The sequence below is a fragment of the Mya arenaria genome, chromosome 8 (assembly GCF_026914265.1).
Source record: "Mya arenaria isolate MELC-2E11 chromosome 8, ASM2691426v1".
NCBI lineage: Eukaryota > Metazoa > Mollusca > Bivalvia > Myida > Myidae > Mya > Mya arenaria.
The window spans coordinates 23502401-23646579 of NC_069129.1; the positions used below are offsets into that span (position 1 = coordinate 23502401).

The 144179-nt window shown below is 33.6% G+C and overlaps 3 protein-coding genes and 1 pseudogene across 5 annotated transcripts; 3 read left to right on the top strand and 1 right to left on the bottom strand.

Annotated features, from left to right (window-relative positions):
• Positions 1 to 19771: 19771 nt before the first annotated feature.
• On the top strand, positions 19772 to 60779 carry LOC128244074 (paramyosin-like). The gene is made up of 23 exons (XM_052962091.1): positions 19772 to 19816; positions 20696 to 20793; positions 21204 to 21252; positions 22733 to 22807; positions 23095 to 23169; positions 24439 to 24537; positions 25389 to 25478; positions 25768 to 25830; positions 26082 to 26177; positions 26476 to 26517; positions 26730 to 26771; positions 30099 to 30143; positions 30402 to 30443; positions 31483 to 31524; positions 31786 to 31833; positions 32872 to 32910; positions 34465 to 34512; positions 35540 to 35581; positions 35878 to 35919; positions 36214 to 36261; positions 37617 to 37658; positions 37997 to 38089; positions 60626 to 60779. Exons 1-23 carry the CDS (start codon positions 19773 to 19775, stop codon positions 60777 to 60779), a joined length of 1458 nt encoding a protein of 485 aa, XP_052818051.1. The 5' UTR covers position 19772.
• An 8861-nt stretch (positions 60780 to 69640) lies between these two features.
• Positions 69641 to 86387, top strand: LOC128244577 (uncharacterized). Of its 3 annotated transcripts, none has more exons than XM_052962569.1 (6): positions 69641 to 69728; positions 81834 to 81909; positions 82297 to 82640; positions 82877 to 82919; positions 83111 to 83230; positions 83323 to 86387. In XM_052962569.1, exons 3-6 carry the CDS (start codon positions 82353 to 82355, stop codon positions 83439 to 83441), a joined length of 570 nt encoding a protein of 189 aa, XP_052818529.1. In that variant the 5' UTR covers positions 69641 to 69728; positions 81834 to 81909; positions 82297 to 82352; the 3' UTR covers positions 83442 to 86387. The 3 variants fall into 3 exon arrangements, with proteins under 3 accessions (XP_052818529.1, XP_052818528.1, XP_052818527.1); XM_052962568.1 differs by lacking the exon at positions 69641 to 69728 and adding an exon at positions 70140 to 70242; XM_052962567.1 differs by lacking the exon at positions 69641 to 69728 and adding an exon at positions 77609 to 77671.
• A 13313-nt stretch (positions 86388 to 99700) lies between these two features.
• Positions 99701 to 107660, top strand: LOC128242133 (uncharacterized). The gene is made up of 7 exons (XM_052959185.1): positions 99701 to 99801; positions 100921 to 100999; positions 104897 to 105021; positions 105557 to 105881; positions 106100 to 106142; positions 106374 to 106493; positions 106587 to 107660. Exons 4-7 carry the CDS (start codon positions 105600 to 105602, stop codon positions 107000 to 107002), a joined length of 861 nt encoding a protein of 286 aa, XP_052815145.1. The 5' UTR covers positions 99701 to 99801; positions 100921 to 100999; positions 104897 to 105021; positions 105557 to 105599; the 3' UTR covers positions 107003 to 107660.
• A 10859-nt stretch (positions 107661 to 118519) lies between these two features.
• LOC128244075 (uncharacterized) lies at positions 118520 to 120529 on the bottom strand (annotated as a pseudogene).
• Between the last annotated feature and the right edge of the window lie 23650 nt (positions 120530 to 144179).

Sequence of the window (144179 nt, forward strand, 5' to 3'; positions counted from 1 at the left end):
ACAATCTTTCATGGGAACTCGACGAATAAACCTTGCCCTAGTGCGAAAATAAATATACTTCCAAACCGCATGACATATGTACTTTGAAAGTCTCCTGATATGCAAAGTTCGTCTTCACGTTGTACGCGCGTAATTTAGAATGTATTATAGGGTTCTCTCGCCTGTTTGTGATTGAGATAAATGCATTTATTTGCCATACTGAATGTTAAAAATTAATGTTAAACAGGCTAAAAGAAGTAATGCGGGTAAAATACACTTCGATCAGTTAACATTACTAAATCATACTGGGACTTTAAAAAATAATAATGTTTAACAGTCTTCGCGGGTTTAAACGCTTTAAACTGACATTACGAAAATTACTCAGGATAGCGTAAAACCTAATTTTGTTTCACAGCTCCTATTATTTAAACTTTGTTTTTAAAAAAAAAAGTTTCAAATTAAAGCACTGTATATGAATAAATCAAATTAACACCTTGAATTAGATTTTAAAAAGAGATATATGTTAAAGAGTCAGTTACATCCCTTTTGCACAAAAGAAGATATCTGAAAATACAACTTAGCGCAAAAGGGTTGTACATGATCATTGTTTATTTTAATTTCTTTAATAACAGTATGATAAGATCATTGACTTTTAAATGCACTTGATTATATGCAGTGTAAATAATACTTAATTTTATCCACTGTGATGTTAAAATCTATGTTTTATTCACCTGTTTTTAAATAAGTGTTGTAAAGAACTCTATACATTCTATGAATATTTTGTCAATAACTTTTTCACAAACAGTTGGAAATATTTACCTTTATATTACATTTAACTGTATTTGATCAAAATCAAAAACATAAGTATGGCATTAAGTGCATTTACGTAAAAATAAACGTATTCCAGGATTTAATGGAAATTGGGTAGGGTGGAACTCAGATTACAAAGCTCCCCCTCAAGGAACAGATTTTTCACATAAGATATTTGAATTTCGGCTATCGTCCTCAAGAGAATTGATCAGTTTTAATTATTAGCTGATATATGGGACAAAAGTACTGTGTGTGTCATACGTATGCACGTGGAGTGTGGAGTTGTTTGGAACGATTTACATGGTCACAAGGTGGAGAATATGTATAAAGTCTGTTGCCGGATATCTTATGCACTCGCGAATGTCGAAAACACCGAAAAGCATGTTCCATTATGAGCTAGAACCTTGCATGAAACGATTAACTTATCGGTGCTCGGTAATTTCCGTGACAGAAATAGGTCAGTAACATCAGTAGCATCAAGAAAACGTGAAATACCTATTTCAGACTAGTTGGGTGATAGCCGTATTGAAGACAGGTATAGGGATTCTAGTAATATAGGTAGAAATAATAATAATATCTCTCATTTCTCTTCTTTTCAGATAGGGAAAAACCGGAACCGGAGTCACATTTTTATATTTTTCTTCATAATCTATTCGCAAGGTATATATTTTTTTCGAGCAAAAAGTATACACAATTAGAAGTGGCGCGATGCTGCGCCAGATTCATCTGGCATTGAGTGTAGCCAGGCGGCATTTTCCAGTAAAGTAATACTCGCCGGAAATGCTTGTGTGGTGTACGAGAAATCCAATTGGATAATCGTTGTTCCCGGAATGCCTTTTTCAAAGGTAAATGTTTGTTTTAGTAGCTGTGAATATTGAACACAGAATTCACTCCTAGTTCTTTAACAATGATGTTTTGGCAATTAATAGAAACGTCGGTTGAAGAATCAATTAAGACGATGAACTTACGAAGCGTAAATTGCGAAGCTTATGCGAATTTTTTACGTTTTGTGGGGAAACCTTTAATGGGAGAAACAAGTCTACAGAAGCATGTGTTTACAATGTGAGCAAGAAACTGTGATCTTTAGATTGTAAACGTAATTCTAAATCAGCAAAATCTCCCAATCGGGACAGGAGATGTCAAGCTACATCATAAACGTATTTGCAGGAAGGTGCATCAATAATAAAACAAACATTATATTTTTCTTTTAAAGTGGACAAATGAAACAAAGACATGATTTTTATGACGTTATGTTTAAATAGAATGAGGGTCTGCCTGTTTTTACATGCAGATAACAAATATATTTCAGGCAGTTGCAAATTATCGTGTGTCCTGATTAAAGGGCGTCGTAAAACATTGTTTCAGTAATTGTTTTAGTAGACAATAGTATACAATATTGAGATGAGTGCAGAAAACTGGAAGACATTTACACTGTCTTTTAGCCTGAATAGTTTCAATGTGTCATTAGTCAAAAACAATGAAACCTCTCTGGACAAGCAGAAAGCTACAGAATGCCGTAAGGGCCATCGCCTGTGAATGTGGTGATCTGAAATAAGATACTCGAAAGATGAAAACGCGAAGTCACGAAACTAAAATGGTGAAAACGCGACAGTTCGATGCTGAAAATGAGACATTACGATAACAAAAACGAGATTATACAATATTACGATAATGATAATACGATAAACTATCGTGTTGTCACCATCGTACTGTCGAACTTTCACCATCGAAGTTTCATGATTTCGCGTTTTCAACATTGTAGTATCGTACTGTCGTGTTTTCGTTATCGTACTGTCGCGTTTTCACCATCGTACTATCGCGTTTTCATAATCGTAAAGTCGTGTTTTCATCATCGTTCTGTCGCATTTTCATCATCGTACTATCGCGTTTTCATAATAGTACTATCGTGTTTTCATCATCGTACTATCGCATAGATATACAACATACGCTTAAATGTCAATGGAGTGTTTCAATATCTTTCGGTAAAACCCTTTCCCACAATCAGTCATAGACCAGCTCGTGTGATTCATGGTGTTCCGCTGTAGCCAGAGCCATTTTCTAAACGCGTTATCATTGACAAGAGTTTAACACAAATTAGGATATTTAGTATTTGGCTTATGACCAGAATTGAAAACAGTGCTTTGGTGAATGGCTTAGAAATCTCCTGCGACCTTTTACACATGAACAAAGCAGATTTCATAAAAAGTCATTCTTGTAAACTGAACAAATGTGTGCAGTCATGTAAAGAGTGCTGAAAACCCTTCTATGACACTGACTTCAAAAACAAGATAAGCAACGCACAACAAAGCGCTATTCAAACTATTTCAGTTCATCAATAAAAGCAGTTTAATGACGTTTCAAAAATAGCGAAAATGAAATTAAAAATCATTTGAAAAGGAAACAAACTGATTAAATCTCTGAGCAAATGTGTAGTTTTCGGAACGTCCAATGTGATTCCGCCGCGGCATAAATAAGCAAAGACGCACTTGCGTTTTGGTAAAATGGCGTGTGCAGCTGGTGAAGTAGGTACTACTTTACTTAATGGACATTGAAATTATAAAAATAATGTTTTATAGATTTAAAATTCAAAATTTATTTACATAATATCCGATTAGTCATTGCCCATGTGGAGAAATAAAGATATGATACAGTGTTAACATAATCATGAATGAATGCCTATATTAAACAATTTAAACGATTGACAAGAATTAATCTTAATATTAAATACGCACAAAGAACATACACATTAAGTTACATAATTTAAAATCTTAATATTTCATATTGGAATCAATTGGTTAAATTTGATAAAAAAAGATGTGCGTATTTAGACGTAGGTAGTGATACGGACTTGAGCACGTGCCTGGTATCAATTGCAAAAGTGAAAGTTATCAATGTAACGGATTCAAGATCCTATCCTTACGTATAATCTAATATTAGGGCTGAGCTACACTATTGAAAAATCGTCGCCGAATCAGTCTGCCCGGAATAATCATTTCCCACAGCAAGAAGTTTGGAAAATATGCATTGGATATTTAAAATGTGTCACTTCTCAACTTGTTTGTAGAATGAAGAGGAATCAATTGCCGCATTCGCCAATCTAAAGATCCGCTACTGGTTTATTGTTTAAACCTGATGTAAGGATGCAAGATAGAGGTAATATAATAACGTCATATACCTTTCAGTCATTTATTTCTTTTTATGACGCCAGTGTGTCACGTCTAACGGCTACATCCTGCTTTCTTCTAGTCAATCGGGGCACTTTACTTATGTGTGAAAATACATGATCATCTACACGAATTCCTTGAAGCCAGGTATCGCTGTTACAAAGAAAATGCTGAGCGTGTTACCCTCAACACGCAGGCGAAATACAACTCGAGTAAGCCTTTCCTTAGTAAAAGTAAGATAGTATTACATTGGCAATTTTTCAAACGAGACACTTATATGTCTTATTTATGACAATCGTTTATTGATTTATTACATTGAGCACTTAAACTAAGTTAAAAAGTAACCTCTTCTCCTCATAGTTTGTATGCCCCGTATCCCCTGATAGGATTGGAAAACAGTGACATGTTTATAAGGTAAATACTCAAACGCCTTTGTGTAATAGGTTTTCACTGTCGGTTCCAAACCAGTTATCCCGACATTCATTGATAAGGTTATTGTATTGCTTGTGTTATCTGTTATTGGTGTTTGTAAATTTGTGTTTCTCGTTTAGTTCTGTTTGTGGTCTACATTGTAGTTGATTCATTTACGTTTTGGATTGTCCCTGCAGGTTGCATTTTATTTATGTAATAAAATTTATGTGAGGGTTTATTGCCACCATATCTGTTTATTTTACTTTTATGTAAAAAAAGAGCTTTGACAAAAAATTGGATACGTGAGGAATAGGACAACCATAAAAGTTTTAATTTTCAAAAGTTAAGCATCATTTTACGAGTGTTCCTAAATATATCTCCTCTTGCAAAGAGAACTGAAATATACTTGCTTTTCCTTCCGCAATGACCGCACTTGGGCAGTAGTCAATATTAGCATGAAGCTCACGAGATAAATAGATAAATGTTTAAGGAAGTCGATTTACAAAATTAATTTCGTATCATGTTATATGAGTGATACCATTAAATTAACAATTTTAATACCTGTATCAATGTTTTGAGTTTCAGTAGTGAATCCTCTTCCGCTGACATTTTAGATGCTGTGACCCCAATATATATATATTAATATATATGTATATACATTGAAGTAGGCATACGGCATGTCCATTTAACAGATTATTCGTTTACGTACTGGCCTTGAACCTATTGCTTCTTTAGTAGTATTAGATTTATCGTAAGAAAAAGACTAAACCAAAATTCATACCATATGCTTTGACAGTACGTATTCTCCGCATTGACGCTGTTACTAACTAGAAGACTTCAATCTTATGTTTTATCTTGTGGTGTTATATGTTGTTGTTTTTATTTGACTATACAAAAACATCATATTTCCGGGTCCATGACAAAAATTAATCTTAAAATGTTACTTCGGTCGTCTAAGGATATGTAAATATATTGAATATGAGCCTTGTCTGTTCTACTTCAGCACACCATGACCATCTCTGGGTTGGAATGTTGTATACCAAATACTAGAACACATTCATTTGGTTGAACGGCATCCATGTGAGCTTTAACGATAACAGATGGGGAACCCATCAACCGTCTCATCATTCGCAGAGGGTTGTGTTGTTATTGACAAACATGACAACAATGATTTCCATGATGTAGTGTGCGATTATCATTATGCCTACATCTGTGAGAGGTAAATGTAAAATAAATTGGCTTTATAACACTGCATACTTTGCATTATAGTTTGGCCTAAAATGCTGTAAATGATCTCTGGAATCGTGTATACATCAATACAATAAATGATAAACCGTGGTACAACTCAGAAGTACGGAACTTTTCACGACATATAGATCGACAAAAGTGTAAAGCTGTAAACACAAAGTTAATAAATATAAAAGACTTAGAAATAAGATTTATAACCTGATTAAACATGGAAAGTAATCGTTGTTTAGATATCTAGGGAAATCTAGAAATGATATGTCAAAAAATACTGGAACACACTAAAATGCTTTTAAAATAAAATGAGGGCTCGGAACAAATAGCCCCTTCATTATTGAAGAGAGTTATTTTGTATTCACTGATAAAGATAAGGCAGTCCCAGTTAATGAATATTTTGTATTCATTTCTACAATTGACAATACTGGCGTGTGCGTTAAGGTCTGTTGAAACTATTAATGATTTCGAAATATCAGAACAAGATATGATCGATACACTTGATTATTTTGATGTGAAAAGGCCAATGTACCTGATCATTTTATACTAAGAAATGTTTTAGTTTGCAAACAATTATGTAAACGTGTGAATACATCATTGTCAAATTGTCAGTTCCACAATAAATGGAAATTAGCAAATAGAATCCGACTATATAAAAAGGAGACAAATCAAATTTACAGACCAGTATCAGTAAAAGTTTTGGGGAAAATAGTGTTTAAGTATATTAATAACCATTTAATATGAAAGGAACTTGTATTTAAAAATCAATCGGGATTTCTTCCATTGTATGCTATTGTGTATCAACTTATAGACATTAATTATCATTGTTTATGCAGCTGATAATAGGGACATAGCATGTTAACCATTATATGTCTTATTTTTCTAAAAAAATGATAGAGTTTGGCACACTGGTCTATCATTCTAAATACAACAATGTGGAATAACAGTAAACACTTTTAATGTTGTTAGAACAGTATCTAAGAAATCAAAAACAAGAAGAGTCAGAGCTAGAAATACCACTTTGTCAATACTGCAAAAAGTACTTGCATACTTCAAGGGTCGGTACTGGGTCCCTTTTTATTTATAGTATGTGAAAATGATATTGCTAAAATATTAGAAGCATTATCACGTCTATTTGCGGACGACAATTCACATTCAGTTTCTACTCAAATAAGTGAAATTGAACGTGTCTTAACAATGACATTGAAGTGATAAAGAATTGGTGTAAACAATGGCCTTTAAATTTCAATGCAAGTCAAACTGAAGGAATATCTAATTGTCGCGTAACAGAATTTTTTTAATCATTTCATTAGCGGTATATTTATATAATCATTTAGAACATAACATTACAACATCTCCTTCAGTTTCATCATTTAAAGCATATCTAAGGGGAAAATCAAAGGTCCTATTATTCCCACGTACTTTCTATTAGGAGAACGTGTACATACCGCAATGATCGAATGCTCGCGTAAGGAATAGATGTGAATAGATGTAGACATTATATTATAATATAATATAATTATAATAAAAAAACCAATTAATGAACCGGGTTTTGGGGGTCAGATGTTGAAGCATAACATATTTGAATTTGAAAAGAGATAAGACACACTTAACCATAATAAGTTAACCGAACTACTCATCTTTAAAATACTAGGTTATATTGCCAGGTGTGTTTCGCAACACAAAAGTTATGAATTTGCTTGTGAGTATTAGCTTTTCACAATCATTCTCACACATTATCCTTTGAGGTATTATATTGACATCATTTCTATGAATAGCTGGTAAATATTGTCTTCTTTCATTTGCAAAGTTTGTGCATTTCAGAATGTAATGAAATTCATCGCCAATGTCATTTAAGTTACATAAAGTACATTTTCGGTCAGCGACCCGTCTCAACGGGTAAATAATTATTGCAAAGTTTGAAAATTATGAGCGGCTTGATAAACATTTCTTGAATTAAAATTCTTCAAACTTATGATCCGTTTATTAAATCCTGTAATTGAAACACTTTGGAGACTCATTTACAGTACTATTTCACGATTGCTTGTATTGATCATATAGCGATATTCAACAAAATTTAACAAATATTACTTTGTACCGTCAACGTACTGGTTTTGCCATATAAAACTATGTCCACAAAAAATAACTACTCCAATATATATAATAATCACTCTCCAACGATGAAAACATTGTATCATTCAATCTTGTACAATTATTTATGAAACACTTTAAACGGTTAACATATTAGCCTTATTTGTTATTGTAACTAAGCCAGGTTCTTTTATTGATTAGTTTACCGCATATCACATGTGTAGCAGCGAGTCAGAGTTATTCTTTTTGTCATTTTACTCAGTAGTATTTTAGTAATATTTCCTTCACCTTTCCATTTCCTTCAGTATATCTTGCCCTTTCTTATCTATATTAATCGCTAAATACAATGTACTTATCAAGTTATTGTACTAATGTTGTAAGAACTTGCATTTAACCCATTTGCTTTTTGTATAATATTCTCTATCATGTTGAACGAAAAAGGCAATATATATATATATATTAATCAGGTTAAGCGGTAGATATACACAGTTGATGGCCAAGTAAGTAGGTAGTCTACAAACTAATAATTAGACCACTTATAGTAGAAGTAGACGTAGATGAACGTATGTACAAGCAGTAGTGATCAATAAGCTGAAGAGGTAAATGGCGTCGATTTATCCGAGCAGGGTTGTATGATGCCCTGTGAATATTTATGCATGTATTTAAAGTGATGCTATTTTTTTGTCTGTTTCATTTTTATAACTTTGTGTTGATAGCCATCCTTTTCTACTGAAATTTTATTGTGATTAGAATAGAATCTTCATGGATTGCAGCGTTTTGGCGCATTATTGAGTTATATTGTTTTAAAAAAATCATGGAAGAATCATAATGTTTATATGGAGATATCAGCTCCTTTTCATGTGTTCCACTGGTTTTTATAATTATTTTAACTAGTAACCACATAAACCATGTTAACAGACACAATGGCTGAATGTTGAGGGTACCAGCGAGAATTTTAGTTCCATAAACTTGTAAGTGTTGATGTTGCTGTTATTGTCATGGATGTTGTGTTTCTGTTGCCATTACTGTAGCATCTCTGTATGGAATGATATTTGACTTATTAGTCGTATGAAAATACGGGCAATTACATATATTGTTTTAGGTAAACATATTCTTTAACATTTATGAGACAAACTAAATTTGATGTTGCATTTCAGTTAATATTATTTATATTATATTCAGCTGTATAGAATCTAAACAGTAAACCTTTGGACATTTAGGCACACTAGGACAAAGTACAAACCACGAACGGTTTGGATTTAATCAAAAATATATCAGGGGTAAGATCAGACAACATGTATTTTACATATACCTGACTTTAGGAATTACTTCAGCTTTTTTATCCATATGTGCACACCTTGGAAGCTTTAAAGGCGCTATACACCGTATGATAAAAAAACTGACATAAACTTGGTATCGATGTGTACAGTGCATTGAAACTAACTAACTGAAATACCACAAAGTTTACAATTAATTTATTTTTCCATTTACAATTTTTACTAGGTATGAATTCTTATGCGTGATTGGCTAGTTTATGGTATCACAATATATTACCAAGCAAGGTATATATTTTAAATATTTCATACTTAATGATAAGCCTTCGTAGCACAGTGGAAACAACATTTAATTGCAGTTTTGGCGAACCAAAACAGTTCGAACCCGGTCTCCGACTCGTTATTTTTACATTTTTTGTTTTTACATTTATGATATCAAAGAGTAAAACATTTTATTAAAATAATTGTCCTGAGATTCGTTAATGAAATAACTTATTTTTTGGTGCCAATCTGGTGTATAGTCTCTTTAAATATAACAATAAGGAATACGTGGGTTGCCAGGCCTTACTAACATCATGCTTTCAATAAGAATGTGCGCAGATTTTTCAAGATTCAATATCTGTGTTACTGTAAGAGTTATATTCATACACTTATAGCAGAAACTATTTTTGGAACTACGACATATAATCTGACATACTATGAACCACAATATTATATGGAAGTCCTGCTAGTCAGTGTTTCGTCACAGTCGTCACATAAACGTACTTTTGCATAGACCTACATGTATATAGTCAGTGTTTAGTCACAGTCGCCACATACACAATACTGTAGCATAGGCTAAGGTAGCCACAAAAAACGTACTGCAGCTTAGGCCATACAGTAGGTGATCCGTCACAGTCGCCACATACTTTTGTAGCATGGACCAAGCTAGTCAGTGTTCCGTCATAGTTGTTCTTTAATCTTATTGAAGTATGGGCCCTGCTAGTCAGTGTTCCGTCACAGTCGCCCTTTAAACCCATTGAGGCAAAGGCTCTGCTAGTCAGTGTTTCGGCACAGTCGCCACAAACATGTTCTGTGGCAAAAGTTCATAATGTCAGTGTTTCGGCACAGTCGCCACATAAACGTGCTGTAGCATAGACTTAGATAGTCAGTGTCCCGTCACAATCGCCACGTAAACGTACTGTAGCATAAGCCCAGCTAGTCAGTGTTACGTCACAGTTGTCACGTAAACGTACTGTAGCATAAGCCCAGCTAGTCAGTGTTACGTCACAGTTGTCACGTAAACGTACTGTAGCATAAGCCCAGCTAGTCAGTGTTTCGTCACAATCGCCAGGTAAACGTACTGTAGCATAAGCCCAGCTAGTCAGTGTTACGTCACAGTCGCCATCTACATGTACTATAGCATAAGTCCAGCTAGTCAGTGTTTCGCCACAGTCGCCACATACATGTACTGTAGCATAAGCCCATCTAGGCAGTGGTTCGTCACAGTCGCCACATACATGAACTGTAGCATAAGCTCAGTCTGCAGTGTTGCGTCACAGTCGCCACACACATGAATTGTAGCATAAGCCCAGCTAGTCAGTGTTTCGCCACACTCGCCACATACATGAACTGTAGCATACGCCAGCTAGTCAGTGTTTCGTCAGAGTCGCCACATACATGTTCTGTAGCATAAGCCCAGCTAGTCAGTGTTCCATCACAGTCGCCACATACATGTTCTGTAGCATATGCCCAGGTAGTCAGTGTTTCGTCACAGTCGCCACATGCATGTTCTGTAGCATAAGACCAGCTAGTCAGTGTTTTGTCACAGTCGCCACATATATGAACTATAACATAAGCCCAGCTGGTCTGTGTTTCGTCACAGTCGCCACATTTATGAACTATAACATAAGCCCAGCTAGTCAGTGTTTCCCCACAGTCGCCACATAAACGTACTGTAACATAAGCCCAGCTAGTCAGTGTTTCGTCACAGTCGCCACATAAACGTACTGTAACATAAGCCCAGCTAGTCAGTGTTTCGTCAGAGTCGCCACCTACATGTACTATAGTATAAGCCCAGCTAGTCAGTGTTTCGCCACAGTCGCCACATAAAGGTACTGTAGCATAAGCCCAGCTAGTCAGTGTTTCGTCACAGTCGCCACATAAAGGTACTGTAGCATAAGCCCAGCTAGTCAGTGTTTCGCCACAGTCGCCACATAAACGTACTGTAGCATAAGCCCAGCTAGTCAGTGTTTCGTCACAGTCGCCACATAAAGGTACTGTTGCATAAGCCCAGCTAGTCAGTGTTTTGTCACAGTCGACAAATAAACGTACTGTTGCATAAGCCCAGCTAGTCAGTGTTCCCTCACAGTCACCACATAAAGGTACTATAGCATAAGCCCAGCTAGTCAGTGTTTCGTCACAGTCGACAAATAAACGTACTGTTGCATAAGCCCAGCTAGTCAGTGTTCCCTCACAGTCGCCACATGCATGTTCTGTAGCATAAGACCAGCTAGTCAGTGTTTTGTCACAGTCGCCACATATATGAACTATAACATAAGCCCAGCTAGTCTGCGTTTCGCCACAGTCGCCACATAAACATACTGTAGGAAAGTCCCAGGTAGTCAGTGTTTATTCACAGACACCACATACAAAAACTTAAACATAGGTCCAGCTAGTCTGTGCTAGTGTTTGTCCTGTCACATTAACCACATAAACTTACTGAAGCACAGACGCAGCTAGTCAAAGTTTCGTCACAGTCACCACAGGCACAGGCAAGTTATTTTGCATAGTTCCAGCTATTCAGTGTTCGCTACAGGAAAGTACTAAACTACAGTCCAAGCTTGTATGTGTTTCGCAACAGTTGCAACATGAAAATACTAAAGGGCAGGACCAACTATTTACGGTTTCGACACAGTTGCCACAGGGAAGTATTGATGACCAGATTTCCTGTGTCCAAGCTAAAGCATTTATTTAGTATTTTATCACTCACAAAGAATTATGGTCAAACCCAACTCTCTTTGTCAGATTTTTACTCATCAGCATAATCTGTGCCAAAAAATAAAAATAGGGATATAACCCTGTATAAGAATTCGGAAAAGGTGCATTTGGAAGATACTGCGGTTTAATTTATGGAAGTTTGAAACCCATTGATGGAGAATTAATATAAATTGCATTCCACTGTTGTTTTATCTTCAGAACTGCTTTAAATGGGTTTTTTAAGGTAAAGACTACGAATACAACACTGCCAACGATGAGAGGAGGTTAAGAACAGCCAGGTATCCCAGAATACATAAAGCTCCTGAGGTTTTGTTACAACACAAAGAAAGGAAACCTGAAGACTGGGCCCTTTGTTGCTAGTTGGTGGAAATACTTTGTGTGAAACGTCTAATTGGAATAATCCCCTTCATCAGACCTTGACTAAAATATAATTGACAGATGCGTGTGATAGAGGCTGCACATTTGAGCACTTTATATGGTATATATAGGAAGAATCTTTGTGGTGCTATTATACATTTGAAATCATCAAATTGTGGTTTGATAGATTATTGTCAATATTCGCATATATAGTGGAACAGCGGGCAAGTTAAAAAGGAAGGGTTAGCATACTCGGTCGCTGTTGTCTTTTTAATTCACCTTTCATTGCTGTGTGGGATTTTTTTCTCATTCATTCTATGATATGTGATTTGTATGACAAACAAAGGCTATGGTTTGTGAAATAAAATTGTTTTTCTGTGCACTATGTTACCTTCACCGAAACTAGAATTTGCTAGCAACACTTTTGTTTCGTATATATATTTAATATGCAATATGAGCAAACAAAGCTAAGTAGTTATATTCTGTAATGATTAACAGTCACTTAAGACAAACATGACATAGAATAATCATCATAGAAGTATCATTTGTTTATCATCTGAAAATAGGATCATCATGAACTGTTCATTCAGTTGCATAACCATGTATTCAACGTAATACTGACGCTGCATTGAATTTAAATGCGATTAGATTATATGGTTTGATAAATCAATGTACTGAAGTACAATCCATGTTTACTCTTATGAGACAGACGGTTTTTTTTCTGTGGTGACAGAAGGATTATTTCTTATCTTAAGTGTTTATAATACTTTACTTTCAATGCTAAATGTATTTTTGGTCATGTCTCCATTGTGATTGTAAACGTGCTTGTCGTGAATGAGTAACGAAACAATTTCATCGGAACACGAATAACAGGTATGTTAATAACTTTTTACGCTTAAATCTATTTGCTTAGAATTTAACTTGAAAGCAAAATCATTTGGTTTAAGCCAGCAGCCAGACTGATATTATAATCCTGTTTAATCAAATATACAAAATTATATGATTGTTTTTAAAGAAGAAACATGTCGAACTTTATAAAATATATATAAAAACATTGAAGACGAGGGTTAAATATCAAACATTATATTTATTATTGTAATTTAGAGGGGTTGTCTATAGGCAGTGCTCGTGATTATGATCAATTTACATTGATTCAAGATCGGTGTATAATTTAGCAATGATGAGATCTACGATAGATTTACGGAAATCATATCCGAGTTAAAACGCAATTAAATGCAACTCTTTGATTTGGCAAGTGTGTGAGTTTATATTTTGCTTATGAGAATGCAACCAGTAAAGTTACATTTTACTGACCGTTCCAATGCGGTACCTAACAATCCTTGATAAACATACCTAGTTTTTATATATAGTATGTATGCACTTTGCTGCTTGTGGAGTTTTGTGCTGTTCTTCCATGTTTCTTTTTTGTGATTTTATGTTCTGTGTCTTTGGCGTTTACCCAGTGACATTAAACCGGGTTTATGTTTAAACTGTTTGCTACTGAGCTTGTTTCTGTAGCTTTTTGCATAAATATTGTATACAACTTTTTAAAGTGTCATAGAAGTAAATATTTCAAAGTATTGGACAAACAGCTTTATACATTCCAAAATGTACATATGTTTTTAACGTAATCCTCATATTTAAAATCAATGCATACACATGTACAACAAACATAAATTTTGAGTGAAGAATCTTTAATTAATTACTAAATAATGCATTTTTGGAAAATATTAATTAGGTGATAACAATATTGTAACAGTGTATTGAATAGCTGAAAACGCACATATATTAATTAACTGGTGGGTCGTACAAGATTTACAGTGTTTTACTATCGTTCTTGCAATTTCCTTTTAAATTAATTACGGTATCCTTAAAAGCCATTTTTGTGTGGGTTTTTTTTACTTCAGCTTTTTCGGTAAATAAAACATTTGTATTGTGGTACTACTTTTTTTGGAGCAAAATAGCATCTTTTAACATTGCAAATGAATCCAAAATTGTGGAATTCGATAGAATTAAGATCATGTTGCTAGGAACAATACCCCAACGCACCAAGGGTATGTATTAAATTATGTCCAAGAAAGTGATCAGGGGACAATAAAGTGATGAGAAATATGTAGAAGAAAGTAAAGTTTCCTTATTTATTGACTGAGAGTAAGAAACCATAACAGAGGTACATGTAAGTTTTCTTTTGTATCCGATATCTGTCAATATGGCTGGCTTTGATAATTTCTGACGAATTTTTCACAATGTTCATAACCTTTTGGGTGCACAGGCGTATTATTACGACGGCTAAAAACCTTCCTTTTTAAAACTTATACAGGTATATTGTCCGTGTGATTTTTTTAAATAAGGATATAACAGTGACTTGTTTTAGTCATTTTGGGAAACAAATTCGTAATCATATGTAACTGTAACAGTCTAACAGGTAAAAATAGGTAAATCGCATGTGTTTTGTGCCGTATAAGAGGAACTATTTCATTTGCGTTCTTTTATTCCCGTTGATGAATTGCGCTGATTTGGAAAGGTATTATTGAAACGCGAAAATGGTCACTAACGCAAATATTCATTTATTTCAGTTTTGCCCAAACATCTGATATTGGGTAAAACTATGCTTCCATTACTTTCAATATTTTTGTTTCCCTTTCTTTCAACATCATGATCTTTCCATTGAGAGTCAAAATCATTAGCGACTTCATTATTCTGAACAGTATAAATAAATAAATATATATATATATATATACATATTAGGTATGCAAACGAATGGCAAGATTGATATTCTTTCTTGATATTTGCATATTCAATAATTCTTTCGATCGAATATTCGAATATTCAATAACCAAAATGCCGGGGCATCTTAACGATACCTTGTCGTAGCTAGTACGCGCGGCGGACCCTGATTTTCCCCCAAAATTTTCAATTTTTAAAAAGAAAAATACTTAATGTATACTGAAACGCTGTACTATACAGCTACATTTCAAAGCACGGGCATTGTATCGAAACATTTAAACAGTTCAAAGCATGTATACATGTAACTACATTATTGTAACACATGTCATTCATTTTAGAATACCAATTCGAGCAATGTTGCACAGCTAAATATGAAGCCAAGACATCAAATCGGTGTGAAGGCCGATTCCTAAATCCTTGATTGACAACGGCATTTAAATTAACCGAAAATAAATTGATTGTTTTTTTGTCACTTGTCTTATAGCAAGTTATTGTAAAATTACAGGGACTTTTTATGGTACACGACGTTTTTTTCCCTAAATGTCCGATAGCACGTGTATAGTGTATTGTCAACACATTCACACCTCTGCCATTATGGGCCAATCGCTGTAAAAGCAAGACAAACGAACTATATGCACAACAACAAATCTTCAATACTTTCACAATAAATGTATTTTAAATACGTTCAATGAAGCATTATTTTTAATTTGTGTAATGAAGTCAATGATTTCCAAAATGATGACATTTTTCTTATTCGTATAACAAATTTAATTTTTCCGTAGCCGATACCTTAAACAATGTTGCATTACATTTAAAAACGTTAGCGTATAATATTAAATTCCGGACTTGGAATATGACGATATATATGCAATGATCAGTGCCTGCGTTACTGGCTACTGTCTTAATATCAAATATTTCCCACTCTTCGTTCACGAATAAAGCTTCAGGTTAGTTCGGAAAGGATTTAATTTTATACTAAATGATTTAAAACTGAAAAATGTTTTAATTACTTTATAATGATTTACATGAAATAACATCAATATTACTATTACTATTCGTCGAGTTTCTTGAGCAAATTATAAGTAATCATGCAGATTAGCAATATTTAGACGTTTGAAATATGATACCACAATTCTAATGATGAGCACTTTTCTTAATGTTTTATTGGTTTGTATTTTACATCAGGCTAGTAGTAAAAAGCAAATAATTCGACCACTTTAATATGACGTGGATGTTGTCAATATAACGATTTAACATGACATTGTGTGAGATATGATTGTAGTAAACAACGCCGTATTCTCAAGATACATCATAAACCAGGCGCGTAGGAGCTGGGGCCGCAGGGGCCGCGACCGCGGCCCCAATATTCTGGCTAGTAACGGCAATGGGGCCGCGAATATTTGATACCGATTTTCTTAATAATAAGATTAAATAAAGCTATATATATACATATAGATCAACACCAGTCTGACACGATATAGAATAAACAGATAACCATGTCATAATTAAACCTGTGACCATTTAGCTAATTGGCGTGTGAATGGCGTGAAAACAGTCGGCAATTTATTAAAGACGGGTAAGTGGAAGAAGACAATAATAATTTGTATCGTTTTTGATGTTTCAAAAACTGTAGTTGATTGTGATAATTGCAATTACTCTTTAAAATAGAAATGTCATTAAACAGTCAGCAGTATGTATTATTTCAAACTTGTCACATTAAAGTTTGACTTTAAAATGGACGTTCCAAATCAGCCTAAAAGTTTAAAATTTCCAAAGAGATCTTTTGGCACTAAAAAAACTGAACACAGGGCATTCAACTCGCAATGGTTCCAAAGTCACGCGTGGCTTCACTATGAAGAGGTAAACTGCGCATTTTTTTTTATTTAACATACATTGTGAGACTGCGCAAATATAAATATTTATAAGTAAAAAAATACTGTTGTTTATAATAATTAATAATTTATGATTGCACAATAATTAACATGTCGCTGTTGCTCATAATGTTATTTTAACCGAAAAAAGGTTTAGGTATAAACATAAAAATAAAACCTGAACTCACTGGCAATCGAGTCTTTCAATGCTTAAATTTGAAAAAAAAAATCTCTACGGGAGGGGACACCCCTCCCCAGCCCACCCCTTCCGCGGCCCCAATGTCATTTTCCTTCCAACGCGCCTGTAAACAATACACAATAATGTTAGAAACTTGGTTTTAAGTGGTCTCTCTGAGTAAACGTGACTTAATTTAATGTGCACTGTGCTGTTTGTGGAGTTTTGTGCTGTTCTTCCATCTTTCTTGTTTGTGATATTTTGTTTTAATTTATGTTCTATGTCTTTGGCGTTTGCTCTGTGCCATTGAACCGGGTTTATGTTTAACCTTTTGTTAACTTTTTGTTACTGATCTTGTTTCTGTAGTTTTTCGCAAAAATATTGCAAATAATTTCTCATAATTGAAAATCAGGAAAATTCTAAGCTTTTTATGTTGCAACTGTAGTTGTTTATAATTGTGTTTGATACAATGATAAAACTTACTAGTTGAAAAATATAGTTCATCATGTGTTATATTAAATATAAATTTTAAGAAGCATATTTAGCGCTTTAACAGTAAACAAATCTTAGCAGTTTATATTTATATCACACTTATACATCATTTGAAAATAATTCCTCAGGGATGAGAACTTAATATAAATTATTTTATATCTGAATGTCAAAGGCAAATACTTGAATGTATATTTATTTAAGTTTGCTTAAATCAATAAAGTAAGCACATTGTTTAACTAGTCTATCAAATACTTGGCAATAAAACTCCATACTGTCATTTGAATGTTTAAAATGTGGTTAATTATATTAGGCACTCAAGTCTGTGTGTTTAATCAAATTGCTTGTTCAGGATTTGCTCTTTTAAGATTATCTTTAAAACACTAAATTTAAATAACACTCTCAGTGGCGGCCGGGCAAGACATATCTTGACCAAACTTGGTATATAGGAAGAATTTATGGATACCTTTCATGGGATTGCTTTTGGGGTCCCTAGGTTCAAGGTCAAGGTAACTGTTACTAAAAATAGAAAAGACGATTGAAACTGAATAACTTTAGTTAGGGTTGACATATCTTGAGAAAACTTGTTCTTTAGGAAGAGTTTATGAATACCTTTCATGGGATTGCGATTGGGTTCCCTAGGGTCAAGGTCACTGTTACTAAAAATAGAGAAACGGTTAAAACTGTATAACTTAAGTTAGTGTTGACATATCTTTACCAATCTTGTTCTATAGGAAGAGTTTATAAATACCTTCCATGGGATTGCGTTTGGGGTCCCTAGGGTCAAGGTCAATGCTACTAAAAATAGAAAAACGGTTGAAAACGTATCCCTATAGTTAGTGTTGACATATCTTAACCAACTTTGTATAAAGGAATAGTTTATGGAGGTCTTTCAGTGAATTCCGTTTGGGGTCCTAAAGGTCAAGGTCACTTTTACTTAAAATAGAAAAATGGTTGCAACTGAATAACTTAAGTCAGGATTCACATATCTTGACCAAACTTGTTCTATATGAAGAGTTTATGGATACCTTTCATGGGATTGCGTTTGGGGTCCCTAGGTTCAAGGTCAACGTCACTGTTACTAAAAATAGAAAAAAAATGTTGAAACTGAATGAGGTTACACATATCTTGACCAAACTTTGTATAAAGGAAAAGTTTATGGATACCTTTCATTGGATTGCGTTTGGGTTTCCTTGGGGTCAAGGTCAAGGTCAATGATACTAAAACAGTAAAAACAGTTGAAAGTGTATAACTTTAGTCAGGGTCCACATATTTTTACCAAACTTATAAAGGAAGATTTTATGGAGACATTTCATCGCTTTTTTAGATAGGAAAATAGACACAGACTGAAGTTCTTCTATCAATCATTGAAAACCTGGTTTCGTCGCATTTCGGCGTTTCTTTTTTGCTTATGTTATGCACGTACATTTATTTAATAATGAGGTACAAGAACATATATCGACTAATGAGGTATATGCACAGGTATCGATGGATGAGTCTCATGAGCTGCAAATGACTGAAGAGGAATATGTTTAGGTATTGACTGATGAGGTTTTTATACAGAAATGGAATGCTGATTTAATTTTGAGAGGCATGTGAAGTTATCACTGATAGGGTGCATGTTGTTGATGACTGAAGAGGTTCAAGTACAGTTATTATCGAATTATACAAACACACGTACAGTTATTGGCTAAAACATATGTATTGATTGATGAGGTATATTTGCAGTTAAATAATTATTGACTGGTGGTGCATGTAAAGTGTTTGACAGGTACAGGAACAGTAAGTGATGGAGTATATCAAAAGTTATTGACTGATAAGGTACGTGTGCATTTGTTGACTGACGAAGAACATGTACATTTATTGACTGATGTGGAACATGAAACATTCTTAACAGTTGAGGTACATGTATAGTTAGGGACTGATTAGGTATGTTCATAGTTATCGACTGATATATTTACAGTTATTGGTTGATGAGTCACATGCAAAGTTTCTGCATGATAAGGTTCAGGTACATTTATTTACGGAGATGTTCATGTACAGTGATGGGCTGATTAATAACATGAACAACTTTTGCCTGATGAGATACATGGACAGTTATGGGATGATGATGATGATGATGATGATGATGATGATGATGATGATGATCTTGTTGTTGTTGTTGTTTTGTTTGGTTAAATGTTGTTCTTTTTCAATTTAAGATGCTATGGAAACGCCAGATCGACGGATGTCAGCGGGAAGAGGAAATGAGTATGAATAAATAAACTCTACTTAACATAATCTATTTTTGAACTATATTTAAAGTCTATTTCGAGACCATTTGTAATGGAATACAATTTCACCAAAACGCATAAAAACCAATGGTATAAATCATCAATTTGATAATATTCAATTGCATGTATATACTTATATCACTTAATGCGCATCATTATGTGTACTGGCACTGTAAATATCGTAATGAACGGGGCTTTTTTTCAACGAGCTCCTCTTTTATTTTCTCTTTGTGGTGCGTGCTGGATGCTACACAAATCAATTTCACACAAGAAAATCAACAGCTGATCTAACATTTCGATTCGTGTTTAACAAATTAAAGCCAGTAACAATTAAAATGGCAATCAAACCCTTTTGAAAAAAATAACATCAGTTAAATAGCAATTGTATACCTATTTTGTCACTCATTCTATAATGAATGAATTTTAAGCTAGCGTTGAAAGATGTTGAAAGTAATGTAATGATGTATTTTAGTGTGAATGTATGAGTAAATACAATGATAAGATTGTGAAACATGTTACCGGCAATGTATATTGTATTTTTGTTTGCAAATTTTACGAAAGATCATGGTCATATATTGCGGGTGGAACCGAAATGCATTCGCCCTAACTCAACAGTGTGAACATGTACATCTAGAAGTTGCACACCAATTTATTTCCTGAATTGTTTTACACTGACATGATTTATTATGATGATTTATCTTATTCACATGTAGTCTAAACGTATTGTTAAATGTAGAAGTAATTAACGGCACCGTTTTACCCTCTGTCCATTCGGGCACACATTGTATCGGGATGCTATTATGAACATAGTGCACATCGGCCCAGTTTTACCACCTTTTTATTACACATGTTTAAGGAAGACCAAATTGAAACTGCAAATTCGACCAATGCCTTCTTCGAACAGAAAACTGGACTCACTGCATATATCACCTGAACATTGCGACAAAGACACAGGTATGTTAAGGGATATATCTGCAACATCCTTTCAATTTACTCATCGAAACCCTCAAATATGGCTTCATGCATTTTTTTCGGCTTAAATATAGGCGAATACTTTGACTATAGTTACAGGTTATTGACTGTACATCGTTTTCTGCTATGATCGCCAAACAGAGTGATTTTAATTGTAGATAATTTCACCTGAAATTGACCATGTATTTTAGTCATAACACTCGATGTTTTTATTTCGCTTCTAAAAAATAGAAACACTTGTCGGAATTGATGTATAATGAACATAAAAAACTATCATACGTACCGTATTTTGTTGATGTATGTGACACCGTAAGTAGTTAGATAAATGACTGTGAATAGCTTAGATAAAATCTATATTATTTATTTAAATTGTGTGTTTGTTTCCACTTAAGCTGATATGGAAACGCCAGAGCGACGGATGTTATCTGGCAGAGGAAATAGGTATGATTTAACGTTTGGTTTCCATAACTGTGCTAACAATCGGTCTAGCGTTGAACTCTTTCTATCAGCTATTACAATTGTAATTCATTTTGCCCAAGAACTTTGGAATTGGAAAGCAAATTCATAAAAAACACACACCACATGTACTTTCAGACACATCTGCCGTATTTGTTATTATGCAAAGGATTCATAATGGAAGTTGAATTACATTGTCTGGTTAAAAAAAACTATTTTGCATTATATTTAATTTATAAAATTGATACTCTTAACGAAGGTTATGTTATTAATTAATGCGAAACCAACTACTGGTTTATAAGCATGAAATAATACTTACATTTATATATGCTTATGTTATGACGTTACTTTCTACCATATTTGGACCGGAATGAAATGTGTTCTATTGCCTAATCACAGTACCGGTGGAAATAATATTGAACATGTATGTAAAGTTCAATGATTACCTGATGTTTCAGCTTGATGACATTTTAATCCAAAAGTCGACGCGTTTTTTAATATTTCAATTATGGCATAGAAAGGTCATTTATTTAATCAAATAACAATAAATTTTAACTTCTATGCTATGTATAATAACGTAAAATCCATGATTTAAAAATTGCGAACGGTTACATACTACTAGTATTCATATATGGCATATATCGCCGGTCTTGGGAAGAATGTCAATTGTAATCTAACAAAATGTCAAGAAATTTGTGATTGGATTAAATGTAGACTAGATTGCATGTAACAGAACGTATAATTACAACAGACACACAAAATACAGTAATATTTTTAGGGACTCTTTCACGTTTAAAAGGCGAATAAAATTATCTTTAAAAATAGCTAAATAGGAAAATTATGCCAATTGCTTTATTTTGCCAAAAAAAATTAAAAACGCCGTAGATATTATTACAAACCATCATTTATACAATGAAAACTACAAGGACAGTAGTAATATAAAATAAAAATAAAATATACCATGTTCAGTGGCACAAGGAAAGTCCCAAACGGCAATGAACTGGAGAAACAAAACACCACATGCATGTATGCAGACAGCACAACAAGAACACTCATCTGCATCAAAACAGTTTTACCAAAACACTTGTAGAAATTTTGAAAGTTGGATATACATATTAAGTATATTTTCTAATAGTGGTGGTTTAAAATTTGTTGTTGTTGAAAACATGCATACATAAAGTTTGCCAATGTTTCGCATAAATATATTTATTTTGTTTGGTAACACCTGAGCTTTTTATTTGTATTATTAACTGATTAAAACCGTTTAATAATTGAATACATCGCTGACACACAAAGGCTATAAGTGTCGATAATTTTCTTTTATTTTTATAAAGTGTCTTATCATGAACTGTTCTACGATGATAACGTGATCAAATGTTAATTATTAACATATACCAGTAATTTAGACTCCGATTAATAAATACGTAAAGATATAACAACACTTATATTTTATAAAACATTTTAGGGAAAATTCAGCATTTTGCCAAACAGACGAAGAACTTAGATTTTGTGATACAGCTCTAATACAAGAAGCTCAGAGGTGAGGTGAACACAAAATAATAACAATGCAATGCATGAAATCTACCATGGTAGCTAATAAATGTAGTTAAACGTTCATCTAGATCTGAATCCAGCCGCATTATTTTTCATTTGCAAATGCTTAATAACAAAAAAATGTGTTGTCGGTAAGTTTAAAGCATTGTTGTACATATTTTGAACTTTTGCTCATATTTGTCAAATATAAAAATCCATACAACTTAGAACTGCAAACGCTCATTTCGATGGCATGATATGTTTGAAGTGTTTTTTCAAGTATCTCTTTTTCAGAGTTCTGCCATCCATATCTGTGGAAGAACAAATTATGAAGGCTCTAAATAGAGCAGCACTTAACGGGGAACAAAGGTGTGTTTTTATTGTATGCAATCACTACATTATAACAAATTGACGTGCTTATATGATTTATTTGATATCTCAGGAGCAAAGTGATATGGATTAAATTTATATTTTATCGAAATTCATATTAACAGTTCAAATATAATTCTCAATGGTATCAATGAATGTAAATGATAACCGTGGCACACTTAGTATGTCTTTGTCATCATAGGATGTACTGATTTGCAATTTGAGTTGCATGTCCATATACAACGAACGAAGCAATTGAATAAGAAAACAAATATTATTCTCAAAGCCAATCCTTGGAGCATTGTATACCCTTATACCTGAAATAAGGTGAATATACAAGAACCCAGTTATACGAAGCTACACTTCAGCAAATGGCAAAAAGGTTAATTGACTTTCAGCACTTTCATATAAATACTATCATTTTGATTACAAATTTGTATCAGAAAATAAAACATGAAGGGTAGCTTTATATAAAAGCGTAGAAAGTGGAATCAATTTAGGTTCAATGTAAGTTATAGAAAAGTTTTTCTCTGGTTTTTGTTCAAAACAAACTGTAACCAACAGTTTTCTTTGCGGTTTAGGATTTAAAAGGGTTGTCAAAGGCGTGTAACGTGTGATTTCGTTATTTATGTTTACCTTTGTCCGTAAACGAACACAACATCACACATGTTTGGATACGATACATGTGTTGCCGGTCTCATAACTATCCTTCCCCCAAAATGCAACAACGCGCTATTATATAAACTGTTGACATCAACTGTCATATGAAATTAGGCACATGCGTGTTGGCTAAATGCTCAAGTCTATGTTCAAAACGTCATTAGATAAAAAAAAAATACTCTGAAGAACTATTTTACAATATAGAAATATATATCATGTGTGTTCCATTGCGTTTTTGAAAACCTGATCAAATGGCATCGAGATAATAACCAGTGTCCATTCTTTTATTAGTGTTAACAATACTCGATAAACAAAAAACTGTATTGGGATATCCCACAGTCATTGGTTGACCTGGTTTCAACGAAAAAACACAATTATTTATTGATGAGCAGATTAAGTAGCAACGAAATAGATATTTTCATAACAAAAGGGTTGTGTGTCCTACAAATTGGCTGCGAAAAATGGAAATATTCATTTGCGTTACATGCTTAAGAACGTGTTCTGAGTTCGATTGTTCGATCAGCACGGGTAAAACTTTAAATATACTTAACTCATAAACAATCGTAGAGTTATGATACGTTAAAATGATACCCTTTCAACTATCTTTAGGTCACTGTCATCAACCGCCATGGCAGTAAGCGAACAACAGGTGTTTCTAGACGATGAGTTTGTTGATCGAAATAAAGCAATGCTTGGTGATGTACAGAGGTAGATATGCATTATTCTTTACTTTAATATACACACATATCTCAACATTTTAAACATAACGAAATCCTTATGATCTACTTTAACATGTGCCAATAAAGTGTGGGATTAACTAATTCAGTCCGAGTGTCGTTTTAGTGTTTCCTTCAATGCCCCCGTTGTGCTTTGAAACCTTATTCACACTGTAGTAGGAATGCCTTTTGGTCAGCTCTAAATCCAGTGGGAGAACTGTATGACCAAATTATATTCAGGTCGAGTAAGTGGAATTTAGTACCGTTACTGAGGCCGTAACTTCTAGAAATAATCTAAACTTTTGTCTTAAAATATTCATTTCTTGATTGTTTCTTTCAAAGAATCCGTTGAATTCGTATCCCTAAGGTAATTCTAACTGATCAGCCATCTGCGTTCACATGCTTGGTAAATTTGATGCTTTCCTATCGTATATTCGAGCATTCCATGACGATGGTAATGTTATAAACAATCAACATCAATACAAACCTGACATAATTCACAGATGATATTTTTATTCGACGATTTTTATTGACTAGACGCTAAAATTAAATGGTAACAGTTATTTTCTATTCTTGGTATGTCAATATGTTTCGTTTCAAAGTATTTTACAAGTATTTACCAAAAGGAATCCTGCTTCATCAGCACCATTGTTAACTTAAATATGAAATAATTATAAAGTTATTACTTTGCATGTGCATTATACCATTTTCATTCCCAAAAGTTTCAATTTCAAACACATTTCTGAACCAGCAAGTCTACTAAATATTCGATTCGAAAAACATTTTCATGTTTATATAAAAAACAATAAAGCATTCAATGTCTATCTTTAACGACTTTTGCAGGCGACATAACGAGATCGACATCTTTGAGAGAAAAACCGCCTCACTTGAAAAGACGATAGAAGATCAAAGGGCAGAGTTAAAGAAAGCCTGGTAACGTGTCAAACTTAATATGATTCATCATTGTTGTCAAATAATTTAGAGAATCTTCAAAACAGCGTAACGGTATTAACATTACAGTAAACCGTACAAATGTATGTTTTTGTTTTTCAGTAAAAGGACTATGATAAACTAAATTAGGTAAAGACTGTAATGTTACCATTGGCCCTGCCCTCACTGAGTAATAGTAAACTGGAAGCTCACGTATTTTATTTCTCTAAAGAAGATTAAGATTTAAGAATGTTAACAAACCCTTATATATTTGTAACTCTGTCTATTTCAGGGAGAAGGAAAAATCGCTGAAAAAAACAATAGAACAGCTAGAGAAAGAATGTTCCGGTTTGAGGTTATAATTTGTATCATAGATTAAATTAAACATGTTAAATACTAATGTCTTATAGCTCAAAACGTTCGTTTGACAAGTCAATTTTTTATGTTTATTGTTGTTTTTTTAAACAGAACAAATAAAATAACTAGAAACTGACACATAAGGTAACAGCGTGTAATAATAGTTGGTGTTCGCGGAAAACAGGTTTGTTACTTTGAGGTATGAAAATAAAATAAAATTCATAAATTATGGAAGTGACTTTTTTACAGAAAATGCAATCAAGAGCGGAGCTCTGCTTTGAACCAGAAACAAAGTGAATTAGACAAAAAAAGACAGGAGCTACAATCACTGCAGAACACAATCAAGTACGATTTACGTCAATACATGTTAGACAGTAATAGTAGGGAATATACTTAATAGACAATATTTATTTTCCTACACAAGGACTCTGTTCAGGTCCAAAATAGTTATCAAAACAAAGACATCATTTAATGAACAGAATTAGTTTGAATTGATGCAGTTTATGATAAGTATTGAGACTGGATAATTTTATATCGGAGTCATTTATTTTTTTCAAATAAAGACGCAGTCTGAGTGTTCTTGTAAGTAATGTAGTTACGGTTGAATCGAATGCCCGCTACATGTTTTTTTTTATTATTTTAGATGTAAAAATGAATGCCTAAGAAAGTATAATGAAACATTAAGGTAAGAACATTCAAATTTATATATTAGACAAACTTGATTAAAAAGTCATAATAATGTTATGCTTTCTATGAAACTTAGATATAGAATACTTATGACTGCCCAGTACTTTATATTATATTCAAAGTAATTTGTGTAGTAAAAAGAAAACAAAATCTAAAAGAATGGCTTACAACCTGAATGCTTTTATGAATTTCTAACCATTTCTGATGCAGGAAAAATAAGAAACACATATCAGATTTGGAAGATGAAAAATCGTAAGTATTTATATTTTTATACTGTGGAATCTTCAAAGAAAAAAATGAACGATTCATGTTTCGCATTTTTTCTTTCAAATTAGAGATGTTTAGAAAACAATTTGCAAACAAGAAATGTTTGTCAAACATTATATCCCCATTATTAGGCCTATCCGTCTTCAAGGTTATCTCAACACCCTGCCAGACCTTATTAACTTGTCATGGGCAACCTGCCTCTTGTGTCATGGTCCTAGTTCAGACGTGTCCATTAAAGCTGTCTTGAAGAACCCATTGCTGTCGCCCTTAACTGAGGCCTTTTCGTCTTGGAATTATTTCTGTTATATCTTGATATTTAATCCTCAACTTCGATTCCTTAAAATAACTGCATTTCTGAAATGAATTGCCTGTCGGCATTTGCGATTATTATCCGATTACGCAACATCTTTGGATATGTTTGGATCGCGAATCATCGCATAACAATATGCATGAAAATTGAAAATTGTGTATCTTATAACCATATGTGTCAACAGGCCCCGAAAAACTCAAATCAACGTTTGAAAAAGTGTAAATTAATGATATGTTAAATGTATTGTTGTCATAAGTGTTTCAATTTTACGTCTGAAAGTCATTTTAAGTGGTTGATCTTTTCCCGCATTATTCTGACATATTTGTTAAACTGTTTCCAGTTACGGTATTCACAAAATGGGTGAAAAGATAACTTAAGTTTTTCTTAAATAACTAAAAAATATTTTTTTGAACAAATTTTGAATGAAAAATTGAACTATTGGTGTAAGTATAAGAAATGATTTGCGGGATATATGTCATTATCGGGGATATGAAGACAGCTTGGCAGGTTATAGTACGTGTGGAGACCACATACTTGAAAAGTTAAAAATTTTGCTGGCAGAGCTGCAATATTACCACCTTCATGGCACTAAATCATTCAAATAAAACAAAGGCAAGGAAGCAAATTGATGTGGAGCCGTGTCCGGGTTACACACTCTAGTCTCATCACACCTTTAACAAAAACATAAGCAAACACACACTGCTTATGAGACTCATTTATAGAAATAACAAAGCTTAGAAGAAAAATAAAACATTCAAATTCACTTGTCGTGTACATTCTAATTACCGACAAACTATTTATAAGTCTAAGCTTTTAGTAATCATAAATTTCAAAGAATCATATAATTATATATATCCACCTTTTGCTTGATCAGTCTTCCAACGACCATGCCTTTTAATACACCTATCTGAAAGCCCAGCAACATTTGCTGCCGACGTTGCTCCACTTTCGCGCAAAGTATGTGTCCCTAATTTTAAACCTGGAGCAACTTAGGATAATTTGTTAACAATACATTTACATTCTCTAGCCCTAGTATACCTTATCTTTTTGTGTTTGTGAATCAACGAATGAACCTGTTTTGATTGAAACATAGGCCTAAATAAAAATCATCTAAAGTTCTTGACAAACCAGCCATTTCCATATAACGTCTCAACATATTGTAAGGACATGTGATGGTACTGCCCTTCGCTATCAATACTTCTAGACCCTCTCTGTAAACATCAGTCTTACTTGGTCTTATTTTAACAATAAAAAATCATTTTCAAATGTTATATCTGAACAATGTAAATTACTCATTTCATTAAAACGCAAAACTCCAGCATAGCTAAACATAATCATAGCTAAATCTCTAACGTAAGTAAGACGCATGTCTTTTGAAAACATTTCACATAAAGATATAAGAACATTAGCGTCAATGACGTCCATTCTTATATGGGCTTGGATGTAAGTCTTTTCGCAGCATCAGACAAGTGCTTCACAACGTTAACTAAATCGTTTGTTGGATCCTCTAAACAGTGTATTGAATCCACTTTATGGCATATACTGCAGACGAAATAACCCTATAAGACTTTCCCCCATCTAACAATTGTGTGGTATATAAAGATACTACGATAGAATTTGCCGGTTTAGCACTTATCTTTTTCGAAACACAAAAAAAGAGGAAAACTTTTCAAAACACCCTGTGTACTTTTCTGTCGTAGAATCCGCACGCATTTGCGGTGAACGACGGCGTTGCACGTGGCGTCTGGCGTGCCGGCCCCTTTAGATAGGGGGAAAAGCGGGTACGGGTCCGCTACCCTCGCTCGGCCTTCAGGTTCCTGGCTGCTAGAACCTCTGCCTTATACATCTTCTTCTCAGCATCCGAATCATCGGTTTGCTCTCATACTCGGATACCACCCTCCATCCAAGCTCACTGGTGTCAGCAAGACAAACCAGTTTATGCCTGTGCTCCAGTATTTCGACAGCTGCAAAAACAATTAAGTTTAGCATGTTCAATTATCATATATTTTTTCTTTTTTATTAAAATATGTCCAATTTTTCATGTGTTATTTACGTTTATATTATACACTTACAAACACTTCGCACTCTACACTATTAATCAGTGTAAACTATACACATTAATCGTCCAATGGTCAACACTCTGGCAACTCGCTCGTGCGGAACATAAACTCGATATTAAACAAACAGGACGGATTTATCAATGTGAACAATAATTGACCTTGTTTTATCATTGCTTTAAACTCATGCAGACACTCAACAACCCGGTTTGCTTCTTCTAATTCCAGCATAACCTTGTCGTTAGCTTTATATTGCTCTTCAACCAAGCATTTACAGAATGTAACGTTTCCAGCTACAGTGCAGATATTCTTTCTCAATTGTCTAACTTTAATGAAATTATGTTTACGTTGACATTAATAGAAGCACGAATTGATACTTAAATATGCTTTAAATATGGCGCAAATAATAAATCACAAGTATATATCAGTATTTTGATTGTAAACAGCAGGAAGATAACTTCTTTTGCTCTTTTATCTTACTTAAAATATGTTTGGTCACTTTTGGCACGGGATAACTCGATAAACACTAACACCAATCGGCTACAAATCAAATTACTAATTCTTTACTGCCTAAAACGCATACATCTCCCCTAAAATGTTGTTTCGTTTATTTTACGACATTTGTGTGTTTTCAACATCGCATGACAAAAAATAGTCTGCCTCGTCATGGATGCCAGGCATTGTCATTTGATTTCTTGCTATTTGAATACTGAAATGGCATAAACGTCCGCAACAATTCAAAGTGAACCAGAAATGATTTAATATCGCTTAAACACTTTAACACTATTTGTTAAGATAGTATCGCAAAACTAACACACTCTATATCAATCGTTTACACACAATAGCAAATCATATCGATCTCATTCGAACATTTGAAGGATGTATTACCTAATTATACTTGTTTAACACATTGTATTGTAGCAACTGTTTTTTTCCCATTTTCAGGCATTTGATGGAAGAGCTCATACAGCAATTAAAAAGACATCATGAGTAAAACAACTTTTTTGTTTGTTTGCGCAAGTAATAAGATACATTATTAAAATGTGTTCGGATGTCGTACTCTTTTATATACGAACATCCAATATAAATGTATACGTTATGTCGAAAATACTGTAAGATATAAAATATTTGGGCTCGATCAAATGTGGAATAGAAATTATTTGTGCACTTCTTTTGTTTAGTTTGTATAACGAATAATAGTATATTAATAATAGTTGAATAATAAATTTAATAAACGATTTGTTACAGAGAAAAACGCAAGATAGAAAGGTTGGAGAATGAGAAGGAAAAGCAAGTGAAATTTTATTATACTTTTTGCCGAGCATGTGGTAGCAGTTTGGCTAGTAATAAACTAATATGAGGCTGGATAAATTACTCTTCTATATAGGAACATTCACAAATTGAATCCAATGTAAATATAATTGTGATAAAGAGTGAGAAAATGCTTTTTTATTTGAGAGGTAATACCTTTAAAAAATATTTTAAAATAGCAAAATGGAGAATGAAAAGGAAAATGTTTATTGCTCGTAGTCTGTTTAGTCTTAATATTTTACTTAGCCATTTTGTTGGCCAGTACCCGACTAATCCATCTGTCAGTCACGGTCTCTGATTCAACTTTAGTGTTAGGTAGTCACAATAAGTACTTTATCTAATAAACTTAAAATAATAGCTTTTACAAATTCATAACACCTGTAAGGTGCCAAGCCTAACTGTCTGTTGACAAATTTCAAAATGTATTCCTGTAATTTTCCAATGTTTTACCATGTGCAAAAATATAATTAATAAAAAAATGGATACAAATGGTATATATCCTTAATATAAAAGTATGATTTATTTTTGTCTGCGTTAGTGTACAAATATTAATCATATCCTTTCCTTTTAATTATACTTTTAATTATTTTGAATGTCACTATTTGGATTGTATTTTTAATTTTCATGTTCATATATTTTTACGGATACTTTTCACGGATACTCCTGATTTGGCTATGACAAACATTGCCAAACGCAGCTTTAGTGGAATATTGGTGTCCGGCATTCACGCGATCAATAAGATTTGTGATGCGAAAATAACTGTTTTTATCATATTTATGTATTTTCAAGCTCCAAGCCGTTGCACTTTTAAAAAAAAATAGTCCTTTTATAATAGAAACATATATATATATATATATATATATATATATATATATATATATATTGTGCACGTGGTTTCAGTTTGTCCGCGATTGAAATTGGTAGTCGGTAATTTGATCAAAATTTGTTGTTGACAATGACATTTATGGTAGTTTATTTTTGATAAACGTCATATTAATAGCATTTTTTTCGGTTACAGGATTGAAAAAGAAGTTAAAAGCCACAAGGAAAAACAGTCAAAGTATGAAATTCCGTCGTAATATATATACCACAGTAGAATGGTCTCTTTTTTTCTATTGTCTGTTCAAATTATACAGTGTTCGTGTAAATTACTTACCATTTAATAGACAAATAACTTGTAAAAAGACATGTCTGAGTGCCAGAAATTTGGCCATTACAATTGAAACACTTAATTAAGTAGAACATCATTTTTCAATATATTATAAGATGTGCATAATTTAAGTACTAACAGTTTAATAACTTCTATTTTATGATGTTTCAGACAGGACGAAGAAATTCAACAGTTTGAAAAGGAGAAGCAAAGCCAATGGTAAAATGAATTAATACATGCTCGTCATCGTAAGTAAATGATTTATTTTCATTTTGATGATGGAAGTATCACTTAAACCGAAACGTACGCAATGATTATGGTCATGGGAGATAGCATTGCGCCATTCCCTTTTGTTCAAGATGCAAATTTCAAACCAAGACGCAAACATACCGGTCAGTGGGTTCTTGTTCATCCAATCATTTACAATTTCAAATCTGAACTGTGATGTTTGCCAAATCAAACAGTTGCAAATGAGAAGATCAGGGAATCATCATATGGTTTATATGCACAGTACAATAAATAATTACAACTTGAAGTCATGTTACAGTTAAGTGTATCAATGACGTTTCAAATTATTTACTATAATATTTATGTATGTATATGTAGCGAAAACAACATGTCATGTTTTGTGTTTTGTTTATATGTTAACCAAAATGAAGGTTAACAAAAAATGACTTTCCTGCACCAAGTGTTGTGTTATCTAGCTCTCTGATATTTACAGAAATGCAATCGAACTTGTACAGTAAGCCCAATTAACGTTTAGAACAGTGGTATTGTGTGTACAAAAATATCTCAATATTATAATTTCAAACGTTACCAACTTTAAGAAAAAAAAGAATAGCTCGGCCCACTATCTCAAAGCGATCGACATAGTATATCGAGAACTCTTCTTTTAACCTCGACTTTCCGACTGATCGACTAACTATTTATTTAAGGCATATTAGCACTCCCTTAATTAGCACATTTTTGGATAGGAACGCTATCCCTGGATGAAACCAAAATCCTATCGAAATGACATGTTATCTTTTGCTTAACACAGACGTAATCAATAATCATATTTACTTAAATCCTCGTTTAAAACTTCCAGATTTTTTTAAAACCTACAATAGCTACTTACCTACATGTTATTTTCTTGAAAACCTTACAGATATTTAAAATATCTTCTAATATTTGTTTATCAGTTTTTAAACTAGTTTATATTGACTTTCACAAATTGACACAGTTTGTAATCTTAAATTGTTTTGATGCTTATTGCAGTGAAGAGAAAATAAGAGCGCTTGAAGATGAAACACACAAGTAAGTAGATTTGATTTTACAGTCCGTTTACTCTTAATGACAAAACAGTATAAGGGCATCAGTATTGATAAATTAATATATAATGTATAAACGTGAACAAGGCAAGTATTGATAATGCAGCGTACAATTTCATAAATGATGATTTAAATATGTTAAGCCTGCTTTGATAATTTGATAGAATCTGACATAAAGTTGAGTCTGCGAATGTCATTTTAATCTGAAATAAATAATCTTAACTTAATAAAACAGCTTAAATGAATTTCCTTCATGTTTGTATTATATATTTCTTTCTTGAATACTTTGACATTAAAAGTGAATTATTTTAACTTTTGACTCAGGCCCACGAAAGTGGAAAAGACCTGGCGACATTTTTCTGTGTCTGGTTCGTTCAAATTATTCTATCCTGATAGATCTAGATATACATTGCAAAAGTTTAAGTATTCAATTCTTTATAACACTAAGTAATATAAACGTTAATATAAATATACATCTGGAAACTACAAGGGACAGCCCAATAGTCAACGCGGTTAAAGCCAAATAGACACTGAATTAGAAACGCATAACATACAAAACAGCACAGACATATAACTTGTACCACATACAAATTATACATGCATAACACCTAATCTTATCAGATAATTTTACTGACCGTTCCAAGGCGTTACCTAAAATCCTTAATAAACATACCAAGTTGATTTTTTTATAAAGTATATATGCACTGTGCTGTTTGTGGAGTTTTGTGCTGTTGTATATGTTACTTGTTTGTGATTTTTTGTTCTATGTGTTTGGCGTTTACCCCGTGCCATTAAATGGGGTTTATGTTAAAACCTTTGGCTACTGAGCTTGTTTCTGTCGTTTTTCACATAAGTATTTATAACATAAAAACATAACCCCAAAATCTTCTGTTAGATTACAAATACTTTAAAGAAAGATGTCATATAACATTGGTCTGCTCGATCTCCTACTGCTCGCGAAAAAGATTAAACCAGTCCACAGTTTAACCACGAAGGAGATTTTAAGTCTAGTGTCAACCATTCAATGCTACAGATGCATCACACATCTCTCAACAAACACTTGTTTTTCTAAAGAATTTTGCAGACAATGTTACAAGTTGAAACTAAACAAATATTACCAATGTATTTATTTGAAGTATAATGTTAACAACAAGTGTCTGTCATTATATATGACGAATTCCTGCGCTACTGTTCAGTACCGGCTGTTTACTTTCTGGACTGTTCTGAAACCTTGACTCTGAAGTTTAGTGTGTGTTAGATTGAGTCACATTAATTGTTTGCATCCTCAATTTAGATCATGGGTCTTCAAATTAAATATTGTTTTCTGTGTGCAACGCTTAACGAATGCTGAAAATATGGAATAAATTGATATAGGGTTTAATGTATTATCCAAAGACATGAGCTCATATATAATTTTAATGGAAAGTATACTAAGTCTACATTGAACAAAAATTGTATTTATTGCTTGTTGTTTTTTTATAATCCTTTTGTCTCTTTATTTGTGAGCATATATATCAAAACCATATTGTCTTTATTTTAGACTGAAGGATGAAATAGCTCGGCTTAAAGAAAATTCAGACGTTTTGAAGTAAGTAAATGCATAAGTGTGCTATAGATAGTTGTCAAAGTATAAAACATCGCAGAATATTTCATTTGTTTTGCTCACAGTACGGACGATGATTTGGAACACTAATACCAGTATCAGTTTAATGTTCAGCAGTATAATCTCGTAACATTATATGTGACAAAGCAAAGGGTATCTAATTTATTGTAATTGTAAACAATCTGTATAACATAAATAACAAAAGACAAATAAACTATAACTAATAAATGCATAAGGATGTCATTCAACGGTCGTAGCTTAGCATTTCAAATATTTCGTTCCGTACCGTTCGGGATAGGATGTGTTTTACAGCTGTAATCATTAAATTATTAACCCTAGACCATTTGTGTAGTTGAACTAATAAATACATTCATCGATAAGTTCATTTTTGTTTTCTGTAAGAGATATATTCTTTGGTCGTTAATAAAATGTTTTCATTCTATAAGCGATTCACATTGTTTCAAGGAGTAGCGTGGCTGCTTTTACAAATATTTTGTATATAATTTGAAACTAAAAAAATAATCTTATGGTCACTCAAAGAATGCTTAGTTTTGTATTTTTCACATCTTCCACCTTTTGATCATTCGGTAAACGAGATAACGGCCAATTTGATAGACCTTGTGATTAATTGGAATTATTTCCCTTGAAAAAATCATTTATAAAACATATATTATTATATATACTTAAAACCTGTCTTGTTTAGTAAATAACACCCTGTATTGAGGAGGCGTAGTTATCAAGCCGTTGATAGTCCAAATCAGTGAATTTGTTCGTCCAAATGCAACAATGTTTAATTGATTTAGATAAACTAGGCACACATATGCACATTGGCTACGGACGTTTGCATATGGTTTGAAACGAGTGTTGAAATATGAAAAAAACGTTTGGCCAACACTATTCTTTTTTATATTGCAGAAAAAAGCTTATATTATCAAACCGAAGGAAGAAAAATATACTCTAGTTAAAAGTATCGGAATTGTGTTATAATATGTATTAAATGCGTTTATTCTAGGAGGGAGGAAATCATTCAAAGGTTAACGGATGATAAGTTAAGGTAAACTATTTTATCTAGTGATTTAGAATTTCAACAACCATCACAGTTGAGCGTAGGAGGTAATCGCCTATCTATTTGGAACTTACTGTGTTTATCGTAAAGAAAGAGGGGCATTCAAACTGTATAATTATGTTATGTATTTGAAATAAATGAAGAATAAAAGCATTTTATTGCTGAAATAAGACAAATTATCAGTATTGCTCACTGTCTTTTTTATTCAACATTCTAAATCAATCTTCAAATATATTTTATCAATCCGTTATACATATTTTAGTGTTCTGATATAATTTCTTCAGGACTGAAAAAGAAATGAAAAGGCTGGAATATGAGAACAAGAGGCAAGTCATTTTGACTTTGTTAATGTTATTATTGTGAGATATTCTTAGACATTGCAGGCATATAATAGGTAATTCACATTTCCTTAGCTTCGGATGTGTTTTATTGTCATATTACAATCAATCACCATCAGCAAGAAAAACAACAACAACAACAACCGTTTGAAGCTAACATGCTTAATGGTCCGAATTAAGTTTCATAAACCTGATTTTAATTATAATCATCAGTAATCTTAATTATCAAAGAAGTTTTCACAAGTTTCAAAATGAGGAAATATTATTGTGATTTTATTTCAGGTTGAATATGATATTTTTAGATGAGGATAAAGAAGAGGAAACACAAAGGTTTGGTGCTTAATACTTATCTCCCTAAGATTCGTATCGGCTTTAATTTATTACTATTGTTTACTTTCATTTTATGTTATTGATCATTTATTGATGTCACGGTTAATACCCTGCATAGTTTGGTTTTGAGAGAAAAAATAATCTAAAAAATATAACATAAGTTTATATATATTCTTCCGGTGGGGGAAACAAACGTGACTCGTTGTTTTCTGCTTCTTCTACTACCACTACTACTACTACTACTACTACTACTACTACTACTACTACTACTACTACTACTACTACTACTACTACTACTACTACTTCTACTACTACTACTACTACTACTACTACTACTACTACTACTACTACTACTACTACACTACTACTACTACTACTACTTACTACTACTACAACTACTACTATACTACTACTACTACTACTACTACTACTACTACTACTACTACTACTACTACTACTACTACTACTACTACTACTACTACTACTACTACTACTACTACTACTACTACTACTACTTCTTCTTCTATTACTACTACTATACTACTACTACTACTACTACTACTACTACTACTACTGCTGCTGCTGCTACTACTACTACTACTACTACTACTACTACTACTACTACTACTACTACTACTTCTACTACTACTACTACTACTACTACTACTACTACTACTACTACTACTACTACTACTACTACTACTACTACTACTACTACTACTACTTCTACTATTACTACTCCAACTACTACAACGACTACGACTACGACTGCGACGACGACTACTACTACTACTACTACTATAACTACTACTATTCCTACTAATTAATCTTTCTTTTTACTGCTACTGCTACTGCTACTACTACTACTACTATTCCTACTAATTACTTCTTCTTCTACTGCTACTTCTTCTGCTACTGCTACTGCTACTTCTACTACTACTTCTACTACTACTCCTTCTACTACTTCTACTACCTAAACTACTAATAATAACAATAATAACAATAATATACGTATAACTTTTATAACGATATTGTCAGCAACTGTTAGTTTTCCTTAAAATATTAGTTATATAAAACAGCTTGCCACATGTGAAACTCGGTATTGTCTGCAAATTAGTAAAAAACAGTCTGAACAGAGTACAATAATTATACAGAATAATTGTGGCAGCTTATAACAAAGATTACCAAAATACGTATTTTAAAACTACTTCTGAAATTAGAAAAACTATAATACGTTTAACATTTATATGCATAATTATTTATACATCTACCCATAAAATTATAAATAAACATTATACTCTATAGTGTGTGCCGATATAAAATCAATTAAAATGATAACTTTTTTTTCTACTCAGGTCTGAAGAAGATTTTGAACGGTTGGACGATGCAAACAAGAGGCAAGTGATTCTGGACAGTGTGCATGTTGTTGATGTTAGTTACTCTTATAAAACGCGCACAAATATCATAAAATGCCCGTTTCCACAAATTCTGGCTGTGTTTGTATCAAAAACTTATAATTAACAACAGCACCAATTTCAATAAAAGTAAAGAAGTGAAAGTGAAGAAGTAAATATTCTGAGTTATTCACATATCATTTGATGAATATTGATTGGATAATTGGTGTCAATAATATAATTCGCTAAAGAGGTGATTTGAAGTAATAAGATAGAAGTAATGAGATATTAATGTTAAGGCAAAGTCATCAAAAGCAAACATTATTATATATTTTTTTCAGGTTGAGTTTGAAACTTGCGGAACAGGAAGAGGAGAAACGCAGGTTTGGTTCTCCATACATTCTCTGTCTTAGATTCTTTATGACCTTCCTTAGGTATTCTTTTTAAGTTTGAATTCAGGTTTTATCATCAATTGTCGTCCACTACTACTTTTGTCTTTTTAAGGATGAAAGAAGAATTACAAAAATTGGATGAAGAAAACAAGAGGCAAGTAATAGTTGGCTTTTTTATGTTGTTGATGTTAGATACTAGACGAAAATGAAGAAAAATAACATGAAACGCAAGTTTCCTCAAATTTTGACTGTGTTTGCATCATCAATCTATAATTTAAAGCAATAACAAAACAAAAAAACAAGAGCATCAGCAACTAATTAACATTCTTAGGGATTCGAATGTGATTTTATGAATATATTTTTATTTTTAGTTCTCAAAAAGAGTATTCGCTACAGCAGTGACCTGTCAAAAGAATATTGTAAATGCCTTAACTAATACGGCGGGAACGTAAAAAGCGTACAAAACACTATCATTATTTGTTTCAGGTTAAATAAGAAATTTTGGGAAAAAGAAGGGGAAACACAAAGGTTTGTTGAGTTATTAACTTTTTCCGCTATGATTCGTCATGATCTTTAACAGTTCATCTTGTTTAAGTCCTATTATGTTTGAGTGATGTAAACTTATTTGTATGTTTATTTTAGTGACTTCTCTTAACCTTTTTGACATTTTCAACCCCCAAAATGATAAAGAAAAATGCATCTGTCACAATTACAGAATAATGAAAAACCGAAAGTAAAATCTTAACTTAGCGCGAATTTCTAAATACAGAAAAAGCGTTGTTGCTCTATATGCTACTGATTTTTATTTTTAAATTAAGAAGTTTTTTATTGAGAAACTTTCACCGGTAATGCATCTGAAATTACTTAATTCATAATTATAAGTCTCAATCTTATCGAAATAGCAGCACAAAATAAGTTATTGCATTATTTATGCAAAAAGCTACAGAAATATGCTCAGTAGCAAAAAGTTTAAACATAAACCCGGTTTAGTGGCAATGGGCAAACGCCAAAGACATAGAACACAAAATCACAAACAAGAAACAAATAACAGCACAAAACTCTACAAACAGCACAGTGCATTAATACTATATATATATATATATATATATATATATATATATATATATATATATATATATATATATATATATATATATACATATATATATATATATATAATTGGTATGTTTATCAAGAATTGTTAGGTACCGCATTGGAACGGTCAGTAAAATGTAAATTTACTGGGGGTTTAAACCAGTTTATGTGCACAAACCTCACTCTTACCCAACAATTCTTAATAAAGATAAAACGCAAAAGGTAAATCTTATCAAAGTATAAATATGATGGCTTTAGTAGGATGCGAACTCACGCCGGTTAAGTCAAGAAAAAATAGATGCTTAACTACCACTTGACTTCGAGGGCTTTCATAATTCTATTCAATATGTGGAAATTTTTAAAATCTATTGATGACACCACATGATAATGTTAATGAACCAATCATGCAACAACAAAGCTGTTGACGCTGATATGAAAAAAGTGGTTTTAAAAACGATATTTAAGCAAATATTAACATTAATTTTGCTGATCGGTTCAAGCATTCAGTATCTTAGTTTTAACGCTCCAAATCGTTTGCCACAGTTTATTTCGTTATACACACAAATTGCGCATTTTACAAAAATATGAGCGGGTATATATCTTCTACTTTTTACTTAACAACATCGATGATCATTCGAAAATAATTGCATCTCATTTATTTAAGAAACAGGAGCTAAGTGTTTTTTTAATGAAATTGCAATTGAAAATGTTCAGTGTTTCTCTTGTTATTTCTCAAATATAGTCCAGTTACTGTTCATACTGTTTGCAAAGCGCTATGCTCAACCCACTTATCTATCTCATTAGCATATAGTAAGTCAGTGAACCAGTTAGCTTGGTATTTTCCATATATTTCTTTTTTTATAAAGCATCAGGAGCTCGGGAATTTATCTGACATTATATGAGCCTCTATCATAGTTAAATACTCAATTTTAGTTTTCTCTCTACTTATTCAAAGTGGCACAGCGACTTTCAGTTTTAAGTCATATTTATCGCCATTTTTCGTCTAACTACTCCTACTAAAACTAATGCTACTACTACTACTACTACTGACATAAATCAAGTTTTAGTACCCTTAAATGTTTTAATCATTGTTACATACTGAACTACAAAACAGATTTGTTCATGTTTTTAAGGCAAAATTATAACACGTTCAAAAATGTCAGTTATTGCATTTACATAAATTAATGACGTATATGAAGCATATGCTTAGCTATATATGTTTAATATATGTCGTGTATCTTTTTTGTGTTATTTGTTTCATTTTATATTAATCATTACACAACTGTAAATCCATGTCACTTAAAGCTGAGGTATACGGAAAACTCCAAGGTTGAAAATCTTGGAATACATCGGGTATTATGCAATTTCGCTATTTTTTCAACACTTAAATACACACAAAATAGGGGTTTGTATATATTACACAATCAGTGCTGATATATAACGTAATAATACGCCATATCCTGTTTGTATAACCATTCCTTATCTTTGACAAACTAGGTTGACATATACTCGTAAACGCTGTTAATGAAGCTTGTGTTTTGTGCTGTTGTTCCATGTTTCTTGTTTGTGTTTTTTTCTCTGTCTTTGGCTTTTACCTTGTGCCATTAAACGGGGTTTATGTTTAAACTTTTGGCTACTGAGCTTGTTTCTGTAATTTTTCACATAAAAATTATGCAGAAATAAACTTTTGTTATCACAGATTTTAAACTTGGCCCAACGGTACCTCAACTATTATAAGAGGTACAGGTAACTGAAATATCCATGCTAAATCAATTGAGCAGAATTATAATAGCGTACCGTTCTTTTTTCAGTCCATCTACACACTATGATATTGGCTCAGTTTAAACAATACCAGAAGCGGGACCTGCAAATATGGAAGGTTTCGTTAGTCAGTTTGATATTAAATTTGTATTCATTATATTTTATCTGTTAGTAACTTGATCTGTGTCTGTATCCCACCAACATCATATAATATACTGTACAGTGATAAGATAACCAATGTGTGCGACGGCCAACAAAGCATACTCCTTTTAAATTATAATATTGTAACGTTTAATAAATCACTTAAGCAGTGTAACGTTCTTAAGTGTATACATCGGTTATTACATGGTCGGCGAACTGTTATGTTTACGATACACGCATGTAGTTGTTGTTGTGTTGTTAAAAGAACTCTTCTGCTTGTATGTAAAAAATGAAGTTTGTTTTACTTGCTTAATTATATGTGTAATTGTGTTTATGATTTAATATAACTCAAAATTTTCGTCTAGTGTGTAATAAGATCTTATGCTTAAACTTAAGAGCATAAACTGTAAAAAGATTTGTGTCTAACTGATTCGGAAAAATCGATGCTTTGGTTTCTGAAACGAAATATTTGCAAATATGAATGATTTTGAAAACAATATGACCTACATTAACATTCGTAGAAAAAACAATTACCACATACCTACAATTGTACAATGAAAACAGGGACAAGTCAAGAAGTCTCACATTCAAACATATAAACCCTGCTTAGAAACACATGCAAAGTGACACCACGTGAGAGAAACAAACGTACAAAGGCCACATGTAACACAATGGCTTTCGTCAAGATTAATTATTTATGATAGAGTCATTATTTACAAGTGGTCAAAAATGCCATAGCGTTTATTTTTTATAAAAGCTTTATAACGGTAATCGACAGTTTTCATTTTGGATATTCTGAAAATAAATGAAACATTCACTCGTTTTAGCATCTTTTTGTTAGATTACTAGATGACTCAAATAATAATAATCATCGATTGTCCTGCCTTTTGCTAACCTGAAAGAGTTTTAGACGTTTAAATGGATTTGACACAAGTCATTTGATAATAGGTAAATTAAGTGTAGTAAAGAAATAAGTTGTAATACCTTGTTTTCTAAAAGGGCTTGGTCTAGTTAAATTATACGTCACTGAAACAATTGATTCACAAACTACTTTTTGCGGCGATAGCCTGTTATTTTTTTAAGTAATTGTCAGGTAAGGTTAAGTGTGTCTTTAAACTATTCAAGGGAATTGGGAATGGTCAACTGCAATTGGGGTCAGTAATTTATAAACTTATATGTATATGTATAAAAGATGGTGCTCGATTTAGTCTGGTTCTGGTAATGATCCAAGAGTATGATTTGCTCTCGTTTAAGACAACTTAACCATTTTAACAAATAATAAATATATATATATTTATTATTTGTTAAAATGGTTAAGTTGTCTTAAATGAGAAATAAATAAATAAATATATATATATATATATTTACTAGCAATAAAATATATATTATTGAACGTGATTGTTTTATTACTGTATACAATTCGACTGAATGACTTAGTGTACAGGATTCGAAGAGATGGTGCATCAGAGTTTCATTGTTGGACCGTGACCAAGAAACAAAATGAAATTGCTGTTCGTCTCTTAAAGCATGCGCAGCATATTGAATATAATAACAGAAACCTAGTAGAATGCGTGCAAGTCATTACCGAGAAAATAAGGGAACTGGACATAGGGGATGAAATATAAGCAATAATTACAAGAGCATTTTTCCGATATTAAGGTACTTGAGGGAAACCCAAAGGCATTTGAAAATTGGAATAAGGACGTTGAAAAACACGCGGTTCCAAAAAAAGTAATGACAAAGTAAGCAGTTGTTAGCATATCAGCTCATTTCGGAGGGTGTAGACATTCAATTGTACGCGGAAAGATGGTTAGGTCTCGCGGGAAAGGATAACCCAGAACAAATTGATCATATGAAGCCGGTAACAGAGTCTCAACTATTGAGTGTATTTCTGTTGGGCATTTGAGATAGGGTCATAAGGGAATAAGTAAAGCGAATTGACATTGGTTCGAAGCATGCAGCATGATTTTGTTACTATTGTTAAAACTTATACCTTCTCTTTCTTTGCTCTATTGTTTATAGGTCAAATGTTTGTTGTATTGTTAGAAGTGAACGCATGTGTTATTGTACCGGATCAAAATACTTAAAAGTCAATTAGAGGAAATGCTTAAAACATTACGAACTTGTGTGCTTAAACATATTCATATTTCCGCCAGACATTTGCGTTTTATATTTAAAAAACAGTTTTAACAATCATTCGTTTAAAGAAATATGTTTAACTCCATCAGAGTTCAAACATAAACAAAGGCGATGTTTTAAAAATAAACGAACTGTTTAGCCTTCCTCACCCACTTGTGTATTCTGTAACAGCTTAAACAGAAATAAATACTTGTTAATGCATGTCTGCAACTCCATCCTGTCCTCTCCGAACCTCAAGACACTGCCATATCCGTCCATGTAAGCGTACTATAACTTTTGAAATGGTATTGAGGTATGTACATATTGCGAAAACAGTTTGGAATTGGAGAAATAAATCCTTTTTTTACTATACTATCTTCTTTACAAGTATGTTATCGGCTGCAATGATTTCGATCAGACATAGTTAATTGTATTTTTGCAAGATCAAATGTTTTATAAAATATCAAAATATATAAATTTCACCGATTTTGTTCGTGTGGAAATGTTGATTCACAAATGAATATAACAGCAACAAGTACGCTGTGATAACGACTTGAAAAACACATAAACAATCTAATGTATTATTTGGTTATTTGACTTGAACAATGCCTATGCTGTTATATCTAAAATCAAATTGTATTATTTAGTAAAGTATGTATTGCCACAACATTTTTGTATTTCTTTTTAAGCCCATGAATTTTTTGTTTGTTTAATACTTATGTTTTGTCTGGAGCATAACTTGAAATACCTTTGGTGGATTTTCCTCTTTGCGGTGAAGTGCAGTGAGTAGAAGCCAGAACTCTTGTTGAAGTATTTATTTCAGTTATTTCCCTTTGTTAAGTTTCATGTATAGTGTTTGTCCGAAGCATTACTTGAAAGGTCTTTGAAGTATATACTTCAACGTCACATGAATATAAATATATATATATCTCAATGATGTGAAGTGCAGTACACAGGGACCATAACTATGACTGCAGTATTTTTTAGTTCTTGAACTTAGTTAATTTTCATACTTAATTTTGTCCGGCGCATAACTTAATATTTGCTACAAGTTATTGACTTCAAACTGCATAGACAATTAAATCATATTGCGAATATGTTCAGTGCACTGGAACCATCACTTTTGCTTCAGTATTTTTTAATTGAATGCCCTTTATTACCTTTCATGTTATTTTGTCCGGAGCATAATTTTAAAAGTCTTTGAAGTATTGACTGCAAACTCCACATTAATATTGATGTCATTTAGTAGATGTGCAAAACACAAATACAATAACTCTTAGCGCAAGTTATTGCTATGTGTTCTTTGTTAATATTCTTACAAATGTTTTGTCCGGAGCATAACTTTAAAATTCTTTAAGGTATTGAAATGGACTTCACATGCTGTTAGATCAAATAAAGGAGAAGTGAAGCGCAAAAGACACATTACTCTAATTGCAGTATTGCAGTATTTTGTCATGAGTCAATATTGATACTCTTAATACTTCGGCCGGGAAATGGCAGTCTGTGACTGATTTTGTAACTCATATTTTCAAGATAGCTAGCTTTTAAATAAATAAATAAGCGTAACAACACTGTTGCCAATTTGGGGATAATTCCGTTGTAAAAATTATCAAGACTATACCACGACTGTTTTCCTTGCAATGATTTATTTGCTCAATTTCTGACAACTTTTCATACATTGGTTTTAAGAAACCTTCTTAACCAGTTGTTCACAAGTGAAATAAGTATATGTGTATATTATTATAATGATGTACGTCGTTGTATACGTCTTTGGTAACTTTAGTTTCTGTTGACATATTGTGATCAAACTTGGTATGAAAGAAAAGTTTCTGGGGACCTTTCATTTGATTGCGATTTGGTCACATAGTGTCAAGGTCATTGTTACTAAAATATACAATAGGTTGGTACTAAATAACTTTAAAAATGCCCTTTTTTAAAATTTAACCCCAGTCTGATGTAGATAATACATGAAAAAGAAGGAGGGGCTTATCAGATATTAATGATTCCTGACCGGTCAGTTAAAGGTCAGTGCTACTGAGTGTAAACATTCAATAGCTGATCAGTGAATTACCAACGCATTGAACAGAACAGAGCAATAATGCAGTAAGGGCCCACTTTAGGAATTTGTATAACAAAGTACAGTCCAATACAATAAAATCAATTACCTGTGCTCTTACCTGACCACAGATGTGGCGGTGTTTACACTCTGCCCATGCTGCTATGTTTACTTCACATGACTGAGTTCAGAGGTTGAATTTCTGTTTTGAGAAGAATTTGCTTACTTCTTGGCATCAAATATCTAAAAGACAGAATGTGTTATGAAAGTGAGATGTGTGCCATGCATAAGACAGATGAGGCACTTTAAGGATGTTAAATTAAATGTGAAGATAACTTTATGAAACTCAGGTAATTTTAAAAAGATATTGCTCATTTTGAGGTTTGTCTAAACAGCATTTGAATTGGCAACCATTGACGTTTTGGGGTCGGAGCCTGTCCTTTTATGCTGTGGTGTTTGAAAAAAATAAGGCTTGTATTGGGAAGCAGGTTATAGTTGAATAAAACGTTCTAAAAATGATTTTTTCATCCTTAGGAGTAATTTGACTACTCTTTCAGCATATAATGTTGGTTTGTATAACTATTATTTCATATTGTGGGCAGTTTAAGCAGTGTTTGCTATCGATAAAGATACCTCTTATAAATATATAAATGCAGATTTGTGATAAAGCTGATCATTTGGTGATATTTCCTTTCGGCTATAAATTATTAATTCAAAGCCTTTAAGGAAATAATATTAATTAATATGCGAAATTGACGATACTGACACGTCTTGTACCTTTCCATAAATTCGCATGTTTGAGTCTTTAAAACATCACTTTACAGTATAACATGATACCGTTATAAAAGGAGTGCTTTTAGAAATTACATTGTATTCAATATAAATCTTAAGAAGTCGATCTTTTTCTAATTTAAGTAGTGACATTTCTTATCTTTCGTACATAATTTAAATCTGATAAGGACGAACATGTATTCCGACAGTTTGGAATGAGAAGGAAAGAGAATATTCACTTTGTGGCATTTGATTTGAGAAAAATGTTCTGATTGTGTAGTTGTCTTGTCACAGTAGATAATGACGGCAAATTCCGTTTTGTTTCGGAAATGCATCTCGAAATTAATAACCTTATTCGAGAGTGTAGTTATGGCGTCAAACAAACTATTTTGAAGTACCTGTATAGTTATGATAGCCGAACTTGATCCTACTCCCAGTCAGTATACAGTAAATATAGGTCTGATACGTCATAAACTTAAAGATGTCTGCGTTTCAACTCTTGGAGATAGTATTCGTTGACATGCCTCAGCCCAGCCTCACATCAATCTTTAACAATGACGGTAGTTTTATGTCTATGTAATGTTATTTTTTGATGGAAACTACAGGGACAAGCGTTGTAGCCTTAACTTTACAGGGATCCTGTTTAAAGAGGCAGCGAACAATTGCCAAACAGTCATAAAAAGAGGGTTGCATAAACACATAAGCCAAGAAAGACATAGCCAACAATCAAATTACACAAATACCAAACTATTGTTATTTGTTTAATGACGGGGTAACTGCCTTGGCATGTAAAGTGAAAAAGAGGAATTTTAAATTTAACTTATTTCTGAACCCACAATCGCATCATCATTTTGGTGGCTTTCACTTAACACTCGTTATTCCTTGGTTAATGTTCGGTGAGATTTTATTATTAAAGCGACTATGTTGGTTCTGGACAAAAGAGTGTTTTACGTAACAAGCCTATGGATATGAGTGGCATAGTGGTTAGATCTTAAAACATGACGTCGGTGATATGAATATCGGCCGTGAACAGTTTCTTTTCTATGACCGATCGTGAACTAATACGATATTCCACAAAGATAAAAAAAGGTTGTTTGATACTTCTCAAGAAATTATTGTGTTCAAGACCACCTTTTTATTGACCTCTTTGGCCTAGTCATTTAAAACTAATCAAAGCACTGAATGTGCTTAAGTGGCGAGAGTCAAGAAAATTATGCTTGCAACGTAAATGAATAGAGGGTTGAATGATGTAAGATGGACAGAAACTGGATGGCAAGTGTTAAGCCAGATTCAATTTGTAATTTTATATTAATATGTTGACAAGTAAGCCGATAGGACTGAAATTATTGTCTTTCCTTATTGATCTATTTCCGCCAAAATTATATGAATTAAGCATACACTTGGAAAGTAAGTGATAAAATATAAGACGCCTGAAATAAATTATAAGAAACAAGTAATCGTGTCTTTCATGTTGTTTAACAATCGAATACATAGTAATTTCGAAAGCCACCATGATGTATTGTCTAACATGTAACATGTAACAGAGCTGATTCCACTAGTTATACACAAATTTGTATCTGCTTCTACGGAAAATGTGCATATTTATTGATTTGCTAAACATGCGCATCCAAACTGGCATTAGTACCAAAAGTACGTGAATATACTAAATTGCATGTAAATATCTGTAACAAAGGTTTTAATATTTGAGCGATGATCAAACCTAAATGTTTAAGTTTGGAAACGACGAAACTGGTAATTACTGTATTTGAACAAATTCTGCAATACTTAAAACTGACGTAATAATAATCTGTATCTAAATACAGAACATATATTTAGATTTTCCGCAATTTTCAAATATCAACATTATCTATGTGGTCCACACTTTTTTACAAATATCCTTTTTAGTCAACTACATACTATCATAATATTTTGCACGAAAACGCAGAAAAAAATCTCTTGCAAATAAATAAGAATATTTTAACATTCAGACACACGGCGATCATTGCCTGTCCAGAATAAAAAACAGACCATATCAATGCAAGTGTTAATTTTTATGTTTGATTTTTGCTGATATATAGTTAATAGCTGCCATAACTTAAAGATATCTTATATACATTTGATAAAGAATGTCCTTGCAAATACCTTAATATTTGGCCGTAACATTTAACTTTTGTCTGTTAAACCGACTGTCGATTTCTCGTATAAGAAATCGAAACGGGAATTTTGACTTTGTTGTGTTGACACCCTGTCGAGTATGAAAAATAAAATTCCCAATTTACTTTTGCATTGTCCACTGTAATAGGAAAGTGGTACTTCTCTTAAAGTATAACAGCTAAATTCAGGAAATAGGGTTTATGGTAAGAAGGCTTTTAGATCATTATGCATGTCATTAGATATATTTCGTTGGACATATATTTAGTTGCGTTGGCAACGAAAATAAAGTAAATACTACTTTTAAACTTGATTTTGGACTCACTCAAAAAATGAAAAAAAAGCTTTAATCATTAAAGTTGTGTTACTTAGTTGGCGTCAAACAAGGCCTGAGCTATGTGTGGCGATGGAATCGGTAGCAACAGCGACGGCTGGTGCAATAACGACGACGGTGACGGTGGTTCAACAATAAAGACGGGACCGGTAACTACGGCGACAGGTGGTGCAAAATTGACGATCGGAGCGATAACAACGCCCTAAGGTGGTGCAACAATGATGAGATGAGTGGTAACAACATTAGAAACATCAACAGAGCCGGGAGGGTGATATTGGCGACATGAAAACATTAACGGAGACGAGAGGGTAATATTTGCGACATAAAAACATGAACGAAGACGAGAGGGTAATATTGGCGACATGAGGAACATTAACGGAGACGAGAGGGTAATTTTGGAGACATTAGCAACATCAACAGAGCCGAGAGGGTGATATTGGCGACATGAATACATTAACGGAGGCGAGAGGGTAATATTGGCGACATAAGAAACATCAACGGAAACGAGAGGGTAATATTGGCGACATGATGAACATCAACGGAGACGAGAGGGTAATAGTGGCGACATGAAGAACATCAACGGAGACGAGAGGGTAATATTGGCGACATGATGAACATCAACGGAGACGAGAGGGTAATATTGGCGATATGAGGAACATCAACCGCGACGAAAGGGTAATATTGGCTACATGAGGAACATCAACCGAGACGAGAAGGTAATATTGGCGACATAAAAACATCAACGATGACGATAGGGAAAATTGGCGACATGAAAACATCAACGATGACGAGAGGGTAATATTGGCGACATTAGAAACACCAACAGAGACGAGAGGGTTATATTGGCGACATGAAAACATCAGCGGAGACGAGAGGGTAATATTGGCGACATGAGGAACATTAACGGAGACGAGCGGGTAATATTGGCGGCATAAGAAACATCAACGGATACGAGAGGGTAATATTGCCGACATGAGGAACATCAACGGAGACGAGAGGGTTAAAGTGGCGACATGAGGAACATCAACGGAGACGAGAGGGTAATAGAGGCGACATGAGGAACATAAACGGATACGAGAGGGTTTTATTGGCGACATGAGGAACATCAGCGGAGACAAGAGGGTAATATTGGCGACATGATGAACATCAACGGAGACGAGAGTGTAATAATGGCGACATAAGGAACATCAACGGAGACGAAAGAGTAATATTGGCAACACGAAGAACATCAATGGAGACGAGAGGGTAATATTGGCGACATAAGGTGTATTAACGACGTCGAAAGGGCTAGCAATAAATAAAATACACAATCCTAATAATTACATTTTATTATTCACTAGCATGCCTTGAGGTTTGGTGTAAGGGGTCGGGAAGGTCGCAACAGGAGATTTCCCTTCTAAACTTTGTCCAAGTGACGAAATTCGAGAAGAAAAATGAATACACTACATCCGAAAACACAATAACATACTTAAAATAATCAAAATTGTAGCGGTCGCCTATAAAATTTCCTTTTTTATTTTAAATGGCAAGAACATCTGCACTTTATTTTCTCTCGATTTGATTTTTTTAAAGCATTTGACACATAAAAGCCTACAAATTCACCTGCAAAGAATACCAGTAATGATGTCTTTAGATTATGTTATAGAAAAACTAGGCTAGGGGTCGACGAAACCAAAAGGTACATGGTTTCGCATCTTTTAAATATCCTCCCTTATCTCTTTTAAGGGGCGGGTAACAGTATTTTTTTGTTTCTACATAGGGCGGCGTTTGGCCAGAAACGCCGCTTGAAACTGTATTCAACACGAAATAAGAATTTACATGTTTATCTTTCACAAGTCTGTTCTTTTTGGCGTGTATACATTAGCTGCCCTTGGGGCAAAGATATGTAATTAAGGGCGCAAAATTACCTGCAAGAATTCCGTTTGTTTATACGTTACAACCGGTCAACCAAATTATTTTGAACGATATCAACATAGTCATAGCTTTGTTTAGCTCAGCGGCAATTGACAATTAAGAAAGGTATGTCCGTATAAGGAATGGGTATCAATTCAAATAATTAAACCCACCGGTTAGCTAAGCTTTACAATAGACCCAAATACTCAAATTGTTGAGGTGTGACTAAAACTGTTTTGATTAGAACCAGCCAATGATATTACACAAAAGTGGGTTTTATACAGACAAATCAGCATTGTAAAGTTTGTCAAGTTGTGCGCAAAGTGACCACACGTTTCTTTTAGACATAAATTCGACCAATATAATTCGAAACAACCACACTATAACTGTTGATTGCTACTTTAAATTTGACACGACTTAATCATTACTGAATTTCGATTGTGTGTTTAGGTATGTTATGCGGAGAGGACTGTTAATGGTTTCGATGAACAAGGATACAACCTTGGGTGTATGGCTTACACGGTAAGAAAATGACTGTATGATATTAGTAGTATGCCTTTCAGAGAAATCATGACTTGACATGGTAGGTAACATGCCATATACACGCATATTTATGCCTCATGAGAAGTCAACGGTACCGCACAGCATTGTTGTATTGTTGTTGTTTTTTCTCGCCACATTAATGTGTTCTCAGCATGCAAATTCAACGAAATTGTGCAGCCCTGTTAAAGTTTTATTCATTTCACGCCACATGCACACACTATAGGTTTCTCCCCACGGAAATTTATTATATATGTTGTCCAAATCTCGTTACAGGCATGCAAAAACGTGTCAACAAGCTCACAATGCGTTCACTGTTGTGCAGAAAATCTGTGCAACCATGAAGCATGTGATGTACCAGGTTTGGATTTTTTTAATAAAATCTAGAAACAATGTTAATGTCACATGAACGTTTTCGACACGATATAGTCACGACATACAATTATGTCGTTATGATATGAAACATTCTGCAATCATTTGTTAGCCGATACACAATGTTGCCTTGTCTTAACCTTCAATTTTTGTTTTGTAAAAAGCTTAATGCAAACTACGATCGATTATGTGTGCATTTACATGACACAATAAGTGAAGGTATAAGTGAAGGTATATTCAGGATCCATATTTATCAACGTCGTGAGTCTGAGTTTCAGCCTCTAAAATGAGATTTTTTAAACTTAGATTTTTGAGAAGGTATACACGTTCTGTTTAACAAAAGATGGTACAATAACCGTAAAACTAGTTAATTATTACATGAATACAGGAATATCATTCAGAAATCTCTGAAATCTCTACTATCAGCCTCAGACCTCAGACTAAATGCGTTATGGTATATGGGCCCTGAATAAATTACCACTCATATGATCACGTATCAGCGTTACGTCTTGTCTCCAGTGTATGAAACATTTAGTCTTGAGCTCACAAGTTTGTTTCATTCGTTTGTTTCATTGTAAGGCTACAATATTGACAACTTTAGGTACATTTTCAATTATTATTTAATCCCATAAATCCAAATATATGTGCTAAGTTTATTGAACTCTTCGCTTTTGTTGCATTTGTTATTCCAGGCTATCCTCTAGACCGCGATGTTATATGATACAGTTGCCCAAACAATCCCCAACCAGAGAACAGATGTCATAACGTAGATGTTTGTAAACCCGGGGAGGTATGGATTCTGTTCTGTTTAGTAATTTCACTTACCGAATGAAATAGGTGTTCTTCGTCATCCCAGCCGAGGGCAGATGTCAAAACATAAATGTGCGTTCAACCGCGGAGTGCTGTAAGCGCCAAGTTATTTCAGGAAATAGGAGGTTCAGAAAGATTTCCTCTCGCAAAGGAGGGAATGACAACCTTTCAAAAAATTGGATTGATGCAATCAGAAAAGCGACTGACAACAGTCTTAATAATCAACAATCAATACTCTGGCGATGCAAACCAGTCCGGGAAAGCAAGATAACCATGAACACGGGATTCGTTCGATGTATCTTATAATGTTATTTGTCAGGTGGTTTCATATTGGCCGAATTATTTGTCTGAGGTAAGCAGTATTGTTCTTGGCCCGAACGGCGAAAACCAATGATAGTGGTAGAGGAAAATAACTATTCGCAAATGAAATCCACTTATTAACATTAACGAATAGTTTATAAATTAAATATTCATTTAAAATATTTTAAAAAAGCTTACTTTTACAGTGTGTCATGCACACTCATATATTTACAACATATAGTGATAGTTATGTCATTACGACGTTTAATTTGTGAAAAACGGATACTCAGATTGACTACGCTTTGATTTCTTAACGTCTTTGGCCTGTTTTTCAATTCAACAGGAATGCCAAGTTGTCGGAAGAGACATTTTCGGACGAACAGTTTATACAACAAGTTGCGTTGTGAAAGGGGTATGTTCTCCCTCGAAGCATAACATTTTACTCTTATTAACACTTTGTTTTAGATTGAATTGTTTTACTATAGTTTTTTTTTTTCTAATCCAACTTTTGACTATGTAAGTGACATATTAATTTTATCTATATTTAAATTCATTGCAGTAAAAACATTTGTTTGAACTTTTTATGACAATACATTTTGAACCTTATCCCTTCGTTGAAGGCTTGTGGTATCTATTCACCTGTAGCCGGCTTAATTGGAAAACGTTCTGAAGTTAATCGGTCAAGCCAATCGGATTGAGTAGAAGGTCACGTGAACCCAAGTGTGCAGTGTGCTGCGACACTGATTTGTGTAATCGAAACTGCATTAATGCGTCTCCGATTGGTAGGTACAATAGATGGAGGGTTAATAAGGTCGAGGGCTGAACGCAAATTTTAACAATGTATTTACTTAAATAAAAGTAGATACAATCGTTGTTAAACCATCATTCGAGGTAAAAAATGCAAATATTATGCAAAACAGTAACTTTGTCCTGCAATTGTGATTTAAATTATACTCGCATTTTGCGCTGGTCGTGTCCAATTTCTGTAACTCTGATCGGGATTGCCGTATCCATATCTTATTTTAGGTCACTCTGAACGTGTTCCCTTTCATCACACAACACCTGTATATCATTAACTAGGTAAACCAGTTATAAACGAACGGGGCCCATATTCATTGAAAATAACGCCTTGTGTTTCAAACTCAATACGTAAACCTCCTTGTTGAATAAATATATGGTTGCAATGATCTATATTACTAGTGTGATCGCAGTCATGAATTCGAAAATCAGACATATATATAAATATCTGCAATTGGAACAAATCATTATTTATTTCGTCTTTTTGTGTTCATATTCAATACAGACTGAAGTTCAATTTTACACGAATATACAGCAGAATAACAACAAAACGACTCTTAGATTATCGATTTACGTCTAAGATCGATTAAGAGCTTAATGAAACGCACGCTTGTTGTCAAATAAAATGATGTTAATGTCATGAATTTCTCAATCAGAGTCTGAGATTAAGACTGTAGGCGTTTGCGAATATTTGGACAAGGTATTTCGGGGCGCATCTGAGATTGGTGGTCACGAAGCCGTACATGTGGGTTTTCTCCGTGTACTCCGGTTTTCCCCGCAACACAAGACCACACTCTCGCGCAATATCGTGGCAATGAGAGCGTTCTAGTATGAGTTATCCTAACTTTCTGCACAATTATTGTAAGATATATTATGATAAAACTAAGAAACTTCATTACCTAATACTCCACAATCTTTATTTTTTTACGTACTGCAAATTCTCTGGATATATATATGTATGCGTCAAACTTACGATTTACACTTTGCATCTAAAGCATTGAACATTTATATTACTTTATAAAACACATATTTAAAATATTAGCATACAGACAACAATTTAGAACATAATCTTAAAGTATACAATGCATGCATAAAAGTTTGAACATAAATGTGAAATAAACCGGGTAAATGTAATATATCAAATGTTGCTACAGAATGACACGCCATTATTGTGATTCCAATACTTAGCATTAACATACAATTTCGTTATTTTTTATTTTATTTTTTATTATGGTTGTTTATCTGATCCAACACCACTGAAAGGTGTACACAAAGCTGGGTCCCAACAAGAACTAATAGGATATCAGAATAGATGTAATGTAATGGTTGTAGGCTACACCTCTGTCGCTCCTGTTTTAACTACGCCAGCTGGTCAGTCGTCATGCAAAGACAGTCTAGATACGTGCAACCTGCTCGACAAGGAGTTTTACTGCAAGGGAGAGTATTTCTCATGGGCTTTGACCAACTGCAAAAGCTATTGCTGATATTGTAATTACACAAGTAAGTTTTCAACAACGAAATGAAAACAAAAATAATATATATTCCTTGTTAACACTCCTTCAAGAAGATCTTGGCAAACACCATTCATTTTGTCTGATTTTACTGATAAATGGATGGTAAATAATAGTTTACCACATATATACTTATACGTATAAACTATATCACATGTATTCTTTGTCGAATGCAATGTTTTATATGGAATATTGTGAATATTTCAATCCATTACTCGACCCATGTACATCATTACAATACAGATTCTACTTTTTCAACTGCTGCTGATACAATGCATACCACGACCCCAGTTGAACACCGCTATTTTGAACACCGTTTATCCGAAATTATCGCTATTCCATTTGGTATTTCACACCTATTTATCAATCATTATTTCGAACTCGATCATCTCATAGGTTTCACACCATACTGTGAATACACTCGGGCATCGGCTTCAGGTGACAATGGAGCATAATTAGCGCTTGTTATAGAATAACAATGAACACGTGAATGTTACAATCATCGATGTCAGAAAATGAGTGATTGATTTGTGTGATGTAGTGTGTATATAATTGCTGGTTATCACAGCCTGAATATAATTTGAAAATGTCGAAGATTCGATCTCCGCATTGCTCACTTGACCCGCTACCGAACAATCCGGAAATGGGCCTGGTACCAAAACGTGAGGATACGATTTGCATGCATGTGCAGTCGTTTTGTATTAAATGTTTAGTTCTGTTTTGATAAAGAAGTATAGTAACGAATTATTTATCATGTATTAAACAATAGTTCAACAAACATGTATACGATGATCACTCAAACCGAATGTATCGAATTGATAACGTGTAACTGACACTGCAATCATTACGACGTAATACTTCACGTCATTTTTAATTTGCGAACGCTGTCATTTTCTGAAAATTGTCAATCCGAAATATCGCTTTTTCGAAATATTTCTTTGGTCCCTACGATTTCGAATTTTCGGTGTTCAACTGTATAGCATAACAATACAGATTCTACTTTTTCAACTGCTGCTGATACAATTCATAAAACGAGCCAAGTTCAATATTGCAATACAGATAAGACTATTTAAATCTGCTGCTGCATCAACAATGCATGCATCGACCAATTAACAATATTGCAATATACGTTTTACCTTTTTCAGCTACTTCTCCTACTTAAATTTACACATCGACCCTTTGACATTATTGCAATACAAAAATTTCCTCGTCCATCTGCTGGTGCAGGTGCTGCTTGTGCTGCAATTTAAACAAAAAGTCCTGTACAGTATCGAATTACAGATACTTCTTCTTTCAGCTGCTGTTACATTTCCTACGACAGCAACCCCTGTGTTAGGTGATAAGTTTGTTTTTTTATTCGGTTCTAGTTATAGTTTGTTCACTCAATTTGAGTATTGCTTTAAAGACTTTATCTGTGGTGGTTGCTAAGTGATGAACACATAGGACTCTTGATCAGATATTCAGTGATACGATCCCCACTCTGCGCCTCTTGATCAGAGGTTTAGTGATACGATCCCCTTTCTGAGCCTCTTGGACAGAGGTTCAGTGATACGAATCCCACTCTGAGCGTTTTGATCAGAGGTTAAGTGATACGATACCCACTCTGAGCCTCTTGATCAGAGGTTCAGTAATGCGATCCCCACTCTGAGCCTCTTGATCAGAGGTTTAGTGATAAGATCCCCACCCTGAGCTTCTTGATCAGAGGTTCAGTAATGCGATCCCCACTCTGAGCCACTTTATCAGAGGTTCAGTGATACGATCCCCACTCTGAGCCTCTTGATAATTTTTACTGGTTATCAGCAAGGAAGGGTAAATATATTTCAAAACTAAATCTATGTGTGTCGCCATAAGAGCTCTTAAGAGATTATGTTATTTCTTTCTTCTAGACATACAAATAAAATTACATTAAGACTTTAGTTAGTCCTATCGTTTAGTCATGCAGGCTCTGTCTGAGCTGCTGTGATGTTAGTTTCGCACAAATATTTGGTTTTAATAAACAATGGCGTTCAAAATTGAGATGTGCTATATTCATTCCTATGAATACTAGCAACAACGTAATCATAATTCAAAGTTTATGTTTTAAACTTACTTTCAACACATACTTATGTAGTGAACACATTATTTGTGCCACATCGATTGTGTGTGTACGATACATGATAAGAAATTGAATATATGAAATCCAAAAGAAAGTCATTTGTCAATCGACCCTGACAAGAATGTTCTTGATGATTAAGGGTAAGGGTTAAAAGGTTTCAATTGCTTCTCATCTTATGCCACTAAGAACTGTATTAAAGACCCCCCCCCTCCCGACAAACAAACAAACAAGTGAATGTTTACTTACAAACATGTCTCATTGTGTGATGTTTTGGGTTAAAATCTTCATGTGGTATTTCAAATATTCACTAGGGGTTGTATTCAATATTTTAAATATCTCTACATCTGTAATATCCGATAGAATCGTCAATGCAAGAACAGTTTTAGGTGCAACCGTCCGTCCACATATCTCCCTGGTGGTACCTTGTACCCTTAAAGTCACACGCCGCTGAAACGTCATACATTTTCTTTAACCGAATAGATTGAACTGTTAAGCATGCTTAAACTAACATAGTCTTTAAAACCAAGCGAATCATTAAGATCTTAGCATTATTGGATCCATAATCAACATAATCTTGAAACTGTTAATAAAAAACATTCATCTAGTGTGATTTCATAATACATTTTGAAATAACACGCTTAAATGTAAGTCAACCAACTATTTCAGATGTCGCCTAACTTTATAGTTTTGTACCAGGTTGAACATGCATTTCATTTTAAGGTAAAAAATAGAACCAATTTACATAATGAGTTGTTGCCCGGTAAGCCCGTAAAATTTGCGGGAATTGTATATAGTTTAGAATAGTATTCTAAATAACGACTTCAATTTTTAAAAGTAATTCAACTACTCATCGGTCGCGAGAGTAGTTTTGTGAACATGGACCATACCTGTATTAACGATAGAATACTTAATTAAATATATACAATATTATTTTGGCACAGTCTATATGGCAGACGTCGACTTGGAAGGGGGGGGTGCATGTATTTTATATCAGAAAGCGGGGGTGTTTGTTTGTTTTTCGTTGAAGGAGTGGGGTGCGAATGTCTTGATTGCATACCTCCTGTTATTTTGTTTAAGGAATTCATTATCAAGAACAAGAAGGCAAGTACTCGTCAAATTATTGCCCTTACATCCACGGTTTAAAAAATTTCCAAACAATTCATTAAGTCTATCTGATCAACAAGCTGCTGAAAATATTTTAATTTACGAATTTTCATCAATTCTAAGTCGGGATGAGCAATACTATTAGCAATCAGCGATTGAAGACTACTTTTGTACTTTAATATAATATCATAATGACCATTAACAAATTTTGAGAAAATTTTCCTTAATTTATGATATCTAAAACCCTGTTTTAGAAGTTTTTCCGTCATTAGTTTACTACGAGATCTGCAATTTTTGACATATGTACATATTCTAGCGAATCGTATCGATTGTGCAATAAAAACACCGGATGATGGTGAGCTAGGAACATCCCCATCTGAAGATGGGTATTTAATTTTTTTGAAATTAAAATCATCACGTTCATGATCAAGAATGATATTCAAGTTATCTTTCCTTACTTCGAGTTGCAGATCTAAAAATGCTTTATATTTGGATGTATTATATTTATCAAGTCGCAATTGTGAAAGGTAAATAGATTTAATATTATCTGTAAATTCCAGAGTATCCGAACTAAAATATCGTCAATATATCTTAAAGTGTTATTGAATTTATCAACAAGGGGAAGATCTCCAGACTTAGATATTTTCAACATATATTCACTTTCATAGCAATATAAAAAGATGTCTGCCAGGAAAGGTGCATAGTAAGCACCAATTGGAATGCCTATTGTATGCTTATATAAACATTTACCGAAGTTTAGAAAAGAATTATTCAGTACAAAAGTTAATACTTAAATGATATCTGTGCATGTCCAATAGATATATTTATCTGAGGGGTCATTGGTAAAAGAGTTTTTTTATTATTAACTGCCATATAAGTAGTTTTCTCCGTAGCCAAAGTTTTTTCGATAAGAGTAGTCAATGTGTCTGTAACCAAATACTGTGGAATAGATGTATAAAGTGTTGAAAAGTCATAATAATTAAGCACTGAGACCTTATATCGTCTACTTTTAAAATCATAAACTATATCTGCATGATTGTTGATGGATCAAAATAGTTTAATTCCAGAGTTCTCATAAACTTTGCTACTATATTTTTTCACATGCGTCTCAATTGAAGTTAAGCAGGATGTAAGTAAAATCGAAACCTGTTTAGTAAAACAAGAAATGAAATAAGCTATAAACGTGATTTATACGTTTTTTATACATTTTAGGAAAACAGTGTATTGTTGGAATGTTTATATGATCATCATCCAACACAATTTTAAATTAGAATTAATGATTTTTAATAACGCTTTGTTCATCGAGTTGGTTAGGAACGTAAGTTTTAGTAGATTGCAACCTTTCAATGATAGTCTTTACATAATATAATAAAACATGTCAATCTATGATTACGTTATTAGCTGCATTGTCAGCTGGAACGAGCACCATTTTTTTATGTAGGGATTTGATACCTATGATCAGCTTTGGAGTTATCGAAATAGACTTTTGGGGGAGGGCCAATGGATTATTGTTAAAAAAACTCTACAGTCCTATCTATTAGGGCCGAGATTTTATCCATCCACGCCAACGTGCTATTTAAAAAAATAGTCCTGAATACAGAAACATTAACTCTTCAAAGCTGAGAATTCCTCTTTCACTTAGCAAAACCTTATAAAACTTTTTCAAATTGTTACAGATTCACCTTTATGTCATTTTTTAACCAATAAAACTGCATATTTGCTTTATCTTCCAAACTTTTCTTTCACTGCAGCAGGTGCTTGTCTGTTGGTTTTGTTCCTGTTGTTCTCTTGTTGATAGCACAACATAACATAACATAACATAAAGTTTACTTTCATTGAACCATGCGCACTTTATTATTAAATAAAAACGTGTAAATGCCGTATAATTATTTAACATAAGGAATGTTTCAAAATATCATATGTGAACGAAAAATGTTTTTCATGAGTAGTAATTTTAACAATTATATGATACTACACAGGAATGTTTATAACATCAGTGTTAAATGCATTTAATTAATAATATAAATTGCTTTTATTCGTTTTGTAGCAAATAAACTGATTGTAACTGTCCGGTTGTTGTTTTTTTCAAAAATGAAAATTGGGTATCAATGGTGATTATACGACGTTTCAGCGTTCTGTCGATACAAGGGACAGTCCTACGGTACGGACGCTATTAGGGGTATCTACGACTGCCGTCATCTGTAAGCTATTAGATTAATTAGCTTGTCTGTTATGTTAAGAAACTTAAATGTCATCGATGTCGTCATAACTGTGTCACGAAACGTTTAACATAGCTGCAAGATATTGAAATGCTATCGTGTACATATACACGTGCTATCGAATATTAAATGCACATTGGTGATGTATATTCACCCCATGACTTCGGCTCGCTTAATGCTGAGTAATGCATGTAGTACTATGTTCGTTTCATACGAAACAATCCTACATCTTGTTCTAAACTTCGAACATGTACCTGAAACAAGAAAGAGTGAAATTTAAAGATAACATATGTGTTTGTTCCTTCATGTATATGAAACCAGAAAGAACGGTATTTCATGTTGTACCAAATTAGCATGTTTGTATGATTTGAACGTATATATGGAACTAGAAAATTCGTTATTTGAAGTTGTCCCAAATATAATATTTTTCTAATGATTTATTTGTACATGAATCTAAAACCAGAAAATTTGTTATTTTATGTATTTCAAATCTAACATGGTTTTTCTAGGTGTCTCAACTGGGATAATCTACCTGGACTCTGTCACCTTGAGCCTCCTGCCCCAGGGTTGTGCTGCGAGCAACCCAGATGTCCCAGCGGTGTAATCATCAATATCCCTATTGCCTATAAAGAACAATACCCTGGATACAACTATGCAAAATAGTTTCCTTTATTTTGTGATTTTGGGGGTAAAAATAATGCCGTTGCAATGACAACGAAAATAAATACTGAAAGACCACGTTCTAGTTGATTTTGGTTTTAAAAAACAACAATACAGTTATCATTCTAATTAATAAATTATGTATGAAATTTGATTTCCCCCTTCGACTGCTCTCATTTTGAAATGAAATTGGAAAATAGGGTTTTCACTTCTCTCGCTCGCTCCTTTTTTCGGCGGTTATCCGCTGGACAAAAAAAACATTGGTGTGACCTTAAGAGTTTCGTGAAATATACAGCATGCAGCTGCTGTACGTATCTTTGAGTGTGAATAATGTGAGGGTTTTGATAAATAACTTTTTATTACCTTTTTACGGCTATACTTAAGTTATATGCATTTGTTGATCTGATGTTATTTTATCAGCATTCATCAAAGCCGATTTCATAATATATTAATTTATTCATTTATTTATCTATTTATTTATTATTTATTTATTATTTCTTGATTGATTGATTGTTTGATTGATTGAATGATTGATTGATTGATTGTTTGATTTATTGATTGATTGATTGATTGATTGATTGATTGATTGATTGATTGATTGATTGATTGATTGATTGATTGATTGATTGATTTATGCATAATATGATTAAAATATTTTTCGCAGTTTGTCAATGAAATAAATTTATAGTTTTAATAATTTGTGTTTCGTAGATTTATGACCAAGTGGCTATATGGTTATGATAAAAAATGATCTCCGCGCGACTAATTGGAAAGCCATAAAAGTACCCGAGAAAAAGACAGTGCTGACACTTCTTAAATATTTTAGGTGCCACCTTTCAATATCAAAATAACATATATTAGTAATGCACCTCATTTCTTCGGTCACCCATGAATTGAAACAGTCGTCTGTGGACTAATCTAAAATGCATTAGGTAATTCCTATGATTTACTTAAAGTGATATAGCCTTATGTGTTTATATGTATATAAGTTTAGGAGTGAACCCCTCCTCTCATACCGTCTATCTCCCATGGATATATTCATAATATAAGGGGAAACTAAACTTTCCCGAACATTAAACGTGTACGGGAAACACATGTCCGTGTTTCCATTTTGTACGGGTTATGTTACTTGTATATTTCCGTATATCCATAATATACGGGATGTGTACACGCTAGTATATTCACCATGTACGGGAAACTAAACATTCCCGAGCCCTAGCCGTGAATTTATCTACCCATCATTGTCGAATTCAATTATTTTGTATCATAAAGATGTCATTGTAATTTCTTCAAAGGTTGTTAAAACACATAAAAGCGTTAATATTTCTACAGAACGCGACTCCTCTTACTATGCGAAATACTTTAAAACGAATAAGTCAATGGTGTATGTAATAAATGTTGTTTAAAATATATATGCTGTCAAATGTAACACCACTCAACATTGTCAAATTTTATTATTTTGTATCATAAAGATGTCGTTTTAATTTCATCAAAGGCTGTTAAAGCCCCAAATAGCATTTACAATTTCTACAAAACGTGACCTTTACTTACACATTGCGGTTTTTCTAAGTAACACTGAAAAAATGTATACAAGTCAATGGTTTAAATATGGTTTATATCATATGTTCTGTCAAATAAAACACCAAATTTGAATTACCTTTCTTGATTACAAAATTCAAAACCTTTATAACATGGGTGTACGGGAAAGAGTACAATTCCGTATATCCGTAGTGAATGGGAATTGTTAGTGTTCCGTACACTTAGCGTATACGGGAATTTGTATTTATCCGTACATCCATAATATACGGGGAATTGTACATGCCCGTATATTCATCGTGTACGGGAATGGTATAATCCTGTACTCTCAAAGTGTACAGATTAGCATAAATTCCCGTATTTTCAACATGTACGTAGACCGTACATGCCATACACTCAAGATATACGGAGATGTACGGTGCCGTACATCCATCAAAATAGTAAAAGTACTTGTCGTTAGTCAATCAACTCAGTATTGTCCATTCTATTTATTTGTTATCCTTAACACCTCTTTTTAATTTCATCATCAACTATCGAAACACATTTAAACAATCAATTTTCTACAAAGGTGATTTTTCTGACACCGTCCTGTTTTTCTACGTGATCGTGATTTTTTTAAGTCAATGATATGAATGTCGTTCATGTCATATATGCTATCAATTTAAACACCCAAAGACCTAAATTGATTACAGAATTTATTGTTTTATTATAATACGGATGTACGGGTTAGTACGCGCCTGTACATCGAATCCCGTATACTCAAGATGTACGAGTTTTATGAATATACTGGTCCGAACACACCCGTATGTTCAACATCCCGTACACTAACCGTACACGTTGGATGTACGGGTTTCAGTGCATTCCCGTATATTGAACCATTTTCCACAGTGTGATGAAGACACTCGGTATGTTTTCATATGCACTATGATCATTGAAAAGGTGCCTCAAGTACAACAACCAGCCCTCTGGTTGAACGATAGAAAAACAGCCAGGTGCCTGCTGCGGCCAACCGAATTGTCATATGGGCCAGGCCTCTCCCATCGGCATTTTACGAGGCACAGCTGTCTATCAAAATACAAGAAATATCCAGTCAAAATCTACACATTAGCTGAAAACACCACTCGATACGGTTCGATACATAGCCAAATGGAATGGTCTGAGAGATGGTTTAACAATAATCATATCCTCTAACACATCGTGCGGTGAAAATATGTTTAAATTGTGCATTCTGAATGTTTGTCTGTTTTGATGAATTCCTTATATCCTGGACATAGTTAAGCGAAGGAGTTATCTATAAACAAGGGTGCCGTCTGTTGATTTTTGTAGTTAAAAAGAGGAGTAACCCATTATGTGTTCAAGTTAAAGATAGGTGCCCTGCTATGTGCATATTGCCTCTTGCAACATATATACGTAATTTCATTTTAATATCTTGATTGTATTTTGAATCCTAATTAATGATGGTCAATGTTCTTGCACTACGACGACACCAAGGTTATATCATACTTCCTCTCGTTTAAGAGACACACCCATCCATCCATCGTCCTCAAATACAAAAATAGCACGATTAACATACACTCAGAACAGAAGAAGGCAACGCTTTCGAATTTTCTAAAGTTTTTTCAAGAGGTCTTTAATACAGGTTGCTATTGAAATCTTTTAAACTTGAGGAAGCAAATTTACAAGTGTGGCTTATGAGCGAAATTATTGACAGATAACATTTATCAATGTTGTGAATGAATTAGGTGACGCGGTATCATGCAGGCATAAACCAATACTGTGGAGATTAAAGGTTACATTTCACTAATATAATAAGTGTTTTTTTTATAATGTCATACATTGTTTTATGTTCGCATAACATTCCATTTATATTTTGACCAAGGTTAAGGGCCAGGGCGAACTCGTATGGATGAAGGGAAAACACAAGCACAATGATTTTAATACAATATGGGTATTTATTTCAAACGATATAAAATGATGTAACGAAATATTATTTTGTTGTAATCGTTTTTCCGAAAATTTCATATTCGTGTGGACAAATCTGCCCAAGGGAGAATCAGCCAACACTAAGAGTCACCTAAGCCTATGCCTGTACATGATTTAAAAACTCTTAGTTAGTCATTTTCATAAGTGAACTACACTGTATATCCAAATGTACCGAGTAATGGGAAGGATGGAAAACTAAAATTATACATTGACACAAAAAGAAGGCGTTATTGTCTATACTTACGCTGCCGCCTGGCAAGATAGGTTGATAGGTTGAAAGTTGTGTAATTGCACAATCCTATTATCATATAAATTGAGAGTTTCATGTGTAGTGCAACAGGCACATGCAAGCTATGAGATGACCATTCGAATCAATCTCTACACATAAGAAGGTGTTATTATGTGCAAGTAAGTTGAAACTTTACGCTGTTGAGCAATAGCACCATTCAAAAATTAAGATCCACAGTAATATTGCAATATAGAAAGGAAACTAATTGAATTGGTGAACAAAATAAAATAGCAATAATATCGATATGCATATACACAATTATATCGAAACCAAAATAAAACAACGAAATCAGAGTAAATCGCACTAAACATCCGTTAAATTTGGCAACATGTAAAAGAAAAAAAATGCTACTAAAATTGCGTGTTTAATAAAAGTGTGGCCTTAAACAGTCAAGACTTAGACATCAATTTAAATATTATCGCACATTCTGGGACCAGTCTGAGTTTGATATACTGATAGTATAAACTGAAATTAAAGAGATTTCAGCTTGTTAAACAGAGTTGGAATAAATTGGGATCATGCTGAGTGGTTGGTTTGGGAAATCGTTGAGCAGGTTATATTAGCATTACTAGTATTTGGGCTGTCACCCTCAATTCAAAGTTGGCATTTACTACATTTTCAAACATTCTATCAATTGGGTTAAGATGAATTACGAGTAACGCAGTGTCACCAACAAGTCGTCTATTTCGTAGGTAAGGTTTCTCATAGTGGAAGTGATTTGCGATGCCTGCCAGTAATTGCTAACCACGGAAGAGAGTTGTAGATTGTTTTCGGCCTGCGACATCAGTCATGGGAACAACATTTCTCCACCTCTCCATAATATGAGCTAATAAAGAAAACTCTTCTCTATAAATTCAGAGGACAAGTCCTGGCTGTTGACATAAAAGAGAGGGGTTAAACCTGTTTAACAATAAAATAAAACCAAAAACATTGCATATTTACAGAACGATGTAATGGATTAAAATATGAAACAGAACATTGCATATTAGCTAGGCCATGTGGTATGAACTGTTACAGAAATCACGCAAATAAATTGGGGAAACATTGCATGAGGCGCGTGAATTGTTGATTAAATCACCAACTAATTTAAGAATATATTGCTAGAAAACAAAGCCATGTGGCGTGAACTAAATCAGGCAATAAATTGGAGAAAAACTTCCAATCAAATAGAAGCATATACCATGAACAAATAAACAAACAATTGCAAAGCATCAAAAACGCCGCGAATGTTTTTAAATTTAGACTTAAAGGAAGCGGATGCAGTAATCCACATGCCAAGTTTAAGGTACCTGGATAAAGCATTCTTTAATATTTTAATGAGATTGGATTTTGAGCTCAAGGTCACCATGGCCTTGACTTTTGACCACCTGACATCAAAACGATAGAGTGCCTGTCATGTTTGTAGGAGTTCTACCAAGTTCGAAGTCTCTAGGTCCTTAGCGTTCTTTCAATTGTTGGTAGGAAGAGTTTCATTTAGCTTATGGTCACAACGGCCTTGACATTTGACCCACTGATCTCAAACGAAAAAGGGTTCATCTGCTGGTGATGACCAACCTGCCTAAAATATGAACTATTTGGGACATAGCGTTCTTCGGTTATTGATTGGAAACCGATTGTCATGTATCAGACATCACAAACTTGACCTTAGATCCAGATATCAACATTGATATGATTCATCTGCTGGCCATGAGCAAGCATACAACCAAGTTAGTGGTCCCAGAGCCAAAGTGTTCTTTAATATATGAAAGAAAAACGATTTTTAACTTGACATTTGACCCGCTGATCTTTAAAAATCAATTTTCTTTCATATATTAAAGAACGCTTTTGCTTTAATACACCAATCATTGTTAACTTTATCACCGCATTATGAACAATGTCTTGTATCTCCTTAATGAACATTTTGATGACCCTGCCTTTGAACGGTTGGTGAAATAAACGTTACATAACATGCAAATGATAGAAACCTTGGTGAGATGTTTAAGGGTGTATCTTTTAAATACTTGTGTTTACAAACGCTGTTATATATATAACATACTGATTTGTCGTTTAATAATAAAAGTTTATGTCGCAAATAGGATGAACCATTCAGGGTATTATTTACTTCCTACTTCGCTAATCTCCTTGCTTCAAAAGAAGTTCTATGAAAACCTTAAGTTGAATTGGTTTGTTGTTTTTTTTGGTACATTTTGCATTGAGTGTCTGGTCATTGAATGATGACTTATAGTGCATCGTTAAAACAGGTCAATCGAAACCAATTATCGATTGAATTCTATTTTGGTGTTTGCCTAAACTGAGTTCACTCTCACCATATATTAGGCAGTGAAGTCATACTAAAACTCTGTTATGCCTGGAAGTTATGTATTACAATTAAACGAACCTAATCCTAGGTTCGCTGTTTTCCCTTGCCTTACACTGAATATGTTTGAAGAGTAATACATGAACTATTACCTTTACATGGTCGGAGCTTTTATTCAGACGTTACAGTATATGTTTCAATAAGGAACAAAACATGAGCTCCCGGACACCGCAGCTATTGATTGGTTTTGTATTTATGGTAAATTCATTAAAAGGCGTTCACATATTCTTTTGCAAATGTTAACTGTTTAATTAAAGGCCGAGATTCGTTGGTTCGGCGGCACGTGTGCGTTTCATTACAATTGAAGTGAGATGGATATGGCTTTAGAGATAACAGTATTCTAAATGATATATTTTATTATTATTTAGGCGTAAAATTTACGGACAGTTTGAATTATAATATAATGCTAATTTTCTAGAAATGTATGTATTGTTTCCCATATTCTAAATCGACATTTGGTTAATATTAACAATTTAAAACATTTTTCATTATTTGTTGATTATCAGTCACAATAAAGGATAGTGATCGCTCATTATACGACTATACACCCGGCAGAGCTATTTAAATAGTGTCATCTTACGGTTGTAAGCAAAACGTGCACGAGAACTTAGAGTAATCCCACAAGCCGATATTTTATATTTAGAAAGGCTATGATAATAGAGTTTATCTTTCAGAAAGATATTTCAATTTCTCTATTTATAAATCATTATTTATTTATTTATTTATTTATTTATAAACGCATTATTCGTCTGTAAGAGGACACTTGTGAAGAAAATTTGGCACTGTATTTATTCAATAATGATAAAAAAGAAAAACTGGGTCACGGCAAAAGCGCCAGTGTTTAAATAAACTAATCCAGGTTCAATGAACCAGTACTTGATAATGATTTACATCCGATAGGCTCAAAGTGGGGACAATAAAACCTGAAGTAATTTACAACACACGATAATTGTACTGATATAGGAATCTATTTTTGAACACAGCTATAGCGTTTCTAGGTAGTATGCACTTTATACACTTCTGAAGTCATGCCTCAGTATTTATTACATTAAGATCAATACATTTATATGTTGTATGTTACTGAAAATCGGAGTGCTTGCTGTTTATGTTTCTACGGATTTAAAAGGCTTGGACACGGAATATTTATATTCGTAAGATTCTTCTCCATTTCAATTGAATTGCTAGAATAAAAAAATACAATAATTAATATCTTTACTTTCCGGATAAAAAATAACGAAAACTAGATATCTCGCTTTTTTTTAAATGAAACAATTAAACTGTGACAATCGAAATAGTTAGCCTTCCTAACTTAATTTTGATTGATGCTTTTGATAAGAGACATTCTTTCAGATAAGTTGTTGGCGCATTTAAAATTCTTACATAAGAATATCAAAGATGCAAGTGGTTTTACAAATGCGTATATATGTTTTGAACGTCTTTATTTTGGCATTGTATCAGCATGGAATGAATGAAATAAGCGATATGTCGTTTAATTGCTTTATAAGCTTTACTAAGCGTAGGTTAGTTCTAGGGTCTCAGAATATATACGATTTAGAAATGTCTTGTATTTTTATGATGCATCAAATATGCAATGCATACATATTTTTACCTATTCTATACTCACAAGTTAAATTTAAAAAAAGTGTTTTTTTTTTTACTTATTTGTAAAACTGAAATATATTAGAATGATTTGACTTAATTTACTTAGTTTTAAGGTCAGATTATGACGAAAAACGAAATGAGCAACGTTGTCAGTGATAAAGGTCTGAATGCAAGCATACCTAGTATTTGATACATATGGTACAAAGGAGAAATGCATTCACCCACGAGAAAATACTTATCAAAACTCAAGTCACGATGAAAGTTATCAACATTATTCAAAAAGTAATTTTACTAATATCCCACAATTTCCTCAATATTGTAGCAAATTTTGATCGACATGGCATTGATATTGTAACGTGAACCCTTACGTAGACGACTCAATTTATACGTTCGATTTGTTGTTTACCTTATTTCATGCGAAACGGACAGCAGATGCTCCAGTTGACATTTAAATTTACTAGATACAGGACCAACGATCGTGACATGTGTAATAACTTTTATTTACTCATAAATAAATATCAATCCTTGCAAACAAATATGATACTCTAATAATATTACTTTGATTAAAGAGTAAATGTTCTTTTAATGATAACGTTCCTTTTATCTATTATCTATAATGATATAATATAATATTTACATTGCTGCAGGGTAGCTCTCTTTCTTGATAAATAAACTTGTATGAAAAGATTTGAAAGTTCAGTTTTTAAAGTTTCCAATATGGCCGAAAAGTTGTGAAAGCTCGCGTCTGCTGCGCGGTCTTGTATTTATACTTTCCCGCGCCTTGATACTTGGTGATGAGGACATGGCAATCATTTGCCCCAAAACCAATCAGAAACCCGGAAAATCCAAAATGGCCAATCTCATCCAATCAGCAGCCGTGCGGAAAATCCGTAGATTGTAGTCCTCCGCCACATCAAATCTAGTGCCACGTACGGAATCCGGACGAAATCCCTATGATACGTACTCCGGTCACGTAAGCGTGATCCACCGTGACGTTAACAACTTAAAGTAATGGTTTAACGTAACCTTGTATTACAGAGGTATAGCATTTTACCTATAAAGCATGTTTTACGAATAGAGATTATTCCAGTAAAAGAGGCCGCCCCAAAACAAACTGTTTTTACTTCCGTGTTTAAATTACAACGTGAAATTACTAAATGGAATGACATAATTTAGAGAGTTTAACGTAAGTACATTAAACTATAACTATGAGCTATTGTAAAGCCACTGACCGGTGTATGCAACACAACTATTATTGCAGGTAGGGGGAAAAGTAATGTATTTTCGCGGCCAATGAAAGTTACTGTTGACAACAAACGCAGGCAGTATTTTAATATACTAACTGGATAAATCATGTCGAATATTATAAAATGTAAGAAGAGTTTGGCAAATATGCATAGCCAATTACATTACACTATGATATCCGTCTTTGACACTTGTAACTATTTTGCAACAAGATATCGTGTTTTTATCAGGAATACAGCCTTTAACTTTAACTTTCAGTAATATCCTCACGACTTGAATCAATTGGCCCTTGAAATGTTATCTATGTAACTCTTGCGTGTTGCTAATAATAAACACATTGTAGCCCATTGTGCAGATAACGAAAGCCGTAACAGCTATTACATTTTTGTATTTTCTGAAATTGTGTTTTCTGAGTTAAATTGGATTTAAAAGCTGATATCGAAACTCACAATTTCGTAAGTACCTTCAATCAAAATGTATCAAAAGTGTCAAATTGTAAACCTTATTTTCCTTTCTGGGTACATAATTATGGTTACAGAATAGTTCCTATATTTCTAATATTATAAATAATTATCAACACCTCACCTTAAAATGTTTTTAGAGTACGGGGTCCGCTCTCGTTTTACAGCATATTCATCCGTCTTAGTGGGGCAAACTGCGTATTAAATGAAAACAGTAATTAAAATCAAAACATATATAAATTATTGTCAAAGTAGACACACACTTAAAACTGATATTGCGTAAAAACTGTTTTTTTATGTCTTTTAATGCCAACGAAATTATAAATGAAAATGAATCATAGAAAATGATAAGCATGATCCCAAAAAACAACCTGGAATATTCCAAAAAAATAGTCAAAGTTTAATGCATTTAATAATTTTCCTGTATTAATTCATGCCCGCAACTATTTTCTTTGAATGATCGCATATTTAGCGATTCGTCTGACGTAACGTCAAACGTTCGGGCTAACCAGGGTAACGCTCAAATGGCGTTTATGACGCCAACGAAAATAAATGGGTTTTGATGCAGTTTTTATTTCTCGAATGAACTATGAAAATAATTTAAACAAGGAATTTCTAGGTCCATACTTAAATTGTTATTCAAAGATGAACTCCATTTTAAGTTGTTAGAAACATTATAAATTTATATATTATTTAAACATGGACATACATGGACATGCATCAAATGTACATTGCACACCTTTTTTCATATATTTTTTATATTCACTATATTAAATAAAATAAAAACATTTATAGACCGTGTTCATATTTTATGCAAACCAAAATATATTTGAACCACTAACATGACCATAAACGTAATTGTACGACCTAAATTACTTAGTGTTTTGGTCAGATTATATAAAAGTTTTAATATGTTATTTTTTGAAAAAGGAACGAAATGAGCAATATTTTGACAACTTGTATAACTATTGTGCAAGGTTGCAGCTTAGGGACTATCAAATCGTTTTTTCCTCTAAAAGCAATAAAAATAAACGTAACGCCGATTAACAGATGTCTTAGGTGATGCTTTAAAACGACCATTTTTTGCAAGTAGATGTTGAACAACCAGAATTTAACGCTGGTGGATTATTTTGAGATATAGAATAAAAAGTTGGAATTTTTCTTGTGCTTTTGAAGGTAGAATTTCCTACGCAAACTCTCTTTAAGAAGTGTTCTATACATGTGTCAAATATGTGTTAAAAATGCATACTGTGAGTTTGATTCAGAATATCAAACCTTATAAATTCATATTTCGACAATATTAAGTGATATCTATTTTGGAATTAACAAAAATCATCTATAAAGTTTGCCATTTCCATCAGTTAATAAACAAGAAAAACCGAATTGAATTATTTAAAGCACATTTTCATGTCAGATATTGTTTCAAAAAGTTGAATAAAAGAAAGAAAAAAATCGCAAAAAAATAGGACTTCATCACTTCCATTCAAACTTTCCAATGTTGTTTTTTTATTAGAAACATGTTAGAATGAATTTCACTATATATTAGTTATGTTCCCTTTCGAAAGATATATTTTAACTTATAATTGCTTGCGTTTTTTTGTTTTGATCAAAGGTCATGGATCATGCGTCCATATGGAAAAGTCATGCAGACCGGCCTGGCACATTAGTACCGAAATCGAAGAATCCTATTTTCAATTCATTAGTCGATTGTGGAAATGTGCCCTCAACGTGATTTAAACCGTCCGTTCTGCGGGAATAGTTTATTTGTTGATAACCACGAATTTAAAACGATGATCCAATTAAATGTTCCTCAAAGATCCAATACAACATTTAGCTTCCCTGCAAGCACTAAAACATCGGACCGTCATCAAGCCGATATCATAAGCTATGTCAGCCTGACATCGGATTTTATTGCAGGCCAACCCAATTTTGCAACACCTTTTAGTAGGCAGGATATCGGCCTACGTCCTGTGGCCGCCTAAAAAATGCTGCATAAACGGACTAATAACCACGTTCTTATTTTATAATTAATTTGTGTGGAAGTTATAATCCAACGTAGAAACAAATTAAAATGACTCTTATGCTCCAAGTTTAAATAACTTTGAAGGTTAAACGTTTGATGTTACAACGTTGAAAACATATACTTCAATTGGTGCAAGGTTCTGAACACCCACTTCAAAAAGAATAATGACTGTAACATAAAAGTAATATTATATTCAAAACTTATTATACAATGTTACAACAACAACATGTCATCTATTAGTGTAAATACAATTAAGATATAGTATGGGTTACATATACACCATATTAGTTTCTGAAATTTTGAAATATTGTTTAATGTTAACGTTCGCAATTGATCGCTAAACTCGAAAAGTAAAAGAATTTAACAATTGAAATTTACGAAATAAGACTTGTAACCATTAAGCAGAATGACAATTGTTCAAATAAGGTGATCGTTGAAGTGAAACATGCAAAATGCAGCAAAAGTAGCAGATAGCAATAGCTGTTCAACAGAACATTTCCTTCTATAATATCGGCATTAATACGGCCCGCTGTCGAGGAAATATATAACCTTTAAAAGTAACAACTTTTCTTTTACATGGTTTTCAAGACATTTATAAATATAATTGAGTGTTTCCTTTGCTGGTTATGAAAACACAGCGAAAAACCATGTTTGAAAATTAAAGTACTGCTGTACAATACAACACCGGTCTAACATCGGTCACACTTTGTGTTACTAATATCAGAGCTTTTGCAACGGAAAATAACCCTGCCAGACATACCGTCAAGTCACTCGGTCCGCAGGATTACCACTAATAAACAATAATTAACAAAGCCATATAGGAAAATGAGTGACGCGTTTTATCTACTGAAAGTTGTTCTTATATTACACACTATAGGTATACTTGATCGAACATTGTCGGTATTGTACAGTACAGACCTAGCTACATAGTTGACGGTAAGAAACAACTTAACAACCAGTCTGAATCGTTTAATTGTTGTGGTGACACCTATGACTGATAATAGATCAAATTCTACTTTAATTCAAGGTCATTACAAACTCCTATAATAAAACCGGCAGCATCAATATTGCGAATAGTTGCATCCATTTGTCCGACAGCAGTGTTATTGCATTGTTTCTTCGCAACTGAATCTATTGCGACAAAAGGAGACTGGAAAATGTAGAAATGAAACCAGACCAACGACCTGTAGTCAGCATGTCACCACTGGTATACTGATGCAAACCAAGAAATCAATTCCAAAAAACGACGGTTTCTATACAAGTTTCCATTCTGCGGTTTTAAGCTAAACAAGAATGATAGGCTCTCCATGTCTGTTTTGAATCCTGAGCATTTAGAGATTGACAACCCCAATGATAATTTTCTGGTTTACTATACCTATGATCTACCTCTTGATAGTCCCTTTTATTTTCACGTAAAAATATGACTGAACTAAGTTTATACCATAACTAACCTCGAGGACGAGATGTTGTACATGGGAAATTTGGTAAAGAAACATGGCGTTCGGGTCACACAAGACAAACATGATGCCATCAAGAACTGCACGAAACCTGAAAATGTGAGTTAACTGAAATCATATTTGGGCTTAATTGGATACTATCGGTCATTTTTGCAAAATCTTGCATCACTCTTGCATCCTCTTTATTGTCTCTTAAAGAAGGGAGAAAGATTGGCGTGGTCGGCAGCTTGCAAGAAGGCGTTCAGTAAAAGCAAGGACCTGGTAGTGAACAGTGGCTTATTAGTTTACTATGACAAAAAATTGCCGGTGGCATTAGCCTGCGATTTGTCATTGTACGGCATTGTTCCATGTTATCGCAAATGATGGAAGATGGACAAGAGCGGCCTATTGCTTATACTTCTAGGACACTGACGGACAGTGAGAAAAACTAAAGTCAGATTCACAGAGAATCACTATCTCTAGTGTATGTTGTGAAAATGTTTCACAAGTACTTGTACGGACGCAAGTTTACGTTGATCACCGATCACAAAAATTGACAACTATTTTGGGTCCAAAGAAAGGTATTCAAACTATAGCAACATCGCTTTTGCAGCGTTGGGCAGTTACGCTATCCGCGTATGAGTGTGACATTGTGTACAGGAAATCTGCAGATCATGGACATTGCGATTTTCTGTCACCTTTACTAGTTTCGGGTACGGACGCGTGTTACATCGAAGATGAGGGAAATGTGTCCTATGTCAAGGAAATTCCCATTTCTGCCAAAGACATTGCAGAAATAACACCCGGCTTTGAGCGAGAGTTGCGTGATCAACATCTGGGTATGTGCCGAATGAAGGCGGTGGCTCGAAGCTATATTTGGTGGGAAAACATAGATAGGGACATTGAACAAATGGTACGGGCATGTGCTACATAATTGGTTGGAGAAAATGGAATTGATTTCCAGGAATAGTTCATAAAATAAAAGACCAGTAATATACCTAATAAAAGTTGACAAAAAGATCCGTTTCTGTAATGCTGATTTACGTAAAAATGATGCCAACTTTCCGGAGAATTATCAACAGTTAACAATGAATTACCATTTGATTGGCCTAAAAAGTTTGCAAGAGTCAACCCAGGACAAACCACATGAATTGAAACAACCGGAATGTGAGAGGTCGGTAATTACACCGAGCAGTGAAAACAATAACTCAACGGGCATACTGGAAGATAAACAATTAAGTGCTAGGCGTTATCCGACACGGGTAAGAACACCACCCGACAGGTTGACATAATAATGTTCTGTGAAATGTTATTTAAGCTGATTAGACAATTAAGAATGGAGATTAAATATTAACTGATGTATGTATGGAATGGTAGTTGACATTAGTTAATGATATACTAAATTCTGTAATAATGTTTCAGTTAAAAAATCAACAATGGATTTAATTTATGAAGAATAATTAAACTGATGAGATTTACATACTATATTAACTGTTGCAAAATCATTTAATATTTTTTCTGAAAAAAATAGAGATAATGTAATATATTCGCTGTGGTAATATGATACTACCTGGTGTTTCCCAGCCAGAGAAGCCTCTATGAAAGCAGTTTATGATTGAGATGCAATGTATTAAGACCTATATTAAATGTATAGTAAAACTCTGTGGTTTGTTGATCATCCCTTTCGTTCCAAAATATTACATAAAATGCCAGTCTAATTGAAGGAGTTATATTGCATTTAGATTTTGCCTTTTGAGAGAACTTTTTCGGAAACATTTTCATTTGCTGTTTAAACCAGCATTCACAACGTATGAATTTTCACCGCAGCTAACAAAGAAATATACTTTGAATGCATATTACCGTTCTCTGGACTCTAACTACAAAACTTATTGACTGTTGGAAATGCTTTATGAAACCGTGCACAAGGTGTACAATTAAGTATTACAAGATTGCTTATATAATATAAGTAATTTTTAAATGCAACCATTACCCGAATAAGTGTGAAACTCAACGAGCGCGGAGCGCGAGTAAAGTATCATTTTAATCGCGATTGCAGTAGATAAGAGTAGTAAGTGTTTAGTACTACAGTCGGACCCGTTGGCTCGAACTGCCAGCGATTTGCGAAAATACATCGAGCCTCGGAGTATTCGAGCCAAGCAGGATTGCTAACTTTCAGTTTAAAGATATCGGTCCTCTACATCTAGTCGAGCAAACGAGAAATTCGTGCGAAGGGAGTTCGAGCCTACGGGGTTCGACTGTATATTGCCACTTACTGTATAATCAGTATTATAAGTATTGCGTGTCCTTTGGCAAACTGTTGTTGTATACCTGCAAGCTAGTTCATGCACGGTAACAGCACTTCAGTTTGCATCATTATCGATTATGATTGTTTTAGTATTGTTTTAAAAGAATACCACCTGTAATAATGCATTTCCTTCTGTGTGTGTAAAATAGAACATCAATGGCGTAAAAAAATGATTCATCACTGTTTAACTATAAACTTCCTTGTTTATGGCAAAGTATTGGAAACAAATTTATAACATAGCTCTCAAAAATTGTATTATTACAATTATTATACTCGTCAATTATTGGAGACGTTCAAGTTTGAATACATGTGTATAACGTAGAAAGCATGAACTTTTTTAACAAGTTTATGTGATCCATTAAAAATACTGTTCCTCGTTTTGAAATTAATGTATTCAAAACATGGGCAAAATATAAGCAATACTTGCTTCGAACGAAACGTATATGTATGTGCATATCAATATGCGTTTTCATAGAATGCAAACGATATTAATCAAATATGGCACGACAGGTGAACAAAATACGGGCCATTGCATAACGTCTTAATTAGCTCCTTACGATGAACGCAAAAGATAAATATTAACAAATCAACTCTTTCCTTGAATGAACAGCCATATCGCAACATCTTCGAATGTGTGCGGAACGCAATTTTTTGCGTATTGATATCAATTGAAAATTGTTTTATCTTTTGTTTGTATTATGTCAGAGGGCCACAAAAAACTTTAATCAGTATGTTAAAAGGTGTAAGTGTATGATTTTTAAAATAAGTTCATGTCATTCGCGTTTCAATTTTTCTGTAAAAAAGATTTAACGTTCCAACTTTGAAGTGATTAAACGTCATATGATAAACTTGTTCCGGTTACGGGCTGGTCGATCAATATACAGACTCAGTGAGATAGAACAACCTTAAGGCTTGCTCAAATGAAATGAAGTATTTTTAACAGCTATGGAGAGAAATAATGAACTATTGGTGTAAATTTAAGTAATGAATCGCGTGATTGATGTCATTATCGGGGATATAAACGCAGTTGGGATATAAACGCAGTTGGGCTGGTTTAAGTACGCGTAGAGTCTTTAAGACACTCTTAAATGATAGTACCTCATGTATGACTTATATGATCAAAGATATCGTGACATATAGTTTGTTTATTTTATTTTGTAGTAAAGTTCTCATTATAATGCAACTATACCTTTCATTTTTGCATATATTTTAGGTATAGCATTGATAACATGAAGTAGACATTTGAAAGTCACTTAGCGCTTACATAGTTGCTTTATTTGAAACAAATATCATTGTTTAATACAAATTACAAACATAATGTATTGATTATATTTAGTGTGATATATCTTATGTGACATTTCTGTTCTGTAATATTTTTTTTCAAACACGTAAATGTTTACAATGTTTCACTTTAAGTAATCTATACAAATCGTATAACCTAGTCCTGTTTACTACTACTGCGTCTTTATTTTCTAGGTCAGTAAGCGCGTGTGCATGTGTCTTTATCTATACAAATCGTATAACCTAGTCCTGTTTACTACTACTGCGTCTTTATTTTCTAGGTCAGTAAGCGCGTGTGCATGTGTCACATAATAATGAATCTATGTTATCTCGCCCAGTGTAATTTCAATAGTGTATTGCATTTTGGAATAAATGCACGTATGTGTTTGCAGCTTATTTCAACGTTTGAATGTGAATATACTTTATATAGGGACATTCCTTCAGATTGTATAGCTTTTAAAGGGACTATTTATGGTCTGTAAAATGCACTTTTCACGGTTTTTATATTACAAATAAATGGCATATCATCAGGAGTATTAAAACTATGATACTGACCTGACGGCTGGAACCATTCAACAAATACTGATATATACATAAATATTGTCTTCGAAGTCCTCCATTTTAAAAAGCGTTAGTAATTTAGTGGGTTTTATCCGGGTACTCCGGTTTCCCCCAAAACACAAGACCACACTCTCGCGCAATATCGCGCCAACGAGGGTGATTAATATCAGTTGTAATAGCTTATTTCACAATCGTTGTAAAATTAAATAAGTTTAAACTAACGCAATTCAACAAATGGCTGTAGCGAAGTTGGTTGATTGACTTTATCACGTGATGCTGCAAATGTATTTAATAAAGGTTTAAAAGTATGTCAGCTAAGTTTGAGTCCTTGTTGGTGAGTAGATATCGTATCAGTGTTCTATATTTTGCTTGACTCTACCGACGTGGATTCGCTCCCTACTACAACCGGGTTTTTTACACTTTAATTGTATATTTGTACCGTACATTTAAACACTAACGTTACTATTGAAACAAAACTTGCATGCAAGCATTTATAGTCTTTAAGAGGAATGACATTGATATTCACTTTAGTTCTTTGACAACTCAGCTACGCAAGCTGATGAAGAAGACATAGAGAAGGTTCAGCGTGTTGGGGCGTTTGTCTACATTTTGCAATCATACCTTTACAATGATCCTTGTTCATGGCGCTTCGAACTTCAAACATTTTTGAGAAAACCAATCACATACTCTGATGAATGTGCATGTATAATACGTTACTTTGTAAAATATGTACGTAACAAACAATTTTAAAAGTCAACAGGACTAGATTTATTGACAAAACACTTTTCTCATCACAACTCTAATCTGTTATGCAAGATTTAATTCATAACACAACACTTCTAAATGTTTCATGTTAGTAGACAAGAAATGTCAATTACATTCTAAAACAGTATACTTTTTCATCAGTATTTTTTTTGTTTACGAAACCACAATAATATAATTAACAATGCAATGTTACTGTAAAATTATAATTGTATACATTATGTTAAAAGCACAGTCTAGAAGTGTGCTGTACACCCTCGAAAAAAGGTTTTCCTTTACATGTAGTTCTCTTACATTACATTAAAACACTTTGACAATTGTTTACATTATGTGTCATATATTTGACAAATTGTATTGCCCATACATCGTATCAATTAGGCATAATTTACATGAAAAAAAAAATGTCCAGAAGTATTTAAAATCATACATTATAGTAAACGTTTGAAAAACATTCTGCGATCTTCAATGAAGTCAAGTAACCTCACTTAACTTTCGTAATACTTTGAACCGATATGCTTGCAATAAAGCTACATCAGGCTCTAGACTGTATCCGATTCATCTTCAAATGCTCGACTTAGTCATCGTCATCTCCGAGCCACTGTACTTTACTTCTTCACTAGTACACATCATTTTAATAATTTCTTGTGAAACAATGTACAACTTGTCCACACGTTTCACACGTTTTCGATACAACTTTATCCAACCACTTCTATATAGGAAGTGAAGCTATATAGAATTGGTATAAGTCCTTTTCTAGGATTTAAAGGAGCGCCATTGTTGTATCACACCTTGTGAAGCTATGAATGGCGATTACTACTGAACAAATGTCTTCTCCTTTGTTTTCACCAAATGAATCTCATTAACATTGAAATATCGCTGCTTGTTACCTTCACCTGTATAAAATAAAACGGAATACTTCGCTCGCAGCACGAGGACATCTGTGTCTGGAGATCCAACAATGACCGTGTCTATGTTTGCCTCTTGTTAGGATGAAAAAGGTTAATGCTTCCTTTGGAAATACTTCAACATTGGCATCTTCAAGACTTGTAAAACTGTAACACATTACTCTTAGAACAACAGCGGTCTCAAAGCTTTTTTGCAAATATGTCAATTTTCTACTGGTTGAAAGGTAGACATGGCAGTTAGATTATGTCATTGTTGCCCATAAAAACCATTCAATCCGTATGATTTTTTGATTTGGGACTTTGTATCAAGAATGTTGGCGTAGTTATTTTTTGCATTCAAATACCTTGAATAAATTTGAGTAATCAGCCAGCTCTTCGAATGTATCAGGTACTCATTGTAGGCTTTTATGTGTTGGATTGCTGTCAAAAATGTGTGCAACATCCTCCAATGGTTTTAAATGGTATTCCGTCAGCAGTTACTAAGGACCACGAAACTTGACCAAGGGAAAAGGAAAGTTTCGTTCACATTTTGATTGTTAATGAACTCTTCCATAGCTGCCTGGCCCGTTCCATAAGCACAATTTTAAGTTCTAATGTATCTTACAGAGTTTAGTTTATCCGAATATTTATCAATTCATGTTTATGGCTGCCATTTGCATTTTAATGAATTTTCACGCTGGATTGAGAGTGAATTAAATGTATCTCTTTTAAATGCCGTTTTACAATTTCTGTTGAACAAACACATATGTTTATAAATGTTTGTATTTTAACATATATTTTGTTTACAATTCTATTTCATCAAACCTATTTTTTACATGAATGTGTTAACATTAAAAACTTTGGTCTAAGTAACGAAATCCTGGTAACGTAGGTTTTGTCACTGGTTCAAATTAGAAATAAAACAAAAATTTAAAGTGTGTTTAACTAAAGTGATTAATTGTCAAGAAGGTATTAATAATTTACCAGCATGAATCGTTGTGCAATATATGAGTAACGTAAATTACTCACGCGTTATCTGCACAATCATAAGAAAGTTCAGGGGTTTATTGATGGAATCGTCTAATACGTATTTAAAACCTCTATTATCAAGCAAAATAGCGTGACTCAATTTGTTTAAACACTCTGTGTAATATATCATTTCTGTACAAACGTTGTCTTTTATGTTACACTTTAACGGTAACGTAATTTACACCAATTTGTGAGGATTGAATTATAAAACTCCTTCACAGAATTTAATGACTATCATAAAAACAACTTTTTCTCTCATAAACGATCATTAGAAAATGGAAAAAATAATACAGATAAAACTTTATAATAACTACTGAGGAAAACGTAGTTTAAATGTCCGTTACTCACTTATGCTCCCACCTCCAGAGCATAAATATATCTCATTTTGTGGCCATTTGCTTTAGCTTTGGGAACATTTTTACCTTCAAAAGTGTCCCTGTAAGTGGGGGAGGGGAAGCAGGATAAATTTGCAACTAACGGTCTATAAGGCTTTTTTTAAACAAAGATACTCGTTCATATTATAATAAATTGCATTTTTTAACTACATTTACTTTAAAAAAAATATAGGTAAGTGTGGGAAGTGCGCATAAATAAATAATTTGAATTTCTTTTGCATTTTGTAATTACAAATGCACTTCGGCAGTGATATTTCAATTTTCCTACAGTAAAACTCATAATTTAGTACAAAGTGATTAATTATTTTAATTGTTCTACTAAATTATCCGCATTTCCGACATTTCTCTTCAATTTTCAATCTTGTAGCATTACGTTACAACGCGAATCCTGTGCAGGTGCTTGTGGTAAATTTGCATTATACTAACAGTTGCATAAGCTGACGTAAAAGTTTAAACCTTACACTGATGCCAACCTCAATGAACATTGAACACAATACATTGCTGTATAAAATCACGACCGCGACTGTTTTTGTTTCTGTAAATAACCGGTTACTGTGCGATTTTTCACGGAAACCGAAACGTACACGAAAGCGGAACTCACTTACGAAAATACAATACAGAAATGTACAAGAAGCATTTTCAAGTCACGCACACAGAAACGAAAAACAAAGGCGAACCATGCACCTGCTTTAATATGAATAACACGGCCTTACACAAATTTCGAAATTGAAGAATCCTATTTTCAATTATTTTGACATTGAAAAGTGCATTCGAAATGATACAGAAATTTGTTAGAATAGTTTAATGATTCCAATCTATTATAACAGATCCGATGAATTTAATTCCCTATACTACAATTAGTTCATTACATTGATTCATTTCACACGTAATTCATGTAACTATTTGCAGAGCATGTGCAACGGAAGTTAACCCTGCCAGACACACCGTCATGTCTGCTGGTCCTAAGCCCAGATAAAATTGGACGGTATGTATTGTATTGAATTTTTCAAAGGAAGCTGTTGCGTTTAGATATAATATAACAATTAAAGTATATATACGTTCATTGTTTTGAAGAGTTCTGCGTATCAACTAAAGCAGACACGTATATAATTTGTGATATTATTTTCATAATCGTTATTTTTTACTGTAAAGAATTATATTACGCTTTATTTATAAAATAACATTTGCGTTACCATGTTTCGCTGTATGCAGGAAATAAATTTCAATTGCGTGATTAGGTTTTAACATTTAACAAAGACGATAACGATAAATAATGTTTGCTGGAATAGTGATAGAAATATATATGATATCAAATTTTTTGAAATACGCTTTATGTTATTAAGATATTAATCTTTATAAAATGTTTTTTCAGGATTTCCACAAATGCAGTAGTTTTCAATACAATCGTTCATACAGCCATAACTGACTATGAGTTGTGCGTGCATATTGAATGGCAAAAGGATGCATGCTATTATTTGTATAGTGACAACCATCTTGCTGACGTTAGTTTTTCTGGTGCTGATAACAGTCTGGGCGTTAGTAAGAACAACATCAACTATTCCCCAAGGAAGCTCTATGTGCATTCCTTGCGACAAAATGATGTCTAAAACTTACCAAAACTCGGGCCAAAAAGATGATCATTTAGCTATCAAAATGAGAGATGATGGGATGTGCTGTGGACCCGCCGAAAGCATTGCTCAGATGTTGTTACAAAAGGTAAATAATAATATATGAACATAAATACCTTTAACAGATCATATCTTTTAAGCCTTAACACATGATACAATGTAGGAGAAGCTTCTTTTTTTTCGCTTGTAATCTTAAAAATAACCTTCTTATTTAGATGTTAATAACATTTTTAGTTAAACTTTCACGAGCCCATCTAATGTACAATAATTAAGTGTAGTTGGACAACGATTCTATCTTAATTATACACTTTATTTTGGCACTAGGATATGGTTGAGCAGTTTTACGAATATAGGAAGAACAGTGCAGGTAAGTATTCGTTTTGCAAATACAAGAAAGTGATGCCAATGCAAAATCCCTACCATACAGAAAATAAGTAATTCAACGTTTGTGATATACGATTTACAGATATTTCGCTAATACAAATCATTAAAAATCGCTAAATTAACAACAAATCGTATGATTTATCTACTGAACTTCATTATAATTACACACTTTAGGTCTGCTTGATATATTAGACGATTCGGTACTTGCTGACTGTCAAATGGAAACAAGCAACAAACAGCCCGTCTCGAAAATTGTCGGAGTTGTAGAGTTCAAACCTAGCTACATAGTTAGAGGTAAGTTTAAATACTTAATGATATGAAGAAATTGTTAGTAGTTGAGGTAGCATCTATCACTGATAACATATTAAATTCTACTTTAATTGTAGGTCATTACAAACTCCTAAAACCGTCAGCACCAATATTGCGAATAATTGCATCCACTTGGAACTCGAAGGAGAAATATTTGTACGACAGCCGGGCTACTACATTGTTTCTTCGCAACTGAATCTTAAACGACAAAAGGAGACAGGCACGTCTAGAAATGAAACAAGGCCGACGATCTTCAATCATCATGTAGATCTCTTTTCACACAAGTATGGCACAACTGCTGTCCTGATGCAAACTAAGGAATCAATTCAAAGAAATGAAGGTTACTATACAAGTTTCCTGTCGGCGGTTTTCAAGCTGAACTTGAATGATAGGCTCTCAGTGTCGGTATCGAATCCTGATTATTTAAATATTGACAACCCCAATGACCATTTTCTGGTTTACTATACCTATGATCTGCCAAACTAACTTAAGACTTTATTCGATCAAGAATTTTAGACCTCATTGGAGTCCCTTATATTTCCACGAGCACAAATTTTAAAATATGGCTGAACTAAGTGTATACATAAATGAAATCTAAAACGTAAATGTCTTAGTACAAACCTTCTTTGTGTAAATATTAACCATAACTTAACCTGGTACATGCATATAACTTGTGTTTGTTATAAATTTAATTCCAAACTATCTCTGCTTTAGCCTTTACGTCATTTTTCAAATGAAATTGTAGATATTTTCCAATTTATATAAGTATTATGTCTTCGTTCGATTATTGTCGTTCCGTTTTACGGAAGCCCTGTTGAGACTTTTGAGTTTTTTTATTATTGGTTTGTAATTACCTTTTTGTTATTACCTTTTTGTTATTACTTTTAAATACTTTTTCGCCCGTTATAACATTGAAAGGCATACATGAAAGTTTGTTTTCTCGTATATGTCAAAGATTTTATTAAATATAACGTTTTTGTACATTGCGACAAACGGAGTAAAGCACATCTAAAATGAAACCAGACAAACGACCTTCGTTCACCATGAAGATCCCCTTTCGCACAGGTACTGCAGACTGGTGTCCTGATACAAAACAAGAAATCAAATAAAAAGATGACGTTTATTATACTCAAGTTTCCTGTCTGTATTTTTGAAGCGTTACACGAATGATAGGATCTCTGTGTCTGCATCGAATACTTAATATTTAGTTATTGACAACCCCGATGATCATTCATAGGTCATTATTCCTATGATCTGCCACACTAAAATTAGGCTTAATTTTATCAAGAAACAATTCGACGTCTTTTTTATTTTCACGAACACAAATTGAAAAATATGCCTGAACTTTGTATTATAATAAACAAAATCAAAACAGCAAATGTCTCTTCTTCTAAAGGAGTATGAATATATTTTACAATACATATATATAATGTCTTCCTTTGATGACTGTTTTCCGCTATGGGCAAAAAGAGCTTATGTTTTTAAGAAAACTAACAACTTGGACACAACATCAATTTTATTCAAGTTTTTGACAATTTTCTGTGTATCTTTTACTTGTATCATCTGATGTATAGTCCCTTTAACTTTGAGCCATTCTGAAAAAATCATGCTTTACAAAAGGTCTGCGCTAATATGCTATTCTGAAGTCAAATTGTTATTCATTGAAAAAATAACTAATATGTTTAATACATAAGCGAACACGAAGGTATATTTTACTTGAAATGATGAATCGATATGTGTAGTGTAACCATGTTTGATGGCGGTTAATTTCATTTGTAATGAATTATTAATATGTAAATTGTATCCATGTTTGAAAGCGATAACTGGTATTTGTTATGTTTTAAAGATATTTATTGTGTTTCAGGGTTTGAAGGGCGTAATTTACATTTGTTTTGATTAATTTATTTTTATTAAGTGTCCGAGTTTAAAGGCGATAACTTAGTTTTGTTATGTTTTAATGATACTTATTTTATATGCAGATATATGAAGGCAGTAAATTATATTTGTTGTGATGAATTGATTTAAATTATGTGATCATGTCTGAAGGCGGTAACGATTATTTGTAATGAATTAACGATATTTATAGTTTATTCATATTTGAAGGCGGTATCTATTATTGGTAATGATTTATCGATATGCATATATATATTTGTGTAAATAAATGTAATAACAAATGTATGCTTTTTGGAGAGTGTGGAATAATGCCTTTGTGTATATCTTTTTTTTCTAATTTCATGAGATATATTGCATATTGTTTCGACTGCCCAATATAATATATCCCAACAATGACGCTTAATGCTTAAGACTTAAGATAAAGTTGGATGTGACTGTTGGGTTAAAATTGTTCAGAACATGCTATGTTTGTATCGCTTTGGATATATATGGACATTTCTAAAAGTTGGTGATGGAAATAGATTTCTTAATAACTTAGCATAAGGAAGCATTTTTAAGATAACATTACAATGTTCAAATCTTAAATTACAAGTTAAGATTGGCAGAGATTATAATACCTCTCAGAAAAAATCGCATGTGTGTTTATTGTAAATATAAAGATAATGTTACTGTTTTACACTGTACGAACATTGTTTTGTTTATATAAAAATTTAGCGCTGTACGTTCACAGATTGTATTTGGTTAGTATTAAATGACACAAATATAAATGCCTTTTATAGTCCAATATTAAATAAGACCATTCAAAACATTACAATAATTGAGAAATTATATGAAATTAACTCTTAAAGGGAAGTAATCATGTTTGATATACATAATGTGCTGTTAATGATTCATTCCCGTGTCCTAATTTATCATGTTATGTTGTTTGCAATGTAGTTTGGGCTGCTGGCCAGTATAACAGTATAACAGTCTAGTATAACAATTGACTTGACTTTAGTGTATTGATGTTTCAATGTTGATGTTTATTTTAACGATTTATGGATAAATTCATTGTATCCGTAGATTTCAAGCCTGTCATATTTATTTATAAAGAGTTATTTGAATCCATATTTAAAGATAGCAGCTTTTATCTGTTATGACTAATCGATATTTATATAAAATGTATATGCTGTCTTTTGTGTTTTATGTTGGTTTGTCGGTTAATCTGGTGAGGGTTGTGCTAATAATTTGTATTATTTGCTTTTTTGCAGTTAAGCTTGTTTCTGAGTTTCAAATTTCAAATTAAACGGAGCGAACGCCAACTATCGTCTGTTGATATTGTTTGGAAAAAGAGCATTACTCGACAATTATTAAGTCAGAAATGCGGGCCTTGCCAACCGAGCGAAGTTTGTCTTTTGCAACTTTTTTTCAAAATTTTATTTAAATATCTTAAATGTTTTTGAGAAATAGAAAAGATTAAAATGTGTGCATGTTTTTGCCAAAAAAAAAGAATCGTATCTCGACATATATATATATTCGTTTTTACAATTAGGCCACTACTTTTATATAAATTGGTTTACAAAACCGGCGGGTCTAATTTTTCGAAAAGTACAAAAAAAAAAAAAAATGAATTTCACTTTTTTTTCAAGATTATTTTCCCGACCGTATTGATTTTGGTGGGAAACGAAAGAAAAACGAACAGATAAGAGTACGAATGCAGTAGATCTCGACTGGTTTGTTGTTCCGTAGCCGTATTCGCCGATTTATAGTAATAACATGTGAGCCAGTCAAATGTTATGGCAGCGCCGTTGACAATGGCGAAATTGACGATAGCAGTCATTCTTTGTATGAAATAATTAAGTTAAATATGCAGGAGTTGTTAAAATAACAATAGCAAAATACATTGGCAAATTTAACAGCCGACACAAACAATAACTGTCACGTGATTGTTGTTTTTCCCCGCAAATTTAGGTCATGAAAATATTGTTGTTTATAGATGAAAAATAAGTGGCAGCGGCTGCCATCGAATAAGTAGACACAACTATCTGTAAATTATGTGTGAGAAAATATTATAACATTTTATGGTTAAATATCAAATAACAGTGCACTTAGTGTGAGTGGTGAAATCGAAAGTAAAATTTCTAAGTTGACAGCGGTGATCTAGTTTCACAAGTTCGGTCGGTTGTGTTTATGGATTTTAAATCACAAACTGGTTTGGAAATACTTGTCATTGAGTCAATGTAAAGCTTGTGTTTATTCTAGATTACATGTTTATTCATGTTTGGGTTAATAGTAGAGTAAAAACAATGAAAGAGTTGAACACATGTGTCAATGCCATTTACTAATGCCAGGAGTTGTGTGCAAAACACTAAGATAAAACAACACGGAAAACTATTTTGAAGTCCATTTTAATTTGTTATGAACTTGATATTTCACTATAAATGAGATTTGTTGTTGTAACCAAGGAATTCTCTTTAAAATGAAAAATAAACAATCATGAAGTATAGATGCCCTGCGAACGCTTGATACACAAAATGGCGGAGTTGGGAGAAGATGAAAATATCCGACAACTAATTATGGATTTCACTGTTACTATCATTGGTACATTAAGTTAAGTCACATGCTAGATTTATTATTTTGCTATGTGATTGTTATGTACTGATGTGGTAATTTGCTGCAAGATTTGAATTTGAAATGGATTTGCTGAACATCGCATGGTAAATATCCCGGTCCGAAAATATCCGGACTTAGCATGGATTGGGTTACACACAACTAGGACCCCGCATGGTAAAGCTTATTAAAACTCAAATCTAGGTCTAGTTTGGTTTTTAGTTTTTCAGGAATTGTTTGCACAATATTAAAGCACAATGTCTTCATACAATATTACTTCCTTATTTACAAAATTGGAAATTATTTCACTTTATTGACATTTTCCAATATTGAAATAACTGAAACAATGCTTAGAAAATGTAATGTATTGTCTTAATACAGTGCAATTCTTGTGTATTTTAAAGCGTAAAATTTGCCTTCCCTTTTTTTCCAATTTAATATTGGTCAGTTTTTAAGTGTTCTGCATTCACTTTTGCTTTAGCATACCCTTAAAGCTAAACAAATGTCCTGCTGAGTAATATTCAATGTATCTTTGATAAAAAGTGTAGTTTATACATGTAAACATGTTTTATAGTCAATTTCATTGATGTTTTATATGCACAGTATGTAAGATTTAAACTGTGTGTTTAATTAGAACTTTGAAACTTTGAGTGTATTAAAACATGCATTAATAGCAGTTTAAAAATTTAAAATGTCAAGTAAATGATATAAATTTTCAATGTTTTTATGTTGTTCTCTGATTTTCACCCTTTAAGAGTACGTTTTGTGACTTTTTCCCTTTTTTTTTTTTTTTTTTTTTCGACCACCCGGTGGACATTTTTTCCAAAAATTCTTGTAAACCAAAAAATAAAAAAGGAGTGGCCTTATAAAAGTAATTTATTGGTTGGGGGTTGAACTGAATAATTCAAAGCTAATTTTGTGGGTTGAACCGTGTACATCTAAATATTGACTTATCAGCATATATATCTTATGAGATTATAGCCAGAGATCACGTGGCCCTTTGCTAATTTTTCACTGCATCCATTATTATAATTTCTTCAGAAATACTTGTTTGTGAATTTTAAGCAGAATTTATCGCAATTTGTTTTTGTTATTGTTCATGGCCAAGGTCTGTTTTTTGCATTATTGACTTGTTTCTCCTTAATTTTGGAATACATTTGTAGAGATGGCAACATTCTGGTGCCTATAATCTTTGTTGATATGTTGTAACGTTGCACCTTTTAGACAGCAGTGAATCTATGACCTACGGTACATCCGCCTATCAAGGACAACAGCGATCGCATATGGCCTCTACCACGAACACTTTAGGCTTTCTATTGTTTCTCGAATACACTTTTTATTAAGGGGGAGGATTCGCTTTAATTCTATATAATAAATTGTGTGCATGTTTGCTTATGGTCTCTTGAAACATGCGTGCCAGGTTCATTTTGAATACCTGGAATGTTTTTTGGGTTGTGGTCAAGGTTAAAGTTTTGCACAACGACGAATCCGAAGACGCATGCACCTACGACAAATAGTCCAAGGCTATGACACAATTTCGACTCTCTTTTTTCTTCCAAGCACAGCAGAACAAACAATGAAAAATATTATAGTATGCTATGCCACAAAAATCTTACAACAAATATTTTATAAGATGTAGTTTTTTTTTATATTTATAGTATTAGCATTTAATATATTATAGATACACCAATCTGACAAAGTTTAAGAAATACTTGGCTCTGATTTAAGTTGCGAAAAATCAGTGACGGTTTGAGTTCCTCCCCCAAATCCATGAGAAACTTCCACCAGTAAATTGAGCTCGATCTATGCACGCACACATGCATGCACACACACACACGCACGCACGCACGCACGCACGCACGCACGCACACACACGCGCGCGCGCGCGCACTCAAAAATATGAAATGAATATACAGTTGAACACCGAAAATCCGAAATCGTAAGGACCGAGAAAATATTTCGGATTGACATTTTTTAGAAAAAGACAGCGTTCGCAAACTAAAGATGACGTGAAGTATTAAGTCGTAAAGATTGCAGTGTCGGTTACACGTTATCAATTCGATACATTCGGTTTGAGTGATCTTTCGTATACATGTTTGTTGAATTATTGCTTTATACATGACAACTAATTCGTTACTATACTTCTTTATCAAAACAGAACTAAACATTTAATACAAAACGAGAGCACATGCATGCAAATCGTATCCTTACGGGTTGGTACCAGGCCCATTTCCGGACTGTTCGGTAGTGGGTCAAGTGAGCAATGCGGAGATCGAATTTGACGAGACGTTTTCGAAGGAAATTCAGGTTGTGATAACAAGCAATTATATACACTCTACATTACTGAAATCAATCACTCATTTTCTGATATCGATGATTGTAACATTCACGTGCTCATTGTCATTCATTAACAAGCGCTAATTGTGTTCCATTGTGCATTCGCATTATGGTGTTAAAAACTATTAGTGAGATGATCGAGTTCGAAATTAGGATTAATAAATAGGTGTGAAATACCAAATCGGGACCGTCATTTTTACTTCGAAAAAACGATTATTTCGATTGAAAAATTTAGTTAAACAAAGAAGAAATAAAATCGGGACCGAAAAATCATTTGGAAATTGCTATAATTTCGGATAAACGGTGTTCGGAATAGCGGTGTCCAACTGTATATGTACTTTTAGTGTCAACATATGATGCTTTGGCCGGATTAAAACATTGACAGTTGATGCCTTTATCTGGTGGCATTATACAAGGTGATGCTTGACTGTATCTACTCACTGTTGTACATGTAATTCCTGTATCTGGACGCTGGGTTACAGGTGATGCCTGTTTCTGGTTGCTGTTTTACTGCTCATGCCTGTATCAGATCGCTGTATTAATGAAGTTTACAGACGTCTTGAATTAGGAAATTCATAGCATTGTAAACAAAACAATCTCATTTCATGATTCTTGTAAGTGTAATTCAAAATTTTATTTTGGTACATAGGCTTTCCGTGGAATAATTACGACGTTCTTAACAGCATTCGTATATGAAAACGTATTTATGTTGTTCTCTTTTATATGAGGTAATACTTGTCTGCTACAATGTTTGCCTTTATTAACATGACAATTCTTGTCAACTTTATTCAGTGATTTGGCGAAACGTATGTTAATCCTAACACCAATGCAGACGTTAACCTGTTTACGTTTGTGATCTTAATCAATAGTTTATTGACGTCATTATTACTTACTTTTAGTGCTTGTTCCTAAGGGAACTGGATGAACCTTGCTAAGGAACATGGATGAGCATAAGCCCACATCAGATGGCTGGCAATTCGCAAAAATCCAAAACCTACACTGTATTATGACATTGTTTCGACAACAAAGAGGACACTGTCAAGTCATTTAAAGGCCAGATATATGAACTGAGGCAAAGAATTGAATCTAACTTCAGGCAAAAACAGGCTCAAACAGGGATCAGACAGATCAGAATATTGACTGTTGTACCAAACATACATAATTGTATCTGAAAGGAAATCTATTTATATGGTTTGTTTGTCTAATGGTCTTAACTAGGATTGGTTGTTGAACGTTCGAATTGTAAATCCCCGCATTAACAGTATAACATGTAAATATACTATACTAGTGGCCCTTGTGTTCATAACATCCATCAACAACGTCTAGGGGTAGTCAAATCATAATGCAGCATACCGGTTCTGCAATATATTATCATCTATGTTACCTCTGTAACTTGCATTATGAAATGGTGTCTGTAATTGTGTTGTTTGTTATACCGCGGAACTGGTGCATTAAAACATTTGCGTACTTGGTCTGAGGTTAAGCTACAGCACTTGCCTACATGGTCTAAGGTTGTGTTACAGCATTTGCATATTTGGTCTTAGGTTGTGTTACAGCATGTGCCTATTTGGTCTGAGGTTGTGTTTAAGCATTTGCCTACTTGGTCTGAGGTTGAGCTACAACACTTGGAAACTTGTGTTACGTGTTCTTTTTGTATGCTTAAACTTTGTACATCTTTAAATTGTAAATGCTATACTGATAGATATATTTTGGTTTAACCAAGCAATCGAGAAAAATAATAATGACTGAATTTTATTAGAATACGAATTTGGAGTTGTCTTCTACCGTCAGTACAATATGCGTAAACGATTTATAGTACTTTACATATTGTGAAATACTACAAATCTTAATACAATACATGTCATCGTTGTCTTGGTTATATCTATTGTTTGGATTGCAATGACTTTGCCAATCAAATAGAGAGAGAAATTATGCGACCTATATCATGCACCAAATAACATTATCATTTTTAGCTCTTTGAATTCCTTTGAATTCCTGTTTAAAACATGTCCGTGTGTGTTTGTTTGTTTGTTTGATGATTTGTACATCTTAGTAATTCATAAATGTGGTCCTGTGTTGTTGAGTGACTATCACTAGGTTGTCGGATAAACATTATTCCTTGTTTCAGGAGTCGCATTGCTATCCAGTTACTTTGTGCGTCTCTTTAGGTTGTCGGTAAGGCACTTGTCCTTGTCACGTTGTTTAAATTCAGTAACTTTTGTCTTGTGACTGTGTGTGTCTCTCATTGGGTCGCCAGGTCGAGCTTGGTCCTTGGTCGCTATATTCGTATTCAGTCACTGTAGTTATGGTACTCTGTGCATCACTCGTTGGATTGCCGACAGGACACTTGTTACCCAGTTCCAAGTAAGTCAATGTTCCCCCCTGCGACTGTGTGTGCCCATATGTGGGTTGTGGGTAAGCCTTGTTTCGGAGTTCCAACCCAGTTTCTGTTGTCCTGTTACTTTCTGTGTCTGATTTGGTTTATTTGACCGTGGTACATGTAACAGGGCTCTAACTTGTCACTATTGATCTGTCCCTTTGTGTCCCTTTCGTTCGAATGTCGGCAGTGCATTGGTCTTTTTTAATCATGTGATTTTGTGTGTCTCTCGTTGGGTTGTCGGTATGTCTTGGTACCAACTGAGTCAAACGTAACGAAGTTAAGTGACGGGAATGTGTTACGGACATTTGCATATTATGTATCAGCTATTTACCTGGCTGAGTTTACAATAATATCAATTTGTTTGAATGTTTCAAAAGATAACTCAAAACAAAATGGAATTGGATTGCATGTTATTTTTTTAATCATACCACATGTTAGAAAAATCATTGTGTCTTTAATAAATTTCACACACACTCTCTCACACACACGCCAACACACGCACACACACACACACACACACACACACACACACACACACACACACACACACACACACACACACACACACACACACAAACTAAACTGTTCATTGTTTCCTAACGAGCGTATACAATATTTACAACATGCTTTTATATTTTGATTGAATACAAGTTCCCTATCCTTTGTCAGTTTGCTGAAAATTATTCCATAATCGTTTTAATATACATATTATCTTCTTTCTACACACAGTTACTTTGTACCCATTCATTTTCTTTTGAATGACTGAACAGCAAAGTAATATTCAAAACCTCGGTATATATACACAGGTTGATATTCCCTAAAATATAGTGTCACACACTAACAATCTGAGCGTTCCTGTTGGTGGTATTTTTTCTGAGACAACAACATAACCTTTTTGTAATACTCCGCTTGTCAAGCATATTATGAAACTTACATTCGCCATTGTGCCCCATGGAATTCATTATCGCATATGTGTCTATAAAACATTTTTTATCCTTTAATAACTGCATGCATATTAAAGGTTATTCATAAGTGGTTCACAAAATGCACGTGTTTTTCAGATTTATGGAAAAATTGCAAAATTTGTTTTGTTCGCATAATTGGTTCTGTTTCACAGAATGAGCATTTCATTTTGAATTAGGCACAAGTTGTTTCAATTGTGTACTCCCAGGTTGCATTTTTAGTAGAAATGAATCGCAACCACTTATCCGACGACGATCGGTGAAGTGCTGTCGGACTGAAAGATGCGGACAGGAACGTTGAAAACATTGCAAGGCGCTTCAACGCTTACCGTGCAACGACATGTCGCTTATGGCAACGGTTTCAAGCGACAGGGACCGTTCGTGATATGTCGCGGTCAGGGCGACCAAACGCCGCTTCCGAACCTTGAAGTAAACGTCGCTAGAAACAGGGTTTTTTTCAAGTGTTGCGTTGCGTCAAACTCTTATGGCGAGGCGGGGTCTAGGCGCGAGCCCTGTTTCATTATAAACTATCCGTAACCGGATGCATGTCACCGAGTTAATGTTTCGGCAAAGTAACCAAGCTTACAAGCCCGGCACATTCATGCCCGTCTTGCATTTTGTAACAAACATGCGCGCTAGAACAGAGCGCAGTTGTGGACTGTGTTGTTCAGCGTCGAGTCGCGTTTTTACCTTTGGAATGTTGATGGACGCCAGCGTGTGTGGCACCGGCGTCGTGTAGGTCAAACGTATTGTACCGTTATGGGGGGTCAGTTATAATCTAAAAGGTATAGCTACAGAGAGTAGAACACGTCTTGTGTTTGTTGACGGCTCATTGACCGATCAACGGTATTGAAGCGAGATTTTTGGACCGCACTTGCTTCGGTGCTTACGCCAGATGAATGTTCGCCAGCCAATTTATCAAGATGATAATACTATGCCCCATAGGGCTCCTATTTTGAACAAGTTCGTCCAGGGAAATGGCATACAGCGCATGTAAACTATATACACAGTCAGCTAAAAACCATGCACAATTTTTCAATACAGTTTCTTAAATTAATGATAAAAAATACGGTCCAAGGTTTGTTCAGCTCTTTAACTGAATCTGAAAAATAATTAAATATAAATTTGGAACATGATATACTATACGAGTTTGTGCTGACAATGAAGTAATATTACTGGTATTAATTTGATCCCCGTGATCATATCTTCAAGATATATATTTTACAAGGTCGGCCGACTTCATATCATAATCAAATACAATACGTAAGAAGCTATATCGTGACTTAAACAAAAACCTGATCGTTTGTTTATTGATTTAGTAAATGGTTTAATTAGGTACCTATGAATGGTATACTGGTATCATATTTCATCAATTGATAGGTTTTGGGGATATCATCAAACATGGAACAATTAACATGACACCTTTCAGTCAGGTGGAAACTAAAATTCTGGCTTGTTATCAACATTATCGCATTTAAAGTGTAACAAGATCATTAAGCGCCCTATTTCACAAATTTGATTTTGACACTTTGCTTCAGGTATCCAAACACTTATGGCGTAAAAACGAATAACAACTATTATTTTATTTACAGAACAAAATGAATATGTGTGTCATTTAGTCCAATTTAAAAGACTTTATACTAGTAAATGACTAACTTAAAATATTGTTATTGATACGTATTGATGAAGATATTCTTAATTCAACACAAACATTTTACTTTATGTTAACCATTATAGCATAGTGATGTTTTAGTAAAACTCAAGTTCAATACATCAGGCAATAATTTGTATTTATGTTTCGCTTCTAGACAGTATGTTTTCTTATAAATCTAAATCATAAATATTTTCGTTCTCTGTAAAGACTAACATACCAAATGAAGGTTGTAATAAATGTCCCTTTTGCAACATAGTCTTTAAAGTTTGTATAATTACAATTATCATACTTGTCAATCATTTCAAGTTTTAAGAAGCATGTTTAATAGTCAGTCAACAGTTGAATATTGAGTATGTGAGGTCACGTGTTCATCGCTTTTACATAAAGTTGAAGAACTGGTATAAGTGATATTTTTTTTCAAAACATTGTGTTCACCGTCGCATTAAAACAAAGCAATTATTTGTATAACATGTTTTAAAGAAGCTTTAAATTCAAAGAATTATTTAAAATTTGATCTATAAATATAAAGTACTCACTCCCTTTTTGCACCTACAAGTAAGCCATTCGTAGAATGCAATTGGTACAATTTTGTATTAAATAAATGCTTTAAAACGCAATCATAATAATTCAATGCTTCGCAAGCAACTTTAAATGGACCAAAGACAAACATTTAAATCTAATTTATCAATCTAAAGCACTCATTATATCAATGTTCATATTAAAAAGCTTTTTCGTAGAAGGCAATTGATAATATTTAACTAAATCTATTATGCCAAGAGAGGTGAATAATATAACTTCCTGATTAACTGATTTGAGTCTAAGAGGGCTCGTCTTAATTCTTGATCTATAAACTAAAATTCAATAGATAAGATAGACCTTATTAACATGTAATAGTTAGATGGCATAAAGTACATTGTTTATGATAAGCGAGCAATAAGTGAGCCCTACTTAATCATTCAGAAAATATTAAAGGTCACCTAACAGACTTAGAATTCAACCTGATCGGCTTATAGATTGTCAACGAAGGTCGACTAAGGTAGTTTGTAGCTGATGAAAGGCAGAAGGCGAACCTTGAAATACCCGCGCAAGTTGACATTTTAATGGTTAAGTCTAGTACTTAATAATTGCATGATCTGTAATTTCATTGGCTTAAAGTTTATGTAATATTTTAATGTATTGTAGAATATTTCATAAGACGTGACGTACTATGTTTTAATCTGAGGCGGACAACGATGGCTGCGGCTAGCAGCGGCAGATTGTGATGGCAGCGAATGGCCACCAGTTTTTATTTCCCATTTATTTGAGTTTTCATATTTACTAATATCCATTATTATATCATATCAACAGAATCGTTAGCTTTGAAAGTACTCTGCGAGAAAACCTAAAATAATAACCCTCAATTATTAAAACTTACGATTCGTTATTAATACAAATGGGCATAAACTATATTTGTTATCAGTTTTGCACTATTGCTGTTTTTTCTATACAACAAAGCTTTTTATTTTTTGAATGAATCAATATATTCAGACTGTTTCTCTTTGATGGTAAATTTTCGAACAGAAATGCCCCTTTTAAAACATAGCCTTTAAACTTTGCATTCATCCTTTTAGAATTTCATGTTTGCATAGAGCTTACGCATACAGCACGAAGGTTTTAGAGCTTATCAGGTGGGTATTGAGTAATTAAGACTTTCACGAGTTCACCGATATTACCAGACAAGATAAAAACTTTTTTGTAAAACTACTGTTCCACGTTTTGAAATTAATGCATGAATAATAAATAATACGTAATCAATTCTTTGTAATCAACTTGAAGTGATTCAAGGGCAAATCTTAAGGTTTCTTTACAAATATAAAGTTTCCTTTATCTACATGTGTCTATATAAAAGTATTTTCGTAAAATTTAATTTAGATAATTTGTAAAATTGAAATATGCCTTGACAGGCGATCACAGTTAGCTCCCTATTCAGATGAACGCATAGCCGTCGATGACAGTTCCTCATTTGTGAATAATATCAACATCAACGCGATTGTGAACTATATATATATATGCAGTGAAAAAACTAGTAAATGTGTTAATGTGTGTGTTTTTATTTGTGACAATAGTTATGCCGTTATTTAGCTGTGCAGACACAAAATACATGCTACTGACGTTCTAGAACCTAGAGATAATTATTTCAAAAAGATAATAAATTATTTAAAACTAAAGAAGAGGCTTAAAAGTTCAAGGATCAACCTCTTTGGCGGGATTATTAAAATTGTCTATTATATAATGAATATTGTGTCTGTCATTTGCTTAATATAGCTTAAACTCAAAACTCGACCAATGACTGATCGTTTATTTCCCTAAAGTCTTTTAAAGGATAGTCCATGACTGCAGCTGAACCTAAAAGACGTTCAGTGCAAGATTAATAATCTTTGTAATTGTTATATAATTAAACACAACCGACTACTTCGTGTATGTGCCAAAAACAAAACAAAATATTTATATTTGCAACATGTCAAGCAAAACGCAAAAGTGTAATCACAAATTGGACCTCTGCAAAGAAATCCAACGTCATGTATAATAAAACAATTATTTAATGGAAATCAAAGAAGGAACAATGCAGCCGATAAGATATTTGATTAAGATGATAACGACAAGAAGACACCTAATGAACATATTAGACGTCATGCCTTTGGGCGGTCCGTAAACAAAAACAAGATTTAAAAACCAGTTAACACGATCAAAAGCTTGAACATCTGATAGGCCTTCTACAACGAAAATGGTCTATCGGTGTCCCCCGGTACTGTGTGGTTCTAAAGGTCGTTTCCAAACTACAAACCGTTGCTCCTTTTTTGTCTTCTCTTAGAAGTATAAGCAAACGTTAATGGGTGAAATAATTCCAGCCCGAGATTCTGCAACTACTGCGTTGAGTCCATCTGTGATATAAGGCTATTCTCGTTGTCTCCAATGTTTTAATGAAGTCGTTATCATCTATATCGTGCTCATATTTCGATACGTGTTTGTGTATCCAGTTGGATAATAGGAAGTCGCACATTCGATGAATATGTTGAGAAGATGTTATCATTGCTGTAAAAAAGTGTACATCGTGCAAATAACTGGATTATATAGCGTTCAAAACAAAGGCTTGGTTGTCCGGTTAGCGCAGCTGTTAGTTCACTCGCTTCTCACCAAGGCGACTCGGGATCGATTCCCGGCCTGAGCGAAGGTAAATTTGGTTCGTGGTCACCAAGTCGGACAGGTGGGTTTCCTCCGGATATTTCGGTTCCCCCCACAACACAAGACCACACTCTATAGTCTTCTAGTAAATATACCCGTTCAAGTAACTCGCATAAGGTTTGAATATTCAATGTTTTCATTTGAACATGCCATTATTCTAATAGGGCGATCAATCAACCAATCAATCAATCAAACAATCAATCAATCAATTTATAAATGCTGAAAGATTAATAAGATATTGAAAGCCTCCATGTCTGTGAAAACATAGTTGGCGACTGAAATTAATACATATTATAATATCACGTACTGATCGTAACAATATGTTTACAGAACATACGCGTATAGATGCGTACTTGAAACAATCATTCTTTATCACAATTTTTGTATTTCGAAGTAGTATTATCAACGTAATAAATGGTATCTATGATAGTTTACTTATTTTTGATATCAATAATACAATATAAAAGACCTGTAGTAAAAAAAAAATCGAAGATAATCTTTGTTTAGAGACATAATGCTAGGGCCAAAAACGACAATGAAGACACACAGACACACAGACACACGACACAAACATTTTAACATCACACAAATATAAGCAACAAAAACAAACCATACCCTCATAAAATTACCTTACTGTTGAAAGATTGGGTTACCGGCTAGGAACGGTTAGTGTAACAATAATTCACTTGCACTCGAGGAGTCTACTGGTTGCTTAAACTAGTTCTCAAACAGTGCTCAAATTAGATAATTTTCTTGAGCTTGTGTTTGGGACTAGGACTTAAAAAATGCATTCTAAAATGTAAATTAGATCATTGCTAGTTTTCCTGATGATAAAACATGAGTAGATTATGGATAAACTATACAAATATAATTAATGCAGTCAATGTCATAATTTATGCTTTGTTGGTACATATTCTACATCAAAATTTCAGTCTTCATTCTCAAACTCAGATTAATTGAGAGTGTCCGTGAGTAGTTCATGTCATTATTCGATAATATTCGATGTTGGTTATTCAAATAGAAAATACTGCAATGGATAATGAGTTTCAATTTACCTTAGTATTAATAATGTTTAAGAACCGTCCGAATTTTTGCGTGAAACAGTTTAGCCGAAAGACAATTTTAACTCAGTATATTGTCCTAATTATAATGCACCTTAACCGCATCATGACTTCCATATTCTTTTTTGATATTCATGTAACCTACTGAACACGAATTGACTTAACACCTGCATAGTTGCTATGGTGAAACATAACGCATGGAGATATGCCCATCAATCAATGAATATACCCATTCATTTGTGTCAAGGTCTTTCAAATGTTATCAATAAAGGATCAAGGTAGTTTAGAACGCCACAATTGTAAATCAATATCGCCTATCTAGGCCAAGCAGATCAAAGTACTACTGCATGTTTATAATCACGACACAAAGACAGCTGGATATAGTTTTTGAAAGTTGGAGTACTTGCTGTTTATGGCTTTGTGGATTTGAAAGGTGGAATATCGAACATCTCTATTTTGTAAGTTTCTTCATCATTTCAAATCAGTTGCACAACTAAAAGGGATTACACAGTATTGAATTAAGTTTATTGCTATTTTCTCGTTGCACAATTACGACAAGTAAACTAGTTCGCACATTGCTTCAGCACGAAACTTCTACATACAAATGATATGGTATGCTTGCATTATATTTCTGCGTTCGAGTGTAAATATGAACAAAGGCGATGCGTCTGTTGGCTTCAGGCATTATTTCCGGTGTAAGATTAAATTTTGACGCGGATGAATAGTGTCCCTTATATTCGTCAACGAATGACGGATCAATTTTTAACGTTGAAAACTGATCGACCATCGTATGTTCGTAATGGATGCCTGTTATACAGATATTAGAGTGAGCCCTTGAAATCATAATAAATTATATAATCGAACTTTATTGATTATATTAATACTACATTTGTGGGTTATTTATAACACGCAATATGGTAACTTTCAATTAATACCAATATTGAATACGACCTAACTTGTACTCGAGTCATTTTTATACGTTGAAAACTGATCTGATAGTTGCATGAAAGTGATTTAATACCATACAGTTCAGTTCATTGACATATTTTGAGTTGTAAGTTATATTCTATTGGGGAGAAGGTATGCCACAAGATGCAGAAAATTGTTTTGCCAATGGCCATAACGAAGCAATTGAACTCCAAAACTATTGTCAAAGGAAGTTTTGTTTTTTGTTGAAATTAGTGAGTGAAAATGAACATTGTTTCAAAAGCAACTCAGCAATGCCTTCATCATTGTCTGAACCATTTACAGTATCTGTTTTGTTGCAAAATTGGAATCATTCTCTATTTTTGCATTGTGAAATTATTAATACAACGAGAGCAAAAAAAAGAGAGTCCACTCTATATAATAATAAATAAAATATTAAAAACTCAAATGCGTTGTTCTTGAAATTGGTAACATTGGTGAAATTGTGTATGTGCGTGCGTGCGTATGTGTGTACGTGCGTGCGTGCGTGTGTGCGTGCGTGCGTGCGCGTGCTTGCGTGCGTGCGTGCGAGCGTGTGTTTGTGTTTGTTTATTGTATATTACTTGATGTTTAAGGTAAAATATTTCCATTTAATTCCATTATATTTTCAGGGTGGATCGCCATACACTGGATACAGTAGCTCTAGCGAGACGAAATCAACACAAAATGGCAAATCTATGCGTCCAACAAGTACAATTTTACTGCTAATTGTTAATCTCTTATGATAATAGTTTTATTGATTGCAATTTTCAGATGTTTTAACCAACCAGGAAACATGCGAGTCCCAGATTCGATTATAATCAGAATGATTCGATTTTGAAACGAAACAGCTCGCAAAAAAATGTTCAATATACCTCTGATTAAGGTTGAACAGTACAATAACACAAACGTTTAAACTGTACGAATTAGTTATATGCCGAATTGTGTCTGTGAAAAATTGTTCCTTATTACGATACACCCTTGATATGTTCGCATTATATGGACTGGGCATAACATTTTTGTGGATTGGGTATATCCATTTACTAATAAATATTGTACTGGGAATAGATGTTTACTGATTGTGTCATATTTGTATAAACTTATAATATTAAAAGCATAAACATATTTAACGATAATTTAATTTTATGAGCTAGAAGTCTATTAAAAATAAACGTCATTATTTAAATGAATCGTATAATATATGATTTATTTTAATATCAAGTATTTAATGCCTCAAATAGGGGCACATATGAATAACTATTTTGTTTTAAGACTGTTGGCGCTGGCCGCAAATCGAAATCAGGTTTCGTCAGATCTACTTTTTGACATAACATGTTAATCAGTTATTATCAATTATTGCGCTGGCACTACAGAATGGGACGTATGGTGTTATGCGGTTTAAAATAGTCCAAACGATTTATTTAAATACATTCATAAGATTGCAGCGTGAATGTGAATTTGAAAACAAGACAAATAATCTTAAATAAGTATTGTTGAGGAACTGAGAGGATATGATAATTATACATAATTACTTTGAAGAAATGTGTTGACTTAAAGACGCTACCTTTTACAATAGAAAAACTTACTCATCCAATATTGGATTCCTCTTAACTTATTTTACACAAACAAAAAAATTGCAAGATAAAAGCAATGTTCATACATTTTTCATCCTAGTACATAGGTTTATCACTTAGTTGATAATTGATTAATAGACAAATAACTTTACATCACCATTTCTTTGGTAATGACAGCAACATATCTGTTATGACCTATATCCTAGTACATAGCTTTATTACTAAAAAATACAAAAAAATGCATCACTTTTTTTAGGTTATGACAGGAACATATCGGTTGTGACCATACAGTTTGGGACCACTAAGGATATTTTTAATTTGAATTTCATTGTTGTTTCTTACAGCAACGAAATCCAACATGTACGAGAATACATAAAACATGATAACCACGTGCACTAGTAAATATTATACACTTTATCGCATCTATAGATGAAGTAAAATCTATACAGGTTATTTGGAAAAAACAGCAACAAAAAACTGTCGTCACAATGACAGTGCACATGGAATTTATAGTTCGTGCCTAGTGAGAGGGGGAATTATTTGCATTTGGCGTAGTTTAAAATCCTTTTAGATAATGTTTTAATCGAGTGTTTTTTTTATCATGTATCATTCAAACAGGGCAAATGGTGACAAGACCTTTAGAGATGGCCAGTAAAGTGAATCTGTAGTACTATTTTATACGTAAAGCATTTGCAGGGCCTTCAATTTCACATCGTCAGCGTGATATTGTGTCACCATTCTGTTTTGCTAATTGGTTAATAACCGGACAAAGCATTACAAAGCACTGTGGTACATATACCTTCTGTAACTTGTAATCTTTTAATCTTTAACTATGAATAGTTATAGAGCGCATGTCAATGCCACAACTATCCCCACTGCATAGAAAGGTTATATTCCATACAGAATCTACGTTAAATACGTTAAATATATATACTCAGTACATTATCACTGCAAAATTAAAGGAGATATTATCATAAATAACTAAAAAGATCTTTCTAATAGAGAAACTTGACAACATATAAATAAACTCCGCGCCCGTGAGCATCACAGTTGTGTTGATGTATGTAGACCTTGACATGTCTTTACTCAATAATCTGATACTTTGTGTCTTACTTTGATCATTTTTAATAAAAACAGGTAAAGCCCTTATCGCCCCTGTAAAAATAACATTGTTTACGTCTCACTGTGGCTTCTGTATCCGATGTACGGTGTTCCACCGTGATTATTGGTTAGAACGTTCAAAATATACGATACCAGTTTTATAAACTATGCCTTGATAGTGAGTTTGAATGAACCTTCCTAACAAGCATTTTTGCTATTCGTATTGAAATGTATGAGACCATTCGACCTATCCGTAAAATGGTTTGTTTCAAGTATAAAACTGTTACAACCTTATAGTCCTTATTACAAATGCACTATTGATTTAACATTATACAAACAATGAAACCGTTTGTTGGACATTTGGAAGTCAATTTAGCGCTTACGTATTTGCTATATTTGAAATAAGTGCATGCGAATTTTCTCATTATATCACGCCATTGAAATCCAATTTACATGGCTATATAAACCGTATAACCTAGTTCTTTTTACAAAACCTATGCGAATTGACAAATAGGTCGATTAGTTATATATCTTTTCTGAAAATCGGATTGCGTAATGGTTATCGAATATCTATAGTTTAAAAGGTTAGCCTCGTGTGGTAACAAATTGACGTTAACTAGGTTAATTAACCAGACTGAGTGCTACATGTATTTCAATAGTTTTAAGCGCTTTGGAATATATGCGTATAGATACCTATGATTTGGCATGATTGTATATTTTTGCGCTTGAATGTAAAATGCATATTATGAAGCTGGCACAGTTTTTCATAACTATTATCTTTTAAAAGTTTTTTTTTCTGATAGGCTAAACACACAGAATTATATTAATGTAAAGAACTATTTCTTAAACATTTCAAAAACAGACAACCCTAAAATATCATGACACTTTTGACAATCGAAAAAGTAGGGTTTCCTTATTCATTTTAAATGCGATCCAATTAATTTAGGAACATTCTTTTCTATAAGTGTTCATCGTATTTTAAACTCTTACATCAGAATGTCATACATGCAAATTGTTTTTTAAGGTGCGTTTATATATTTTTAACGTCTGTGTTTTAGCATTGTATCAGCAAGGAGTGTTATCAACGATTTTCATCAGAATTTTATTATTTGGAACAACTTCTTTCTTCTAAGCAATTGATTTGATGAACAGATTTTGCGATTGCTTACAATTGGTATTGCACTGTTATATGATACAAATGGAATAAAAAAGAAGTGCACGTTGGCTGTGCATGCCGGAGATGTGCAGACGGACAACATACCGGTTTTAATACGCTGGAAAACTTACATATTATCGGACGAGAACAAAACTTCGATAAAAAATCACGCGAAGTTATTTTGTCATTTTGATCCATCTCTGTTTGCTCTGATCTAGACAACGAACCAAACAGCGAATGTAATCAAAACGTTTTCTAACTGATATTATAATCATATTTCACTGATAAACTTCATCTATAGTGGAAATAATAACGTACAAACCCAATTTTACATTCACAAGGCAAGGGCCCAAAAGACACTGAACGAGAGACAAATAATGTGAAAACATCATTATAGCCTTCGCATCAATAAATGATGGTATTGCCGCATTGGAAACATGAGTTCACTTAAATTTTAAACCAGTTTAAATGTGTCAAACCTTACAGTTGTTCCAACATTTATGAATAAGTACAACGCAATTTAAAATATAAACCTCGTCGGACCAAGCATCCACTTTTCTAATTAAAGCAATGAAGACTCAAGAAAAACGAATACTATTAACTGTTGAAGTCATTTCGATAACTCAACGACCTATTCATTCGGATAACCCGGTTCAATTTACAGGCTATCAATTAATTTTCTTATACATTTCAGTGTACATAGACAAAGTCCAGATTAAAAAATGCCATTTCTAGATTTTCAAGTATATAACATCCTTACATTTCCTTAAATTTCAGCTCAAAGCCAATTGATTGTAACACCGATTAAAAAGATAATCGTATGCAGAGAAAATTGCAAAGGAAATTAACCCTGCCAGACACAAGTTCTGCCTGCCGGTCCGAAGCCCCCCCAAAAGGTGACGGTAAGTATATTTACTGATTTAAAAAAATGTATTTTTGCAAATAAAAAGAACGTTTTTGTTTCTGTAGATTTTTATGTATCATAGGAAACAGATGTATTTTTTGTATCTATATTAAGGCTTTCATTTCATGATCGTAAATATTTACTATTAAAACATGTATTCATATTGTATTCATAAAATAACATATGCGTAACCGTGTTTTGTTGTGAGTAAGAACAAAACACCAACTGAATAAGCACGTGTGGATATGGTTCAACATAAAGGACAGCAAAACACGTTAACGCAGCTATAATATCAGCATGATATATGCTAATAATTTGATCGCTGGAACAATATTAGAAGTATGTATGTTTTAAAACTTTGAATGCTACACTAAATTTTCAAGATGTAGGCAGACAGTGACAATGTAGGCAGACAGAGACAATGTAGGTAGACAGAGACAATGTAGGCAGACAGTGACAATGTAGGCAGACAGTGACAATGTTCGTAGACAGAGATAATGTAGGCAGTGTCGTTTTTTTATGTTCTCTTTCAGGATTTCCTACAGTATACAATAATTCACAAAGCCTTATCGAACAATGAGTGACGCGTGCATATTAAAGCGAAAAAAGGCGCCTGCTATAATTTGTGTGATCTTAAATATGCTTCTGACGTTTAATTTCCTGCTGCTTATAACAATATGGGCGGTTGTCAGAGCATCTTTAAGTAATCCCCAAGCAAGCGCAATGTGCATTCCTTGCGACAAAACGACGCCGAATACTTTCTCAGGACCAAAGATTGATCATTCCGCTATCAAAATGGGAGAAGATGGGATATGCTGTGGACCTGTCGAAAGCATTGCACAGATTTTGTTTCGAAAGGTGAATAATAATGATATATGAACATATATATTTTTACCACATCCTATTTTAAACCTAAGAGAATGAAATTTGTTTCGCCTGAAATCTTAAAACTAGCTTTAGCTTTATATGTCGATAGACATTTCTAGTTAATTGTTTAGTGGCGCATCTTATGAACAATAATTGTGTCTAGTTGGACAACGATGGTTGTTAAAATATTATCTTCATTTCCGCACTAGGATGTGGTTGAGCAGTACTACGAATATAGGAAAAACAGTGCAAGTAAGTATTCGTCTAACAAATGAATAAGGTGAATGAGCCCCCCCCCCCCTCGAACAGAAAGTGATGTCAATTTGAAATCTCGTGCCATAAAGAAAATAAGCAATACTACATTTGTGGAATAAGATTAACACATCGTCCGCTGATACACATCTTTTAAAAGCGATATATTAACAACAATAGATTGTTTCATATGATTTATTTACTGAACTTCATTATAATTACAAACTTTAGGTCTGCTTGATATATTAGACGATTCGGTAATTGCTGACTGTCAAAGGGAAACAAGCAACAAACAGCCCATGTCGAAAATTGTCGGAATCGTAGAGTTCAAACCTAGCTACATAGTTAACGGTAAGTTTAAACACTTTACAATATGTAGGAATTGTTCAATACTTGTAGTAGCATCTATCACTGATAAGATATTACATTCTTCTTTAATTGAAGGTCATTACAAAGTCCTGTGGAATAAGAACGGCCGAACGTTTTCTGCGAACAATTGCGTCCACTTGGAACTAGAAGGAGAAATATTTATCCGACAGCCTGGCTACTACATTGTTTCTTCGCAACTAAATCTTAGACGACAAAATGAGACTGGAACATATAGAAATGAAACCAGTCCAACGATCTTCAGTCATCATGTAGATCTTCTTTCACACAAGAATGGCACCACTGGTATACTGATGCAAACCAGGAAATCAATTCAAAGAAACGACGGTTACGATACAAGTTTTCTTTCTGCGGTTTTCAAGCTAAACAAGCATGATAGGCTCTCAGTGTCTGTGTCGAATCCTAAATATTTAGAGATTAACAACCCCAACGATCATTTTCTGGTTTATTACACCTATGATCTGCCATACTAAAATACGGCTTATCTTTATCAATACATTATTTTGAGACCTGTGTAACGTGCCTTTAATTTGACGAACTCAAATTGTAAAGTCTGACTGAACTAAATGCATACATAAATGAAATCAAAGAAGAAAATGTCTTACTTAATAGTACGAAAACATCTTGGGGTACATATCAACAATATTATTTACCTGGTACATGGAAATAACTAATGTTTGCAATTCGTTATATTTTGGACTATCTCTTCTAAGACTTTATTCAATTTTCTAAATGTTGGTGAATATATTTTACAATTCAAATAAAATCTTCTTTTGATTATAGTCGTCCCGTATAACGGCAGCCATGAATGCTTTTTGTTAACTTGTATATTTTATGACTGTTTTGTTAAAACTTATTGCTTGTTTTTATTACTTTTTTGTTATTATATTTTTGTTATAACTTATTAGTTCAAACGTCTTAAATCAATAACGCGTTTCATTTAATTAACTTTTCAGTAGCAATAAGCTAGCGAGATGAAAGCAATGTTCATATATCATATATATATATCGTATTTTAACCTTGAATAACTATTAATGTAAGTTCACTACTAAATATATATATATATATATATATAATGTATTCAATACGTCGTAGTTGTGGCAAACAGAAACCCATGACTGTATTTCTAAATCGAAGTAGGTATCACTAGCTGATCCGAGATATCTGTTTTTGAAAAATAAAGGTCAGTGTATTTAATGATTATGCATACTATCATTTATATTCCAAGGTGTTTTCATCATTGAATAGCAGAATAATTAACTTATTTTAAACGCTGAACTCAAACTCTGTTTCAAGCATTGGAATGGAACAAAACATTAGACGACTTATAAAGTGTTTGCATAAAGGACGGAGAAGTTGTCAATTAATTATAATGAAAGAACCGATATTCTTTTCCATTATTAGCGCCTGCTTTTAATTGACAGTTTACATACAAGCCTCGTGAGACACACTTTGAAGGGCATACATTTGCCGCATGTATTGAAATATACTATTGAAAACGTATAATAAAACCTACCTTTTTGTGCACAGATTGTTCTAAAGACTGTGTTCTCGATTTCGGCTCTGGTAATTTATACCTGTTTGAGAAATTGAGTTACAACCAAAGCAAAATTCAGCGGTCTTTATTTGCTTTATCTCATCTTTAGTTCATGGAATACGCTTGGTTGTCCTTGATGATGATGATGATGAGCAGAGTGCTAATCTATTGCAAGATTAAACAGACAATACAAGCGGTCTTCTACTCCTACAAAAAACATTGTGTTTACAAATAATTATCTTTTTTCACGTTTTCAGACATGTTGCTTCTCAAATTTACTTAACAATGCATGTGTTTGTTTCTTCCGATAAGCAATTTTGATATTGTTTTTTTTGGATTTTGACATAGCCAATGTCATAGCGTCCTCCTCCAGTATTATTTTACTTTAGGACATGAAATATGTATTACATTTTCATTATATTTGAATATAATACAACTATACATATCGAATAAAAGGTGCACTTAAATATAATAAAGTACTGATTATTTCATTCCTCTATATCTGGAGGTAATAAAAAATATAATTAAGGGTATCATTGTTGACGTAATAGATTCAAGATTGGAAAAAGGCTACAGACTGAATTGTTTGTGAAGTTGTACATAAACGTTAAACGTTAAACGTGTTTATTTGATTAAACGCCTATTTTTATACATAATATTCAATGGCGTTGTACAATACATGCATACTCTATAAATCCAACATAATATTTGAACATATTTTGATATAAGACAATATAAAGCAGTTAAACAATAATATATTAAAACTTGCAACATTCATTAGATTGTAATTGACTAAAGTAGTAATATATGTACATAAAGTAAAAACATAATTGGTCAAAGCAACCGATAAAAAATGAAAAATAAACAAACTCTAAGACTCTAAAAAATCAAATATAATATCAGACATTTCTTATCGGAGTCGGTTTTAAAACAAGTCATAAAACTGTGTAAAATAGTGAGTTTTGAGGTTTTTCTTGAACACATCAATAGACACTGACTGCTTGATATACAATGGCAGACTATTCCATAGTTTTGGTCCGATTGTGCAAAAACTTCTATCATTAAACCTTGTTCTCTTGTTAAATGGTACATCATACTTGATACCAGGGTCACTAGCTGATCTTAATCCTTGTCTACGACTTACACTCTCAGACAATAACTCAGTCAAATAAGCAGGAGCCCTACCAGTGCCACAGTTGAACATAACTGTCAATATCTTGAAGTTGATTCTAGCCTTTATTGGCAGCCAGTGCAGATCAAAGAGAGCTTGCTTGGCCCCGTCATAATTGCCTCGGTTAAGAGATAACTAGGGCAGGATATTAGATACCTTGTGAATCTGGCATATCCTAGTTCACCTGTAGATGTAAGGCAAACCTTTGCAAAAGAGCAGTTCAGATCAACCAGCCTGAATGATGTTGTGAAACCAGCTATATTTGATAGCACGGGAGCATGGACGGATTTCAAAGCACATTTTGGGGCATGTTTTAAGTTCAACTAATGGTCTAAAGAGCAGAAAGGATTGTACCTTTTGGTATCATTAACAAGCACGCCTTTGAAGGCACAGGTTATGAGTGGCGAATCAAAGTTTGTCCTTTTGCATGGCGATGATTTCAGGGGATTTTTGTTTCGATTTAAAAAGTGAGTCTCCCATGGCGTTCTTGTTCTTATTGGGTCAGTCCGAGAAAAGGTATTGAAACTGGGGGTTTTCTGGTTGTCAGAAAAGAGCCTTTTTTCTTTTTACATTTGACAACCCCCATCTGTATTGTACACACAGTTAAAAGGCCTTATCTGTGTTTTGGTTAAAGTGATACAAAGTCATTTTTTTCTTTCATTTTCAGATACTAAACTACATGTTTATCACAGTGCAATACAAAACATTGTAGAAGTAATGACAGGCTTTGAAAGACGAGTGTACGTTCTTTAACTTTAGGATAGGTAAGGAAAATAGTATATTTTAATCAAATTGGAGACCAGCCACAAATTATACGGGCGTTAATCGGTGCATGGCTTTTACTACGACATACCGCTAGCATGAACACTATTCTCGCAAATTAAGATATGTGTTACAAGTCAAAACACTTATGTTATTTCAGGTGAAAAAACGTACTCGATAGCGCCACCACTACTCGACAACTCCATCACTAGAGCAACAGCGCCACAACTTTTATTATTATGTGCATATTTCCTTTTTAAGGAGTGCTTATTAGTTTTATTGTGTTCCGGCGTAAGTACTTAACATAACAGTTATATTTACATACGCAATAATGTTTAACGGTGTATGTAAGCAACGAGGTATACTTGAAATGCTAGCAGATCTTACAATATGTACAAGTCGGAGGACATTATTGAAAAAAAAATCGTAGCCAGTCTGCAGTTAAACTGTTCTTACACGTTACCACATTCTCCGATTTACGAAATATGTCCGTTTAATAAATATATCAAATGGAATATAAATTATTCTCACGCGAGTAGATGTGAATAGAGCGCACCACGGAATAGTCGACAGCTCATTTTCTTTGCACCATCGTTAAGTGGTGTAGTTGGCGTTTAGTGGCCGTGTATTACTTATAGAATAATACATGGTTGACCATGGCTTTTGGTTGGTAATTGCCCCAGTGGAAGGATTCATTTCAGGACCGCTCACATGTCATACGTGTATAAAACGACATGCCGACTCAACACGGTTACTTTACGGACCTTCCCGGAGCCAACAAGGTCTCTACACTGACCTTCCCGGACAATCCCGCATTGAAAAATCATCTCGGATGGTCCCGGACGGTCAAAGATCACAACAACAGTTGTTAACAGTTTAAAATTGTCGTGGTGGTATCACGGACTATCCATGACTATCCTGTACGATACCGGGCTGCCCAGGAATGTCCCGTACTGTCCATGGTCAACAGTGACCCACCACAGATCCAACACGGATCTGGGCGGTAGTTGGGACTGGAGCTTTACTGACTGATGTGTTAAATCGCCTACGACAAATTTATCTTTCGTTGTTATGCGTATTTTTCAATTCGAAATATACTGTTGTCTACCCATTAAGTCCCAGTGAGTTAACAAAGCGTCGGTATATGTAACGACATTCATAACGTGACTTTCACATGCTTAATATACACACTTCATGGCTTCCAAACAGGACGAACAGTATAAGGGAGAAGACAACTGCTATATTTGATACAACGTAGACACAGAGACCGACATATTAACATCGGTGATGAAATTGATGGATGGAAACTTTTGAAAAATATAAACACTGTTGAAAATTACAGCTTGTTGGCTTAACCGCTTATTGACTGGTTAGTATGTGATGTGATCACGTGACTTGGAAGGTGTTCGGAAAAAACCTTCCGCCCTACTTTTAACGGGGAGACCAAACAGCTTTTTTAAAAGAGGAAACTCAGACGACATGCGTGTTGCGTTTATTCTTTAGACATGTGAAATGATGTAGTATCGCCCACATACTAGCTCCTTTTCACATTGACATTTCAAGTTTGTTTTGGGGAATATTATATTTCCCGATTTTCGGACTACCTGTTAGCTAGTCCCTTTTATAGAAAAAAACACTTGTTATGTTTTACAAGATGAGATCATCAAATACCTCGAACAAATTTGGCCACACATATTTATATGCAAAAGTGACGTAGTTTATCGTCAAAGCATACGCTAATTGTACAATTAAAGTTATACAAGTAACTGAAAGTCACTTCTTGAAGTTTCAAAGTATAACGAGGCTTTATGCAGGCACATAGTAAATACAAATATGAAAACAAAGTGTACAATGAGGTTAATGTTGTCTGAAAGGAATGATATATTAAAGAAACTATTGAAATAAGAGAAAGAATGTTTTATGAGAGGAGGGAAGCTATTTAAAATATAATTCTTACTTTCCCAAAAAGATTGCCATGTCAACACAAACTATAACAATAAAAACCTTTTTACTTCAAACTCATTTTCACAAAATAGTAAAACAACAAGCACACTTTAATGATTTTCATTTGATTTTGAGTTATTTTAAATACTTAATTGCAGAAAGGTTATGTTTTGCCAATAATGTAGGTTGTCTCAGAGATTCATTCATTTCTAGATTATCCATGTATAATGTATACTGTACTTCTAGTATGTGTTATTAAATGGAATATGTTTCCAAATGTATTCCATTTATTTTAACACAAAAAGCAGTAGGTAAAGGTAGCCAAAACCTGATTCCGTTGGACTTGTATCAGTATTATCGGGGACTACTAGAGTAAACTACCTTAACTTCTATCATAACCTTCTTTCTCTGGCTAAAATAAGATTAAACTATAAAGCACAGAAAGTAAAAGTATGTACATAAGATACGCCTTAAGATTATTTCAATTTCAAAGCTCAGCTGCCATTCGGACAAGTGATATGAATTGTTTATCCATAACTTGTCACATCTACTGCGTAATTCTATGATAATTGAATTCTGAGGCGGAGGCCTACAACTACACTAAATACCTTGTTGTGGTGTAATATGTAAATCTTATAATGGTGCAATAGGAGAATATTATAATTGTTATGTCATGTAAATTATGTAGATTTTCTAGCTTTACTAGCTCATATAGGAATTATACATATATGACTAATACTGTACTAGATGTATAGGTGACGAAATGGAAAATGATTTATAATAGATGTATTCCCATGTATCACATTAAGCTTATAGGCAAAGGGAGTCTTATTCTGTATAACTTGTATAACTATTGTCGGTGACTACAAGAGTACACTACCTTAATTTCTACCTTATTCCTCTTACTCAAATATCATAGCACAGAAAGTAAAAGGTGATAAAATGAAGATCTGCTTTAACATTATGTACACAGCTTTTTTATTTATACTTATCATAAGTATCATGGAATAATACTATAGAAATGTATGCGCACGCTACTTGGTTTGTCAATTAGTTACCGTCCTGATAAGAAAGAAAATAAGGGAAACGCTTTCCAATACGGTACAAATATTTATATCGTATACCTGCCTGTAGACGCCGCGTTGTTTTGACGTTGTCTAACAGTGGCAACTGCTTAATTTCTCGTAAATAATTTAATAAAAAAATCTTTATAATACATTTGTTCGATATCCAAAATTCAAACTTCTATTGACAAACGATAGGATATTCATGATCTTTATACCAATACGGTTATATGCCCTATAAAGGTGGCAGGGGTATAAGTAACATGAAAAATGTATTGCACTCTTGAACGTATAGCAAAATAAATTCGTTTTGGCACATGCTTATGTTACAATCAGGGGCATGATTTGAACAATACTGTAAGAATACCAAAATGCAATGCTTATTTCCAAATATTATTTCTCTATATCTAGAAATTGTTCATACAACGTTATTACAAAGTTATAATGCATTGTTGTCTCGACAATGTGGTAACGTTGTAAGAATATTGTGTACTGGTTGCCCAAGTAACGTTGTGACCACCTCCACATTAATCACGTTGCAACAACGTTATTGCATAACGTAAAAACATAAGCGGTAACATTGCTACAACGTCTTCATCATCATTTTTTTCAATCATAACATAAAACGCATCGTTTTAAATATTGATTTTAATTATGGAAACACATACACACAAATTAACACATTTCTGTTTACCTTCATAGCATATCTTAAGTAATCTTCAAATAATATAACCAAAACTTTGCAAGTACAATCTAAACTATTGTTATCATTGTGTTTTGATATTTTCTGTTTAACTGGTTCAATACTTCAGAAACAGTCCTAATAATTTATATTTATTCTAAATCGGATTATTTAACAAATTAAAATGATAGAATGCAATGATTAATAATGGTTTTCACGATACAGTATCAGTTTAACACAACCTTGCATCCATAAATGTTTGTACAAACAATCAAGTTTGTTATATTTTGCAAAACACGATTAACAAGCTATAGACTTATAAGCAACAAAGATATAACAAAACAATGTTAACCAAAACAAAGCAATTCAATGAATCGTATATTAAAAATTATGACTAATAAAAAACATCATATGGAATTGTTTTCATTTGAATTAACGGACACCATGGTTATATCAAAATATTTTTTTAATAATAATCCATAATGATATCAAACGTTTTACTAAATACAACAATTAGAATACAACGAGTTTGACATAAGAAATATATCACTTATTGAAATTTAAAAATAGCATCCCAGACATGCACAAAACATATGTAATCTTCATTAAAATGATAATACATTTATGAAACAAATGAGTTAAGTATACTATACAAATATGTTCACTAATGTCCTACGATGATTTTGGAATGTACGCTGGATGCACAGCTAACAGTTGGCATCCAGCTGAAAATTGACAGCCAGCTAACAGTTGGCAGCCACTTTATACTTAGCCATGAAGAGCCTAGCTCGACCTTTGGCAGCCGCCTTGTGTACGGCTGCCAGCTGGCAATTGGCAGCCAGCTAACAGTTGGCAGCCAGCTGGCAGCCTGTTAACAGCTAACAGTTGGCAGCCAGCTGGCAATTGACAGCCAGCTAACAGTTGGCAGCCACTTTATACTTAGCCATGAAGAGCCTAGCTCGACCTTTGGCAGCCGCCTTGTGTACGGCTGCCAGCTGGCAATTGGCAGCCAGCTAACAGTTGGCAGCCAGCTGGCAGCCTGTTAACAGCTAACAGTTGGCAGCCAGCTGGCAATTGACAGCCAGCTAACAGTTGGCAGCCACTTTATACTTAGCCATGAAGAGCCTAGCTCGACCTTTGGCAGCCGCCTTGTGTACGGCTGCCAGCTGGCAATTGGCAGCCAGCTAACAGTTGGAAGCCAGCTGGCAGCCTGTTAACAGCTAACAGTTGGCAGACAGCTGGCAATTGACAGCCAGCTAACAGTTGGCAGTCACTTAGCCATGAAGAGCCTAGCTCGACCTTATGTATATGTTAATTTTAATATATGTTCCATCTGCACTAAATGCATAATTATAAATATGGTACAAAAAACATACACTTAAAAAGAATTAAACAGACACCAAGTATAGTTTACTTGTACATGTTCCATCTGCATTAAATAAATAATTACAATTATGATAAATCAAACATATCACTTAATTAAGTGTTAAACAGACACCTTGTATATATTACTTGTACATGTTCCATCTGCATTAAATATATTATTACTATTATGTTATCAGGAAAATATCAATTATTGAAGTGTTAAACAGAAACCATGTATATTACTTATACATGTTTCATCTGCATAAAATATATAATTACGATTATGTTATAAGAAACATATCACTTTATGTTAAAAGAAACATATAAACATATCACTTAATTAAGTGTAAAACAGACACCATTCAACTTAAAGAAGTGTTAAACTGACAACATGTATATAATACTAGTACATGTCCCATCTGCATTAAATAAATCATTACAATTATGTTACAAGAAACATATCACTTAATAAAGTGTTTTTTATTTAGCAAAAATTTTTTTTTTTTCATTACTCCAACCTTCCGTTTAAATAATGTCAGTTAGAGGAACCCCTTTAAGAGGAACCCCCTTTTTAAATGCAAATGATGTCGCTGCCGCTCTGGTGCTATGTGTCCTATAATTTGTTGAAACACCCGCTTTCAATAAGATAAGTTTCATCCAACGGGTAATAGTTTGTTTGGACACTTTTGCATGTGGTTTTGTTGTTGAAAGAAGTAAGTTGTCATCTTTCCTAAGACATTTTGTTCTGTCAATGTACTCATTCAAAGTTTTTACAATGCATATATTTTCATCTGTCCTGTATGAATTTAACACAATCGGGTCCAACTGGACGTCTGGCCGACTTTGCTTGATCTGTTCCGAAACGTGTATGATAATGCCTTCGGTAGTTTGATGAATATCCGACAATTTGATAACAAGAAGTGTTTGACAACGTTGGGCTGTTACCAGAAAAAACAGCATGCACAGTTTGCAAGATAGGGACAATAATGATCCTGTATCTATTTTTTTCAAATATTGTAATACCGTCTTCACATCCCAAGTGGTTTTGTATTTTGGCAATGATGGTTTCTCATTGAATACCCCTTTCATAAACCCTCTTATCACTTCATCGTGAATATTTGTATTTTCAGTTAATCTAAGAATACAATGTATAGACGACCTTGCAGTATTTAATGTGGAGTAGCTTAATCCTTGTACAAACAATTGTGTAAGAAGGCTAACAACCACACTTATAGGTGCACTAAAGGAATTTGCCTTCCCTTCACAGAAACCTTACCATTTTGTAATATAAGTGTTATACTGGAGTTTTGTCCCTTGTCTGCAGGAGTTGAGAATGAGGCCTTGAGCTGTTCCCGAAATGCCTCGCCTTCCCAACGCCCGCATGATATGCTGAAAACAGCTAAGCGCATCTTTTTAATGGGTGTTGTTTGTTTGGTTTGTGCACTAATTTCAAAACGCTCTGGGTGTTTGGTAACACTAATACATTGTTTTTTGCTAACTTCAAAAGATCTGGCCACCAACTTTGAGTTGGCCAAATTGTTGCAACTGGTTCTAAAACGTGTGGATATTGGAGTCCAGTTGATCAAACATTTCACGTAAATGATAAAGACGCATCCAACGATATGTATTGCGCATATAATGTAATTATATGCGCCAAACATATCGTTGGATGCGTCTTTATAAATAATAATTTCTGGACTTTTAGGTCCGATGTTTTTTGTAATATTTTTCAACATTATGTATCCACCACTGTAAAGAAACACCTATGATTCTCGGCACGTTCATTAAGCTATCAAAATTACCTCTATGCTTTTTCAATTGGATTTCTTTTCAAGAGGCCTGGTGTATAAAGAAGCGTGTTGGACACCTGGTTCTGCCGCGTTTAGTTTACCGATCAGTTTAGCAAAATTTCTTATTGTTGTTCTACTGGTAAAAAACATGTCACTACATACTGCGATAATATCATGGCATTTCTCCTTCGTCAACCTTACTGTCATTGAGATTGAACACAATACAAAGCCTAAAAATAAAATCTATGTACATGGAATAAGAACGGAATTTTCTATATTTACTGTAATACCCAGGTTGTCCAGTAGTTTTACGGTATCAATTACATTCTGTGCAGACGAATCAAAGTTATCCCCGGCCAAACACGAATCATCGATAAAGTAAACACTACTGTGACCAATGGACCTGAGATAAACAAATAATGGTTTCATCAATTTTGTCCAAATTCTAGGGCTGCATGAATATCCCATTACTAGCGCGGTAAACTGCCATTTTTGACCCTCGAAAATAAACCGGAAATATTAACGATCTTGTTCTCTGATTCGAATTGAATAGTTAAATCCACAGATGCAAGATAACAATCTTTTCTGACCATATTAATTGCCGCTCGTAAAGATTCCATCTTAAAATGTAATTTTTCAACATAATGTTCATTGAAGTACTTGAGGTTTAGTATTACTCGTACGCGTCCCTCTTTTTACCGTATGATAAACAATGGTAGAAATGAATTCATTGTTTGTGGTTTCTGGTGCCTTTTCAATTATTCAACATTCGAAAAATTTATTTAAATCATTGCGAAGTTTAGTGTTATCATCGTCCAAAAACTTAATCGGTTTTGGGACATATTTTTGTTGCGGAATGTCGGATAGCTCTATACTGCAACCTGTTATAGTATTAAGTATCCATTTGTCTCTAGTAATTGTTTCCCATACATTGATATTATCCTTAGTTTTTCCAGCTCGAAAATTTTCAGTTGTTTTACAAAACCGTACATTAATATCTTTGCTTACAGATATAATTTTCGTTTTTTTGGGGTGTACTTTTGTTGTTGACGTTTCCACGGATGTTGATAGTTCATCTGGGCTTGATTGTTGCGAGGAGGGTAAGCAGCGAACTTTCTGTTGTTGTATGGTCGGTCCCCCCCACCCTCTTTTCGATCAAAAAAAAAAGGCTTGTTTGGTTGATCTGGTGTTAGTTTTGCCTTGGTTTCTTTCATTTTCTTAATATCTTCTTCCAGTTTGTTCCAGAATAGCACTGTTGCCGAGGGTGGGTTGTCACACAATTTTTTGTATGGCGGTAGCAAATTGTTTTTAATCTTTTGTCTCCGATTGTCGTTTGATGAGACAACTCCCTGCGCTAGGATTATAAAAATGTCACCAACTAATTCTTTATTTTCATTGTAACCGTCTGTTTTGATAGTTTGCATCAATTTCACAACTGGAACAAGAGCCAAACAAAGTACGGTTTGTAATTTCTGCTTCCCATAATCGTAGGCCTTTGTTTCTGGTTTTAACTGATTCTAAAGTATCCCGCAAACTTTGTTTACTTCAAGATTTTCAATGTTTTTTGGTCTTTTGTGTTTGTTTCGGAGATCTGTCATTTTTTCCTCTTTTGTTTTTGATCTCAATGATTTATTCACCACCGTTGCCAATTCATCTTGAACTGGATCTCCAGTTTCTATGTCTGGATAAAGAAATCTAACAGGGCATCCCATTCATTCACCTCCCCGTCGCCGACCCCTTCACTCTTATCAGTAAAAAACTGATCAATATCATCCTCATCTGAGATCTCATAATCTTTACCAAGGTAGATCTGTTTCTCACACGGCGAGGGGGTCATCATTTTCTTGGGAATTCCCCAGTTTTAAGGAGGTGACCTTTCTTTGCAAGCATTTCATGCTTTCCGTCATCGTTTCCATACATCTGGATAATTGGTTCCATTCGGGAAACCCTGTTGATAAAGATGCCGTGATATTCCCCATTTTTGTCAGCCTATCAAAAGGGCTCTTTTGAGGCGCATGTGCGCTGTTACTTTCGCCCTGGCCGTCTGCCAAATCCGCCTGAAAAGTCTCATAAGGTAAAAATACCATGTTTTCTGCACCTTTCTTACAAATTAAACTAGGTTTCCTTCGTAAGAACCATTGTCCTTTTCAGTAAATTTAAACAACTGTATCAATTGGCCTAAAGCTTATTTTGAACTAAGGGTGCAGCTTTAAAATCTTAACACTTTAATGTTTGAAGATGGATCAGTTGATGTTGTTTTACGTTTCTTGGAGACTTGAGGATTCTTAAAGTTGGTAATGCTGCTAACTCATTTTTTCCTGCATTTGATTTTGTTGAAACTGTCCTCTGATTCAAGATTATATTATTTAAAGCTGTTCGGTACTGATAAGAGTTTGGATTAGTATTAGCTCCATGGTAGGTAGACCTTTGTTGTTTAAATGTGTTTTCGATTATGTCCGAGTTGACTAGAGCTGGTGTTATAAAAATTGTCCTTGAAGTTGTGAAGATGTATTTGGAAAATTCAATGAAACCAATTATGCAGGACTGATTATATTCGTGGCATTGTAATGAAAGTATTGATGGTTTCTTTTTTTCTGACGAGTTTCGGAACATTTCCAGTTGTCAAACCATTTAGCAATTTCTTGAAGTTCTAGTAGTCTTGGGTCGGTTGAATCTGTTATTGGTTTTCGATCGTGAAAAATTTCAATCAATTTTGATGTTTTCTCTAAAAGTTCAATTACACCATTCAAAACTTGCCCCTTATCTCCAAGGTAATTCCTATATTGGGTTATTAAGTTCAGCATTTCCGAGTCCAAGACATTTTCAGCTAAATAATTTCTCATCTTGAATTGGTTGGATGGGTATAGATGTTCATTGGTAAGTTTACGGTGCAGTTGTAAGGCATTTAATTTATCCCACTTATAACAATCGATAAACATTTGCCATTGAATAGAAAATTCTGATGGAAGAGTCAATAGTCTAGTACATTTTTCACCAATTCCACTTTTGAGTATATTATTTCTTATTTTCTTGAAGGTGTGGGATGGATCCATAATGAAGAACATTGGTTTCATACTGCATGGAGACATTGTAGAAAAAGTTGTATTTGAACCAACGTTCATGTTCATAAAAGATCTGTTACTTTGTGCACCGTCCATACAAGTAATATTCACAGGAAATCCAAAACTGTAAAGTGTGCAAACGGAAATCTAAATCCTGTGAGCCCAATGAAAAGTAGTTGAAGAATATGTGTCCCAAGCGCTTTCTGCTGTTTTCCTTTTCTCAAGCTTTCACACGCATTCCCCTCTTCACCGACATCGACAAGGCCATCAAGCTTAATAACATCACCATTTTTAGTTATTTGAATGTCTGTTTGGATAGCCATTTCGTCAAACACCAACCCTCCTTTATATCCATCTTCTGGAAGTGTTTTCTGCTCCGCTTTAGCCAGCATCCATTTAAGAGCCTCTGAATCAAACCCACTATTACGCTTTACTTTGTTTTTATATAATAACAAAACTGATTTAGATGGTAAAAGTAAATGTCCACCTGCACGAAATTCTTCATATGAGTGAGGACTACGACATTACCATTTAATGCACGTATTTATCATTTTTTCTGACCATCTTCTCCCATTTGCATTTTTCTTTGCATTTTTTGCTTGCTCTGTTAAAATTTCCGACATTTCTGTATTATTTTCTGGTATCCAGCTGAAATCATGTCTGTTTTAGATTTGTTTGTAATGTTGACATTATTTTCATCACTGGCTTTAGTTTCAGCTTCAATGGAACTTTCTGTTGAACTGAATGTCATTTTGAGACATTTAACACAAGCTTTTTTTGTTTACACAAAATCGGTCGAAGTTTTCTTTTTGGGGTGCTATTGTCTGCATTAAAACGTTCTAAAATGGGGAAACGTGAGCATAATACAGTTGATGTAACGGTGATAGCTTCACACAACCATAACTTTTCTACTATAGCAAACACAGTCTGTACACTTGTCTTGTTCAAGGTGTATGTTTGGTCAACATAAAGCTCTTGAAGTTGGATAGTGGTGCCACCTACTTCCACAGCCCAGTTTCCATCAAGGTTGAATGTCAGTACTTTGTAATTGTATTTCCATTGCTCTTGTAATTAGTTCCTATTTGACACTTGATGTAATTATCAGTTTCCTCTATAATGTTGAAATTCTGTGATGGAAAAAAGTTTTTAATATCTTTCCAGTTTTCAAGAATTTTTAGGATTTTTTTCAACGTTAATCCTTTATATAATGTTTTTGTTGTTGTCTTGTCCGTTTTGTCAAGGACCCGTGAATCATTTGGAAATAAAGGCAGGACATGAAGTGAAAACGGTTGCTTCAAAGACCCCTTGCTCCTTAGTTCCGCAGATTCCATCATTTCAGTTGAAAATGCTTTATATAGCACATTGCTTTCAATGGTTCCTGATGGGTCCTCTGTCACTCTGGATAGCAACCTAAATAAACAAAATTGGCAGTTTTAATATAGATGAACTCAAAATCAATCCAAATCACATTTCTTTTAGTCTATGGTGTGGGATTTGGAAGCATGTATCTCTAAAGCTTAAAGTTAAAAACAATAATGAAGGAAATATTTTCAAGTACCGATTTGGATATAGCGAACTTTAAAGCTGCACTCCCACAGATTAAACGTTTTGACAACTTTGTTATTTTTTGTCTTGGAACGAGCCATTTTTTGCGAATTTCCATGGAAACCAGTTATATAAGACTGTTGACAAAAATTAAATTGCAGCTTTTTATATTTAAGTTAAAAAATTGATGTTTTATGCACTTTTTCTAAACCAATAGTAAGGGTTTAAGCCATAAAATAATAATTCTCAAACAGAAATATGAAAGTCTACAATCTGATTTTTGTCAGCAATATCATATCATTGGTTTGCAAATAGTTACGCAAAAAAAGTGTAAAAATGTTATATCTGTGAGAGTGCAGCTTTAACAACTTATAAGTCAAATGTCACATACATCCACTTAGCCTTTAATCATTAATTCTGATATAAAGATCTAACACAAGTTTTTTGGGGGTATCGAAATTGACTGCATGCCTGAGCGTTCTTGTCTAGGTATGCCCATGCATAAACAAGTTTTACAAAACTTGCTTTTAAAACACATCAGTTCTTGAATGGTTGATCTTAATTAAGATTTAACTTCACTTATAAAAATTAGATTGCAGACCCTCGGGTAAAACATATAGTATAAAAAGTATGGTCTTTGTTATTTTAAAATTTATTTGTTTTGTTTTTTAATATATATTGTGGTACTTAAATATACATTTACATATATGTTTTATCATTTTGTATTACAGTAAGTCCTTAGAAAACAGGGCATACACACAATTTTTGCCTTTTTTGATGTCTGGACATATTGGTATTATTTGAAAGAGTTTTGTATGCAAACATTCTAACAAAAGGATATTATCAAACAAGATATTTGCCAAGGCACATCCCCCATAACCCCACTACATCGTCCAAGCTTTTTATTTCAAAATAAGAGAGAGAAAAAAAGAAATAAAATACGACCAAAATGCATGCTTTTAAACCAGCAATAAATATTTCTTGGAGATTGCCCCCAAACTTTCCTCCAGACACAAAAATATTTCTGCTCTGAAGGAGGGACATGCGCCAAAACATTGCGCCCATTGGTGACGCACTCCACCCCCCCCCCCCCCAACTTCGAATCCTGGATCTTTAAATTGCTATTTTAGTTGAAATAAATATCAAATACACAACATGTAGCTACTTCATAAATAAAGTACACTAGTTTAAATATTGTGTACAACAGTATTAAATTGTTATTCATAAAGTACTAGTACATGTCCCTCCAGGCCTGGGATTTTACCTGGGCTTGGCTGGACTGAAAGTCAAAGTCCCCGATTAGTTCCCCGGACCTAGGGGGGGGGGCGTGGTTACAATTGACTGGTGCATTATATCAGGTAAACAGATTGTCATTGTTGAAATTTAGTTTTATTGTAGGAATCCTTACCAGCAACTGTTGATGGCAATACAGATAAATTGATGTGCAGTTATTTCCCTTAAAATTTAAGTGCAAAAAAACCTATTATCACGGCATACTGAGTGTTTCATTTTTTTTTTCATTTGTTTCAGCACACCAGAAGATGGCAGTGGTATTGGAATATATACATAAGCAGATATCCAGGAAATCGATGAAACTGAAATTGAAGGAAATGAAGATGACTTTGACAGTGATTTCGATGAAGCTATTTCTAATGTTCTTCATTCAGAACATGAAGTTGAGTTACCAGATTATCTAGACATCAACAGCATGATTAATAAATTGAAATTTGAACAAACTGTGAATGCAATTCAATATCGTGTAAATGAAGTTTTGACTAACATAAGTCTGCAAAAATGTCAGTAATTTTGCAAACAAGAATTTGACAAATATTCAAATATTATGGAGACTTTAAAATTGAAAGCAGGTAAGCCCGTGCCAGCAAAAAAATTGACTACATTCTACACACGTGTACACGAGTACCACAACAGCGCAGAATTTTTTATGAGTTGTTTAACTCTTTTTGAAAATTCAGCCTTTACAGAAGACCATAAATATGTTTGCTTCAACCTATCTGTTGAACTTAGAAAGTATCTAATAGAAAAAAAGTGCAGCTTCTTCCAGTTGGAACTAGGAAGTTTTCAGATAGATCTGTAACTGCAGCCTCACAATCAAGAATTCGATATGTGGCTGGCTACTGTGTGGCTAAGCTGAGACACAAATTTAACCAAAGAAAGCAAACGTACAGATTTAAGGTAGACAAGACCAGCCAGGAGGAGTTTACAAATGCTGTTTGTGCCTTAAATGTCCTTGATAATTTGAAAGTTGACGAACATGAAGCAGCTATGACATCAAATTTAGATTCACTCCATGACATAGCAAGAAGGCAAAATGCCAGAAAATCATTAACAAATGTTTCAGATGGACTTTACAATTTCTTCCTTAATCTTACAGAAAAGAGTCTTACACTATTAACTGATGAAAATTTGAGCAAGCAGGGAAGTCATTTATTTGAAACTGTTAAAAACATATTGACTGATGACTCTGACTTGTTCAGTGAGTTTAGTATTGTGGTAGCATTGGCTGACCTTTTCATAGACTTTGATGAAGAAACCCAGTCAAAACCAGACGATATAATAAAATTGGTCTATAAAAAGGTGCTGAAGCTGTTTGTTATGGTAATGATTAGCCAATTTCGAATAGATATTATTGAAACTCTTAATATAACCAAGAAAATGGCACACAGAAAGGATATACGAGTTTCTGGAAAGCGAAAAGGTGATGGTGATATTAAAAAGGGCAAAAAAAAAATACTTGTAAAGGTGCCAAGAGCAAATCAACAACAAGTGCTAGAAATGACACGGATGTAGATATATCTGTTGATGTTCAGCCAAACAGTCCACAGCCAAGCACAAGTAGACAAACTGCGGATGAAAGTACTGGTGATGAACAACCTGATGTAGATATATGTAAGATTTGTCATTATGGAGAAAGTAAAGGAAGTGAATGTATTCAGTGCGATGGTTGTGATGGATGGTTACATCGAAAATGTGCTGGGTTAAGCCACCATTTAAAATGGAAAAAAATGACAAAGGATGGTGCTACATTTTTTTGCATTGACTGTGAATAGCTAGGACATCATTGTTACATTTGATTGTCAAACATACATCATTTCCAATCAGTTTATTAATAGTAAGTCTTAACCGAATGTGTTTAAATTAAAATATCATTTAGTGGTCAACATTATATTTTGTCCATTGAGAAGACAGTATTAAAGTTTTCCGATACTTTTATATAAGTAAATTGGATGTTCTTGATTTTAATTAGAATAGCAGGTAGTTTTAAACAGTTGCTGGCCAATTGAGTTAGTAGGTTACTCTATGTTATGTAGACCACTAAAAAATATTGCAAGTTTGCTCTTACAAAAAAAAAAAAAAATATTGTGATTGGGACTTCATTTTTGTAAGTACCAATACTAATTATCACTTTATACTTTATGCTTAAGACTTTAGATCAAGTTAGTTGAATCTTTTTTGTAACAAATGTTTAGAACAAGCTATTTGTGTATCGTGGACGTTTCTAGAAGTTGGTGATCAAAACATATATTGGTATATTTAAACTATGACTTACTAATTGTTTTAATGAATACTGGCACGAATCGATGTTTTCTTTCTTATACTTTGTTTAATGTTGAACGATATATTCTATATAAATACCCTTTAAATATGAGATGTAATATTCTGTGGTTACTTTCAATGTTTTCTATAATTACGAGTAAGGAGGCAGATACATAAACACTCAAATAAACAATCGCATGTGTGTGTAAATTGTCAAGATTATGCTTGTGTAAGCATTTCACGCCATGTTTACCATGTTTTCATCTGATGTACAAATATAGTGCTGTACGTGCACATATTTTATAAGTTGGAAGTCTAATGGTTCAGACTTTAATATCAATTATTTTTATTAAAAAGTCATTACAAAACATTAAACAAAATGACTTATTTTGTATACCGTGCTCATTTTATAAGTTGAAAACGTCAATTTAAACGATTTACGGTATATCGATATTTCAAATCATTTTCATTCATTATGAGAATTTATATTTCAAGGTAGAAGTTTATTGTTTATTTGTTATAATTTATCGATATTTATGTAATATGTTCATGCTGTTTTGTGTGTTTAATATTGGTTTTCTGTTAAGTTTTAGATTTGTGTGCTAATAAATCATGTAACGGTCCAATTTGGCAGCTCAGTTTGTTTCGAGTTTCATATAACAAATAATAACTAAAGCGCCGCGGAGCGAACTGTAACTCTCGAATGTTGATTGTTTCCAAACAGGGTTACAACTCAACAATTATTAAAGTAAGTATTATGGTCCATGCAATTCATGGTAATATTGTCTTTGGCCACATTTGTACCAAGTTTCATTCGAATATCATGAATGTTTTTTAGTTGTTCCAAAGGTTAAAATTTGTTCAAGTTTGTATTTGTTTTGAAAAAGGAACATATCTCGACAATTATAAAAGTCAGTTGTATTTGGTCTAGTTTGCATGTGCGTATTGTCACTAGCAGCATATACATCAAGTTCTAATTGAATACATAAACTCGGTTTTTGAGAGAGCGCCGAGGACTCACACAGATATGAAAACTATACCATGACTATGACAATATCTGGAGCTAAAAAGGACAAAGCAGTGTATGTATTGTCACAATACTCTAACAGGAAACTGCATTTACTAGATGAAGTGTTTCAAATAATTTGTATGAACATATACAACATTGATAAGGCTACAGATAATTGACATCACATTCGATATGGCAAAATTGTATTTCACTTGAACTGCATCCTTATCTTGAAAGGAAATAACACGTACTACTTCGACATAATAATCATTCAACGTACTATTTTGAAAAAAGTATCATATTGTGCAGTTTCTAATTAAACGAAATATGTAGACACTTACAGAATCATCTGATGAATATGTATTTTGATCGATATCCACATCTATATCTGCATGAAGAACCTGAAAGAGAGTTTACTTGACTACAAGCTGTATTAACATTATTTGAATTATTTGACCAAAATTAAAACTTTTAGAACGAAATTAAAAGGTGACATAATCGGAATTATCTTAAACAAATAAAATATTTACTCTACAAAACTGTTGATATTTGAACAAGATTCTTGATATGGACTCCAGAGTATATTGTAAGTGGTGTCAGCAATCCAAAAGTGTCTTCGCATGAAACACTTTTCACCATTTGCTATTTTACTGGAATGAAGTCAAGTTGACGTGTTTTTTTTCCAAAAACATTAAGGTTTAACGTAAAAAACACAGTGATGGGAAGAAAACCAAACGATATCATTTCCTTAATGACCTCATTTTGCTTTAATATAGCAATAGTTTCCGATTAAATAAAAAAAGAAAATGAAATTTTCAGCACATTCAGTGCTTTGATTAGTTTTAAATATCTGTAGACCATTGATCTCAATGGTTGCAATATTCTTTATTACTAGTGTGTTCGCAGTCGTTAATTCAAAAATCATACAAATGTATAAATATCTGTAGACCATTGATCTCAATGGTTGCAATATTCTTTATTACTAGTGTGTTCGCAGTCGTTAATTCAAAACTCATACATATGTATAAATATCTGTAGATCATTGATCTCAATGGTTGCATTATTCTATATTACTAGTGTGTTCGCAGTCGTAAATTCAAAACTCATACATGTGTATAAATATCTGTAGATCATTGATCTCAATGGTTGCAATATTCTTTATTACAAGTGTGTTCGCAGTCGTTAATTCAAAACTCATACATGTGTATAAATATCTGTAGATCATTGATCTCAATGGTTGCAATATTCTATATTACTAGTGTGTTCGCAGTCGTAAATTCAAAACTCATACATATGTATAAATATCTGTAGATCATTGATCTCAATGGTTGCATTATTCTATATTACTAGTGTGTTCGCAGTCGTTAATTCAAAACTCATACATGTGTATACATATCTGTAGGCCATTGATCTCAATGGTTGCATTATTCTATATTACTAGTGTGTTCGCAGTCGTAAATTCAAAACTCATACATATGTATAAATATCTGTAGGCCATTGATCTCAATGGTTGCATTATTCTATATTACTAGTGTGTTCGCAGTCGTTAATTAAAAACTCATACATATGTATAAATATCTGTAGGCCATTGATCTCAATGGTTGCATTATTCTTTATTACTAGTGTGTTCGCAGTCGTTAATTCAAAAATCATAAAAATGTATAAATATCTGTAGACCATTGATCTCAATGGTTGCAATATTCTTTATAACAAGTGTGTTCGCAGTCGTTAATTCAAAAATCATACAAATGTATAAATATCTGTAGACCATTGATCTCAATGGTTGCAATATTCTATATTACTAGTGTGTTCGCAGTCGTAAATTCAAAACTCATACATGTGTATAAATATCTGTAGGCCATTGATCTCAATGGTTGCATTATTCTATATTACTAGTGTGTTCGCAGTCGTAAATTCAAAACTCATACATATGTATAAATATCTGTAGATCATTGATCTCAATGGTTGCAATATTCTTTATTACAAGTGTGTTCGCAGTCGTTAATTCAAAACTCATACATATGTATAAATATCTGTAGGCCATTGATCTCAATGGTTGCAATATTCTTTATTACTAGTGTGTTCGCAGTCGTTAATTCAAAACTCATACATATGTATAAATATCTGTTGACCATTGATCTCAATGGTTGCATTATTCTATATTACTAGTGTGTTCGCAGTCGTTAATTCAAAACTCATACATGTGTATAAATATCTGTAGGCCATTGATCTCAATGGTTGCATTATTCTTTATTACTAGTGTGTTCGCAGTCGTTAATTCAAAACTCATACATGTGTATAAATATCTGTAGATCATTGATCTCAATGGTTGCAATTTTTTTTATTACAAATGTGATCGCAGTCGTAAATTCAAAACTCATACATTTGAATAAATATCTGTAGACCATTGATCGCAGTAATTGCAATATTCTTTATAACTAGTGTGATCGCAGTCATTAATTCAAAACTCATACACATGTATAAATATATGTAGACCACTAATCTCAATTGTAAAATGAAATGATATTAATGTCAAATATTTCTGAGTCTGAATCTTAAGTTTAATACTGTAGACGTCGTGAATATTTGGACAAGGTATTTCATCGCATACTGCGATAATGTTTTTTGAAAAACACAATCAATTAAATTAAAATGTCCGTTGTTTATTGTAATCACGTAGGATGCATTTAAACAAATTTCTGATAGTGAAACAAAACAATAATGTATAATCCTATAGTTGCATACAGTGATTTCTTATTTTTTGTTGTCGTCAGGTTTACTTATATATTTCCCTTTATTATATTTATTATTGATTTTTATAGGCTACTTGCACATTTTCATCAAACCGACAATTTATAAAAACGCATACTTTAGATTTGACAAAATAATGGTTGTAAAGAAAATATGTTGTCAAGTAAGTGCAGTGGTTAGCGCACTAGCTATTCACCATGGCAGTCCGGGTTCGATCACCAGCCGGGGCGCATCTGAGATTGGTGGTCAAAGCCATACTGGTGGGTTTTCTCCGTGTACTTCGGTTTTCTCTACAACCCAAGACCACACTCTCACTCAAAATAGTACCAATGAGAGCGACCTAGTATAAGTTAACCTAACTTTCATCACAATCATTGTATAATATATAATGTTTAAACTTAGGAATCTTATGGTACCAGTTTAAGGTCTTAATTACCAAATAAATATTCTGCAATTTTTTATTTTTTACGTACTGCAAATACTTTGAATATATGTGTATGCCTCAAAGATTGAATACAAATTTACAATTTACACTTTACATCTAAAGCATTGAACATTTATATTACATTATAAAACACATATTTTTAGATATCTTTATAAAAGTAAAGAATGCATGCATAAAAGTTTGAACATAAATGTGAACTTATACAACTACCCTTTTTGTGCAATACAAACATTTCCATCGTTTAGCTGCTGCTTCTGCTGCTGCTTCTGCTTCAATTCATACAACAAGTCCTGTATATCATTGCAATATAGATAATACTACTTTCAGTTGCTGCTGCTGCATCTACAATTCCTTCTACAACCAATGTGTTTTTTGGTAAGTTTGGTTTTATTCTGTTATAGTTTGTTCACTCAATTTGAGAATTGCTTTAAAAACTTCATCTCTGGTGATTGATAAGTGATACATGCAAAGGACGTTTGATCAGAGGTTCAGTGATACGATCCCCACTCTGAGCTTCTTGATAATGTGTACTAGTTATCAGCAATGAAGGGAAAATATATTCTAAAACTTAATCTATGTTCGTCGCCATAAATGCTTTTTAGAGATTAGGTTACTTCCTTCGTTTTGACAAACAAATAGTATTACCTTTTACGACTATATTAGTCCTATCATATAGTCCTGCATGCTCCAACAGACCTGTAATGTTATTTATTAGGGATGCAAACAAATGCCAAATTGATATTCGAATATTCGGTAATTCTTTCGAGCGAATATTCGAATATTCGATTATCATAATACATATTTTAAAAGTTGTAGTAAACTATCATAATGTTTTCTAAAGTAATAGCCGGGGCATTTTAGTCTAACCATTACGCGCGGTGGACCCTGGATTTCCCCCAATGAGCCTCTGAAATTCCTAATTTCAGAAATGCAAAATGTAATACAATTATGAACAAAGACAAAGACAAAGTCTTTAAATTTATTTTCCTCTGCCTTCATTTTTGTAAACAACGTGAACTTGGATGGATTTCTGGTAAAACGGCGTTATGCGCCAATGGAGGGTATTTAAATTGGACGAGAGCCTAGTTTTGGGATTGACCTCTACTAAATAAAACTATGGAAAACCCAAACCAACACGGGACATAGTTTATTCTTTAATTGGCAAAGGCATTTAAATTTACCGAAAATAATTGATTTGTTTTGTGTCACTTTACTTTTAGCCAGTTATTGTAAAATTACGGGGACTTTTTATAGTAACCGACGATATGTCCCCAAATGACGAGTGTTTAGTGTATTGTCATCATAATCACACCTTTCTCAGTATTGGCCAATCGTTGTAAAAACAAGACAAAAGGACTTTAAACACAACACCAGAGTTGTAGGCAATAGGTTTATTATTATATCTATGCATTAGCAAAACATCGAATATTCTAATCATTCGAAGACCTAACTTTTGATCGAATATTCGTTTGCATCCCTATTATTTATCGTACAAATATTTTGATTTTAATCAACAATGGCGTCTAAAATTAAAATGTGTTGTATGTATTGTTATACAACCTGGCAAATAATCATATTTAAAAATTAAACTTACTTTCCTTCCACACACAATTATGTAGTAAACACATTATTTGTCCCATAGTGTGTGTGTGTGTGTGTGTGTGTGTGTGTGTTTGTGTGCGTGTGCGTGTGCGTGTGCGTGTGTGTGTGTGTGAAATACATGATAAGAAATTGAATATATGACATCCAAAAGAAAGACCTTTGTCATGTCATCAAGCTACCCTGATGTTAATATTCTTGGTGGTTAAGAGTAACAGTAAAAAGGTTTCATCTGACTCTGACTCAATCCCCATGTGACAAACAGAACAAACAAGTGAATGTGAAGTTGGATTCAATTGATTCTGTGATAGAAATAACTTCAGCATGCTACTTAATAAATACTGTAGTCGTACATTGTTGCTTTCAATCACTGTATTGTCCTTTTGTTTTATAACATGCAACCCATCACTGTTCTTAAAATATTAAATACCAGCCTGTGTGAATATTTCAAATACCACATGAATTTTTTAACCCAAAACTTTACACAATGAGTCTGTCTTTTAACACCAACATTAATATTACCCAAGAACTATATTATACAGACATATTTCTAACATGTTTGAATGTGACCTAGTATAATAATTTGGTTAACATACTTTTTTCATATAAATAGGAATATCAATTTTAAGTACCTTTGAAAGAAATCTTCAAATACGTGTGAAGTCAAACCAAAAAAATAAACCTATATGTATATTCCAACATTGCCGTTGAACATTGGAAAATAATTGAAATATTATAATCCAAACAGCAATCATATTATAAATAGAAATCCAAACTGTTGAGATACACACCAGCGAATGAATTGAACTTATTATTAATGAATTATGTTAAGCCAAGAAGGGCTCAGTGGTGGTATATTGTCTGGTTTTATGTCACATGCGACGCACATATGGATTACTTGTTTGTCGACGTTGTCGTTGTAAAACTTTTGTGTCTGAACAATATCTTTTAAATGGCATATTCTTGAGTCATTAAACGCAAAATGCACTTGTCATGGTCGTCAATATAAGATCTCTATTGATTTTGGGTTCAGATGATAGAAGGTCATGGTGACCTTTAATGATTAGCGCTGCCAACAGGTGACATATCCTTTTCGCCCATGTTTTGTTGTGAAAAAATGTGAACGTGGTATTTTGATATTTTTGAAACAATTTTGTTTTACTCATTTCCCTTTTCTTAATCCTACTGAAGATTTCAACCAATTTTTAAAAAGGACAAGGTGTTGGGACAGCTTTAAGAAGTAGTAACTGTATATATATTTCAACTCCGATATTAAAATATTCCAAACGAGAAGTTTAGTAATTATTACTTGCTAGAAGTAATAAAAGGTGACTTACTACATGTAGTTATAATCTGAATATTTATCCATGGATGGTACGGTTTTAATGCTTTGCTAGGCTATGATCTTAACTGTTAGCAGTTCAAAATAATAATATGTGTGTGTGTGTGTGTGTGTGTGTGTGTGTTTATAAAACAATACACTGCAGGGTGCGAGTACAATGGTACCGACTACCACCAGGGAGATGTGTGGACGGACGGTTGCAAGTACAACTGTACATGCGTCGACGGCTCCAACGGATACTACAGATGTAGAGATTTGTAAGTGATGTGATATTTTTCAGGTTGAGGCATTCTGTGCACAATCGTGTATCAAGGGTTCTATACGAAGAAAAAAACATGTGACAAATATAATAAGAAAACATTACAATCATTATTTATTGCGTTGAAAATTTGCAAAATTGGTAAATTCATGTACCTTTTCTCTTGAAATAATTAACCAAAGTGTGAACATCAACAACTTTATTTGTAATTGTTTTTCTGTCACTTGCATTACATTTATTAGGGTATTGATATTTGGTTTCACTCGCTCGCTTAATTTTGTTAGGCTGCTATCCATGTCATCCAGATCATATAATTGTTGTAGCCTTAATACTTTTGTAAACTTTTCAACATGAAACTGCTGAACACATCTTAGACATCAGAATTGTATGAGCAATGCGAGGGTTAATAGAAATTATTATTACTTTTTTAAGTTTCGACTGCTTCTATTCAGTTATCCAGTTGTTTATGAAAACATTGTTTGTATTCATATGTAATTCAAACATCGAAAAGGTGCCCCCAGTACATAAACCTACCCCCTGGTTGCACGGTAGAGAGACAGCCAGGTGCCTGCTGCGGCCAACCAAATTGTCCTACGGCCTCTCCCATAAGCATTACAGGAGGCACACGTGAGTGTTACAAACAATCAAAATAATTTAACAAGTGTTAAATGTTTTTTTCATTCTCTCTTTTATAGTTGCCCTTCGTTCGAGTCAGTACCTGCTAGTGGCTCCAATCTAATGGAACCAGAACAATATCGTCTAGGAATTGTTTCACTAACATGTCTGACACCATTTGATGTTCATATTTTCGAAAGTTAGAATATATAATCTGCAACGCAACTCTACTGAGCAAATGCGCAATACCCAGTTTTAATTATATTATAATGTAACACCTGCACAGTGCGCTTCACCTGTTGTAATAATATAATGCTGAAATACCAGAATTCACACTTGCCCAACATCTGTTGCAACGACAGAATACTGAAACACCTGCACATGCAAAATGCACAAACATGTTGTCATGACATAATCACTAAACGACTTCACTGCGTAATGTTTCTAGAGTTTTCAGACACATGCAGCCTATACTTCAATAACACATAATGTTTTGTTTATTATGTCACTTTAATTGTTTCAAACCACATGTCTAATTATTTTGCTTAATTAAAATGTATAAGTATTTCTGAATTTTGAAAAAACACGTGTAGGTCGTACATCTGTGTCTGCAGTAAGTAACCTTGTCGCCTGTGTCACTGGGGACATGTATCTATTTGGGTATGATACAGCATAAAGCTCCTAAGTGTTGCTGAGTTGGCATATTATATTTAAGTGTTGTTGTTTATTTCCCACCAGGCGAATTAAAAATACGTGTTTTTTTAGAACCAAGCTATAATTCTTCTGCACATACACACTATTTTCACTATCAGACAGTGAGCAAATACGAAATGACCAAGATGCTTTATTCAACCTGTTTTGTTTCTTTCATTCCTGAATATATAACCAATGAACTCAAGAAAGTTGCGAATGTATTTTGGTCTAGTTTAGTGTTTATTTTTTTAATTTGCAGAAGCAAAAAGTAGGCCCATTGCTTATTAAACCACCCTCCTGTCTTGTTGTTTCTGTCTTATATATAAAAGTTGGTTATTGATGGTACTAATATGACATTACAGCGTTCTGCGTTTACAAGGGCTAGTCTTTAAGGCAAGGCGAGACATGGAACGAAGGATGTAGCCGATCATTTACTTGTACAGACTCCAGAAGGGGTTTCTACACCAGCAGTAATTTGTAAGTCATTGGATTAATTTTGCTTGTCTGTTTACACTGAAGAAAGGACTATATATTGTGATAACTTCAATGTCATTGATTGCGTTATAGATTCGGTGCGAAACGTTAACCTAATAGCAAAATATTTATAAGATACCATGTGCATAAACATATTTTAACGAAGATAAAAAAACACGTTAATCATGTGTATTTAGACCCAAACCTTCTTCTTTAAGTATAGTACAATAATATCCCCTTTTTCGAGCAGAATACAGAGAAGCTTATATATCCAGTTAAAATCCCGAACTTGATAGGGGTAGATAGATATATTTGCACGTACCATTGCTGTACGTGAAACAACTCAGTCCAAACGAGACTGCTAATTGGATGTTTCCTGTACTAATATAGGATCAGTCTTCCAGAAGGTTCATAGTAATATGTTAGTTCATCTTGTAGTTTTTTTGTACATCAAACCAGGAAATGCAGTATTGCATAAATTATGTAAGCATGTTCGTTTTGTTTGTTTAGGTGTCTCAACTGGGATAATCTACCTCCAATCTGTTACCTTCAGCCTCCTGGTCATGGGTTGTGCTGCCACCAACCCCTATGTGTCGACGGTATAATCATCAATATCCCTATGGCCTATAAATACCAGTACCCCAACTATGTATCAGGGAAAAGTTTCCGTTTCTCTCCATTTTGTGAACTTTTGTATTACCAGATGTTTAATATAAACACAATTATGTTTCCTATAGCGTTGATCTAATTTATTTACAAACAGCAATTTGATAGTCGGTCTATAAGCCAAAACCACGAAATGTATGTATCAAAGTAAATCAAATGTAATGACACTGATACCAGTTGTCTGTCAAAACACAAAAAAATACCCAGTCAAGATCTACATATAAGCTATAGACACAATTCGATACAGTTCGATATATAGCCAATTGAAATGATCAATATCAAATCGTCTAAAACATCGTGCGGTGTTAATTTGGTGCAAACCTTGATGTGTGTCTGTATTGATGTATTCCTTGTATTATCTACATTAAGCGAAATAGCCATCTATAAACAAGGGCGCCGTCTGTTGATTTTTTAGACAAAAGGGGAGTAACTCATTAAGTATTCAAGCCAAAAATATGCCTGTTATATGCATATAACCTTTTGCAATATGTATTCTAAATTACACTTGAAGATTTTGATCGCATTCTGAACTATAGTGTATGTTGGTCAGTGTTCTTGCGTTACGACGACCTAAATGTTATACAAGAAACGCCGCAATACGACGAAACCAGGATTTAAATGATTGACAGAAGAACTTAGATTAAACATATTTATTATGCAGAAAAACAACAATACAGCATTTGTTACAAACATATAAAATAAAGGATTGGAACGGTAGAATTAACTAATAAAGTTCCTTTCCTTGAATGGTTTTTTGCAATAGTATTAAATACAGGTTTTACTAAATAAAGGATTAATATGATAGCTCTCAGAGTAGTAAGATGATTTTAGATAGAACGGTGGTAAAATTTCAAATTTAAAGGAATTTAATATCAGATAATGAAAAAAAATGAAACAGAAGATAATGATAAGCTATGTTGAGATAGGAGAAGGAAAGAAGTAAGGCAGAGTAAAAGTCATAGGATGGATTTAAACTGGACTCGATTAAATAAATCTTTTTGTTAAGTGAATATATTGGTGGACTACATCAAACAGTTTGAAATTCTGTTCTTCAGTCAGAGTGTCAGCACCATACAATAGTGAACGAAGAGTTACTTCAGTCAGTGCTTCCACTGAGTCGATCAGAGAAAGTCTATGATCGGAGTAGAGTGGACAAAAAAGAAGAAAATGATATGTTGTTTCTTGGCGTCCGCAAATACAGAGTGGAGAAGATACGATGTTTTTCGAATAAAGGTGATGGTTTAATGAGCTGCATTCCGTTCGTAAACGAGTATGTAGGACTTGAAGCTTACGCTTCCCATAATAGAATAACTTGCTAGATTTAGAAGTAACTGACTTGAGATACTCTTTGAAACCAGACACGGTATCTAAAGAAGATGCCTCAGCTGGAAGACTATTCCAAGAAGAGATAGCCGAAGGAAGGAAAGAGTTCATATACAATGATGTGCGAGTTCTAGGAATGGAGATTTTAGATGAATTTCTGAGAGATCTTGTTGATACTTGCCCTACTGTTGGGGGGACCAAGTTTGAAAGATAATCAGGAGTGAACCCATTTTTCATTTTAAAGAAAAGGAGAAGTTTGTGCTTTTCGCGCCTAGTTTGTAAACTTTCCCAGCCAGTTTCAACTTCGAGAAGACGTAAGGAAACCAAACGTGTACAACCAGTTACAATTCTGGCACACTCGGTCTGGATTTTATCTAATTCATTCTTTTCATGTTGGGTGCAATTACTCCTAATAAAGTCTGCATATTCAAGGATTGGTCTGACAAAAGATAAATAAATAACTTCTAAAGATCGCCTGTCTAATTGAAATCTTAGCCGTTTCATCACGTTAATCCGAGCCCAAGCTTTATCTTTAATATAACCAATATGAACATGCCAACTACAATCTTCAGATATATGTATTCCGAGATGTTTATGGGATTCAACAGAGGGTATCACTGTATCAAACATTTGCAAAGGAGGATGAAGGGGTTTTAATCTTTTTTTGGTTAGCACCATAGATTCGGATTTAGATGGATTAAATTTCACAAGCCACTTGTCAGCTCAATGAGACAACTTGTTGATATCGGACTGTAGTTGCTCAGCTGCAACTTGGGGTGTTTCGACTATGACAAATAGACTAGTATCATCAGCAAATAAATTGATGTTAGAATTGACATCATTTACAATATCATTAATGTATATAAGAAACAAAAGGGGGCCTAAAATAGAGCCTTGGTGTACACAAACCTTAATCTCAGAAAATGATGAAGAGGCTCCTGGAATAACCACTCTTTGTCGACGATATTCCAAGTAATTTGAAAACCAAGAAAGAAGTGAACCACATATGCCTGCATGTTCGAGTTTGTACAAAAGGCCACGGTGCCAAACCTTGTCAAAGGCTTTACTTATATCAAAGAAAACAACTCTTATTTCAAGACCTTCGTCAAGGGCATGGCAGAACGGTAGAGTCACCGGGCATGGAACCGGATTGAAAACATGTAAAGAAGTGAGTATCACGGAGAAAGTTAAAGACATGTTTAAATATAATCCGTTCAAAGACCTTTTCCATAGTATTTAGGAGTGATATTGGACGATAATTTGATGGGTCTGAAGGATCACCCTTTTTGAAAATTGCACAAACATTTGAACACTTCCAACTTGACGGCATAATAGAAGTATTTAATGAATCATTAAACAGATCACACAAAGGCTGACAGAGTTGAGCAGAGGCTTCGAGAAGAATGCGATTGCTTACTCCGTCAGGACCAGATGCTTTACCCACAACCAGGCAACTTATTGCATCATTTACTTCAGATGGCGTAATGTGGATGTTATAAAGAATATCATGAGTAGGATTTGAATCAAGCAGATGCAAAGTTTGACTGGAGTCGTCAATGTATGTTTGACGAACAAAAAAATCGTTCAGAATATCGGCCTTATCTTGTTCGTCTTTAGTTCTCCATCAGCTGGGTTAAGGGGTGGAAGAATAGCTTTGGATGTATCCGGACTAATGAAGGATTTAAGAGTTTTCCACCAATCTTTCGAACTAATTTCGCTGGATTTGAGTTTGGAAGCAAGATTATCAAAATACAAGGATTTGGACCGACGAATCAGAGCAACAACTTCATTTCTAAGACCACGGAACTTTAACCAGTGTACTGGATTATTACTGGACCTAGCCTTTCTGAACGCCCTTTTGCGTTTTCGAGTTTTTAATTTAATATCAGCATTCATCCATGGGGGATCTTTATGATTAACGTTAACAACCTTGCTTGGAATACAACAGCTAGCAATATCAGTGATGGTTTTTGTAAGATTTGAAGTCAAGTCATTAACATTATTACACTTCACAGCTGACCAATCAACATCCGATAGTTTCTGTCGTAATGATTCATAATCACCATTGTCGTATTTCCATATAAGACGTCGAATTATTTTTTTAACTGGTTTATGATATCTGAATATTCCAAATATAGGACAATGAAAACGAATGTTATGGTCGATTAATGGATCACTGACACCACTATGAACTTTGAGAGTTTGGATACAAATAAAAGGTCGATAATCGACGATGAATGTTCGGCTCCGAAATGACTTGCTGAAGTCCAAATTGTTGAGACAATGATTTTATTTTACGACCAGAAACATCATGAAGTGAGTTGAGATTGAAGTCGCCAATTATAATAATATCATCGATCCCGCTTTCTCTCGCAAGCCAAATTGAATCCTCAATGAGTTTATAATAGTTGTTATTTGAATTGGGAGGGCGATAGAAAACGCCAACAAGTAAACTTTTTGTTCTACTGATCTTGACTTCTAACCAGAGACATTCAACATCAAATAACTCAAGATCATTTCTTCGGACAAATCTAATACCATCTTTAATATAAGCGACAACACCACCGTACGAACCTCCATGCCGATCTCTACGAACTGGTCTAGAAAAACCATATATGATGATGTCATCATCAGAGATGACGTCAGAAAGCCAAGTTTCAGAAGATGTAAGTATATCGAAAGAGCAAAGTTCACTGGACAGTAAGTCCAATTTCGGTACTAGACTTTGAACATTGTAATGCAAGACAGAAAAATAGCTAGGACTACTTAAAAACTTCGATAGGTTACAAGAGTTGTCCCCGACCGAACTGTCAGAAGAAGTGGTGTTTATTAGGATTCGGGTGAATGTCACCGGGTAATAGTAAAAGATATCCTAACTAACTAAGTGCAACAAACAGAAGTATGCTACAGGTACACTGATATGAAAATCTTGCGTTTCCACAATATGTTTCGCCTACAATATACGTCGAAGTTCCAAAAGAGATGAGGAGATGGGCATTATAGGAACTATGCAAGTTTGATTTCAATGAAAGTGTACTACAGTTGTTATTGAGTATTGGTAATGCGAAGAACAGCATTAATAACAAAGGGAATCGAGCAGAAATACAGAAATGAGGCATGACAACCTCTATTTGGTCAACACTTAATCTCGTGAAATCGTGAGTTAAAAAATACGAAACAGTATTGCGTTGACCTGCTTAACTTAGAAACTTTGCGAATCGATAAATTGACAAAATAGAAATGGACTGACTCAGTCCACCCTATGAAACTAAAATGCGAGAATGAAATAGAAGTGAGTAAAAAAGAGCATAATAATCGAAGTGAGACAAAGGAACACATGACAATGAAATGGAGAATTAACGCTCTAAAATAGAAAGCTATCAAGGTATGAAGTATAGCATTGATGCGAAAGGTTGATATTGGTGGGCACATTCTACAAAAGGGTAGGTGAGATATTTAATTTAAGGGGTGTTTTTAATTATCGAAAGCTCTGGTATATCATATAAAAAAATTGTATACATTACCATAAAAAGAGCTTAATATAGGAGCATAGACCTACGATCATTACTAGTTGATAAATACTCGCTTTAAGTAAGACTGAATGTGAGTATAAGTCTAATATGTAAAAACATCAGGAAAGTTAAAATCTTGGTGGTGTATGGTTAATCTAAACAATCGTAGAACAATATAGAAAGATACAAACATTATGTTAGTGATTTTACAAAGCTCAAACATATGTTAATAGAGTAAAACTACATGTATAAATTGGCTTTACAAAATACAATGCCATATCAACTACATGATAATAGTTAGGTAACATAAAGTATTTGTGTTATTATCCTATTTCTTAGGTCAGAGTAATGAAACTGAATATAATGCATATTCGCCCATACGAAAGAGCGCACCGCGCTTGAAAGGCATGTCAATTGGCCACATTGCCGATCTGAAACCTTATGACATTATTAGATAGTTTCATAATAATGCAGGCTTTACCTTAATCAAATGTAAATTTAGAATTAAACGACAAATTGAAGTATCGTAGTTATCAATATATGACAATATTCAAGTAAGCATTGTACGTCATACATACTAAACAACTTTGGAAATACATTTGTGAAAATTGCGAATAAATTAAAACAAAAAAAATAGGGTTTATACAACGTAGCTAGAATAATCAATACGGCGTAACAATGTCATAAGAAGAACTTCAGCCTGTGTTGTGCGAATTATAAATAATCGATGTATTTTGTGTTGTGTGTATGTATATAAACATGTCAAATTGGCTAGAGGATATACACAGAAGACAGGAATCATGCATACGAGTAGAAATAAATATAAAGGGAAAGGTTAATCAATTAATAAAGATGATTATATTACTTTGTCATGACACATATAGATATTGTTATCATCGGTGATTTTAGCAAATCATTAAACTCTGGTGCTGGAAAATGAAAATGATTTTAAAGACACTTATATACACAAATATTTGGATTTTTATAGATTTATAAACTTTGTTGAAAATAATTTATTTTACTAAATATATTTATGAACAATTAAAAGCTGCAGGTGAAATCTTATAAAAACGAGGACATTTTTTTAGTGGAAAAGATCACATTTTGTCATGTTTTTCATTGAAACAAGCATTTAGGTCACTTTTTACTTGAACATAAATTTGTTTATGTCCGACGCCATGAAAGGTGAATGAGTCCCTTTCAGAAAATTAAAGTTTAAAGATTTTGAAGTTTTAAATCAGTTTTTTAACTATCTACCTGAAATGAATTTATGTTAGTAAGTCATTTTACTACCTGGCTATGATATGGCCACCCAGACCAGTTTGTGATCACTCCTGTATGTCTCAAGAGTGCCAGCTCTTATCATTGGTTCAGTGCTATAAATTTTGTAAAACGAAGAGTGGTAATCGTTTGTTTCTTCATGAATGACAGATTTAGCCATGAACTGTTTTTTTCATGATTTCTGCCAGTTTCAACTGTATTTCTATTTTTGTGTAACAGTGACCTTGACCGTTTGGAACCCAAACGTAATCCCATATAATGTATCTATAAATTCTTCCTTTATACCAAGTTGGGTCAAGATATGTCAACCCTAACTAAAATTATTCAGTTTCAACCGTTTTTCGATTTTAAGTAACAGTGACCTTGACCCTGACCTTGACCTCTTCTCTCGGGACCTCAAACGCAATCCCATGAAGGGTATCCATAAACTCTCCCTATTCACCAAGTTTGGTCAAGATATGTAATCCTTACTGAAATTATTCAGTTTCATAGGCGAGTTTGACGCCGCCCGTACAAAGCTTGGTCAAGATATATGAACGCTGACTTAAGTTATTCAGTTTCAAACCACTCTTCTTTTTTAGTAACAGTGACGTTGACCTTGACCCTAGAAGCCATATATGCGGTCCCATGAAAGGTCTCCTTAAACTCTTCCTATATACCATGTTTAGTCAAGAAATATGAACCCTGACTAAAGTTATTTAGTTTCAACCATTCTTCTACTTTTAGTAACAGCGACCTTGACCCTAGTGACCCCAAACGTAATCCCATGTAAGGCCTCCGTAAACACTTCCTTTATACCATGTTTGGTCAAGATATGTGAACCCTGACTAAAGTTATTCAGTTTCAACTAATGCTAAATAATGGATACTAAATCCGCAATTAGGTATTTACCTATACCTACCATTTTCTGTGAATGGAATTATGTGTCAATTCCTTTTTAGGCAAATGTTTAACAAACGGTTACCACTACGCCTCCGTTATTTTTGAAAAAGTCCGCACTTTTCTCATTGGTCCGTTACGGATGCATGCGACAATCTTTGAATCATTATTTGGATGACTTCATATTTGCGGGATTCAGATATTTGTACTATTTGGTCGATGTTTTCACGTTAACTTGTAAACGTCTAGGAGTTCCAATCGCGGAGGAAAAATCCGACTTTCCGACAATTAGTGTGGCTTTAATCGCTGAAAATCAAAATGCAAGATTTATCATCACTCGCTGGTCAATTGAGCTTGACATATCAATGTCCAGCTATAAGGGGGGGATGTACATTCACCAGACGATTTTGCGATGTAATGACAGGTATCTACAAGTTTTACATCAACGTCCGTATAACGAGCGCTTTTAAGGAGAATTTGATGATGTTATTCAATAAGTTAACACATTTCACAGCGTTTCACCTATTTTTGAGTAGGTATTGGTTTGCAATGATATTGTATAATAGTGGACTAACAGTGCCGGGGCCGACTGTCTAGGCGCAGCATGTTACATGCAGAGCAGTTTTCGCAGATGCCTCCACACGCGGTCAAATAAGGGATTTTAATAGACTTGATTTTTAGGGCTTGTTTCAATTTTGATCGCAAAATACATTTGGACCTTGATCTCTCATATAGATGATTGATAGCGTATTCTGACAATAAGGACCAAGTCGAAATATTTGATATATAATTATCAAAATCAAAGCGCGAGATGCACTCACTCAGTCCCAAAGATTATGCACCATGTACTATAACATGGTTTATGTAGTTTTTTATATAAATATTTATATTGTGTTATACAGCAACAAAAGAAAATCCAATTGGTGATTCACGCAAAATGTGTCAGAAGTTCCAGCAATATGTCAAAGAAGCGGACCCATTTAAGGTTTAATATATAAATCCCTCACCCTCATTTACTTAAAAGACCCTTAAAATTCGTCTAAAGTCAAAAACACAAAGTCATCTTTAGCTCAAGCTCTGTCCAAGTGTCCCGAGTTTCGTTAGAGTCACCTTCTAGAAGAATCATGCCCATAACAATAGTACTCATACTCTCATGAATGTCACTTCAGTCAAGTCAAGTGTCTCAGTCAATACACGATTATATGTTACAGCAAACAGTTATAACTGCAAAATGATGGCGCTCAGATCCGTCGAATCAATTTATAGTAAATACTGTCCTTAAAGACTTCCAGCGCCAATGAACAGGAAAAGATACACACCTATCTATCACACCACATATTTTAAAAATTGCACTTTCCCATTGTTTACACACATAGATACCAATCAACCCTGATTTCTACAGCCATTTCTACAATCGTTGCATTATTTAGCTTAATACGTCATGCAAAAAACAACAGTTGGGTGATCCGGTAAAAAAGCATACAAGAACCTAACGACATGATTTCTCTTGTTAGGTCCCTGATGCAGTATATAAGCCAATCCCCAAATTGCGGGAAAGTTATTTGCCATTTCTATGGCTCCTCACTCACTCGGTATAAAGCACAAGGTATCACAGGTCTCGACAAAACGCGGGTCTTCTTTCATAGCTTTTGGATTTGTGCGGCAACTACAACCGCTCTGCCTGACGATGGTGCTCACGGGCCATATGCAAATACACCCAGATTCGCCCCTATTTTGTATAATCATGAAGGTAAACATTCAGATAAATAAAGAAAACAATTTATTCCGCCTTAATAAATGAAATTATTTCCATATTTGACTGAAATATAAAAAATATTAAGGTAGCAGCTGACACAAAATCATACAATAAATGTTTGAAATATTCTCAGGGTGATAAAGAGTATTTATTTTGTAGGCGTTTATTCGCGTATTATAAAAACAAACCAAACCCAAAACAAACCATTATATTGTCAACATAATATGAAAGACATAATATAAACATCAATGCTAATGGCATTCGATTTCTGAATAAATAAATAAATACACGTTGCTCGAGTACATGAAATTGTTTACAATCAAAATTATTTCGATTAATCGATGAGGGAATGGGGACTAAGCAGAATTTTATTAACATTGATCGGTGTTTGACTTTAACATAGGTCTCAGAATATTTGGAAGCAGAGCCCTTTCGTTTTCAAATACACTTCAAATTCTTTATTACTAGAAAACAGGAAATATCGACGCTTAAAATAACATAAATACCGAATTCGACACAAACGAGCTAATTGGTGATTTTGACGTAGTTTTTTACGTTCACGTGTACCG

Coding starts and splice junctions, on each gene's coding strand:
- LOC128244074 (XM_052962091.1), top strand. CDS start 19,773: ATGGAAACGCCAGATCGACGGATGTCAGCGGGAAGAGGAAATGA. Junction 19,817..20,695: donor TCAGCGGGAAGAGGAAATGA/GTATGAATAAAT, acceptor CACATGTTTAAG/GAAGACCAAATTGAAACTGC. Junction 34,513..35,539: donor GAAAATTCAGACGTTTTGAA/GTAAGTAAATGC, acceptor CGTTTATTCTAG/GAGGGAGGAAATCATTCAAA.
- LOC128244577 (XM_052962569.1), top strand. CDS start 82,353: ATGAGTTGTGCGTGCATATTGAATGGCAAAAGGATGCATGCTATTATT. Junction 82,641..82,876: donor CTCAGATGTTGTTACAAAAG/GTAAATAATAAT, acceptor TTTTGGCACTAG/GATATGGTTGAGCAGTTTTA. Junction 82,920..83,110: donor ATATAGGAAGAACAGTGCAG/GTAAGTATTCGT, acceptor TACACACTTTAG/GTCTGCTTGATATATTAGAC.
- LOC128242133 (XM_052959185.1), top strand. CDS start 105,600: ATGAGTGACGCGTGCATATTAAAGCGAAAAAAGGCGCCTGCTATAATT. Junction 106,143..106,373: donor ATATAGGAAAAACAGTGCAA/GTAAGTATTCGT, acceptor TACAAACTTTAG/GTCTGCTTGATATATTAGAC. Junction 106,494..106,586: donor ACCTAGCTACATAGTTAACG/GTAAGTTTAAAC, acceptor CTTTAATTGAAG/GTCATTACAAAGTCCTGTGG.